At 39.7% G+C, this 142,575-nt stretch overlaps 9 protein-coding genes across 15 annotated transcripts; 8 read left to right on the top strand and 1 right to left on the bottom strand.

The window, feature by feature from the left end:
* Window positions 1–23,647: 23,647 nt before the first annotated feature.
* LOC108411047 (transmembrane protease serine 9-like) lies at window positions 23,648–40,295 on the top strand. The gene is made up of 10 exons (XM_017682411.2): window positions 23,648–23,696; window positions 25,456–25,476; window positions 29,024–29,186; window positions 29,282–29,556; window positions 34,722–34,867; window positions 34,967–35,237; window positions 36,874–37,045; window positions 37,158–37,411; window positions 38,353–38,453; window positions 39,115–40,295. Exons 1-10 carry the CDS (start codon window positions 23,648–23,650, stop codon window positions 39,436–39,438), a joined length of 1,776 nt encoding a protein of 591 aa, XP_017537900.2. The 3' UTR covers window positions 39,439–40,295.
* A 4,760-nt stretch (window positions 40,296–45,055) lies between these two features.
* si:ch211-198p11.6 lies at window positions 45,056–50,905 on the top strand. The gene is made up of 4 exons (XM_037544632.1): window positions 45,056–45,265; window positions 48,548–48,658; window positions 48,889–49,026; window positions 50,042–50,905. Exons 1-4 carry the CDS (start codon window positions 45,248–45,250, stop codon window positions 50,126–50,128), a joined length of 354 nt encoding a protein of 117 aa, XP_037400529.1. The 5' UTR covers window positions 45,056–45,247; the 3' UTR covers window positions 50,129–50,905.
* A 2,239-nt stretch (window positions 50,906–53,144) lies between these two features.
* On the top strand, window positions 53,145–65,863 carry cln3 (CLN3 lysosomal/endosomal transmembrane protein, battenin). The gene is made up of 15 exons (XM_017682410.2): window positions 53,145–53,441; window positions 55,315–55,351; window positions 55,517–55,613; window positions 55,825–55,908; window positions 56,507–56,586; window positions 56,780–56,865; window positions 57,967–58,039; window positions 59,464–59,607; window positions 59,732–59,871; window positions 60,340–60,392; window positions 60,830–60,898; window positions 61,868–61,923; window positions 62,450–62,543; window positions 62,620–62,760; window positions 62,874–65,863. Exons 1-15 carry the CDS (start codon window positions 53,387–53,389, stop codon window positions 62,988–62,990), a joined length of 1,326 nt encoding a protein of 441 aa, XP_017537899.1. The 5' UTR covers window positions 53,145–53,386; the 3' UTR covers window positions 62,991–65,863.
* A 1,254-nt stretch (window positions 65,864–67,117) lies between these two features.
* Window positions 67,118–75,618, bottom strand: nudt9 (nudix (nucleoside diphosphate linked moiety X)-type motif 9). Of its 5 annotated transcripts, none has more exons than XM_017682418.2 (8): window positions 75,576–75,618; window positions 72,152–72,374; window positions 71,359–71,448; window positions 71,180–71,266; window positions 70,179–70,290; window positions 69,413–69,559; window positions 69,226–69,310; window positions 67,118–68,540 (listed from the first exon to the last, which is right to left on the bottom strand). In XM_017682418.2, the coding sequence occupies exons 1-8, from the start codon at window positions 75,601–75,603 to the stop codon at window positions 68,395–68,397; spliced, it is 918 nt and encodes a 305-aa protein (XP_017537907.1). In that variant the 5' UTR covers window positions 75,604–75,618; the 3' UTR covers window positions 67,118–68,394. The 5 variants fall into 5 exon arrangements, with proteins under 5 accessions (XP_017537907.1, XP_017537908.1, XP_017537904.1 ...); XM_017682419.2 differs by having other exon boundaries at window positions 72,152–72,379; window positions 75,576–75,594; XM_017682415.2 differs by lacking the exon at window positions 75,576–75,618 and adding an exon at window positions 72,964–73,118 and having other exon boundaries at window positions 72,152–72,379.
* A 272-nt stretch (window positions 75,619–75,890) lies between these two features.
* On the top strand, window positions 75,891–89,084 carry mapk3 (mitogen-activated protein kinase 3). Its single transcript, XM_017682402.2, has 9 exons — window positions 75,891–76,350; window positions 78,241–78,423; window positions 79,126–79,315; window positions 79,855–79,971; window positions 80,710–80,824; window positions 82,305–82,436; window positions 83,366–83,475; window positions 83,862–83,991; window positions 85,873–89,084. The coding sequence occupies exons 1-8, from the start codon at window positions 76,139–76,141 to the stop codon at window positions 83,979–83,981; spliced, it is 1,179 nt and encodes a 392-aa protein (XP_017537891.1). The 5' UTR covers window positions 75,891–76,138; the 3' UTR covers window positions 83,982–83,991; window positions 85,873–89,084.
* A 3,932-nt stretch (window positions 89,085–93,016) lies between these two features.
* Window positions 93,017–103,467, top strand: gdpd3a (glycerophosphodiester phosphodiesterase domain containing 3a). The gene is made up of 11 exons (XM_017682403.2): window positions 93,017–93,258; window positions 93,414–93,612; window positions 96,259–96,301; window positions 96,981–97,116; window positions 98,062–98,107; window positions 98,208–98,326; window positions 99,349–99,438; window positions 99,583–99,716; window positions 102,397–102,456; window positions 102,585–102,636; window positions 102,845–103,467. The coding sequence occupies exons 2-11, from the start codon at window positions 93,474–93,476 to the stop codon at window positions 102,974–102,976; spliced, it is 951 nt and encodes a 316-aa protein (XP_017537892.1). The 5' UTR covers window positions 93,017–93,258; window positions 93,414–93,473; the 3' UTR covers window positions 102,977–103,467.
* Window positions 103,468–105,713: 2,246 nt separating this feature from the next.
* ypel3 (yippee-like 3) lies at window positions 105,714–110,334 on the top strand. 2 transcript variants are annotated; one of them, XM_017682404.2, is made up of 5 exons: window positions 105,714–106,116; window positions 107,423–107,541; window positions 107,624–107,667; window positions 107,762–107,870; window positions 109,337–110,334. In XM_017682404.2, the coding sequence occupies exons 2-5, from the start codon at window positions 107,425–107,427 to the stop codon at window positions 109,424–109,426; spliced, it is 360 nt and encodes a 119-aa protein (XP_017537893.1). In that variant the 5' UTR covers window positions 105,714–106,116; window positions 107,423–107,424; the 3' UTR covers window positions 109,427–110,334. The 2 variants fall into 2 exon arrangements, with proteins under 2 accessions (XP_017537893.1, XP_017537894.1); XM_017682405.2 differs by lacking the exon at window positions 105,714–106,116 and adding an exon at window positions 106,198–106,615.
* Window positions 110,335–112,381: 2,047 nt separating this feature from the next.
* Window positions 112,382–123,592, top strand: si:ch211-11k18.4. Its single transcript, XM_017682401.2, has 12 exons — window positions 112,382–112,677; window positions 113,413–113,524; window positions 115,466–115,559; window positions 115,663–115,717; window positions 115,804–115,944; window positions 116,077–116,237; window positions 116,407–116,505; window positions 116,677–116,822; window positions 118,695–118,866; window positions 121,710–121,822; window positions 121,908–121,992; window positions 122,870–123,592. Exons 1-12 carry the CDS (start codon window positions 112,560–112,562, stop codon window positions 122,924–122,926), a joined length of 1,353 nt encoding a protein of 450 aa, XP_017537890.1. The 5' UTR covers window positions 112,382–112,559; the 3' UTR covers window positions 122,927–123,592.
* A 1,060-nt stretch (window positions 123,593–124,652) lies between these two features.
* rabep2 (rabaptin, RAB GTPase binding effector protein 2) lies at window positions 124,653–141,131 on the top strand. Of its 2 annotated transcripts, none has more exons than XM_017682414.2 (13): window positions 124,653–125,122; window positions 127,111–127,266; window positions 127,486–127,574; window positions 128,757–129,128; window positions 130,322–130,417; window positions 131,197–131,295; window positions 133,556–133,669; window positions 133,755–133,833; window positions 133,975–133,986; window positions 136,768–136,823; window positions 138,010–138,108; window positions 138,303–138,419; window positions 140,336–141,131. In XM_017682414.2, the coding sequence occupies exons 1-13, from the start codon at window positions 125,068–125,070 to the stop codon at window positions 140,438–140,440; spliced, it is 1,449 nt and encodes a 482-aa protein (XP_017537903.1). In that variant the 5' UTR covers window positions 124,653–125,067; the 3' UTR covers window positions 140,441–141,131. The 2 variants fall into 2 exon arrangements, with proteins under 2 accessions (XP_017537903.1, XP_017537902.1); XM_017682413.2 differs by having other exon boundaries at window positions 127,108–127,266.
* Window positions 141,132–142,575: the final 1,444 nt, after the last annotated feature.

Genomic DNA, 142,575 nt, shown 5'->3' with positions numbered 1-142,575 from the left:
CAACCCCAGAGATAAATAAACATGTTAAACCTTTTCTGTTATTATGATTTTACTGGTCAGGCTCTGCCCTGCCTAGTCTTCAGTCCACCCTGTCCTCTCACTAATGCTGCCTGTCATATTTTGATGTCTTTGTTAGGTTCCTTTGTTCCTTTGCCTTTTCCTCAGTTACTTGTAGTGCCTTTATTTATTTATTTATTTATTTATTTATTTATTTTTATTTCTGTTTTTTGCCTTAGTTCTTCATTCATTCCAGTACTTTGTTTTGGTTTTCCTCACATTTACATATAGTTGCCTCCTGTCTCATGACTGTGGTAGAAGGCTGTACCAGCAAAATGAAAAGTAGTAGAACAAATTTTTGACCAAGAAGAGCAATTCAGGGTAACTTAATGCCTTCTCTTGACTCAGAGGGTGGGAGATGTGTAGTCCTGTGCTCATAGATGGTGCCACCCAATGAATTTGATCATGAAGAGTGGAGCTTCTAGAGTTCCTGTATGCAGTGTACCATCTATTTTAAATATCTGTTGGGACCATCACCACAAGACTTTGTGAAAGCCATTTATGGGAGATCACATCTTAAGGGGAGCTTGGTAATGAGCTGTCATGAGGGAGAAGGTTTTTCCCTATGCTTATGATTAAAGTATTTCAGATGTCTGAGATTTGTCTTGTGCTTGTACAGGTCAGCATGTGGCCAGAAAAGACATATCTGCTTCTGCCTGCTAACAAATGATTTATGCAGATAACTGCCAAAGATGCGCAGCCTGCAGGGTCTTCTGGTTCACTATACTGATGGCATCACAAGTACTTGCTGCACCAACTTCCATCAGATAATGGATAAAAGGCCCCTCTTCTGTTGCCAGGCAGACAACCTTTAGGTCATAAGACTGTGAAGGATTGACAAGACAATTCTGGAGTCTTGGCTTTCCTCCACCATGAATGCTCTTTTGAAGACTATGTTTGTCAAGACATAGCATTCTTGAATGCTTTGTGTGTGTTACATACGAGTCACAGGGTATCATCAAGTATGGCTGTAAATTTGTGTAGAGCCTGCATAGCACAGTCTCCCGGGTTTCTTGTGACACCACTTCACAGCATTCTGCAGGGGACATTATGAAGATGTTGTTCCGTCCCTTAATTGTGAAGTCTTTCTCCTTGATGTTTAATTTCATTTACATTTTACATTTACGGCATTTAGCAGACGCTCTTATCCAGAGCAACTTACAAGAAGTGCTTTGTCAATCTAGAGAAGTATCTTTGCTAGTTACCAATAGCTTAGAGAAAAAGACAGTCCTGAGCTCAGATACTGCTAGAAACAAAATGTCACTGCAGACACAGAGAGAAAAAGGAACAGAGTTGAAGACAGAACTCTGTGCCATTCAATGCAATACAATACAATAAACTACAATACACAGTGCAATACAATAAAATATAATATATAAGTGCAGCTTTCACTTTTGACATTTCTTCAAGTCAATTAGCTATTTGACTTAGAACATTTTTTCCAGACCTGAACTGTTTTTTAACATGATACAAATAGCTCTCATGCACTGCAATTTTTGGCACCCAAACTCCTGGGCATCTGGTGTGATATGCAGCAGTGAATGTACATTAGAGACCAAGAAGGTCTATCCATAAAGTGTCCTTCCCTTTTCCACAAAGTACACCAAAAGCTTGTGTGCATATGACCCATGAGTCTGCACTAGCTCTGGGTTCACTAATATGCAGCACAGGTCAAAAAGTGCTCACAGAGGTCCAGTGGTTAGATTCCCTTCAAAACAATCTTCCCTGTATAAAGAACAAACTGTCGGAACTCAGTTGCTTTCCAGCCCTTGATCTCCTGCAAATCCCTTGGCTTCCTTGCAAAGAAGTCGGGAATGCTTGATTTTCATCTTTCCAGACGTTCACTGACACAGACCATGTCTCCACATGACATTTGGTAGAATTTGGTCTATCTTTTTGTCCACAAAACCAATAGTTTCTTCATCACTCCCAGACAGCACTGATGCATGTAATCAATAGGAAAGGAATTGATCATGTAAATTTGGAAAGGACAGAGAAAGAAGAGATATGTTCCTGCAGATGGTGTTCTGGTTGCCAAGCTTATCTGAATGACTGATCAGTCCTCAAAGTGAGGTTGTCAACTTCTGGATAGGTCATATGACCATCCCAGAGTCCTTTCTGAGTCTACTTATCACATCCGTAATACCCAGAAAACTGCTTTATATATTTTGCCATTGCCTTGGCTGGAGCATCAAAGGTGATACATCTAAGTTGAATTTTTAAATGCTTGTGATTCCACCACAGACCATCTTCAATTACTTTTGCCAATTCTTGTATTGTATCATTGACAAAATTAGCATTTTTTGGTCTGGAAGATTCAGTAGCAAGGCAAAGAGGAAAATGCAATTTGATCACAAGTTAATTGAACACAATACTGGTCAGAGGTGTTTGTTTGAACTTGTAAAGAGTTTGAGGCAGGCCATCAATGTTGAGAGAAATGTTGACTAATTGTAGTTGTTCTGTCACAGCTGAAGGGTATCTACTCAAGTGTTTGGAAAGCTGATCAGCAGCATTCAATCGTATTTTCTCCACACCACTGCTACCCTTACGGTCATGATTATTGGTATTGTCAAGAAGGGTTCTTGCAGTTGCAGTGAGATCGGAATGACTTTGCCTTTTAAGGATGCTGAGAAGAGCATCCACAGCATTATGTTTCACCTGAAACATGCTGGCCCATTCTGACAGTTCTTCCTTAAGTGTGGGTATAATGTCTTATTCACTTGCAGAATCTGTCAGTGTGTCATCTGAAAACTGTGACTATCTTGTTATAAGACCTTGACACTCTTGTCCAAATTTTTTATAATGCCTCTTCCATTGCCTAACTATCATCCAATGACTGTGCTGGTGTCTCTGCTGAATTAAAACAGGTAAGAAGGTTCGGCCGTCATAGCAGAAAGTTGATATATCCTAAACACAAAGTACATGCATTATCAAAGCCAGTTTAGAAGGACTATCCCCACTTCATATTAATCTCATTACGATTACCGATTTTTAGAGGATGTGCAAGAGAGACCACAATGAACAAGAGTGAATGGAGCTACATTTTTACCAATGTTAAAGTACTGGTGTAATCAAAAATAAACTGTAAACAAAAGCTGCTGCTGGCATTAGCTGTGCTGAACAGCTGTAGCTATAGGCTATTAACGAGAGAAGCATGTTAGCTTTCGCGTGTTGATCTCAGTTAAGAATGCGGTTGTCAAGGAAACATGGAAGTGATAGTGGAATAATGGTAAAACAAAATTGCCATGAAATGGTGTCTCTGGTATCAAGCAATGCATTCTTAACTGTTTTGTGTAAAAACGGGATATAGCTTTTAAAGCCATCAAATGCTTTGGACGTTTGGTTCCTAGTACTATAATGGTGAACAAATCTGACGTTGTAAATATCTCTAGAAAGATATATTTCACACTGAACCACTCTGAATGCTTTTGTTCACCATTGAATGGTTATGTAATTTTGAAAAATCAGTGGAGTTCCTCTTTAACAGTGGAAAAAAGAGTGGAAGGAAAAGCCAGTCTCTTGGGCTTAGCTGTTAGCCATTAGCCTAGCATGGAGACCAACTGGTGTTCTGACGAAATATGTTATCTTGTTGAAATGTACTACCATAGCGCAAGACATATAATTGCACATAAACTTACATATACTATGCAGAAAAATAGAAATGAATTTAGACATAAGTTAAAGTACAAGAGAAATAAAATAAAGTATAAATGTATATCTATTTACATATTTACATGGTATAGTCGCTGTATTTACAGACAGCAGGCATTGAGTGTTATGAGGTAAACATGTTATACAGCACATATTATAGAATTCTGTAATGGATTAAAATGAAAACACTGAGTGGCTACGCTGTACTAATGATGTATGCATGCTTGGTACGACTGCTTGATGGGTAGGACAAATTCCAAGCCTATGGTGCTTCGCGCTTGACCAGCTGCTACAGGCAGCTTCTCAATTAAAACTGATAGTGTAAACATATTATAATATTTACCCAATTCCAACAGTGGTGCTGTTGCTCACAGATTTAAGCTCAAGTGTAAGAGACACACATACGAGAAATTATTTTTGGATGTAAAACAATAATATAGCACCGTTTTTGCCAGAATCAGAGAAGTCACTGTGTACTTTACGTACACACACCATTATCTCATTAGGGTTAGAAGGCAGTATTAAAATCTTTAATATTTTGAACAATAAAAAATGTTAGGTCTAGTTGTTAAATATGGTTCTTATTAAAAATGACCTAAAATCCAGAGTAATATACCATCGCCGAATGAGGTCTGATCCATCACAGGCTAGAGTTATACCTCTTAGGGGCTCTGCTGCTTTTCAGATAAGCTTGACTGTTTTTAACCCTTTTTTCCCCATCAGATCTGAATAGGAAAAAACATCAATCTTGGGCTGTTGCCTCCGCTCAGCCTGTTCCTGTAAGGAACAAAGAGAAGGTTTCTCAGCCGGTAAACTTTGTATTGTCTTAGTTTAAGGTCATTTCAATGTATTATGGTCATGTTCTTCATAACAAGCATACATAAATCACTAATAGCATGCTAATGTTCTTGTAGCTAGCTATCTAATTTTCCCGTTCCACCTTAAACAGTCAAGCAGTATTGATGCCTAAAGAATGTAACTGCTGCACTTTTTAAGGTGAAATGGTGAAAATTCGAACAAGAAGCTGGTGAATAGCTGACTTCAGCTTCGTATCTCCAAAGAATTAGTGGTGGATGATAATAAATCATTGTCTCTCTTTGAAAGCATATGATGCCCTTAATGTAACTAAAGCCCAGCAGTGAGATTGCTGAACAATTCCCTTCTCTGCTATCACTGAAAAAGGGCAAGGTTGCCTACAGAGCAGCGCTAGTAGGCTGTTAATGAATTTTTTTTTTTTTTTGAGGGGTGTCCCATTTCATAGGACAAGATTTTAACCACTACCCCTTGTAACTCCATTAAAAGGGGTTAGGGTGACACTTGAAAACAAGGGGTAGGAGGAAAAAGAAGAAATGGGTTTGGGCCTAAATGTCGGCTGAAAAGCTACTCATTTAGTCAAGCTTTTGGAAATGAGTTTTTTCCCATGAGAAAATGGGTGCAGATCTGGGGCTTCATTCAGAACTACTGATAGCAAGTTGAAATCTCCAAGGAGCCCCAGTGCCTGTGCTACTGGTGTTTCTGGTTCTACCCTTTTAGCTAAGCACTTGTACCCAAACCTACCAGAGTCTGTGCTTGAACTCGGTTTTTAATATGTATCATGTCCAAGCTCTAAAAAGAACTAACAATCTGTGTTTTTGCATGTTTTTTTTTTTTGGTCATTTTTATTTATTTATTTTTAGCTGAACAACTGCCCATGCTGTGTGGTAGTTCCTGGACACCTGCCCTCCAGGCCAGTATAACTTCACTTTTATTATTAAATTCAATTATAACATAGTATTGCCTGTTATATTATTAATATTAATAAAATGGATAGATCCATGTCTGAAATCTGATTGGCTGCGCTAGGTTCAAACCACATGTCATTCTTGAACACCTGCTGGTAACAAACTGCTTTTAGGAAAGTAATAACACACTTGTCGGCATGCCTTGCCCCGTTTTCTTAGTGCAAGGTGAGTGTTAACACTGAGCTCAAGCCAAGGCCCATAGGTGCAACATAAAGATTTTCAGAAGAGCGAAAAGAAGACCCTCTCACTGGAAACTGCAATACAGTGCAGTGTTTTGTTCACTGCAAAGAATAGTGGACACTTTTAATCCAACCAGACCTTCGCAGTTCGCACTGAATCGCGTTAAAAAGCCATGTATGGTAAGTTTCAGTGTACGGACATTGGCTTTGTTTTGTAGTCTGGTCTGATATGTCCTGCTCGCGCAATATTTGGCTTTTGAAGATTTGTATGGGGTCGTAGGCTACAGTTTACCTGCCATTCCTATGTAATTCTCCATTGCCGCTATGCTTGGTTTAAATTTCTAATAGGATCTAAGGCTGTTAAATGCGCTGTTTCATATGTTTGAACCTTAAGGTGAAAACTAGTTAAGTAATGTTTGAAATCCGGACGTTCTTAAACGTTCTCTGAAGGTAACAAAAATAATGTTAAACGAGGACCTGTACCGGGACGTTACCAAACGTCCTGTGAATGTGTTTTTGGGAACGTTTCTGGAGGACGGCCTGTGGCGAACGTCCATTATGGCCTAGCAGCGTTCTAGCGCGAACGTTCTAAAAATTCCCAAATGAGCACGCCTGCGAACGAAGCTGTAGCTTCAGCTATCAGAAAGTGCACTGCCTGTCGAGTATGAGGGTCGATGCGTCCTAAATCGCCGTTTTTAGCGATATTTTGCTTTGTTGAGGTTCAGGAGTGTTTAAATTCCTACGTAGTGCACTATGTAGGGAGTAGGGAGCCGTTTGGGATTCAGCCCCAGTGTCAGATTGGCGGGAGACTCGCGCTGGTAATTTGGTGACCAAAAAGTACTTATGAACTGGAGGAATTTGCGTTAAACACACGGGTCGGTACAGTTTATGAACTGAGAGTACGGATTACTAAACTGGGGACAGATTTTCCTCCACACATCTTTTTTCTCAGTAGTGACCCTTACCGGGCACCATACCGTAGTATAAAGGAAGAAACTTGTCTAAAACTGATACATTTCAAAATAAAAGGACAAACTGACATTTTAAACAAGGAAAATAAAGCAATAAAATAAAACTAATACAATTAAGGTCAAACTGGACTTTTATACATTAGGTCAGTTTTATATTGTTTCGTACGCTGATTAATTTTAACTGGACAATTCTGTGAACTCTTCAAACGTTTTGTGGGAAATGTTGATGTTTTGGTAATTTGCATTCTCAGTTCAGGCTTCTGTGTAACTAGCCAATCCTAGCGCAGGGGGCGGGGTTTGACGGAATACGGGCGTTGAGTGGGCTCACGGTGACCTGCTGCCCCCTCGCGGTCACTCTGCGGCATAACGGGAGAGTTCAGAAAACATTCAGTGACAACAGAGCGGCACTGCTCAAAAAAATTAAAGGGAACACTTAAACAACACAATATAACTCCAAGTAAATCAAACTTCTGTGAAATCAAACTGTCCTTAGGAAGCAACACTGCTTGACAATCAATTTCACATGCTGTTGTGCAAATGGAATAGACAACAGGTGGAAATTATTGGCAATTAGGAAGACACACTCAATAAAGGAGTGGTTCTACAGGTGGGGACCACAGACCACTTCTCAGTACCTTTCTGCTTTCTGGCTGATGTTTTGGTCACTTTTGAATGTTGGTGGTGCTTTCACACTCGTGGTAGCATGAGACGGACTCTACAACCCACACAAGTGGTTCAGGTAGTGCAGCTCTTCCAGGATGGCACATCAATGCGAGCTGTGGCAAGAAGATTTGCTGTGTCTGTCAGCGTAGTGTCCAGAGGCTGGGGGCGCTACCAGGAGACAGGCCAGTACACCAGGAGACGTGGAGGAGGCCGTAGGAGGGCAACAACCCTGCAGCAGGACCGCTACCTCCACCTTTGTGCAAGGAGGAACAGGAGGAGCACTGCCAGAGCCCTGCAAAATGACCTCCAGCAGGCCACAAATGTGCATGTGTCTGCACAAACGGTTAGAAACCGACTCCATGAGGATGGTATGAGGGCCCCACGTCCACAGATGGGGTTGTGCTCACAGCCCAACACAGTGCAGGACGCTTGGCATTTGCCAGAAAACACCAGGATTGGCAAATTCGCGACTGGTGCCCTGTGCTCTTCTCAGATGAAAGCAGGTTCACACTGAGCACATGTGACAGACGTGACCGAGTCTGGAGACGCCGTGGAGAGTGATCTGCTGCCTGCAACATCCTTCAGCATGACCGGTTTGGCAGTGGGTCAGTAATGGCGTGGGACTAAAGCATCCACCAACGCCACTTTGCACCACAGACTGTCCAGGAGTTGGCGGATGCTTTAGTCCATGTCTGGGAGGCAATCCCTCAGGAGACCATCTGCCACCTCATCAGGAGCATGCCCAGGCGTTGTAGGGAGGTCATACAGGCACGTGGAGGCCACACACAATACTGAGCCACATTTTGACTTGTTTTAAGGACATTACATGAAAGTTGGATCAGCCTGTCGTGTGTTTTTCCACTTTAATATTGTGTGTGACTCCATTGGTTAATTATTTTGATTTCCATTGATGATCTTTGTGTGATTTTGTTGTCAGCACATTCAACTTCGTACAGAACAAAGTATTCAATGAGAATATTTAGGATGTGTCATTTGAGTGTTCCCTTTATTTTTTTGAGGTGTGTGTGTGTATATATATACTTCTACACCACAAGCTGCATCTGCAAAGCCACCAGCATTGTGGACGACCCCATCCACTCCTCACACAGACTTTTTTCACTGCTGTCTGGCAGAAGGTACCGGAGCATCCGTGCCACCACTGCCAGACTCTGCAACAGCTGTATTCTTCAAGCAATCAGGTTTTTAAACTCACAAGGACTGAGCTAACCCCAACCCCCCCTCACACACACACAACTCTTTTGATGCTCTACTTTCACTACCTGAATCATTGCTGCCACATAGTGTTTTCACTGTTTTACTCTGTTTTTTTTTTCTACGTCAGTAACTGCTGTTTGTCTGTGATCTGACTGCATGACTCACAAATTATAGCATGGTAATACCTCTGCACCTTATTCCACCACCTCATGTCCAGAATGAGTGCTGTGTCGGTGCTGCACTGTCCTGTCTGTTTACTGTGTCTAATGGCTGTTTAATTTATCGTATTTATTTTTTTCTCGTTTAATTTTTTGTTTGCACACTGTCTGCATGTTCGCACATTGTACTTTGTGTTCCATGTTGCACCATGATGTTCCTGGAGGAACATAATTTCACTCCACTGTGTACTTGTACATAGATGGAATGACAAAAGCCTCTTAAAATGCCATATTTGAAGTGTAAACCCTGGTTCCTTTCACCACCATTGCAAAGAAATCAGTAAGTTTCTCTACATTGTACTATTTCACAACAGACCACTCTGAATGACTTTTCCATGCTTTTCCATGTTTGTGTCATACTTCAGATGTTATTGTATGTTGATTGCATCATGTTCTGTAATTTGCTTAGCAACTCCTCCACTTCCAGGCCATCCCTACCATTGTCTTGATCTCGATTGATCTCTATATGTTATTCCTTGAGGTTGTCTTATGGTATCATCACTGTTTCTGTAATGAAGAGTAGCTGGAGGCCTCCCTCTCCCCCGGCACCTCCTCCAGCTCTTGAGGAAGGATACCGAGGTGTTCCCAAGGTAGTCGAGAGATATAATCCCTCCAACATGTCCTGGGTCTTCCCCGGGGTCTCCTCCCTGACGGACATGTCTGGAACACCTTCCTAGGGAGGTGTCCAGAGGCCATCCTTACCAGATGCCCAAACCACCTCAACTGGCTTCTGTCAACGTGGAGGAGCAGCGGTTCTACTCCGAGCCTCTCCCGAATCTCCAGTCTTCTCACCCTATCTCTAAGGGAGAGCCCGGTGACCCTGCGGAGAAAGCTCATTTTGGCCGCTTTTATCCGCAAGCTTGTTCTTTCGGCCACTACCCAAAGCTTGTGACCATAGGTGAGAGTCATAACGTAGATTGACCAGTAAATTGACAGCTTCGCCTTCTGGCTCAGCTCTCTCTTCACCATGATGGACTGGTATAAGGTCCGCATTACTGCAGATGCCACACCAATATGCCTGTTAACCTCTCGCTACATCCTTCCTTCACTCGTGAATAAAATCCCAAGATATTTAAACTCCTCCACTTGGAGCAAGAATTCACTCCCGACCTGGACAGAGCATTCCACCCTTTTCTGACTGAGGACCATGGTCTCAGATTTAGAGGTGCTGATTTTCATCCCAGCCGCTTCACACTCGGCTGTAAACTGGTCCAGAGAGGGCTGGAGGTCCCAGCCTGATGACGCCAACAGGACCACATCATCTGCAAAAAGCAGACGTGAAATCCTGAGGCCACCATACTGGACACCCTCCGCCGCTTGGCTGTTCTGAGAAATTCTGTCCATAAAAGTTATGAACAGAATCAGTGACAACGGACAGCCCTGGCAGAGTCCAATCCTGACTGGAAACCAATCTGACTTATTGCCGGCTATACGAACCAAGCTCCTGCTCCGTTTGTACAGGGACTGAATGGCCCGTAACAACAAGCCCCTCACCCTGTACTCCCGGAGCACTCCCCACAGGATCCCCCGAGGGAAGCGGTCGAATGCCTTCTCCAAATCCACAACATCCACATCCACAACACATGTAGACTGGTTGGGCGAACTCCCACGCACCCTCCAGGACCCTGGTGAGGATAAAAAGCTGGTCCAGTGTTCCACGATCTGGGTGAAACCCACATTGTTCCTCTTGTAGCTGAGATTCAACTATTGGTCGGACTCTCTTCTCCAGTACCCCTGCATAGACAGGTAGGCTGAGAACTGTGATCACCCGGTAGTTGGAACACACCCTCCGGTCCTCTTTCTTAATAAGCGGGACCACCACCCCGGTCTGCCATTCCAGGGGGACCACCCCAGATGTCTACGAGATGTTGCAGAGGCGTGTCAGCCAAGACAGCCCTACAACATCCAGAACCCCCAGGAATTCCAGGTGGATCTCATTCACCCCTGGTGCTCTGCCACCAAGGAGTTTTCCAACCACCTTGGCTACCTCAGCCCGAGTGATGGACGGACGCTCACTCGGATCTCCAAGCTCGGCCTCCTCTGGGGAAGGATCGTTGGTGGGATTGAGAATATCCTTAAAGTATTCCTTCCACCGTCCAGTGACGTCCCCAGTCGAAGTCAGCAACCCCCCAGCCCCACTGTATACAGTGTTGGTCGGGAACCGCTTTCCTCTTCTGAGGTGCCTGACAGTTTGCCAGAACCTTCTTCCTGTCTGGACTGTCGATAGTCTTTCTCTATGGCCTCACCAAACTCCTCCCACACCCGAGTTTTTGCCTCAGCAACCGCCAAAGCCGTGGCCCACTTGGCCCTTCGGTACCCATCTTTTGCCTTCAGAGGCCCACAAGCCAACCAGGCCCGATAGGACTCTTTCTTCAGTTTAACGGCTTCCTTTACCTGAGGTGTGCACCAACTGGTTCAGGGATTGCCGCCACGACAGGCACCTACAACTTTGCGGCCACAGCTCCAATGCACTGCGTCAACAATGGAGGCACGGAACAGGGCCTACTTGCACTCAATGTCACCGGCCTCACTCGGTATGCAGTCGAAGCTTTGTCAGATGTGGTAGTTGAGGATCTGTCTGGTAGGTTCCTCTGCCAGACGTTCCCAACAAACCCTCACAACTCGTTTTGGTCTGCCAGGTATGTCTGGTATTTTCACCCGCCATCTGATCCAACTCGCCACTAGGTCAGTTGATCAGTTGACAGCTCCATTCCTCTCTTCACTCAGGTGTCCAGAACACATGGTCACAAATCTGATTACACAACTATGAAGTCGATAAACGAACTGCGGCCTAAGGTGTCCTGATGTACAGGTGCTGAGCCGGGGAGCTATGAGTAAGCCTACTCCTGCCTGACACTTCTCACCCTGGACAACTCCATAGTGGAATAAAGTCCAACCCCTCTCGAGAGAGTGTGTTCCATAGCCCCTGCCATGTGTTGAGGTGAGGCCAACTATATCTAGTTCATATCTCTCAGCCTCATACACTAGCTCAGGCTTTTTCCCTGCCAGAGAGGTAACGTTCCATGCTCTGAGAGCCAGTTTCAGTAGCTGAGGATCGGAACGCGAAGCATCGGAACCCCCATAAGCGCCTCTCCCACGGGTGGTGGGTCCATGGGAGAGTGGTCCCATGTAGCTCTTATGGGCTTAGCCCGGCCGGGACCCATGGGACCCAAGGCGCTTGCCGAGGAGCCTCTCCCCCAGGCCTGGCTCCAGAGTGTGGCCCCGGTAACCCTAATCCGGGCGAGGGAAACTGGGTCCTGTTCTTTTTCATCATATGGGGTTTTTTGGATCACCCTTTGTCTGGCCCATCACCTAGGATCTGTTTTCCTTGGGAGACCCTACCAGGAGCGTTCGCCCCTGACAACAAAGCTCCTAGGATCATGTAGGCACACAAACCTCTCCACCATGGTAAGGTGGTGATCCATGGAGAGGCTATCAATACAAATCAAGTCCTTGTGCAGTTGTGTGTCGCCCTTGTGTGTGTGTGTGTGTGAATATGTATTTCTGTGTGTCTGCCTTGTGATGGAATTGCGGACTGTCCAGGTTTTCCGTGCAGTCAGCGCTGGAACAGGCTCCTGGAGAATAAGCAGCTTAGAATATGTGTGTCTTGGGTGTTAATATATTTGTTACTTTTTTCGGGCACTGAATGTGTCAGGCGGTGTTAAGCCTCAGTAAGTGGACATGGATTTAATGATAGGATGTTGGTAATATATTTATTTATTTGCTGTTTGCTGCCATGCTTGCTTGTTCATTATTTCACCATCTCTAATGCAGTGTATGATGTGGGACTGTGCCTGCACCTGCCAGCCACCAGAGTGTGACTCCGTCAACTGCTTCTGCTTCATGATTTGTTTTCTGAATTTACTGTTTTCTTTGGTGTAACTGAGCATTGCATGTAGACCTAACTTAATTGGGCTCTAATATACATGTAGCTGTTTGCTGTCTGAAAGTACTATCAGAAGGCTCCATATGTTTCAACGGAGCCCTGGCTGAAGAGAAAAGGCTCTGTGTGCATTGGCGGAGCCCGAGTTTGGGGCTCTGGGGTCCCAGGAGAGAAATGGGCCCCTCGCTTTAGAATAAGCTGAAGCTATTATAATAGAAACCAGATGTGAACTATAACTTAAAGACCACAACAACAAAGGTATAAATTTCTGCTCCTGAAGAGACTGGGCAGAGAACATTTGGCACGTTTCTCTCCAAGCTGGTTCGCGAAAGCTTGATCCTGACTTCGATCTCTAAATGCAAATAAACTCCTTTTTATGTAAGAGCCGGGTGTCAACGAAGAGTTACTTCCTTCACAGCATCGCAACAGAAAATAAACTACACTTACTTCTGACATGAAGCTTATCAACAAAGTTTCTCAAGATATTCTCACAAAGTAAAGGTTACATTTTCTATCTGCAACTATGTAAAATGTATGATTAAGGTGGAATAGTCTAATAGTGTTCCCTTTTCATATCTACTCCTGTTAAAGTGTCTCTCTGGCACCTGATTAAGTGTTGCATTGCTGATCTGGTGATTCACAGAAAGTAAATACTTGCAACTGGGTCAATATATGAGACCTTATTTGTGAGGTTGTATAGTTCAGAGGCTTATTTTGGCCCCCTAGTGAGAGCTAATGAGCAGATCCTGTTGATAGGCACTTATAATGTGTACTGTGCTGGAAAAGCCAGATTAAGTGTCTCATGTGTTGTGATGATGTTAATTTATTCATATAGTAACAGTTTCGTAACATGTAACTTTGGTGTAAAAAGTATTATTTTTATATATCTTTTTAAAGAGAGTCATTATAAAAAATAAATCTGTTCATTTGTAAAAGGTGGAGAACTTTTGTTTTCTCTTTAATGCAGCACTGTTTTCTTCCAACGCGTCTGAGCTGTTCGGCTTTGTATCAGAGTTTATCTTGTGACAGTGACGTGATTTTCTCAGAAGTCACTTGTAAAGGCTGAAGCATGTGACCATTTTTCCTGGTGTGTTTTCCTGGAGTGGTTGTCTTTTAGATGATTAAGGCGTTTATGTTGCTTTAGCCTTGTAGCAGAATAGGCTTCCTCTCAAGACCCTTACGGTGGAAACTGCTTCTGTTGGGTCTGTGTGTCTGTTTGCTGCTTATGCATTTGTGTGAGAGAGGTTATTACTGGCCTCAAGTATTAAATTATTTCCAGGATATATACAACCAAACCTGTTTGTCTACATCTGTGTATCTGCGTCATTGCTACATACCTTTGGTTGACAGCAGGTGAAAACTCCTACCGTGATGTTGCAGCTTAGAGAGTAATGAACCCTGAAGATGGGAGTGTAGGCATGAGTTGACCTGGTTTGTTCAGACATTTTCACGCATGTGCATTCATTCTAGTGTATAGTCGTAAGTAAGCTAAAGGAGTGTGTGTATTATATCACCATGGTGAGATATTAATGACGTTACACATAAACCCCCAACACAATGCATTAGAAACACATGTATTGAACTGAGTATTCGACCTACCAACCAGAGAAACCTGTTATTTATCTATAGGACTGCCTAGGCAGACTTGTCAGATGGAAAGAAGGAAGACCTAACAAGATATTTTTACTGTGTACTTTTAGTAACACTTATGTTCAGGGGGACAGTTCAGTGCCCTTGTAGTGCTTATTAAGCCTTAACAAGGCAGTTGTTGATAATTAACTGGCTGCTTGTTACTACAATATTAAGTAGTAACAAGGATAATTATCCAAAGATCTTTCCGCTGTGTATTAAAGATTGAAATTTTTCATGTTAGCTGTCCATTAGTTTACCTTTATTAAACCAATATTTTAGGTGTTCATTATTATGCCATTATGATGCCAGTTGCCAGTATCTAATTTCTAAAGCCAATAGCTACTATTTATCCGACTGCTTATTGCTACTTCATTAAGAAGTAACTAGGAGTAAAGCATGATCTAAAGCACCTTTATTTGTTATGGATCATAACTTTTGCATAACATTTTAAGAATTGTCCAGAGCACGTACCAACCCAATAATAGATTATTGTTTAGTTGGTACTAATTGATTATTAATAGTTGGGGGTGCTGAAACATCAAGCAGCATCAATGTGATGTTGTGCTAAATTTGCTCTTTTTTCCATTTGAATTATTTTGATACTTTACATGAAACAGAATGTGTCATACTGCAGTATAATGAGCTGAGAGGTGAGAATATATGAATATAACAGATGGATCCAAAAGTCTGAGGCATTGGCCCCAGTAGAAATCTTCATGGCCCCTGAAGTCCCCTGGGATGTCAGTTGTTCCTTCAGAGCAGTTCATTGGCTAAATACTGAACAATTTGCAAACCTGACAATCAGTTCATTTCACTATGAGATCCAAACGTGTTTTCTTTCTTGATACCAGCTATAGTGCACACACAAACAGAGTGCCACCAGGCCAGTATGACTGACCAACAACAGAGTTTTACCTACCACGCAAGCTTCATGGTGAAGGTTTGAACACGTTACCTCACGCTTCACGTTTGAATGAACATTTACCAGCTGTCAGTGAACTTTGTCTAACCTTGTGAAGCTACATTACTAGTTAGTTAAGTGTTAGTCAGCTAGCTAGCAAACCCAGGTCTGGAAAATACTGAAAGCCAAAGTATACCAACTTGACAAAGATGGACAACCGTGTTTGACTCTTGTAAGAATCTATGATGTCCTCTCCCCTTTCACATCAGTTCTTCTGGGAAGGCCATGTTTTTTTTTCTCTGAATAATTTAAGGACAATTGCAAATATTAGAAGGTTTCTGCCTGTTCTTATTTGTCTGTTCTGTGTACTCTGGCTCATTGACTGACATTGTCCAGTGAGGTAAATGTTTAGTCATTTGCATTATTGTGTTAACTGTAATGTTTGGCCCTGACTGAGTATGACAGTAAAAAAGACAGTAAACAAGGAATGAATGGGTAAATATGTATAAAGCCCACTGAACAAAGAATTGCACTTGAATGTAGGACATATCTTTAGCCACTCTGTCTACACTTTGTGGCCCCTGATTTAGAAAAATCAAAGATGAAGTACAACTGACACATCGGACCTCTGATCCTCTCTTTGATCTCTCATTCTGGACCAACTTTATGCACATGAGTTGAGCAACAACCAATCTTGCCCATAGTCACACAGTGAGATATAACACTAGAATTTAGATAATTTTTAGAATTTAGACTTTAGATAGTATTTTTATAGTTTAAAAACAGTATTAGGCTCCTTTGGGGTTCATAACTGGCCTCTATCTCTGAACTTTCCCTCCTTGAAAGGTGGGTGAATGCTGCATTATTTCCATAGGGAAGGAAAACTCCTTCAAAGCATCTAGTTAAGTCAAGGACATTTTAGCAGAGGTTGGAGTTTCATTGTCAAAGTCTACAATCAAGACATGCTTTCATGAATGTATATACAGAGGGTTTAGTTCAATATGCAAACCACTGGTAACACTCAAGGACAGAAAGGCCAGATTAGACTAGAAACCATCTAAACAAGTCTAACCTGTTCTGGAACAAAATTCTTTAGACAGATGAAACAAAGAATAACTTGTACCAGAATGATAAGAGAAAGTATGAGGAAGGTAAGGGTCATGATCTGTAGCAAACTTGGTGGCGGCAGTCTTATGGTATGGGGATGTATGGCTGCCAGTGGAACTGCTGATAGAAGTAGAAGAATTGATTCTGAAGTGTATAAAGCCATACCTTTATTCAAATTCAGTCAAATGCTGCAAAACTGATAGGACAGTACATCACAGCATAGTTGGATAATGACCCAAAACACACTGCAAAAGCAAAAAGTTCCTTGAGGCAAAAAAACAGAATGTCTTAAATGTCTGAGACAGTCGCCTGACCTCAACTTAATTGAGCATATTTTCACTTACTGGAGACAAAGCTGAAGAAAGAAAGGTCAAGAAATAAGCAGCAACTGAAGGCAGCTGCAATAAAAGCCTGGCAAAACAGTTCAAGGGAGGAAAGTCAGCATTTGGTGATGTCCAGGAGTTTCAGACCTCAGGCAGTCTTTGAATGCGAAATATTTGCATCCAGGTGTTAAAAATAATCCTTTTATTTACAATGATGCAAGTTTGTCCTTTTATTTTTGAGCCTGTTAAAATAGAGGGGCCATGTAAAAAATTGTAGTAATTCCAAAAATTGTGCAATACTGTGCAATATTGTCCTTAAACCCCTTAAATTAAAGCCAAATGTCCGCACTTCAAAACCACTGTGATGGTGAACAGAGCCAAAATTACAAAAACTGTCCACATACTTATGGATCTGAATGTAAATATACTAAATTAAGCTGAATAGGATGAACACAGCCAAAACACTGGAGTATTCACACAGAGGAGGATGAATTACACATCCCACTACACATCCCAAATGAGGAGATACATACAGTAATATTAATAAGTCATCATATTTGATCACAGCATGTTGAAATACTAGCCACATATAAAGGAGGTGTATAAAATGATGGAAATACTACAGGAAATGCTTGTATTTATCTGCCATTGTATTAGAAACACCTACCACATGGTTGTAGATTTATAATGACTGACTGCAGCCCACATGTTAATGTACCTTTTGTAAGCTTTCCTCTAACATCTCCAAAAGGGGCACCTCGGACCATGCTGGCTCACTTTATCAGGTACAGCAACATTGCTGTTGCTGTCGAATATTATGTACACTTACTAGCCACGTTATGAGACACACCTAGTTGGTGCACTTTGTTGGTGTACAGTTACAAACTCTGGCTCATCTGTTTTTTTCACTCTTGTTTTTAGTAATTATCTAGCCGTTCATCTCTGACTAGAGAATGCTGTTAGCTGCATGATTTTCTTTTGTGTAAAATTCCAGTAGTGCCTGATACACTCTTACAGTCATGTCTAGAAATGCTGGCACCCAGGCAGTTCTTACTCCATATAATTCACAAATTGCTATAAAGTAATTTGATTCACTTCAAAAATACACTACTCAAAAAAATAAAGGGAACACTTAAGCAACACAATATAACTCCAAGTAAATCAAACTTCTGTGAAATCAAACTGTCCACTTAGGAAGCAAAACTGATTGACAATCAATTTCACAGCTGTTGTGCAAATGGAACAGACAACAGGTGGAAATTATTGGCGATTAGCAAGACACACTCAATAAAGGAGTGGTTCTGCAGGTGGGGACCACAGACCACTTCTCAGTACCTTTCTGCTTTCTGGCTGAAGTTTTGGTCACTTTTGAATGTTGGTGGTGCTTTCACACTCGTGGTAGCATGAGACGGACTCTACAACCCACACAAGTGGCTCAGGTAGTGCAGCTCATCCAGGAGGTTTGCTGTGTCTGTTAGCATAGTGTCCAGAGGCTGGAGGAGCTACCAGGAGACAGGCCAGTACACCAGGAGGCGTGAAGGAGGCCGTAGGAGGGCAACAACCCAGCAGCAGGACTGCTACCTCCACCTTTGTGCAAGGAGGAACAGGAGGAGCACTGCCAGAGCCCTGCAAAATGACCTCCAGCAGGCCACAAATGTGCATGTGTCTGCACAAACGGTTAGAAACCGACTCCATGAGGATGGTATGAGGGCCGACGTCCACAGATGGGGGTTGTGCTCACAGCCCAACACCGTGCAGGACGCTTGGCATTTGCCAGAGAACACCAGGATTGGCAAATTCGCGACTGGTGCCCTGTGCTCTTCACAGATGAAAGCAAGTTCACACTGAGCACATGTGACAGATGTGACAGAGTCTGGAGACGCCGTGGAGAGCAATCTGCTGCCCGCAACATCCTTCAGCATGACCGGTTTGGCAGTGCGTCAGTAATGGTGTGGGGTGGCATTTCTTTGGAGGGCCACACAGCCCTCCATGTGCTGGCCAGAGGTAGCCTGACTGCCATTAGGTACCGAGATGAGATCCTCAGACCCCTTGTGAGAGCATATGCTGGTGTAGTTGGCCCTGGGTTCCTCCTAATGCAGGACAATGCTAGACCTCATGTGGCTGGAGTGTGTCAGCAGTTCCTGCAAAAGGTGAAGGCATTGAAGCTATGGACTGGCCCGCCCGTTCCCCAGACCTGAATCCGATTGAGCACATCTGGGATATCATGTCTCGATCCATCCACCAACGCCACGTTGCACCACAGACTGTCCAGGAGTTGGCGGATGCTTTAGTCCAGGTCTGGGAGGAGATCCCTCAGGAGACCATCCACCACCTCATCAGGAGCATGCCCAGGCGTTGTAGGGAGGTAATACAGGTACATGGAGGCCACACACACAATACTGAGCCTCATTTTGACTTGTTTTAAGGACATTACATCAAAGTTGGATCAGCCTGTAGTGTGTTTTTCCACTTTAATTTTGTGTGTGACTCCAAATCCAGGCCTCCATTGGTTAATAAATTTGATTTCCATTGATGATGTTTGTGTGATTTTGTTGTCAGCACATTCAACTTTGTACAGAACAAAGTATTCAATGAGAATATTTCATTCATTCAGATCTAGGATGTGTTATTTGAGTGTTCCCTCTATTTTTTTGAGCAGTGTAGTTGAAATTTCCATCTCAGATAAAAAAAGTAGCTTCCATAGTTTTTTACTTCACTAATTTTGTAGCACCTACTTTTGAAAGAAAACCTGAAATCAAACACTTCCTCTAGTCATGGTTGAGTTTCTTGCACCTCTCTGCTAGAATTTTGGACAACTCGTCTTCCAGATTTGCCAAGTACCCTCTCCCAACTGCAGCTTTGCTATCTCTCCACAGCTGTTCTATGGTATTCAGAGCTGGACTCTTCTGGCCACTTCAGAACAGTCCAGTGCTGTGTCTTAAACCATTTCTGGGTGCTTTCTGATGTATTCTTTGAGTCACTAAAAGACCCATAACCTCAGAGAGAGACTTAGCTTACTGACACTGGTCTTTACATTCTGTTACTGAATTCTGTGGCAGTGTTCAGATCTTAGAACGCTGTGCAGACATTCAAGGCACCCGGTGCCAGCAAAGATTTACAAATAGACATTTTTTGCTAATAAACAGTGCTTTCATGCCCTCTACCATAGATGCTTTCTTTAGCAGTTATTAGTTTGTTATGAAATATATGACTGTAAATCTATCTATATTGCTCTTATTTGTTCCGTAACACGTACACAGGCACATTATGGCTGCCACTTTACATCTCTAATGTTCTTTCTTTTGTTTTGTGTGAATGCTTTGATGTTCCCCTGCTGGCTGAGGAATTTCTATCAATCCACCCATGGCTCAGAGACTCAGAGACTGTTTGACTGATGCTACATCATAGCTGTGGGTGACACTTGGGTGACAGCAATGAGGCTGCCTGGACTGTTGGTGTTTGGCTGCAGGAAAGTGCACATAAATAATTTTGGTCCATATAATAGAGGCTGGTCTATTATAATCATGTCACTTTAACGGTTTATAAAATGTGTTTTTAATGTTTTGTAGCGTTTATTACAATTATTATTATTATTATTATTCAATTTTTTTTCAATATTGTGCAGCCTTATGTTAAGCCTTGCTTGTTCAGTTTTAGCAGTCTAGCATTTGTCTTGCGTATTTCATGTACTTGTGTCATGTGATTTGTGTAGTAGCTCATTTAGATAATTATGCTGGCCATGCTTTCTTCCTCCTGACAGAAGACAGACAGACTGGACCCTTGACCTTCGTAAACAAGATACACATCCTGAAGGTGCGCTGCGTGTGTGTGTGTATTCATACCATGTTTGCATGTGTATGCTTTTGTATTTTAAAGTTACAAGTTGTAAATTATTGTGAGAATGTTTGTGTGTATATATATATATATATATATGTGTGTGTGTGTGTGTGTGTGTGTGTGTGTGTGTGTGTGTGTGTGTGTGTGTGTGTGTACTGTGTTGTTATTAATTGTTGATTATGCATTTTGTTATTTTATTAAATCTTTGTAAAGCGTTGAACTTGAACTTCTCTCTATTTTGCTTCCTTTTAAACATGTGTTTCTGTATCCAAGCAAAAATGTTTCCATCTTCCTTGTACTGTCCCTCACAGTAACTCACAAATTACCATGTGTTAATTGATACTGTAGACAGTGTTATACAAAAAATGTGAATTAAAACTAAATTACGTAAAATTGTCTTTAGTGTCTTTAGTTTAGTTCAGTGCACTAAATACTTTAAACATAAGCAACTTAAACATATCTTTTGTTGCATAACTGGGTCTTTTAATTATGATCTTTCATTACTTATTATTTATTGTTTTATTACAGTTTAGTTGTGTTTGAACTCCCCTGTTTGTTCTGTTGTTCTTTATGTTCCGTTTACATTATTTATGATTGATTGTTATTCTGATTCTTTATTCAATAAATATTCTATTTTATAAAATTTGTAGTCAACTTAGAGCTGAATGTAATACAGAAAGAAGTCTATATACAGCACTGCAAAAGTCAGAGACCACCCTTCATTTACTCACTTTCTGGTCTAATAGATCATTAAGTACAAGTTATTTATTTTATAAAATAAGATATGAGTTTCCTAAACTGGAGTTCAAAACATTGTTAACTGATACACAGAAAATGTGACTTTTAACCACCATGCAAATCCTACTAGACCACCAAAATCTTCCCCATCAGATAAACAGCACTTAAAGCCTTTATCTGTGAAAGATCCTGAAAGGGTCAAAAAGCATTTACTGAGAAAAAGAAATAGATAAAATAATTACATTTGTGCTGGAAAAATAAGGAAGTCCAGAGCTCAGTGTCACTGAATTTTGGGATTGCTCAGATCGCGAGACGCAGAAAATGCAACCAACTTCTGAGACTGAACTTTGGAAGTGTTTACAGGAAGCATGGAAAACTATCCCTGCATGTTAAATTAGTTGAGGGGAAAGTGTCAGGCTGTTCTTCATACATTGTCGTCCACTTCTGAATTAGAGGCTCAGATGGAATAATCAGTTTCAGCTATGAACAAAAAGTAATTATGAGTTATGGCTAAAGGCAAGTCATGATTCCAGTAATGAGCATTGAGTAATGGTTTCTTTTACAGTCTGCTGCGTTCTAGATATTAACCAAATAAGCTCCTACATCATGTACTAGATCATGATTTTGAGTATCTACATGTAAATTGTGATGTGAACTTCTAGATGTGAACTTTAAGTGTGGAGTACAATCTCCAAACTGCTGTGGAACTATTTTATGTACATTATTATAAGTAGCAAGATCTAATCAAGGAATTAATCAATCAATCAATCGATCAATCAGCCTTTATTTTCACTTGGAAATACATCCTCATTTTAAATGTAGCCAATAATAATAAAAATAATGATAATAATTACACTGAAATGACTAACAGGTGCTCGCCATTAAGCTTAATAAAGGACATAGTAAAATATCTGGAGTACAGGGAAATATTTTGTAGTAATAAGGTGGAAAGTACAAACACACTAAATGTCAATGCAATGTCAAAATCAAAGTGATAGGAATCAAAGGTTGTGATGTCTGCCATCCAATATAACTATTCTATTTACTATTCAAAATGACCAGTGGAATTAGGGTTACTATTCAAAATGACCAGTGGAATTAGTGTTACTATTCAAAATGACCAGTGATCAATGAACACAGGTCTTCTGTCATATGTAATGCTGATTATTGTAAAATATGAAACAAAAGAATTTTTGCCTTACAGCATCCTTTATTTACCTTTGCTCTTTGAATAGTTTATAAAATCATTTTTGATTAAAACTTTAATCATTTCATGGAATAACTTTTAAAAGCAATAAATATTTTAAACATTGGATTCCTATCACTTTCACTGTGAACCAATGTGATTCTGTAAGTCATGGAACATAATGTTACCACTGAACATTATCCACTGAAATCATATTGTCTAAGTTGTACTGACTCCACCCACCCCGTCTCGTCTCCAGGCTTTTTTATATTACCGGTCTATTTTAAAACATTTAGTTATGAAAAGGTACAAGTATGTGCTTTTAACCTGGAAAAACAGAATCAGACCATAAAACCACTGTGCATTGTACCTTGATAAATGAAAAATGTACCTTTACAGTACCTTTATTTCTAACAGTGTGTGCTGTTTTAAAAATAAACTTGTTAAGTACAAAGATTCTGCCAGTGGTAGGAGGACTAAAGGTACAAGAAAGTGATCTTTTCTAGTGGCACTGATGTACTATTTTGCATTGTTTATATACTCATGAGGTTCAGAATGTCAATGTACAGGGATGTGAACAAACCATGGAGAATTCAGACACAAGCTATTTTTATGACACTAATACAATAATGTGCTTCGATGAGCTTCCAGCTGACAATAAAGAAATGTTTTTCTTAGCAGAGGAAAAGTTCCCTTCAAACAGGTTCAGCTGAGAAAAGTGGAATGAAGAATAACTTGATTACCTGTTATTTTCACTGCACGTTTTCTAGGAATTCTGCTGGTAAAGGACAGCAAGAATACTGTGAGCCGACGTCTGCCAGGATGTTTATTAAATACACTTTTACTTGTATAGTGATACTTATTTAGAACAGACACGTTAAAATAGGTCATAAAGGAAAGAGGAAATTAAAAAATTGTGTCTTGATCATACATAAAGGTGCCTTTGGAGTCAATACACAGGTGGGTCACTGTTGTTTTAGTTTTGTGCTTTTATATCCATATATATATATATATATATATATATATATATATATATATATATATATATATATATATATATATAATGACGTTTACAGAAGTCCCACTGAAATCTAATTGTTTTATTGTTGAATATAGAAAGCACTATGTGTTGCTATATATATGAGGAAGTTTCACATCAGTGATATCAGTTCTTCTACCAGGAGTGACAGAGAGACTCAAACTAGCAGTTTGTGTGGGGGGGCGGAGTTAGAGAGGTGTGGGTGTGTCTCACAGGAAGTGTATGAAAGTCTGAAATGTTCCAAGACAGTTTCATTCTAAGTGACGATGATGTTGATGCTGAGTTTGGCCCTCGTAGTCTGCTTCCTAGCCAAAGGTAGGTTCCTAATTTGGCTTGTTCATATGTTTTATATGTGCTGCTGCTCATTTACCTACTGTCTATTTCAGACCGGTTGGGAACACAGCTCACATAACCAGTTCACACACACAGGGAAAGAACAGCATGTTTACAGTTAATGACTAATTAAAATGCTGGTTTCAGGTTAAACTAAGGCGAGACACTACACTTGAATAGGATCTTTTTTTTAAACAATTCATCTTTGCAAGCTGATTACTGATATTCTGACAACTTTACCAAAAAAATTACATTTAGATAAGCAAATAAGACTTTATCTTCTTAAATATACATAACAGCCAAAAAACTAGCCTAAGGATGATGTTTGATACTGTTCATTTCTTTGAAGATACACTACAGGGAATGACGTTTACAGAAATCCCACTGAAATCTAATTGTTTTATTGTTGAATATAGAAAGCACTATGTGTTGCTATAAAACATATTTTTATTATTGTACAAAGTATAATGTATCACGTGATTAAAGCATTCTTCAGATTGATGGAGAATGTGTTTTATATGGTTTCATATAGAAATTTAATAGAAAAGGGTTCTATATAGTAACAAAAACAGTTCTGTTGTTATGATGTCAAGCCTGTACAATACAAACAATAGAAGAACCCTTTTTATGCTCTATAGAACCCTTTTTAAAAGCTTCTAAATAGAACCACCTACAGCACATTCTCCATCAGTATGAAAAACCATTTAGTGATGCAACGAACGCTTCAATCATGCAAGGGATTCTTTGAGTGTTCACCAGGGGGTATTTTGCACACTGGCGACATGACTAGTGTTTGACAACCAGAGGAGGGCTACAGCCTGCGGTAGATAACAAGCTGGTAGCATCTTACTTTATCACTGATGGTCTGCTTTTTTACCTCACTTTTAAGCATCTTTCACAGTCATGAGGCTGCTGAGTCTGCTATAGTAAAAGATGCTGACTGTATACGGACTGCATTTCCCATGAGCCTGAACACAGGAACATAAAAATATGCTGCCTTAAGTTGTTCCTGGGAAGTTCCCACTTATGCCTTCCCAGGTCATAAGGGTGATTGGATTTCATTTTTTTTCCCATCTGGACTGTTTACCATTAGTCTTGTCTTCAGAGCCTGACCAAATCGGGCTGAGCCATAAAACTGCAGCAACATCAAGTTTAGCTCAGTTTTGTCAATTTTTGTTAGACCAATATTAATGTTAGTATCAGTGACTTTCTAATATGAATTCATCTTCAAATTATAAGACCAGTAACTTCAATTTTGAGATTTGACCTGGTGATAAAAGATGTCAACACTGATCCTTGATATGAAGTAATTTAAGTAATAACATTATTGTGTCCTTGTATGACAAATTCCATCCCAAGATACTTGAAAAAAAAGTACAATGTGTTGATTATTCCATAAAATAGAAGAGTGAGGGGTAAAGTTATGTTTAAAGTTTGAGGAGCCATGAGCAGGGTAGTGAACGAGCTGTTAGAGAAAGAAACCTCTTCTTGTGTATGGTGTAGCTGCGGCCAACAACAGCTGGAAAATAAACCACTGCGACAAGTGTGATAGCTGATCTTTTAACTGCAGCCAACAGTACAGTATTTTCATGTGCAGGTGATTTTAGCCAGACATACAATAATTTCCCAAATATATTGAGCCTGTATTGCTTCACTGACTTTGACCTTCATTAATCTGCTTGATCTTTTGACCTGAATGTTACTGAATGAGTGACCATTAACATTGTTCTCTGTCTTGCAGGTTGCCACTCACAGTTAAATGGTAAGTCATTTCTTATTTATTAAATAATCTAGCATAATGATTGTCTATTAAACCATGTGTGTTGTATTCAATTCCAGTTTAATTTCATAGCTTTGAAATAATTTTTAGTAGGAAGCTGTAAGAAAATTAAGAAATGTTTGATGTGTCCAGAATAAAGAACAGAGCTGTAAATGATTCTGAAACAACTATGAAAGAATAACAAAATAAAATAAAATGTCATAAAAAATGATGCTTCATGTTCCCATACTTGAATTGTGGTGATCCAATCTTGAAACAGTGTGTTAACCCTCCTGTTATGTTCATTTGTCAGGAACAGCCATGGTGTTCCCGGGTCAATTTGACCCGGTACATGTTTAATTACCCAAAAGATGTCTGAAAACAAAAAAAATCCTAACAAGCAGTGTGAATATTTAATTACTAACTCCATTACTAATTATTCTACCAATATTTAGTGCAATGGTGTTCTTTACCTGTAACAGGTAATGGTTCAATTAGGATAATTCACTCGTTTTTCATTTTAAAAAAATACATGTTCAAACTTTTTTTAATGTTTCACTACTTTATTACTTTTGAAATGCCAACATAAAAAACACAATAGTTTTACATGCATGCACTATGAACCAGAAATGAACAAAATTGCAATACAACAAACAAGCAAGCGCAATATGAACGTGTGTGTGTGTTTGTACATCTACACAGCACACGAGTGACATGTCATCACACTGTGCTTTGTGCAAATGAATTTTGCACATTTCACACAGGTCATGCTTGTCTTGACATCGTCAGATGGCCTGCTGACCTGGCACCAGCCTTTCATCCACTGTGATATTAGGACTTGGGTTGTAGAGTAGTGGAATTCGCTCTACCCACTTGTCCCACACTGTCCTAATAGCTGCCAGCATGTCTCTCTCCCATCTATCAGCCCTTGTCTCTCGATTATCAAATCAAATTACTCTGGAGAAAATATGAAAAGTCTCCAGAGACACTGTGGCTCTATAATATAGCCCTGCCTGTCTCTGCATCCCACAGACCGGCTGTCAATTCATCCTTCGACTTATAGACCCCCGCCAGGATGAGGAATATGCATATATGCCCCAAATATGCATCTAAATGTGTTTTGTCCAGCTCCTTCCACTTCTCCCCCAAAACACAGCCTCCCTTCTAGATTTGTCATTTCCAGAATGATTTTTTTGTATTGAATCTGGCATGACCAGCTCAAAGGCTGACTTGATGTCAGTCACACGACTCACTGCCATCCTAGTGGGCCCTGGCACTGTCTTTATTATGTTTTCTGCAGACAGTTTTGCCTGACGCATATTTGGGGATGAAGACCACTGTATTTCACCATTTTTGACACAAATGTCTTGCTTGGAGGTATAGGAATAGCAATTCCCTCATCTGGTTCAAAATCAGAATCATCAGAATCAGAATTTAGCTCAAGATAGTCTTCGTCTTCAGACACATCCTCCTCTATTTCACTGTCATGATCAATGATGACTTCCAGAGCCTCCTGGACTGTCATCCTTTTGCTTCAGCTACTCATTTTGTAAAGGTCTGGGCTGCTTGACAGAGTGTAATGTTGGGTGTACTCCCATGCAGAGGATCTTTTATATTTTGCCCCTCCCCTGTTTAGCGTCCACCGAATGTGGGTGGAGTTTACCCGCAAGAACATAAATGGTTTCCGTAAAAGTTATAACATCTGCACCTCTCTTTCTCTCTCTCTCTCTCTCTCTCTCTCTCTCTGTGTGTGTGTGTGTGTGTGTGTGTGTGTGTGTGTGTGTGTGTGTGTGTGTGTGTGTGTGTGTGTGTGTGATTGGGGTGAAATATGTCTCAGTTGCAAAGAAAGAAATACTCTGACATTTTTGACACCCTTTTACCTCCAGTTTGACTGCTGGGTCATATTGACCCAAACAGTATCTATATGATATAAACATGCAGGGGGTGGTTACAAATATGTGAGATGAACCATTTTCATATTATATGTTGTTTACCCTATTTAAGGCAAGCAGAAGAAGTTTCATGCTGAAAAAATACTTTTAACTATTTTTCCTAGATCTTCAAACTTTGAAACAGGTCAAGTTGACCCGTAACATAATAGGAGGGTTAAGAGAAAAGAAAGCTGCAGATGATGTAGGATGAAGTCAAACGTTCATTGACAGTCAGGCCAGAAATATACTCAACGCACATATGTGAATGCAAATGACAGAACTTGGCCAACACAGTTCTTCTGTACAAACTCATTGCGCATTCTTAAATGCACAGTTAAATGTGGCAGTTAAAACTCACAGTAGGCTGACAGTGGGCAGGTGTGGGCTGGAGGTTAGGGATCCAGCCTTGTGACTGGAAGGTTGCCGACAGCACATGACTGAGGTGTCCTTGAGCAAGACACCTAACCCCCAACTGCTCCCCGGGCGCTGCGGATTGGGCTGCCCACCGCTCCAGGCAAGTGTGCTCACTGCCCCCTAGTGTGTGTGTGCTCACTAGAGTGTATGTGGTGTTTCACTTCACGGATGGGTTAAATGTGGTGGTGAAATCTCCCATTTGTGGGACTAATAAGGGTCACTTAATCTAATCAGTGATCAGGATGTGATCTACTGTTATTCCAACAACAACTAAACATGCACACAGCATTTGTACAACTATAATAATTAAGCAATGATGTATCATATCTACAGTTGGGTCCAAAAGCCTGAGACCACATTCAAAATCTGTCTTATTTTATTCAGAGTTGGCAATAAACAACAAAATGTAGAATTTTGAAAAATTAAGTTGTGACAAGTAAAAAATCTTGCTCAAACTTGAAGAGTGACCTAATGAGGACCATTGAATATGCCAAGGCCTTTGTATAAAAAACTTTTGTATTTTTATTTATTTACACATTTTTTTCAGTCTTATCTCTTCTATTGAAGCATGCATTCAGATGACTCTCAGGTCTACTTGCAGCAACATGCCAGTAAAGCAAAGGCAGAGGCCAAATACTAAGAAGTCCTGCAAATCATTTAAATATTTCATACAGAGATTCTACTTTTCCCTCACTTCAATTGATATGCTGATAATTGTATTTATGATGAAAAAAATTGCATTAAATTAGAAAATCATGCAAAATAAAAGCATTTTCACCAGTCTCAGACTCTTGGACCCCAATGTTTATGCAAGCGAATCATTTTTGCAAGAGAGTTGTTGAACTGTTTGCCTGCTATGGCAGGTGACTAGGAGAAATCGCACAGGCAATACAAGGCTGATTGTCCAGGGTTGGCTGTCACTATATTGGCCTTTGCTGTAACGCTCAGAGTAAAGCTTGCACATGCGATGTGTTATAATTGACATTGTGACATATTATAGAACATAATGACGCAAAACTCTGTCTGCATAGCTCTAAGCGTCTACACTCACATCCTTGTGTTAAGTATGTTTCAGGCCTTTGAGTAAGAAATATAACTGGGGCTGTTGTTCTTTCGTCAGTCTCCCTCCCTACATTGAATTGTGTGTTACCTCATCCTGTTCAGTCATCCACTTGACTAGAATACTGCTCTTTTCCTATTGCCAGTGTGTGGTGTGGCTCCTCTGAACACCAAGATAGTGGGAGGACAGGATGCTTCTCCTGGTTCTTGGCCTTGGCAAGTCAGCCTGCAGACTAGTGGTGGCCATTTCTGCGGTGGATCCCTCATCAACTCTAACTGGGTTCTAACAGCGGCCCACTGCTTTGCAAGGTGTCACACTGAATAACAATTCTGAAGAGTTGCTTGTAATACTGCGACAAGAGCATTTATCAGATGATAAGAATGGCTTTCCTCTTTTTTTTCAGCATTACTGCTTCACAAGTGACCGTGTATCTGGGTGACCAGTCACTGAGCAATCAGGGAAGTAACACAAATGTAGTGACCAGATCTGTTTCTAAACTCATCATACATCCCGACTACAGTTCATCCACACATGATAACGACCTTGCCCTGCTGAAGCTGAGCTCTAGCGTGACCTTCACTAATTTTATTACACCTATCTGCCTGGCTGCAGCTGGAAGCAAGTTCTTCAATGGCACTCTGACCTGGGTCACTGGCTGGGGAAACACTGCCAGTGGAGGTGAGAAATGAGCATTTGCAGGGGAGCTAAAGCTCATGTGTGCCCTTTCAAACTGAATCAAATTGAGGCTATATCCTGTGTACCCTCTCACACTTATGCATGGTCAGTGCATGCACCTTACTCTTATCCCAGTAAACAAGTATGGATACTAAATCAGCATTCTTGCACTGTTATGTTTGATTCAAAATAGTTGCTGTTCTTCGTATACTTACTCACACACAGTGCATTCATGGCATTTGGCAGATGCTCTTATCCAGAGTGACTTACAATTTGATTATTTTACACAGGTAGGCCAAAGTGGTGTTAGGAGTCTTATTGGTATAGTGTAGGGTTCTTGCCTTGTTGGGGTATTGAACCCCATTCTACAGTGTAGAAGGCAGAGGTGTTAACCACTACACTATACCAACCACCATGCGCACGTGCCCAATTCAAGTTTGTGGAAGTTTACTAATATATAGTTAATACTAGGGGTAAGGGGAAAATGGATTCTTAGACTCATTGCGATGCGGACGTGAACAATTCTGAATCATTTCATAAATGTCAAAAATCGATTTTCTAAATTTTAATTAATAACAATGTTGACGGAACGTAAAAGGCGGAACTTGGAAGTGGGTAAGTGCAGCACCTGGACATTCTCTGGTGGCACATAACAAAAACACAACTGGATGAGCGAGAAATTCGACTCCAGCTCCCTCTGCATTACAAGCTAGTTTAGGTCAGGAGTCACAACCCAAATGTTAAGAAGAGACATTTTGTCCTTACAACAAAAATCAGACCACCTTGGGAGCCGCAACATTTAATGTCAAATGTATCTCACAAATGCCTTAGACCACAGTAACAGTGAGTGTTTTTTTATAGAACTTTTTCTCTTCTATTACTCTGATAAGCCTCACAAACCAAGTAACAATAACAGTAACTGTAACACAGTTACACTGTTATTAGTCTGTAACAGAGACTGATTTTTAGAGATCTATTGAAAGATCTTTCTCATTTGTTCCACTCATGGGCACATAACAGTAGTCATTAGTTATCATGGGTTAATCTAAATAATTCTATCCAGTGAAAGGCTGCTTTCTTTTTTCTTTTCTATTTTCTATATTAAGTATTGTATATTCCATCCATCCATCCATCCATCATCTTCCGCTTCTCCGGGGTTCGGGTCGCGGGGGCAGCATCCTGAGCAATGAAGCCCAGACCTCCCTTTCCCCAGCCACTTCCACTAGCTCCCTGGGAGGGATTCCGAGGCGCTCCCAGGCCAGCTGGGCGATATAGTCACGCCAGCGTGTCCTGGGTCTTCCCCGGGGTCTCCTCCCCGGTGGACTTGCCTGTGACACCTCCCAAGGGAGGCGTCCAGGAGGCATCCTAACAAGATGCCCGAACCACCTCAACTGGCTCCTCTCGACGTGAAGAAGCAGCGGCTCTACTCCGAGTCCCTCCCGGATGACCGAACTTCTCACCCTATCTCTAAGGGAGAGTCCAGCCACCCTGCGGAGGAAACTCATTTCAGCCGCTTGTATTCGCGATCTCGTTCTTTCGGTCATTACCCAAAGCTCATGACCATAGGTGAGGGTGGGAACATAGATCGACCAGTAAATCGAGAGCCTTGCCTTATGGCTCAGCTCTTTCTTTACCACAACAGACCGGTAAAGAGCCCGCATCACTGCTGACCCAGCACCAATCCGCCTGTCAATCTCCCGCTCCCTTGTACCATCACTCGTGAACAAGACCCCAAGATACTTAAACTCCTCCACTTGAGGCAAGAGCTCATCCCCGACCCAGAGAGGGCTCTCCACCCTTTCCCACGTGAGAACCATGGCCTCGGATTTGGAGGTACTGATCCTCATCCCGGCCGCTTCACACTCGGCTGCAAACCGATCCAGTGAAAGCTGAAGTTCACGGCCTGATGTCCCCAATAGGACCACATCATCTGCAAACAGCAGCGATGTGACCCTGAGGTCACCAAACCGGACACCCTCCATCCCCTGACTGCGCCTAGAAATTCTATCCATAAAAATTATGAATAGAATCGGTGACAAAGGGCAGCCCTGACGGAGTCCAACTCTCACTGGGAAAAAGTCTGACTTACTGCCGGCCATGCGAACCAAGCTCCTGCTTTGTTTGTACAGGGCCTGAATGGCTCGTAGCAAAGAGCCATGTACCCCGTACTCCCGAAGCACCTCCCACAGAATACCCCGGGGAACACAGTCGAATGCCTTCTCCAGATCCACAAAGCACATGTGGACTGGTTGGGCAAACTCCCATGAACCCTCGAGAATCCTGGAGAGGGTAAAGAGTTGGTCCAGTGTTCCACGACCAGGGCGGAACCCGCACTGCTCCTCCTGAATCCGAGGTTCGACTATAAGCCGGACTCTCTTCTCCAGTACCCTTGCATAGACCTTACCAGGGAGGCTGAGGAGTGTGATTCCCCTGTAGTTGGAACACACCCTCCGGTCCCCCTTTTTAAAAAGAGGCACCACCACCCCAGTCTGCCAATCAAGTGGCACCACCCCCGATGTCCATGCAATGTTGAAAAGGCGTGTCAGCCAAGACAGCCCCACAACATCCAGAGCCTTGAGGAACTCGGGACGGATCTCATCCACCCCTGCAGCCCTGCCGCCAAGGAGCTTTTTAACTACCTTAGCGACTTCGGCCTCAGTAATGGACAAGCCTATTCCCGTGTCCCCAGACTCTGCCTCCTCACTGGAGAACATGTTGGTGGGATTGAGAAGGTCCTCAAAGTATTCCTTCCACCGCCCAATGACGTCTTCAGTCGAAGTCAGCAGCACACCATCTCCACTATATACAGTGCTAGTGGCACACTGCTTTCCCCTTCTGAGTCGCCTGACGGTTTGCCAGAATCTTTTCGGAGCCGACTTAAAGTCAGTTTCCAAGGCCTCACCGAACTCTTCCCACACCCGGGTTTTTGCCTTGGCAACGACTGAAGCCGCAGATCGCTTGGCCTGTCGATACCTGCCAGCTGCCTCTGGTGTCCTACAGGCCAACCATGTCCGGTAGGACTCCTTCTTCAGCTTGACGGCATCTCTCACCTGGGGTGTCCACCACCGGGTTCGAGGATTACCGCCCCGACAGGCACCAACTACCTTGCGACCACAGCTACAGTCAGCCGCTTCAACAATGGAGGAGCGGAACATGGCCCATTCTGAGTCAATGTCCCCCACCTCCCCCGATATCTGGTCAAAGTTCTGACGGAGGTGTGAGTTGAAGATCAATCTGACAGGTTCTTCTGCCAGACGTTCCCAGCAAACCCTCACTATACGTTTGGGTTTGCCTGGTCTGACTGGCATCTTCCCCCACCACCTGATCCAACTCACCACCAGGTGGTGATCAGTTGACAGCTCAGCTCCTCTCTTTACCCGAGTGTCCAGTACACATGGCCGCAAGTCCGCTGACACGACTACAAAGTCAATCATTGAACTGCGGCCTAGGGTGTCCTGGTGCCATGTGCACTTATGGACATCCTTGTGTTCAAACATGGTGTTCGTTATGGACAAACTGTGGTTTGCACAGAAGTCCAAAAACTGAACACCACTCGGGTTCAGATCAGAGAGGCCATTCCTCCCAATCACACCCCTCCAGGTCTTACTGTCGTTGCCCACGTGATCGTTGAAGTCCCCCAGTAGGACAATCGAGTCTCCAGGAGGAGCACTTTCAAGCACCCCTTCCAAGGACTCTATGAAGGCTGGGTATTCTGAACTGCTGTTCGGTGCATAAGCACAGACAACAGTCAGGACCCGTTCCCCAACCCGAAGGCGTAGGGAAGCTACCCTCTCGTCCACCGGGGAAAACCCCAACATACAGGCGCCGAGTCGAGGGGCTATGAGAGAGCCCACACCTGCCCGCCGCCTCTCACCATGGGCAACTCCAGAAAAGAAAAAAGTCCAGCCCCTCTCAAGGAGATTGGACCCAGAGCCCAAGCTGTGTGTTGAGGTGAGCCCGACTATATCTAGCCGGTATCTCTCGACCTCGCGCACCAACTCAGGCTCCTTCCCCGCCAGTGAGGTAACGTTCCAAGTTCCAAAAGCCAGTTTCAGCAACCGAGGATCAGAACGCCAAGGCCCACGCCTTCGGACACTGCCCGATCCACAATGCACCGCACCCCTACTACTGCCCCTCCCATCGGTGGTGGGTCGATGGGAGGGGGGACTCATGTAGCTCCTTCGGGCTGGGCCCGGCCGGGCACCATGAGTGAATGCCCGGCCACCAGACGCTCGCTGGCGAGCCCCTCCCCCAGGCCTGGCTCCAGGGTGGGGCCCCGGTAACCCTGATCCGGGCAGGGTACACGAGTCCTGCTTTGTTGTCCTCATAGGGGTGGTTATGGATCACACTTTGTCTGGCCTGTCACCTAGGACCAGTTTGCCATGGGAGACCCTACCAGGAGCTTTTGCTCCAGACAACATAGCTCCTAGGGTCCTTCAAGCACACAAACCTCTCCACCACGATAAGGTGGTGATCCATGGAGAGGGTATTGTATATTCATTGTAAAATATTATGCTCATTTGGGCCTTGATTTTCTTTATAGCTGCTTTGTAAAAAACACCACATAGATACATGCTGACTTGACGTACAGGGTCAAAAAACTATTACATTCTGGAATTGTTGTGAGCTGACATTGCCTGATGGCAATTCTTGACCTGCGTAACCAGTACTAATGAGTCAATTGAGGCTTAAAAATAAAGTCCTCAGACTTTACAACTTATCTTTTCTATTTGTTAATTTCATCAAATATAAAGTAACCATGCATTAACACAAACAGTTTGCTGTAAAGTTTGTGTTTACTTTTTACCACTCCAAAAATCAACTGTTGGGGTTGGGGGTTGGGATAGTGTAGTGGTTAACACCTCTGCCTTCTATACTGTAGACTGCGGTTCAATCTCCACCTAGGCAAAACACCCTACACTATACCAATAAAAGTCCTTGGGCAAGACTCCTAACACCACCTTGGCCTACCTGTGTAAAATGATCCAATTGTAAGTCGCTCTGGATAAGAGCGTCAGCCAAATGCCGTAAATGTAAAACTAAACATGTCATTTTTATCCCTGCAATAAATAGTATATGAAACAGTTAGAGCATTAAAATACATTTTCACACATCTATGAAATGAAAATTCACTGAGTTAAAATGATTGTCAATGTGTGTTTCCTCAGTAAGTCTCCCTTCTCCAAAGACCCTGCAGGAAGTACAAATTCCAGTTGTTGGAAACAGGAAATGTAATTGTTTATATGGAGTTGGAGCCATCACTGACAACATGGTCTGTGCTGGATTGTTGGCAGGGGGCAAAGACTCCTGTCAGGTAATGTCTTCCTATTTTTCCATTGCTGCTTGTATTGTTCCTTTTTCTATTTAAGGGTGCTCATTGTATACACATGGATATCTAATTGGTCTTGCACAGGGAGACTCTGGAGGACCACTGGTCAGCAAACAGAGCGGTGTTTGGGTCCAGGCAGGCATTGTGAGCTTTGGTATCGGCTGTGCTCAGCCAAATTTCCCTGGAGTGTATACTAGAGTGTCTCAGTACCAAGACTGGATCAACCAGCAGATCACCAGCAACCAGCCAGGCTTTGTCACATTCACTTCCACTGGCACTGATGGAGATCTGAGTGTGTCCTGTGCTGGCCTGCCTACTGTTGCTACAACCACCACTGTCTCCACTACTGCTTCACGTGAGATTATCTACAACCCTAATCCTAAAAAATTGCGACGCTGTATAAAATGTAAATAAATGTAACAATTTGTAAATCCCATAGAACCATATTTTATTTAAGATAGAACACATATCAGAAGTTAAAAGTGAGACATTTTACCATTCCATGAAAAATATGAAGTCATTTAGAACTTGGTGGCAGCAAAGTATCTGAAAAAAGTTGGGGCAGGGCCATGTCTACCATTGTGTTGCATACCCTCTTTTTTAACAACAGTCTGGGAAGTGAGGAGGCCAGTTGCTGGAGTTTTGGGAGAGGAACGTTGCCCCATACCTGTCTGATGCAGGATTCTAACTGCTCAACAGTCTTCTTAGCCAGATTTTTCATTTGGTGATGGACCACGTGTTTTTTTTTTTATTGGTGAAAGATCTGGACTGCAGGTAGGCCAGTTCAGCACCTGAACTCTTCTTCTGAGAAGAAAGGCCTTCCCTGAAAGAGACGTTATCTGAATGGGAGCATATGTTGTTCTAACAGCTTTATATACTGTTCAGCATTGATAGTGCCTTTCCAGCTGCTCATGACATAGGCACTAATGCACCCCAATACAATCAGATGCAGGCTTTTGAACTGTGCACTGATATCAAGTTGAATGGTCTCTCTCCTCTTAAGTCCACAGGACACGCCATCTGCTTTTTCCAAAAAGAATTTTAAAATTGAATTCATCTGACCACAGAACAGTTTTGCCATTTTGCCTTAGTCCATTTTAAATGAGCTTTGGCCCAGAGAAGATGGTGGTGTTTCTGGATCGTGTTAACATACGGCTTCTTCTTTGCATAATACAGCTTTAACTTGCATTTGTGGATTTCATGGTGAACTATGTTCATAGACAGTGATTTCTGGAAATGTTTCTGTGCCCATGTAATGATTTCCAGTATAGAATCATGCCTGTTTTCAGTGCAGTACTACCTGAGGGCCTGAAGATCACAAGCATGCAATATTTACCATCAGCCTTGTCCCTTGCATACGGGGATTCCCCCAGATTCTCTGAATCTTTAGATGATGGTATGTACTGTAGATGGTGGGATATCCAAAGTCTTCAAAATTTTACATCAAGAAACATTTTTCTAAAATTGTTCCAAAAGTTTTAGACACAGTTTTTCACAGATTGGTGAACCTCTGCTCATCTTTGCTTCTGAAAGACTCTGCCTCTCTATTTTTTAATACCCAATGTGAATTAGTTGCAAATGGTTCCTCCAGCTGCTTCTTATTAGGACCACTTACTTTTCCAGCCTTTTGTTGTCCTTGTCCCAACTTTTTTGCATTGCATTACTACCATCAAGTTCTAAATGAGTTATTGTTTTTCATAATATGGTAAAATGTCTCATTTTCAACATTGATATGTGTTCTATGTTTTATTGTGTATGAAATGTGGATCTATGAGATTTGCACATCGTTGCATTCTGTTTTTATTTACATTTATTCACATTTTACACAGCATCCCAACTTTTTTAGAATTGGGGTCATACATTTGCTGTGGACTGTGCCTGCAGAAGCCTTTTGTGACCAGAACTTTATTATCAGGCAAGGGGAACAGTTGAAGGCACACTGTTGTGGAAAATTAATCATTAATTATTCTTTATTTCCTCTCTTCCTCCAGCTGCGGTATGTGGCAGTACCACGCTGAATACCATTACAGGAAGCGGCAATTCTTTGGCATCTGCTGGTGTGTGGCCGTGGATGGCCAGCCTGCAACGTAATGGTACTCATGTCTGTGGAGGAACACTGGTAGCTGAGCAGTTTGTCTTGAGCGCTGCTGATTGCTTCTCAAGGTAAAAAAGACAAAATTATCAACATCAAATAGAAAAATTGAGTCAGGAATCAAAACAAAATTAACACACATCAATGCTAATTGTAAGATTTGATATTTTGCTTAACTCACAGCTCCACCAATGCTTCTGACTGGACTGTAATTCTGGGTCGGCTCAAACAGAACGGCTTCAACGCCAATGAGGTTTCTGTCAATGTGACTAAAATCTCACTGAGCACTGGTACAGTGAACAACATAGCAGTACTGCAGTTGTCTCGCAAGCCAACACTCACAAACTACATTCAGCCCATATGTGTGGACCTGGGGGACAACAGCTTCCCTGTCAACACTCAATGCTGGGCAGCTGGCTGGGGTTCAGGAGGAGGAGGTATGTTTATTTTTGTGTACTATAAAATCTGATTTGCTGAACCACGTCTGTATAAATTGACCAAACCATTCAAATCCAGGGTGCTGTTGATGGGATACTCTTTGGCTGTTACCTTGCTTGGCAACCCTAAATTCATTATAACACGCTACATTGCTACATTGGAAACCATTCCACTTTACTAAGATAAACCCCTACTAAAACCTGTCAGCTTCAGTTAAGGAGCTTTTTAAGAGAAAACCTTCAGTCTGAATGACAGGCCTGAAGCACTACATACAGTAAAGTCAGTGTATCAATGAAAGAAGCTAAACAACTCAAAGCAGTAGGTCAGCCTGTAATTTGTATAGCAACTATAATAGTTATCTTCTGTGATTGCCAGTAGAAGCAATGTGATCTGTAATATAGTTAAACAGTGGTCTCCAACCCTGGTCCTGTAGAGCTACTTCCTGCAGAGCACACTGGCTGGATCAGATTTATTAGAGTTAAATAAGATGCGGGGCAGCTTATTGAATTCAAGTTGGAACTAAACTCTGCAGGAAGGTAGCTCTCCAGAACCAGGGTTGGAGACCACTGTACTAAAATTTCAGCTGAATTACTTAAAAACTTCAGCTAGAATACTTGCTGTTCAAATAACATGTTACCCAACCATTTCAAACAGTTTTGACTTATACTTAAACATTGCATTTACTACATGTCGCGCTTTCTTCTGTCCTTTAGACTGAAGGTTTTTTCCTATAATGAAAGGCTTGATATTTGAAGCTGCCACTGAGACCTCCAAGAGAATGGCATTGCAGCAAAGCTTATGGCTAAAGTCATACATGTAATGTTTACGATTTAAGGCCAAATCTGAGTTGCGAGACATTTGGTTAATTAAATTTGATGAATCTTTTTGCCTTGGTCTTCTTCCTCATATTTGTTTTCATTCGTTTTCCTTCTCCTTCTAGTTGAGCAGATTCTTCAGCAGTTTAACACTACTATACTGGACTGTGGCAATGCATCTTCATCTAGCAGCAGCATCTGCACTGGAGTCATGCCCTTAGAACAGGTCTGTATATTAATGTACTTTGAAATCCTTCTGAAAGTCCATTTTGTTCTTTTACTACAATAAAATTTCAAAGAAATTGTTCACAAAGCCCTTTTTTTAATCCTTAGTGTTATCAAATGTATTGGCCTTATTTTAATACAAAATGCTAATAGCAATAGGCTACTTAGGTGCTGAAACGTTGCTTCACAGAGCAGATGTTAGCTAATCTTACTCTGTACTTACATTGTACTTGAATAATAAGCTTTAGCATGAAATAGGCCTGGGATTTTAAGGGGGGCATCTTTTAAGGTGTGGGGTGCACTGCATACCGAACAGAAATCCTAATCACCATGCTATTCATTCTGAGACCTCCACCTGAGTGTGACTAGTCCACAGCACAAAGCAGGCTTCTAGCAGCTCTTTTTATGAATACTTACAGTGTGTTTGGTAGCAGTTCAATTTCGCTTAGTTCTTTCATCTTGTGAAGTGTACAGCTGACTTTACATTGGCTTCTCAAAGAAACTCAAGTAAAACAAAAACAAACTAAATACAGCCTAAGGCTTGTTTCATAGACATATTTCAGTCTATGGCTAAACTAAAAAGGTTTCTGAGTGTAGTCTCCACATTGTAGGCAAAACTGTGTCTGGAACACTGGCTCATAATCTTTCTCTCTCACTCTCAGACTAATAAAGGAGGTCCTCTGATGTGTAAGATTGGACAATCATGGGTCCAGGCTGCAGTTTTGACCCTCGCCAGCAACAGTAGCACAAACACTAGCTCCAGTAACAGCACCAGGGCAGCAAGTGTATCTGATGTCCAGGTCTTCACTAAAACCTCAAGCTTCTCAAGCTTCCTGAATACTACAGTGGGCTCCTTTCCTCCCAAAGCCAGCACTACATCATCTTCTCCCACCATCAATCCTGTTGGCTCCAGTGCATCTTCATTGTTTTCTTTCACGTCTCTCCTCCTGCTTTCACTTCCTGCTCTCATTCAAATGAGCAGTTAAGAATGAGCATTTAAGTTAATAGAAGTTCTTAGGATTATGAAGTATCGGCTCTGAGCCGGGATGAAAAGACTAAATGTCATATCTCCTTTAATACATCTCTCAAAGTTAAGGAGGAAGTTCTACAGGCAAGGAATAACAATTAGTGATATCTGGGGTGAGGGATTTTAAAGCTAAAGTACCACTACTGTGTACAAAAACTTAAGCAAAACATTTTGTATTGCTATCTTACTTGCCACTTAAAGTCACTGCACTAGTCTGACACACTAGCCAGCACTAATTAGTATAAATGTCTACATGTGACCTAAATGGTTTAAGCAACATACCTGTTACGTGCAACAACCATTAGTTTGAAACAGACATAGAATACCTGCCTTTATTTGTTGTTTCTGAAATTCATGAAAGCCAAAGTCTGTCTTTGCCACCGTTCTCAGTGAAGACTCTTTATCTGAGGCTTATGTCTTGAACTCTTTACATTCATTCTTAAAGCATATCAGTAAATTTTCTTTTCTGTTCTTGTTTACTTTGACTTGTGCCATTTTCTATGCTTCATTTAGCAAAACCTCATGAAGTGCACTGAAAGATTTTAAACAGCGTTCTCAAATAAAAAAAGCTTTTACTGTGTTTTTAGAGTTACAACAGTGCATAAGTTATAATGCAGTGCATAAGTACATCATCTAGAGAAAGACAACTTCTTACACTGTACTGTAGACATAGCTAGTTTATTTTTAATGGCAGAAACAAAGATGCACTAAATTAAACTAAATGCACTGTATTTTTTGTATTTAAGTGGCATTTTCCAGAATGTGTACTTTCTGTGAATATATTTCAAATGAAAAAAATACATGAAACTTACACATTGTACTCCACTATTGTTGAACCAGTTATATTTCTCAGTGCACACACTGCTAAGGAAAACGTCTCAAAAGAAATGGTATGGAAATCTTACTGTAGCAACAACCTGGTTGTCTGTGTGTTCTGTTCTCAACCTTAGTAACAAAACCAAGCAAGTCATTGTAGTTTGAGAAACAACACAAGTCCTAAGTCCAGCCATCAGCAATCAGTGATGCTAATCCTTGGGTTTCCATTTTTCTACTGGCTTCCATTTCTTGGCCTTTCCACAATGGCCTACAGCCACATAAGTTGTGAGTCCATTGTAAAGTCCATTTTACTATTTACAAACAGTAATTGAGTACTGTAGTATTTAAAGTTATATTCTATTAACAGTTTTCTTTGACTTGATTAATGTTAACTTGTTTTCCAGAACACCTTTTTTTCAAAGCCATTTTAACAGTAATACTTCCATTTTAAAATAAAACTACACATTTTGGAAATAAATGCCTTCCATGACTTTTTTAGCCAAGTGGCCCATTTTCAGTTGCGATTGTCAAAGCCTGATCTCACAAACCAGAAAAATGCAAAGAACAAAAAAAAAAATTGTCCAAATAACATGGTAAGACACATAAAGAACACCAATGAAAAAGAAAAATACAGGACAGCAAAGTGTAGCTCTGCAGTCAAACATAAGACGATGCCAACACCTTATAAAGACAGGAGTACAAACCTCTGTGTGGGGCGTTATTATTACATACAGGTACTTGATTATATATAATGCCTTTGGGACATATGTAAGAGGCTGACTTCTACAATAGGACAAAGACCCAAAACATATCTTAACATAACATCAATCCACCAAGAACTACTTCAAGAAACACAAGCTGCAGCTTTTGGAATGGCCCTCACAGTCCCCTGACTTGAACATTATTGGAAATCTGTGGGTAGATTTTAAACATGTCATTTATGAATGCACTTACATACAACTGTCTAAAAAGTGTGGGAACCCTGTCCAAATTATATATTTTGTTATTTTCGAACTGAAGATAAAAAGAAGAACACAAGCTCTGCAGCAAACTGTTTTTTTATTATTATTGCTGTAAAATCTCAGTGCTTAATTAATACATAAATCTTTAACTGACTCTTTGGAATTGGTTAGGCAGTATTCTCTTCAAACCTTGTGCTAACACTCCACAACCACAGGCACATCTAAGCAGTAGGCTAAGAGGATAATTGGTAAAAAAGTAATTGATGTCTAGAAAGCAGGGGAAGGTTATAAAAGATATCAAAGTGCTTCCAGATCGAAATTTTCACCATCAGAACAAGATCTGGATGACCAAGAATCTGTTTGTTTGCTGGCCAGAAAGGCAAAGCAAAACCCCTATAAGATAAGGAGGAAGGTTTAGCTAACACAGGAGTGGTGGTGCACCATCATTCTGTGCAGGGTGTCTTACACAAACATGATCTACATGAAAGAGTCATCAGAAGGAAACATGACCTGTGACCTCACTTGCTCCTCAGGGTTATGTGGCAGGCGGCAAATGCAAGTAAATGTGACCGAGTCAGTCAGTCAAAAAATTTCAGCTGAAAACAGGTGGGCTTCAACAACAGGACAATGATCCAAAACACCATTTTCATTCCATGCTGCAGCTTTTGGAATATCCTTAACAGTCTCTAAATTGAACAATGTTGAAAAACTGTAAGTAGGTCTTAAACATGCAGTGCAAGCATAACAGCCCAAGAATATCGCAGAACCAGAAGTGTTCTGCTAAGAACAGTGGGTGAGAATCGCTAAAACAAGGACAGACGTACTCCTAGCTGGCTGCAAAACATGTTTGTAAGCTGTGATATTTACCAAAGGGGGTGTTTATAAGTATTAACTTTGTAGGGTGTTTAAAAAAAAACTTAACAATGAAATGAGTGTTGCTACAATACTTGCAGAATTTAAATACAACAAGCATATTAATCACATTATCAAGATATTGTTAATAATATAAGCTATATACACTTTTATGACAACCATCCTGCTGCCCCTTAAAAATTTCATGGCAGATTCACTTTAGCCTGTAGCGGCCTGAACACAGAACATAAAGGTTAGAGTTTGAAGGAGGCCTTTTGTTACAGGTCCAGGTGCGTCTAGTCCAGTGTTTGTTCACTCTGTCTCTCACGCTGTTGCTTTCTCATCCTCAATTTGTCTGTGTCGTCTCCCCTTTCTGGTTCCTATCTCTTCCATAGGTTAGTCAAGGTGTCAGTCGTCATTAGAGTCTCTACCATTTTGATGCGTTTAAAAGCAGCCAGAGCTGGAGTTTGCCAATGTGTGTAGTTGTGTAATGTTTTTTTTAATCTATGGGAGCTTTGAAGCCTTACAAGCTTTGTAATTTACTGTAGTCATTTTAAGCTTTGTACCTTTTTGTCTCCTGTCATCTCTCTTATGTGCTGCTGTGCCTTCTTGGGTTCAGATAAGATGGACGTGGTCATACATCTTACAGCCCATTGTAAACCAATGAATAGATGCAGTAGGTAAGGCACAGGTGCCAAGCTGTTTTTTTTTGTTGTTGTTATTGGTACAAACAGAATAGGAAGCCCTTTTTTTTTTTTTGCTGGAGCTTGAATTGTAGAGCTAGTGTGACGGGGAGTGAGGAGGCAGACGCATGTGCTGAGATAAGCAAGTTTTATGATGGGCAAATCCAGGGTCATAGTCTAAACGGTCCAGGTTCAAATAGCCAATACGGAGAGGAGGAGAGAAACATGACAATGCCATTTTTTTATTGTGGTATCAATTTAGGTATCGTGAAACATTGAATTTCACCGGTATTGGTATTGACTACTTAATTTCTGATATTAAGCCATTAGTGATACATGCTGTATTGTAAAGTTGCTGACAACATCCAGCTCTAGATTAAATGAAACACAAATGAACAGGCATGTACTTATTAATTTCACAGAAATTATTAAAAGAAGGTCCTGAGAAATCCTCTCTGATAATACATGTGGGACATGTGGGCGTGCGGGTGTGTTTGTGTGTTTGTGGATGAGGGTCGAGAGTAAAGTCATTACATAAGACACTTTTTAAAACAATGGCTGGTGTCTTTAAAATAGATGACCAGCCAACAAATTTGTGACCTAACTGGTACTAAAACTTGTGTGGTAGGTTCTTCACATGAACCGTGGACATACCGACACTGACCTGTATCAGTCAGGAAGAAGAATGAGAACAATTAAGTACGAGAAATGACACTCATTCTTAGGAAAAAACTTCACTCTTCTTTATGGCCTCATCTTTCCTTTCTGTCATACATTGATGTGCTGATAGAGGATATGACCACATGACTTCAAGGTCTCTAAGGAGCAGTTACAGGTAAACTACTTATAGAACTTCCGTTAACTACAACTAATGACACATTTCAGTTCAAAACCATCTCATGTGCTGTTTGGTTGTAGATGAGCAAGACCAAATGTCAGTGTCATAAGAGTTTTGGCTTTGAAATGACGCCTGCCAGACATCCTTTTGTTTCTGTCTTTGCCATCATGACAGCTGATGAGATGTGAATAGAAAGATATTTCCAGCAGCATGTCACGTTTCATCGCCTCTGAAACCACATGAAGAAACTGGATCTGCATGCATATTTTTGTTGTGGTTTCTTCCTTTAGTTCTGATAACCTGTTTTTGCTTTTACAGTATGTTCACAGAACAATTTCCTTAAGCTGAGTCATTCATTAAACCTGGCCCTGCCAGAGCCAAACCCGGCGTCTTCCTCTTCCCCCTGTTATATCAAAAACATGACTGCAAACCACCAGAGGGCACCCGCCAACTAGCCCTCAATAAATATGGGTGAAAGGAGCCCAACGGCTAAAAAAATTAAATGTTAAAATAGTTTCAAATCACTTGCCCAGAACTTTACTTCAATTTTAGAGAGTAGAAAGATGTATTTTCCTAAAAAAAAAAAAACTTTTGTACTGAAAACAGGTTTCGGGCAGCAGGACGCTAGCATTACTGCTACTGCATGCTGATTGGTTGGCGAGAGGAGCCCTCTAGTTACATGATCTAGCTTTACCCCTGCAGCCAAATGAGTTTTTTGTTTGTAAACTGAGAAGAAAGGAATGAGAATACTTACTTGTCTAACTTAAGGTTTTCCTACATGTGTTCTTGAGAAAGGTTCTAAGAAAAGGTCTGTCAGATTCCTGATGTGACCTTAAACTACAGAATGTGACCAGAAACCACAGTTTGTTCTCCTGAGTGTGCACAGATTCTGTCCTTACCTAAGAACAAATCCCAAACAAAAAAACACTGGTGAGTTTCAGAATCCTCATGAAAACTGCATGAAAAGTGGGCTTTAAGAGGAAATGTCTTCTAAGATCAGTCAGTGAGTGGATAAGCCCCATTGTTGGTCATTTTTATGCAGATTTAAACATATTTAATAGAGAAGTTCATCGTCAGTGAGGTGGGACAGCCCGAAATCACCATATTAAAAGTGAATACAGACATTTTATGTGTTTTTGTGATCATTTAAAAGCTCATTTTAATAACTTTGTTTTAAGTTAAAGTAGAGATCTATTCACTTGGCAGTTCAGTTTGCTGCTTTTAAAAAGGTATGGGGACATAAATTGAACTATACTAATGGAAAATGCCTTTTAATCGATAAAAGACAGACTTAACAGGCCTGACAGTCAGAAAGACGGGGGGCGTCCGCTTCTCTCAGAAGAGGAACTGGGGACGTTTTAACTAATCTGTACTGTAGGTGGCAGCAGCGCAGCGGTCAGCCTGTCGCAAATCTCTATAGAAGAAGACAAAGCTGCTGGTTGTCTGGACAACGCTTTTCGACTACATCGTTAAATCTCACAGGAGGAGATTTTATGAAAAATTAAACCTCGTTTGCTTTGTTAGTTAGTTAGTTACTCCTGTCAGTCACATACCGAGATGCCCGGGGATGATATAGGTGGATAACACGAGTTGTTGGCTGGCTAAGACGAGCGATTCATGAATGTAATGACGATGGTATGTATGGCCGCTGCTAACGTTAGCTTGCCCAGCCGAGCTGAACAGTATGGCACCGCGCTGTGGAGAGTTTGCGCTCACAGCTGCAGTTAAACGGCGAACAGTGAGAGATTTAGCCACCAGTGAACCCTAAGCCTTATAACGTTATGTGTTCATACTGCTAGCACAGAACACCAAAGCCGACCAACGCGTCACTGTTTTCTGTGATAAGATTCAGAGATGCTGGGATGCTGGAAATCCATACTTCCAACCCGTACTCAAGCTAATGTGAAATAACGACTCGAGTAAAAGGCAAAATACCCTTTTTTTGTGAAAACAACTTGAGTAGAAACAAAAAAAGCTCCAGGTCAAAAAGGAGTCAAAGGGGAATGCCACCTGTTTTTTTTTTAAAAAGAAATTCTGTGTGATTAAATAAAATGTAAACAGAGTGGTTGAAGTGCTCCATTCTAGAAAGTTTTACAGAGTCAGAATTTTTATAGGTGATAGGAACCAGATGTCTGGCACATTTAATGCCATTTAATGCAGAAGGTTATTACCATGAAATGGCTGCCCGATTTCTGAAACATGCTTTATCAGAATCAGAATCCTTTATTGATCCCAGAGGGAAATTGCAGTTGTTACAGTTGCAACCATTTACGTAAAAGAATAAACACTTTAATCATTTAAAACAAAGACAAAGAGAAATTTGCAATATTGTACACAAGATTTACGTTCTTATGAATACAGTAAAGTGGTGGTGACTGTGATAATAAATATTAAACATCTAGTATAAAGCAGTTCAAATTATTGTACCTCTGAGTTATTGCACACAATGCATTATTATTACACATATGAACAGTACAGTTTGGTATTGAGTTTTGCACAGATGAACCACACTTGTGAATCACACATTGAGGGAGGAGTTATAGAGTTTGATGGCCACAGGTAAGAATGACTTCCTGTGGTGCTCTGTGGTGCATTTCAGTAGAATGAGTCTTGCACTGAATGAGCTCCTGTGTCTCATCACCGTGTCGCAGAGTGGGTGGGAGGCATTGTCCATAATGGCCTGCAGCTCAGACAGCGTCCCCCTCTCTGACACTGCCGTCAGCGAGTCCAACTCCACACCCACAACATCACCGGCCTTGCGGATCAGTTTGTTGAGTCTGTTGGCATCTGCCACCCTCAGCCTGCTTCCCCAGCATGCAACAGCATAGAGGATAGTACTCGCTACCACAGACTCATAGAAGATACTGAGCATAGTCCAGCAGATGTTGAAGGCGCCTCAGAAAATAGAGACGACTTTGAACCTTCCTGTAGAGGGCGTCAGTGTTCTTTGGCCTGTCCAGTTTATTGTCAATACAATGAGAAAAGATTCTGGCCTGAGATGTATATTCCCAAAAGCCTTTCATGCACGGCACATAAGGCAAAATATTCCATGAATTTTTTTTTTTTCTCAGATTTATTGCTGTTTTACCATTACATATAAGAACTCAAAAAACATGTGTTGGTTCACTGGTGGTTTTGGATAGTAAATAAAAAGGCTATATTTGTGCTGTAAACATTGTCACCCATGGTTTCTGTTCCATTCCTGCTCCGCTACCATTGGAAAAAAAGAGTTAATAAGTTTCTCTACAATTAACCTGTTTACGTTAAAACACTCAACCACAGAATTCTGCAAATTAAAAAAAAGAGGGGGGGAGGGTGTGGGTTCCCCTTTAAGTATTACATAAATTATAGACCTACAGTGAAGTTTCTTCGTATATCCAGCACCAATCAGCATCAGAAATGGAGGTTGCTAAGACTCTCATTTTCTCTTTTTATGCTCTCTTGGATTAAAATAGACAGAAAAAATGAAGTGATAACTAAATGATAAGCATTAGAATATGTTTTTGATACATTTATAGAGATACATTTCAGAAACATTGCATGCTTATAAATGTTAACACCATATTGTAGCAATAATACAATGTAACACAGCAGAGAAGAACAGAAAAAACAACATAGAAATGCAAAACAAGGGCAGAGAGAGAGCAAAAAAAGAAAGAAAGCGTAATCATTAAAGGGCAGACTACAAAAGGTTCATGTACATCTTACACTGCTGTTAAGTATTTGAATCAAGAGAGTGAAAAAACATGGATAGCATTAAGCCTAGCGTTTAAGGCCATTGCTTAAGTACTCTGAAAATAGGTTCTATGTTTTGAAAAACTTCCATAGACTACCATATAGGTCATATCGGAGCCACTCAGTATATGCAGCATATTCACAAATTCTCTAACCATATTCTAAACATAGGTGGGGTATCTGACTTCTATAACCTTACATCAGTCTTTTTGGCATTTACAATGTCATATGTGACAGTTGTTCCTGTATAGTTATTATGGTATTGGAATGACAGTGAAAAACCAAACAGCAGTTTCCAGTTGTGGGGATATTCTGACATTATATGCCTTTAAGAAGCATGTAAATATAAGTGAGCAAGAGCAACTTCAGGACCTTTGACATAAAGGTGAAATGGAGGAGAAAATACATTGAAGTTTCTTTTTATACTAGTGTGCATGACTATGAATGAAACAGCTACACTTAAGTAAAAGGAAAATATCATTATTTGAAATTACTCAGGAAAGTAAAGATCCATTAAATGTTTTTTAGTAAATGTAACTGAGTAAATGTAAGTAATCAGTGCCCACCTCTTCTAAAACATGGTCCCTGTATTGGAGCAAGCCATAGTCCCATTGGAGAGAGCTACTTCATGTTTCATTTTTTTTTTACTGGAGACCATGGATTTAGTTCCTGAGAATAATAGTTCTTAGAATAATAGAATATCTCAGAATGAGAATAATAATGCACTTGTTGTGAGTGTACTAACATATGTATTAACTGATATAGAAATATTTTAGCAGTAGTGTGCAGTCTGTCAAATTCATTTAAATTCCCCAGCACAGTGTCAATCCACATGTTTGATTTTTTTAGCAGTCAAAAGAATTCCTTACCATTTTGTTCAAGTGCTTATACCCTACATTTTTCTGACATTTTTCTTCTATTTCATTTTAAGGGATAGACGTATATATGTATGCATGTATAATCACTACCTGCCAAAACAGCTGTTTTTGCCATTTCGTCCTCTCTTTATCCCTTACACAATGTGCTTGTGCTGCCTTGCCTTTAACTTGTGCATAGTACATCAAACTCTTTTACTTACAAATGAGAAAACCCGTGTTATGAGCTTGTTTCCTTCGGTTAGATGTTATAGCTTGATTATGTGTCTTGCTTCATAATTTACTTGGCAACTCCTCCACTTCTCAGGCGGTCCCTTTATGGGCTCTCTCCCTACCGCTTCCTGCCATTGTCATGATCTCGATTGGACTCTATATGTTATTCCTTGCGGGTGTCTTATGGTGTCATCACTGTCTGAAGGTAAGTACCTTTTCTTAAGGCACTCTTTTTCTGTAATGAGGAGTAGTAGGAGTAGTAAAAGTTCTGCATTGTTGGCTGAATAAATAACCTGTTGTTCTGAGCCATAGATTAATGTGAATTTGAAGTCCATCTTTGAAATACAAATGAAACTGGAAGATTTGTAGTTATATTTGCTCTGGTATGTTTACTGTGTGTCTGTATCCTCTCTATGATTTGACTCTCCATTGTAGGCGCAGTACGACCCTCAGTGTACAAACTGCTGCCCCAGTGTATCTCCTTTTGAATACTGTCACATGTGTGCTCAGTCATGTGACTGCCGTCCTCCATCCCTGCACAGCTGCCTTGACTACTCCTGCCCATCTCCAAATGTAAGGGCTTCTGGGTTTCTTTGGAGGCAGTTAAGAAGGAAGTGGAAAATATAAGGAAGATGAGAATAATCTACACTTGTACAGTGATAGTGCACAATCACATACTGTATCATTTTGTCAGTTTTAGTAATTAGTGGCTCCAGTTCGGATGGCTGCTTTGGCTGTTAAATATCGACTTTCTTTCCAGTGAACATTTTCACCAAACAGCTCACATCACATTCTGTGTTTTCATACAGTACTGTGGAAAAGTCAGCAGCCACCCTTCATTGGTTCAATTTCCAGTAAAAATGGCCATTAAAAAAGTTTCCAGGATTTCCCAAAAAAAATCTAAAAAGAGAGACAGAGACAACCTGCCTTCCGCCCGATGACCGCTGAGATAGGCTCCAGCACCTCCCTGCGACCCTGAGGGAGAAGCAGCTTAGAAAATGTGTGTGTATGTGAGACAATAGGACTCCAAACAACTGTGCAAGACCCGGTAGTTCACCAAATCTGTCACTATCAAATAAACAGCACTTAAGTTCAGTCCACTTTCGTTCACTTGAGTCCAGACCTCAACATCATTGAATGCATTTAGGATTACTAATGTATTTAGGAGAAGCTGAAAAAGCAACCAACTTCTAAGACTGAACTTTGGAGGTGTGCAAAAATATCCCTGTAGATTTATTTGAAAAACTGAAAGCCAGTCTCCTGAAAAGAATGGAAGCTGTAGTAAAGACAAAAAGTAGACACATTAAATGCTGGAAATTAGATGTAGTTGTTGACTTGTGTGTAATTTTCTGTTATATATAATTTTTTGTCCTTATTTTCCTGAACTGAACCTACACTGTGCCGTTTTTACTGGTCTGTGACTTTTGCACAGTGCTGTATGCAATGGCTTCAGTCTCCATATCAGTTGGTGTTAAACATCAATAGGTGGACATGGATTTAATGATGGGATGTTGTTAATGTATATTTTTATTTATTTGCTCTTTGCTGCCCTGCTGGCATGTTCATTATCTCACCATCTCTAATGCAGTGTATGATGTGGGACTGTGCCTGCACCTGCCAGCCACCAGAGTGCGACTCAATCAACTGCTTCTGCTTCGAGATCAAGTTCAAATAGGGAGAAGTGGGAGAGGACAGGGTGGGTGCAAAAGCAAAAGTTGTCACAATAGAAAATACACACGGTCACGTGTGAAGGTTTGTTGTTGACATTTGTTTTCAGAAATGCTTTTGTGCTTCATGTTTACAGCAGTTAAATGATTTTGTTGTCCTGTTGTTGCAAACACATTACTGGTTTTTTTTTTTTTTTTTTTTTTTTTGTGTAACTGAGCGTTACATGTAGACCTAATCTAACTTAACCTGATGGGGCCTTTTGAAAAATGAGCTTAGAAGATTGCTCACTCCTGATGTGAGGCTTATCAACAAAGTGAGTCAAGAAGAAATGACACATTCTGTCTGTGCTGAGAAAACCACAAGTAGATGTTCAGCAATTACCAATATTCGGCAAGTTATTCTACCACTGCTGAATTTTCTACCATTTGTACTCGCCTTAAAATGTATATTTAAATGTACAAGCAAAACTTTTTGTCGTGTTCCTTCTGGTTTCTGATAAAGTGCTGCATTGATGGTCTGGTGCTCAAAGAAAGTAAATACTTGAAACAGGGTCAACGTATGGGGCCTTATTTGTTTTTTGTGTGTTGAGAGGCTTTTTTTTGGGACCCCAGAAAGATTTAATCAACAGATCCTCTCAGTAGTCACTTACAGTGTGTACTATATTGGATACGCCAGATTAGGATTGTGTCCCATCTGTTGTGATAATGTTAGTTTATTCATCAAGTATCAGTTTTTAACATGTAACTTTGGTGTAAAACTTTTAAAATTTTTATATTTATATGCAATTGTAATAAATAAGTAAATAAATCTTTTAATTTGTAAAAGTGTGGAGTTTCTCTTTATATGACACTGCTATGCTTTCAAGAAGTTTGGCTTCAAGATTTTTTGTTTTGCAAAAATCAAAGAGAAACTTTGACTTTTGATCATTCAGTGCAGCTTTTAGTGACTTTGAAAAGGACAGGGTCTTAATAGCTGTTTCAGTTTTGATCTGTTTTATTAGTCTGAATGCCCCTCTGCTGCCCAAAGAGCTGTCCCTTGATCAATATGATCAGCTAAATGGTGTAGTATAGCCATCTTATGGCCCCATGTCATGCATCCAATACATAATCCCTTTAATCACTCTACACCTACAGTACATTAAGCCATCAGTAGTTACCAATCGAAGGGGAAACATTTAATCATTAGAAAAGCAATTCCAATGATAATTCTTGATATTCATGAGTTCTTCACGAAGTGCAGAGAGCGGTTTTACAGTTTTACTCATTGGGAAATTAACAGAACGTTCAGCCCTGTCAGATCTGCCATGAATATAATGCATGGAATACGGCAAAAGAGGAAGTAAAATCCAAATTTCCCTGCTAGACAACACATGGAAAAGACTCACCCATAACCTGTATTAACACAATCAACACATTGATTTAGATCATTTCTCCAGTTTCCTCAAAATAGACTATAGTCAAAAGTATGTGCACTCTCCTGCTAATTATTGAGTTCAGGTGTTTGAGTCACACCCATTGCTAACAGGTGTATAAAATCAAGCACATAGCCATGTAGTCTCCATAGACAAACACTGGCAGTAGAATAGGTTGCACTGAAAGACCTGCCCTGGTCAACTGTAAGTGCTACTATGAAATGGAAGCGTCTAGGACCAACTGCTCAGCCACAAAGTGGGAGATCACACAAAGTCATAGAATGGGGCTGGCAAGTGCTGAATCATGTAGAATGTAAACGTGGGTGGGGTGGCAACTCCATATTAGTAAACATACCAACAAGCTCATACAGGTGTGCAGGCCAGGTGTCCACATACCTTTGGCCACTGTGTTGGCATGTTAAGTACACTATGGTTTGTTGTAACTCATGTCCTGAGGATAGAAATGAAAATAATAAAAAGTGGTTTATTCGAAATTTGATGATGGCAGGTTTTTTGGGACATATGCCTGTCATAGCAACCCTGCCACCTTCCGAAAGCTTCCAGTTTGGATTCAGCATTGGCTTGGTTTAAGAATGTAACATTTATTATGTTTTGAATCATCCATCATCTAGAATTTCAGTTTTTCATTCTGTTGACCCTAAAGAAAGGAGAACTAGCAGTTCTGTCAGCCTGTGGGTGGAAAAGGGGAACAGAAATAAAGGCCCGTTTATAGGTTCAGATGAGAAACTGTTGTTTTTGGCCTGTTTACATACCAAATGTATTTTTGTAAAGCTGTTCACTTAATACTGACATACCACGGTCTTGTTTAATTTCTGCATTTCTAACTTTAATTTAGTATATCTGCTAAGAGTCTTGTTCTTTTACAAAAGTACACAGACCACACAGTTGCTGAGTGCAATGAATTGGTACCGTTGACAACCAAAACAGACAAAATTAAACCATCTCGTCAGACTTCTGATCAAGCTGGAGACATTTCAGAGTGCTTTTATTCTGTAGTAGCTTTTGAGCCTGTTGTTTTAGGCTCATGAATGCGTTCTAGTTTGCCTTAACAGTGGCTGCCTCAAAACTATGACTCAAATAAAGTATCAAGGTTGTCACTAAGTTGTGTGAGGAAGGAGCTTTAATGCACCACCTTAATTATGGACATGTATGTGTGTATATTTAAAGGGGGATTCCACAGATTTTTCAAATGTTCTACATATTTAAGTTGTTGGGATGTGAACAAAGTTATTCAAAGCTTTTTGATGTGAAGCGGTGTATTGAAGAGAAATGTCATCTCAGATTTTCTTACAGTTGTGGTGGTAGAAACCAGGGGTGCAGTGACAACAGCCCAAATATAGGCATTTTATTCACTATACCTTCCAATAAATATATATTGTTTTTTTTCTTTTCTTAAAGTAGATATGTTCGGTCAAAATTCCAAAACTATCATGAAACAATGTCTCAGGTATCAGCGTGTTCAGAAGAGCATTTAAAGAGGGACGTTTGGTACTTTTCGCCACCACTGTGAATGATTCTGACTCTCACATTAAACAGCCGGATCGGCGGCAGACCGCGGAACTGTTTACTCGTTGCTTCGTGACTGGGAGGGATTTCGTCGTTGCACTGATGTTGGAGCTGGATTCTCATATAACAGCTGACTTTACTAGAAAAAAGAGGAAGAAAGAAAAACTTAGCGATGGAAAAATTATCGTTATTTACTTGTATATGATACGTCTTGATAAAGCAGTTGTGAGGTTCGTGTAAATCAGCTGTATTCCGCGCTTTCTCGCTCGTTCGAGCCCGTTCAGTCGGGCTGTGCGGCTGTGGCTAGTCTGAGTGTTCGGTAGCGCTATGGATCACACAGACAGCGTTAACGCTGATCCTGCCACAGACACCCACACTGAAGGTACGTCCAAACGACGGTTTACCGTTTACTGAGGTCAATTCTTATGATATTCAAAGAGAGCTGGTAATCATACTCACTTGTGTCCAGATGTTGTCTTGCAAGTCCTTTGCTGTGCTGCTGCTGCAATATAATGTATATAAATACAGAGGACAGTGGTTGTTAAAATAAGGCATGTTAGTGTAACCTTCAGTTAACCCTCGAATCCAGAATCGAAGTTCATTGGTAAAAGTATTGCTGTTCCTAAAGGGAAATGCAAAAGTCTACCTAATTCATTTATTATAATGTAAACAAAGTCATCCAGAATGGTTTGGAGTGAAATGCTCAGTTCTAGAGAAACTTACAGAGTCCGAATTGTTTACAGTGGTGGTGGAAGGAACCAGACGCCAGAAGAATTTTATGCCTCTTAAACTACATCAGAGGAAGTTTTCACATGAAATGGCTTCTATAATAAATCTTTTTCTCTCTCACAAATATATTTTAAACCCATACTCAAGTAAAAACTGTTACTTATGTGAAAGAATGAGTGAAGTAAAAGGCAAATTTCCTTTTTAAGAACAGCTTGAGTAGAAGCAAAAAAGCACCTGGTCCAAAAAGCATTCTTGAGATAAGGTTTGGGCCTGAAAAGTATATTTTAAAAGCCGTTCATGGTGGAGGGGTGAATGCAGTTACATGCATTATAATGCGAAATAGTTCCCATAAGAAAACATATTCTCCCAGATTTACTACTATTTTACCAGAGTAAAAGACATGTAGGTTCACTGTTGGTTTTGGATAGTAGATAAAAACACTTAATATTTGTGCTGTAGACATTGTGACCTTGCTTTCTATCACTTACATTGAAAAGAAAGTCTGAGATGGTAGGTTTCTCTACAATTAACCTTTTTACATCAAAAAACTCTAAATGACCTTCATAATAATGCCCATTTAAAAGTGTAATAACATATATCATAAAATACAACAGTAAAGTCATGGTACAGTAAAATCATGATCTAGGTATAGTTAAGTGTATAAGAAAAAGATTTGCCCTAAAATACCCTGTTAAAACCATGGCACTCTCATAGATACATATTTATAAACATAATTATCATAAGGCATCGTCATTAATTGCAAAAATATGGGTAATGATGAATACTATTGTGCAGCTAAAGTGAATTTTTCTAAGAGTGCTGTAAATCTGACAATATAAATTAAACAAAGACATTCAGGGAGTATTAATGTGAAAAGATGCATTGTAGAGAAACTTAAAAGGTCACATTTCTTTACAGTGGTGGTGATGAGAACCAGGTATCATGATGTCTCGGATGCAAATAGACATTTTATTTGCCATCCAGAATGAGTGTTCCTACATGTGTATAAGTTTCAGTATGTAATGATGGCAAAAGTAAAAGAGTTGTAAAACATCTCTGCCATCTATGGATTTAAAAAATACATTTTAGGCCAAAGCATAATAGTAAATTGTAAGTGACTTAATTGTAAGTCACTGTGTGACTCACAGATCACAGCATGTTAATATCTCTCACCTTATTCCACTACCTCGTGTCCACCGACAGTGCTGTGTCGGTGCTGCACTGTCCTGTCTGTTTACTGTGTCTAATGTCTGTTTAATTTATCCTATTTATTGTTTCTAGTTTAATTTTTTGTTTGCACACTGTCTGCACGTTCGCACTTTGTACTTTATGTTCCTTGTTGCACCGTGTTGTTCCTGGAGGAACGTAATTTCACTCCACGGTGTACTTGTACATAGATGGACTCTGGATTACTTTAAATCTTAAGGATTTATTTGGAATTAGGTGTCATGTAAAATTGCTAGAATGACACCAGTGTCATTGCGACTAGCAGTGTGTGATATAATGTTTTTTGTGTACATTCTCAGACCGTTTTCAGCGCTTCAGGAACCAAAGTGGGTTTTGGTGAGTGTCTTTTTCTCCTCAGATGACTAGACAAACTAATATGGAGAACTGCAAGCCATCTTGCAGAGCTGAGACAGTCTGGTTTTGTTTGGACAGGAACATACAGAGGGTTGAATAATCTGCCTGTTGATCTTCCTTTCTCTCTGTCTGTCTCTTACTGTACAGGTGGCTTGGTCTGTGTAATAACTTTGCCTATGTGGTGATGCTGAGTGCTGCGCATGACATTTTAGAACAGCAGGAGCCCCACAATGCAACAGTGCCTGTAAGAAAACATATATTTAACAGTGCTTCTTCAGACAGTATTTAAAGAAAACATCTGTTCTTTGAGCACTATAAAAAAGTAATTGGATTTTAAAAATCCTACTTTTCCTAATTCTACTGTTCTGTGGCTGCCAGTTCAGAAAACTCAGACTTGATCCTGAGATGGTTCACCTTGTTACATCTGTTTTCCTTGTTTTCTTCTGGGGTTGTAGACCCCAGCTCCAGGCCTTCTGCAGTCAGACGGTGGAAACAGCACCAACAGTAGCAGCTATGGCTGCAACCCTGTGTCTACAGCAGTAAGTCTTTCCTATACATACACAGACAAAATTCTGTTTTCTTCATATGTTTCATACACATATGCTTCCAGTGAAACCCGCTACAAGTCATTCTTTTTTTAGCATCAGCAAAACAGCAGAAAATATAGTTAACTAAAATTACATAGAAACCTCAACAACTAAATATAATATCACATTTTTTATTTGTTCTGTCCTTTTTGGGAGACGTGCATTTAGTTTTTCATAGAAATCTGCAGTAATGTTTTTCCTTGCTTCCAAAGTTCGGTCTTAGAAGTTGATTGCTGTTTCAACTTCTCACAAATTGAGATTCGTCAGTTTATAAATCCTTACCGTACTCTTTTCACTTATTTTTTACTTTTACCTTCCTTATGTAAATGGATTATCTTCTGTCTAATCTCCTCAGAAATATCTCCCTTAGCCATTCTTGATGCACATGAAAAAGAAATGTGAAGGCAGTTGTGTTGGCTGCTTGTGAATGTTGGTGGAGCAGTTTTCATTTGGGGGAGCACAGCTGTAACTGGTTGGGTTAAGATAGATACGTTTAAGATTGATAAGACTGCTCAATTGATCACATACATTATTTCTTTTCTGTCTTCAGGCTGTCCTGCTGGCTGACATCATACCAACATTTCTGATCAAGCTTACAGCACCGTTTTACATTCACAAAGTGCCTTATGGGTAATGACCACCAACAAATAGAACTGACTTGGACGAAACTAGGACCACAGATATGACGGCTCAATAAATCAATGTCAAACATTAGACTTTGGACAAAATTCATTTTATGCATTTAAAGCACTTCATTCAGTTTACAGTTTGCACTGAAGAACAAAATGCATTATCCCCTTTTGGTTGATCTTGTGATTGACAGGGTCCGTGTTCTGGTGTGTGTCGCCACGGCAGCAGTTAGCTTCTTGGTGGTGTCGTTTTCTTCAACTGTGTGGATGAGCATCTTAGGTAATATATATGTATATGTGTTGCCTTCCTCTTAGCTGTAGCTAGAGATAGAGAGGAGGTAACATGTGGCATGTGATGGAAGAAGGAAGGGAAAGACAACAGTAGTTGCAATTTTAGTCAATGCTTTTTTTCTTTACTTCCCACTTGCCAAATGTATGACACAAGAATATAATATACAAAGAAGGAGCCAAAACCATGATGCAATGAGCTGTCAATTGCAGGAATTAATCATACAGAGGATGAGTGTCTAGTTAAGCGATAAGATTTGACTAACTACTGATTAAGAATAAAGATTGACTTAGATCAGGGGTGTCAAACTGGATCCAGAAAGGGCCAGTGTGGGTGCAGGTTTTCATTCCAACCAAGCAGAAGCCACACCTGATTCCACCTGGTTAATTAGTTGATCCTGGCTTTAAATAGACTATCAGGTGTGGCTTCTGCTTGGTTGGAATGAAAACCTGCACCCACATCGGCCCTTTCTGGATCCAGTTTGACACCCCTGACTTAGATGATCCAACCAACACAAAGGTATACTGAATGTGGTTCCAAAGAAATTAAACTAATAAACCAAAGGCTAACCTGTCTAACCAGGTCTTATCCTCACCAAGTAATACAGTGGGTGGCTCTCGCCTCTTACGTGATGTGTCTAAACAATAAAACACCTACAATGTATGTTTAGGCTTGCCTGTCCTAACATTACGCTGGAGCGAGAGAAGCGAGAGAGAGATAACAAGAAATGGAGCAACAAAATGAGCTGTGTACTGGCTACGCTTAGCTAGATTTTCAAATCCGTCAAGTAGCAGAGTTTTGCAGTGGCACCCCAGAAGTCTCAGACACGCAAAATAGCAGTGACTCTGGTAGAAAGAAGAGCGCAGCCAAGCATCAATGATGTCCTCATTGGTCCATCACACACCTATATAGTAGTTTGGTAGAGTGAAAAGGAAGAGAGAAAAGAAAAAAAGGGAAACAAAACAAAAAACAAAACACATGCATCACAGATGTGTAACAAAATCTCTGTGTGAGTGTGTTTTTACATTTTGTCTCCTCTTTTTATAATTGCCTTTGAATTGTATTGATGCAATATAATACTTCTGTTTCTAGGTGTCATCTTTGCCAGTGTGAGTTCAGGTCTCGGGGAACTCTCCTTCCTCTCCCTCACTGTCTATTTCAGCAAGTAAGACTCCTCTTACTATGCATAGCCCACAGCACAATGACTATAATGCCTTTCTATTTAGATTTGAGAGGCAACAGCTATCAGTTGTAGATCATTTTAATGATGGCTGTATTTTATTTTTGTCTCACATTGAATACAGTGTGATACCTTTGTCATCATGGCTCTGCATTTAGGTATAAAAATATTCTGTTAGAGACCATGATTGGACAATACCAGTTGAAATACCAGTTCTGCCTCTTGACTTTTTAGCCATGAGTGTTATGCAGTAGTCAGTAACTAGGGCTGTAATGAAACAGTTGTGTGTGAACCTTCGGACGCCTCTATTCACATTACGTTTTTTGTTGGTTAAACATATTGGACATAATGTAAAACATAGAATGTGGAATGTGCAAAAGTTATGGCCCATTTTATATTTTATGTTTAGTTTTTCCCAATATGTTAAATTCGGCAAATAAGTAGAAATAGTTTGCTGAAATTAGCAGAAAACGCCATATTTAAGTTAAGAGGTTGTGCTGGCTAATTTTAACTCAGAAAATCAACCAAACATGTAATTTGACCAGGAGTATTCAAACCTTTGTATATGACTATGCACACACCTATAAGCACATTGATGTTCAGCAACAAAGTAATTGCCAAAAATCGCAACCCCTAGAATTTATGAGCAGCTTGAGAAATGGGGAACAAAGCCCAGTCAGATGAGCATGGGTGTTTGCATTACATAAGCCATTGCTGCCCACTTTTTCCTGATAGGATACATCCCAATTGGCAAATTTTGATCACTGAAAGTGGTTTCCACAAAGGAGAGCAAATAACAGACCCTCAAGAACGACCAAATGTTTATTTTCATTTTTTGTTTTATTTTCGATACTGTATCGAAATTTCCACCTTTAGTAGTAACCATTCCATCTAACCATGGTGAATTCAGGTATTTACAGTTTCTACTACTACTAATCTTGGAATCCTAACATTTAGTTTTTAACAGTTTTTTCTTTTGTACATTTCAATAACACTTTACTATATGTAAGTGTTCACAGGGCTATATTACACTTGCATAAGCTTGTCATGGCTGCTGTAACCCTACGTAAATGTTAATAAATTCTTATTCCAATTGGTGTAATTTGCTATTAAGTTTACATTTGTCAGTTTTGGTTACTTAGTTAAAGTAGTCTTTATGACAGATGACACCTATTGGAATAAGCATTCATAAACATTTATGCAGGGTTATGTAAGTTGTCATGACAAGCTTATGTATCCTTATGATGAGTACCCTACAATAAAGTTTTACACACATTTTTGAGCTTTCTTGATTACGACATGATTTACTGTCTTGATGCCGTTAAAATGAACTATTCTTTATTTGACTTGTGTAGCACTCTGACTTGTGTTTTTAAGCTGTTTTTTTGTCGTCATCGTCTCTTTTTTAGCAACGTGCTGAGTGGATGGGGATCTGGTACGGGGGGTGCAGGGGTTGCTGGGGCTTTTCTGTACTCTGCCCTCACACAGGCTCATCTGTCACCTCGGAATACATTGCTGATCATGCTGCTTGTTCCTGCTGTTATGATGATCAGGTCAGAGCAAGTCTTCTTAAACTGCCTAGAAACTATATTGCTGGTATGCTGCTTGCTAGATTGACACTTGTCCATTTTGTCTTGCCCTTTCTGTGCTACACTTTTTTCCCTTTCTGCTTTGCAGCTACTTCGTCCTTCTGGTCTTTCCTCCCTCATTTCCACAATGGAGGCCCAGAGAAGCATGCCATTGCAGCTCCCAGGAAAGGCAGCCCTTAATATGGGACAATAATGATGAAGATTATGTTCAAGATGAGAGGGGAAAAGGTGCTGTAGTATTTGAGCACATTTCATGTCTTGTATAATGCTTGTGTTTGGGCTGCACAGTATATCAGTTGTTATCTGTTATAAATGTTTTATTGCGTGCTGTGAGCATCCTGAGCAGTTCTCACATGTCTCAAATGAGTTTCTGAGGATCAAGGGATTCACATCATTCATCAAACATAAATAATTTTGGTCCATATAATAGAGGCTGGTCTATTATAATCATGTCACTTTAATGGTTTATAAAATGTGTTTTTAATGTTTTGTAGCGTTTATTACAATTATTATTATTATTATTATTATTAGTATTACTCAATTTTTTTCAATATTGTGCAGCCTTATGTTAAGCCTGGCTTGTTCAGTTTTAGCAGTCTAGCATTTGTCTTGCATATTTCATGTACTTGTGTCATGTGATTTGTGTAGTAGCTCATTTAGATAATTGTGCAGGCCATGCTTTCTTCCTCCTGACAGAAGACAGACAGACTGGACCCTTGACCTTCGTAAACAAGATACACATCCTAAAGGTGGGCTGCGTGTCTGTGTTCATACCTCTGGTCATGTTTGCATGTGTATGCTTTTGTATTTTAAAGTTACAAGTTGTAAATTATAAATTATTGTGAGAATGTTTGTGTATGTGTTTTTTATATATATATATATATATATATATATATATATATATATATATATATATATGTGTGTGTGTGTGTGTGTGTGTGTGTGTGTGTGTGTGTGTGTGTGTGTGTGTGTGTGTGTGTGTGTGTGTGTTTCAGTGCTGTACTGTATAAACTTGCGCTAACACAAGTAGTCTTATGTTGACCTTATGTTGACCTGAAGCCTTGGTAGTGAGCTCAATGTGTCTTTGTTTGATCTGCTTACAGACGTCTGCGTGTTTTTGCACTCTGCTGAATCGCATGCTGTGTTTGTGTCTGAATGTGTGATGTATCCCTGGTCACTGTTTCAGGGTCTGCTGAGGTTTATTGTGCCTCTGGCTGTGGTCTACTTTGCTGAGTATTTCATTAACCAGGGACTGGTGAGTGCTCTCTACCAACACTGTTGAATTTGACTAAGTAGATATGAATATGAATAATTAGAGTGTACATTGTAATCCCATAGTGAACCACTTTGAAATGCTATATGAACAAATGAAATAAAATATATTGTTTTAATACACTACTATTCAAAAAAATTGGAATCGCTGCTTTAATAATATAAAATAGGGGTGGGCAATGTGCTGATATTTTATTGATACTATAATATGTTACAATATGGTTTTCTGAGCATATCATGGATGTCGTCAGTCCTTAAAGAATACGAGCCAGCTGCATGTTTCTTTACAAAATCAGTGTAATTAGGCCTGTTTGGATTTAATTTAGTGCAGTTTGTAAAACAGTGAATCAAAATCATTGGAGTTAAAAGTTTACTGTTATTATTAGTCATTTTATTTGTGACACTATCATGATGCATCATGTTTTGTGAAAATGTCTTGAAGTATTGTGATATATTTTTGCTGCATCACTCATCCCCAATATAAAAACAATTTGTTGAAGGTTAAGTGTACAAAATTATTTTATTACAATGCTGTTACTTTACATATGTTCCAACTAATTAGTATGAATCTGTAAAAAATTTAGATAGATGTGTCCAGAATGATGAAAAGAGCTGTAGAAAACTGAACAACATTTATAATGAAGTTCTAATAAAATTAATACCTAAAATACAAATACAAATACAGTATTTTAAACATTGTGATCAACTCTAGTACCTTAGGTTACTTAGTTATAAGGCAAATAGATCTTTACATATTATTTATAATTGAATTAATTTTTCATGATCTCAAAAGCTCTAATTATTGAATAAAATGTCTTAACTTCTAATTTCTACATTGTATAAGTTAACAAATGAAATGACAGCAGTTACTTTTGAATGTTAGTGGAAATTTTAAATATTGTTATTGGTGTAAATAATAATACAATTTCTTCCTTTTTCTCTTTATATCCAGTTGGAGTTGCTCTACTTTCGAAATTCCTCTCTCTCCCATGCAGAGCAGTATCGCTGGTAGGCAGTTAATTTCTCTGGTGCTTTCTGGCTCTATTTCCTTTTAAAAAAAAGTTTTTATTTCCTCCATAAAGATGTATTAATTTAGTGTGCAAACATTTGAACACTCCTGGTCTGTTTACATGTTTTGCTGCTTTTCTAAGTGAAAATAAGTTACACATCCTCAACAGAGAACACACCTCTGCTCATTTAATGCACAATTATTGTTTATTCACTGATTTAAACTTATTGAGAAAAGAAAATACCTGTGCAAGAGTTATGGCCTATATTATCTATATCATGTTTTTTTTTGTCAAACTCAGCAAATAAATAGAACTTGTGTAACTAAAATTTGTAGACAAATGCAATATTTAAGTTCACTGTCAAGGAGGTGCTGACTTATTTTTACTTAGAAAATAAACAGAATGTGGTTTGCGGCATTCAAACTTTTCCATATGACTGTATGTGGATGTATAAATAAATCTGACAACAGCAATTACTGCTTTATAATTTCCATCGTTGTGTTTAATTGTTGTTTTTGTTTCAGGTATCAGACTCTGTACCAGATCGGTGTTATGATATCCCGCACTTCTCTCTTCTGCATAAAGATCAGGAGAGTCTGGCTGCTTTCTTTCTTACAGGTGTGTAAAAGCATTGGAAGAGATTAGTGAGGAAATACAGAAATTTAAATAATCTCTCTCTTTCTCTCCCTCCCAGTGTGTCAATGCAGTGGTGCTGGTTTTTGCAGTGTATTATCAGTTCTTGCCCAATGTCTGGCTGGTGTTTGTCATAGTTCTTTATGAAGGTCTGCTGGGAGGAGCCACCTATGTGAACATTTTCTACTTAATCAGCAAAGAGGTATGTGAACCTTTTTGTTTATCTTGAAGCAGCACTTTCGTGTGAATCTAGCTATTATCATGTGATTTGGCTAATCTTTTCTTTTCAACTCTGTTTTTGGACTTTTTTTGCAGACTGGTGACCGCGAGCGGGAGTTTGCAATGGCTGCTGCAAGTGTCGGGGACAGTTTTGGTATCGCTCTCTCCGGAGTTGTGGCCTTCCCTGTCCACAACTACTTCTGCTCTCTGTGAGGGAGGACAGCACCATGAACAAACAGCACTATGGAGAAACAGACAGAGACTGGCTGTGAGTCTGTGACTATTGAGTAGCAAGATGTGGACTAAAACAAGTAAAAGCTCAAATGGAGGGACATAATTCTTGCTTACAAATCTTTATTTCTCTGACATTATTTGTGTGATTTTACATGTGATCATTTCAAATATGGGGTACTAACAGTTAAAGTGTGTAATTTTGGTCTTACATTCCTTTATGAGGCTAGCAGTTCCCTAGCTCTGTTACAGAGACCTTGCTGTATGTATGCAATAATAGATTATCATTAAAATAAATAATGCTTTAAAAAATCCAGCTCATATAATTGATATCCTCCCTGCATGATGACCTGCCAGGGTTGATATCCCAATCAATACAGCACTAAAAACCCCTTATTATTAGACAAGTACATAAACATAGTTTTAGTTCTTTTTTTTCCATTTATTTTTCTTTTATTCTTACCCATAGTTTTATTCATTTAATTTCTTTACAAAATATTTTTTTTTAACCCAGTTTTCCCTCCCAAGTTGTCTTGTCCAGTTCCCACCCACTAGCTAGGTCTCAACCTACCACACAATGCTACTAAGATAGAAGGATGAAAGCTAGCTCATGCTTCCTCTGAAACACGTGTGGCGCCCCAGCATCTTTTTGAACTGCTGCTAACGCATCACTAGGACAGCTCAACAGGCTTAGACGAGAATTATAACTGCCAGATTTCTTACCTCAGCTAACAGATCCCTGCGTTACTCTGTGTTGCAGAAGTATTTTGGGGAAAAGAAGGACAATCCCAGACAGGGGTGGCTATGGTACTACTGAGGAATTTTTTTACAAATTTTTTTTTTAATTGTATGTTTTTTAAATATTGAATTTTTAACCATGATTAAAGTCCTTTTTTTAAGCTTGACTATGCATGTATGTGCACGACATTTCCCTAAAAAACAAGTCAGTGTGATGCAAAGTGTCTCATGGACCTGGCTTGTAACTCACCTGTTCACATTTAGCAATTCTCCACAAGGGGGCACCATTAGCACATAAAAGTGCTTCATAACCAGAGCACTTCACATCAGTGAAACTGTGTTCTAATTTGACTATTTCAGGCAGCTTTACTAAAGGTTTTGTGGACATATAATATTAATTATATTAATGAATTTGTTCTTATTAATTCAATTGAATCAATTTTGACTCGAGCCAAAACATCTTGTAACCTCTTTTAAATTTTATTGTTCAAAAAAAATGAGCAAACATGTTCTTATTTTATGCTGCTGTTTTAAAACTATTTGCAATGATGTAAAAGCCATAATTCTATATATTCCATAAATGCTATATGCATATATATGGCAGGGACAGTTAGCATATTGTTTCTATGTAAACTTCACACTTAGAAATACGATGATCAGTTGTTTAAAATATGCACAAGAGGCTAAAACACGTTGGAACCACACATTCACCTTAATAGGAACTTTCTAAAATAGGATGACTTCGTTTCGGATTGGCATGGAGTGATTGTCACCCTTAAAGTACCACAATATGCTTTATAAAATAGCCTAATTTACTGTTGTACCTATGAACAGACCATACAATAAAGGGTTTAAGCATGCTGGGCCACTAAAAAATGTGATTATACAGTGTATCTCCTGGACCCTCAAATAAGTCAACTAATAAGTCCACAGCTTCACTGTCCAAGAATGGTGCTAACAGTGCATTGAATGTCCTGCCTGCTGATCATAGGATTTACAAATGGCAAGGAAATAATTATTTTACACTGACTAAACATAAGTGCGACACTATCAGATATTTGCGAGATGCACACTGATACACAAATGCCTGAATATTAGCACTTGTTTTTTTGGAGAATATATCAAACATCCCATCCATAGTCACTGGTTCTGGTGTTCAGATAGAAATTAAAGGACCCATATCTTTGAAAATTGAATTTTCATTGTGCTTTTGAATGTTTGAGGTAGTTTGTAAAGATTCAAAACAGACCATTTACACCCCAATCCACATACAGAAATTAAGCTGCAAAAACAGCCATACTGAATTCATTGTTTTTGTGATGTCACAACACTGGACTCTGACAGTCTGGATTTGGTGAATGCCAGGAGAATAATACCTACCTGACTGATTTGTGCCAACTGTAAAGTTTGGTGGAGGTGGGATAATGCTGTGGGGTTTGTTTTTCCGGGGTTGGCCTAGACCCCTTAGTTCCAGCGAAGGGAAATATAGTGTATATCCACCTATTCATGCTTAAATTGTAAGGAGGGTTTCAGCTTAGAGTGCTTTGAAAATCAGGCCCAATACAGGACTGTCAGAACAGAGCTCATTTACATTCAGTCTTAAAGGCACGGTAACACAAACAGCCTGTTCAGTTCTAAGAGATAACAAGAAGTTGGAAAAGGGTAATAAAAAAATCTTAACAGACTTCAGTGGGAAAATATGGGATATGGGCCCTTTAATATCAGTCATGCATAGAAGAAGAACAGCATGTCTAAAATGGCCAAGTTAACCAAGACAAACCAAGTTACCAGGTCATACTTTGTGTCTGTTGCATCCAAGCGTTTGTTTTAGCTATCTTTATCTTTATTATACAACAATGATTAAATGCATCCTTACATGTCCTTTTAATCATCTTTGATTAACAATGATTTCTCTGCATTTATTTGAAATTACTGTCTGATCTTAAATGAAGATCGACAGAGGAGCTGTGTAACTGCTTTGATGTCTCTTTCCACAGAGAAAGATCCATCTGTTATAACACTCACATTCATGTACATATCTTCATGTGTCTGCCTGACACGAGGTGATCAAGAACATTTGAAATAAAAACATGTTATGAAAACTATTTCAACCCAAACCTCTACGGTATTATCTGAAGTTGTCATTCTTACAATGCTTTGCAACTGAAATAATTAAGATTAAGTTTAAGTGATACTTTTCTGATCCCACAACAGGGAAATTCCACCTCCGCATTTAACCCATCTGTGAAGTGAAACACCACATACACACTAGGGAACACACACACACTAGGGGGCAGTGAGCACACTTGCCTGGAGCGGTGGGCAGCCCAATCCACAGCGCCCGGGGAGCAGTTGGGGGTTAGGTGTCTTGCTCAAGGACACCTCAGTCATGGACTGTCGGCCCCGGGGATCGAACCGTCAACCTTCCGGTCACAGGGCCAGCTCCCTAACCTCCAGCCCACGACTGCCCCCTCAATTACAATCAAAATTACAATTTTCCTGGCCTTTGTCATTCTGCATTAAAATAGTTTTATCAGCCAATTAGTTAAAAGCACCTCCTTGTATCTACTCTTAATGTCTGTTTTCTGGGCTATAGTCCATCTGTTTCTTTGCATACATTGCCCCATTTCACCCTGTTCTGGTCAGGACCACAGAGGCCATTATAGAGCAGGTATTATTTGGGTGGTGGATCATTATCAGCACTGCAGTAACACTGATGTGGTGGTGGCATCAATGTGTGTTGCCCTTGAGGTTTTTAAAGACGGTGTCCACTCTATTAGACACACCTACATTGTTGGTCCACCTTGTACATGACGATAGCTCATGTGTTGCTGCACAGTTTGCGTTGGTCATGTTCATCAGTGTCACTGTCCGCTGGATATTTTTCGGTTGGACAATTCTCAGTCCAGCAGTGACACTGAGGTGTTTTAAAGAGTTTTATATGCCGCAAAAAAAAAAAAAAAACTCACCAATGTGGGAAAATATTTTAGAAAAGCTCATTTTCTTTTTCTGTTCAGTCAGTGATGTTATTCAATATAACAAACTATGTTTTACACTGAAATTATAGCTCAACATTTGTACCCCATTTGCCAACAAAAACGCAGAATGACTCAATTGAAGCCTTATGAACATACTGCAACACTTTGCTTCAGTTATGTGGGCCCAGATTAAGCCTTTATGATAAAACTAAATGGGACTTTAAAAGGTAAAACATTAACAGTTATAGTTTAGTTTGCAGCTTAGTGCAAAAATAGACATTCCTTTTCTACAGAACTGGTCTTACATCTTTAATTTACAACATTTCTTAAAAGGACCTGAGTTTTATGGCATTTATGGCAACTCAAATGAAAAACAGAAGTCCACAGAACAGGAAAGACTGTCAGAGCAACATTTACTATATTCATTACAGTGGGTACAGTTTTATCAGTCAGCTTTGTAGTAGTCAGCTTTTGTAGACAGACAGCAAGAAAGAGAACCTTATAATTTATACATTTTTTATATATATATATATATATATATATAAAAACCCTCTAAGTGATAATAGTTCAAATCTTTACCTTCATCTATAGTTCTTTACCTTCACCTTAGTTCTTCAAATTAGCTCCACAAATCTACAATAAATAGTGAATGATGCAGGTAATTAGGTATAATACATGCATTAGCTATAAAAAGTATTGTTTTCTACTGCTTTTTTTCTAAATTTCTGCATAATGCAATTGTTAAGATGTAAACAAAGTCATTCAGTATGGGCTGATGTGTAATTCTCCATTCTAGAAAAACTTGCTAGAATTCAGAGTCAGAACTGGTCACAGTGGTGATGATAGGAACCAGACATCCGAAGCATTTGATGCCTCTGAAAGCTATGGTTATATAATGTTATCACATTAATGGTTATTAATGCAGTGCCTGATACCTGAGCTATTCTCATGATAGTTTTGATGCACACTTTTGGGCTAAATTGTAGAGAGGTTCCCTTCCCGAATTAAACCTAGAGATATCAACTTGGGAGATGTGTTGGTTTACTGGTCATTTTGGTAAATATTGACTATGCTTGTGTTGTAGACATCATGACCCCTGGTTCCCATCACCACCACTGTAAAGAAATCTGAATGATTTCACATTAAAACACTCTGAATGCCTCTTCATGTCTCAATGGTTTAATTATGCAGAACTTTTGAAAAAATGGTGAAATTCCCCTTTAATGCTGTGGCAGTGTTTTCCACAGCAAGTGTAAATGTGATAGCCAGACAAGGCCTCCTGAATTTCATCCTGCTGTTTTACTGATTCTACATGACTGAGAAACTGCTCCTAATCTTTTTCATTGATTTCGAGCTTCAGTGATTGTCTGGATCTAATCAGTGTCATCTTTTAATGTCCTATCATGAAAAAATGTCCTATCCCTGTCTATCAGTTGTCAGTCAAGCAGAAGTCTTCACGTTCTGAAATACTTTAGGGAGAACTGCCGTTCCAGGCTGTAGTGTACAGAAAGTGTTTAAAGAACAGAAGACTACATGATGGGTCATCAGGCTATACATTTGGATTCAGATCCCTGCTCTGTTTAACTACACCATTTTCATATTGATATTTCAATTCAAAGAGGTAAAGTGTTTTTGTTTGTGTCGTTGAAGGCACTTGTCATTGCTCTTGGTTACCAGTGGGCTTTTCTTTCTTTGGCAACTGTCTGCAGAAAACGTGAGTGGCTAGCATACAGGGGCTGAGAGGAGTCAACGTCGAACCAACTCACTTGGCCTGCATCATCGCCTGCTTCTAGTGGCAGCTCACTTACACTGTCACCTAGTAAATGCAGAGAAGCACATTTTACTCGTTTTACAGTTTTGGGAAATACTCTACAGTTCATATAACAGTATCTATTTATTATATAAAACCAACTTATACAATATAGTTGTAAATATTACAAAGTATTGCCGCATATTTGGAGATAATCACTATTAAGTTATTTATGCAATAATACACTAGGCACTGGTGTACTGCAGTGCCAATATCTCAGAACCTCACATATATTATTGCAATAATACCACATTTTCATCCTTGGTTTTTATTATTAGTTTTCTGAGCTAATTCTAATGCAAAAACGAATGAACAACAACTTTTTTTTTTTTACACATCTCAAAGAAAAATAGCTCTGCCCTAGCAGTGCTGCTAGTTTTCTCTGTCACTTTAGAATCCTCTATGGCTCTGTTAATCATTGTGGACACATCTAACAGTTCTCTTCTTATTTCCAGCTTTCTTGTATCCTATTATTTATTTGAAACCTGTAATGTTGCACAGAACTAGCATCATCATAATACAATCATTTTAGACACTTATCCATGACCAGATTGCATTTATATCACTGAAAACATTCATTTGAAATTTTTAAAGCGCAATTAAAAACTTTTATACACTCACTTAGATGTGGCAAAGGAGCTACATTTATTCCATATTTGATGGCACACACTTTCATCAATTTAACTATTACCTTTTTCATCATGGAAGTTGACAGCAACTGTTTCCATCCAGGAATTGTCTGTGTTTCTTGGATCATCAACATAACCTTTATATACCTGAAGGGTAGATACCACAGTCTTTTAACACGGCACTTATAACCATGTCATTTTCGGTTTCTTGCTCTTTTTCTTAAAAAAAAAAAAAAAAAAAAAAGATACCTGGAAACCTGGAGCACTGAAAAGCTGAGTGATCCGCTCATGGATCTTTTCCCGCTCTTGTTGGGAGGCCTGGAGAGAGTTCATTGCCTCCTCTGAGAATTCTCGCTGCAAAGTTAGAGACACTAACTCTCCTGGGTCCACCATACCCTAAACATATAATATAGATTAGCGACAATGCAAGGAATATGAACAACGGTTTGGGTGTTTCTGGTCAAATTACATGTTTCATTGATGGTTTAAATGTGCAAATACATACCCATCCTTTGTAGACTCCACACTGCCTCATTAAACACACCTGATTCAGCTCATCAGCTAATTAGTAAGGCCTTCATGAACTGAATTCAGAACGTTAAATGCTAAACTCTGCAGCACTTTGGCCTGGCAGGTCCCCAGTTTAACACAGAACTTACTTTTGAAAAACTGAATGCACAATTACTGTTTATTTGCTGGATTTATCATATTGTGGAGAAAAAACCCATAAAATACAGCCTGTACAAAAGTTATGGCACATTTATTTTGTTTTGTTTTTGTCTGATACATAAAAATGAGCAAATAAACAGTCATTGTGCAACAAAATTAGAAAATAAAACATGCTGTTTCCCGGTAGAGGATGTGTTAACTTGTCAACAAAAAATTTTATTTGCTCGGGGTGTTGAAACTTTTGCATACGACTGCATGTAAATTGCAATTCAAGACATGACACTAAATGTAACTTCCAGAAATTAATGTACTTTATCATGTTCATGTCTGAACAATATATACTGACCCCTGGGATGGCCCACTCTCCACAGTCTTTCCTCTTGATGGACACAAACTGCAGCACGGGAAGTTTAGACATGGCATGAGAAACACGCTGCCCTGCAGAGTCCCTCTTCCACCTGGCAGAGACCACAGAAGAGAGAAGTTAGTAGAAGAGGATGTAGATCAACCTGACTATTCCAAATGAGATTTGTGGCCTAACCACATAAAACAGAACAGGTCATCTTCATCTTGAGCCCTTGGCCAAACTTTAGTACTGTTTTCTGCCCGACGAGACAACAGAAAAAAAAAAAAGAAGAAGTCCAAAAAGAAAAACACAACACTTGCTCGTGCAAATGTCTGGCCCTCAGGAGTATCACTTGGAGACAGTTACTATAACACAACCGTAATTACAGAGATGTAATTACAAGATTACAATGGTAATTCTTGCTTCTAGACTCACCTAGACTTGTGTTAAGGAAAGTGAAATTCATTTGATCACAGCAAAACATTAGTTTTAAATAAACTTGTTAAAGGGTCACTCTGGCCAAAATAAACTTACCATCCCTCGTAAACATGCTTTTTGCATCCACAGCAGTGCCTTAGTAGTGTCTAGAGCAAGGTTTTCTGTTTTAATGTGATAATGTATATAATGTATATTGTCATTTTTTTTAATGACAACTACTTTGGAAGGCTTTTTGGGGGCAAGCTATCTTTTTGCAGCCATGTAATTAGTAGAGAATGGTTGACAACAGAAATGACTTCTCAGATAAGGAGAACAAGCTGAATGTTACCATTAGCAAGATAACTAGCTTTCTAGACACCTTAGTTCAGATAGTCTTCTTTTCTCTGGCTAAAAACCCTCCATCCCTTTTGCAGTGTACATTTAGTGCTAAGAAAAGACCGAATTGCCTCAGTGAGGCTAAGGGATATAATGAATTCTGCCTGGTCAAATAATAAACTCTGCTTTTTTTGCTGGAGTGCTCCTTGAAGTGACCCCCCCCCCCCCACCCCCAGGGGTCACAGTACCTGGTTACTATGGGGTCAGCAGCGTGGTTAGGACCCCACCTGCCCAGAAGGCCCCTACCATTCAAACCAGTTCTTCCTCTAGGGTTGCTGAAAAAGATTGAAAAAGAGTCTGAGATTGGTGTGTGGAAATGTGAGCTCATGTGTTAAAACACAGACTAATGACTAATAGCTTGGCTTACAGTGGTCTATCATCTTGTACAGTGTACTCTCCCTCATGGCTCCTCCTATCCACAGACCCATCGAGCGAGTTAAACTGTGGGGAAAATGAACTGACAGAGAAAGTGATCCATCAGTAACAAACAATTAGGGCTTTAACAGCACATATATTTGCAGTTTTAAAATGATTCCTTGGTCAAGATTCAATTTTATTGTTGAAGTCTTGATTCTACAGGCCTAATTATAAATACAGACTGCAGCGAGTTAGATTTTATTTCAACCCCCCCCCCCCAAAAAAAATAATATAAAATCAACCAGATTCAAAAGCACATTTAAAATATAAGCAAAATCTACTGTTCAGTCTGATGCTGAGCATTAACTACAACCCAGTTACTGCTTCAATTGTTTCGCATTTCAAAAGACCCTGAGAAGATACTTAGGGCTTATTGACAATGGAGTTTTTCAAACTTTTTTTTTTCAATACGGTTTTGAAGAGGTGGCATATTTCTTCATGTCGAGTAGTTAAAGCATGACAGCCTACATTTAAGCCTAGACACTCAATTTAAGTAAAGTACTGCAAAGAGAAATAGCTCATTTTAAAGCACAGTAGTTTTTAAAAAGAAAAATATTGGATTGTATTGGTATCGGCCCATACTCAACCTTTCAATATCATGGGAAAAAAGCAGCATCGTGACATGTTTTTAAATCATTACACCCTTAGAATAAACCTTACCATAAGGATAAGTGTCTATTGGGTATATACCGCCAGGACATATGTATTATAGCTAAAGCAAAAAGTGTGCACTACTCACTCACCCAATCTCTGGATCAGCCCAGACAGGTTTTTTCAGCACAGATGGTGCTGTGTAGTTCACAGGGCTGTACTCAGGCCAGTCTGCTGCCCAGCTAACCTTATCATCTGGAACAGGGAAGCGGTGGGTGTCTGAGCCGGGGTACACTGAGCAGCGGGCCTTGATGTGCATGGCAGATGATGACACGAAGGCAGAAGTACACACACTCGGGACTCTGCTGTTGATGGCTTTGCTGGTCAGAAATTCAAAAAGCCAAAATAAGAGCAAGTCTAATGCTGAAGGAATGAAGGAAGGATTAATAATAATAATAATAATAATAATAATAATAATAATAATAATAATAATAATAATAATGCACTTCGTGAAAAAAACTAGCTCCCTAGTTCAGTCCCTCAACTTCAGCCAAAACATGTTTTAGATCTTTACCTCTGATTTCTGCCAATAAAGAATTTATGGACCGACACAGAGGTCTTTCGAAAATGTGTCCTACCCATCGAGCGGTCCTACTGAGCATGCGCATAACATTAGCGTAGCGTAGAAACGTAACGTTTGCAAAGTTTAATGTGTTTACAACGCTAATGCGGTAGACTCGGCTCAGTACTACTGCATACCCGTTGATAAGGTGATTCTAGCTATCAGTATATCCTAATTAGCCTTTTAATGTTTGTGCCATTTTCTGATAAGGAGATTTAGTCTATCAAAATGTCTTTCAGGTGGATAAATACAGACGTATCTACAGATATACCCACCCTAAGAAAAGCCTAAGGCTCACCAAGAGAAGCAGAATGAATTTCACGCTTCATTCATTTTACATACCAGTATCCACCTGTACACACGCCGTACGGAAGCCCTACAATGGCGAGCGCTATATGCACCGACCCAGCCCAGTTTGTGAAAACTCTTTTCATCACAAACTGCCTAAACGCTCTGCAGTGACTAGGAAGTAAACAGCAGCGGCTCTGCCTGTTTCACTGACGTAACCAAAACGACGCTAAATCAAACGAAGCTGTGCCGCGTCCTGATTGGCTGACTCGTTCACTCGCTCGCTAGGTTACTTTAAACAGAGACTGAGCTGACTTGCTCCCTACTGCCTACATAGACAGCTAGGAGAGATGGGCAGGCAGTGATATAGGCGATTTTATTAGTAATAGAAAAAATACAAAAGTAATAAAAATGATAAGTGGACAACAACAGAATAGTAGTAGAAAATAAGAATTTTCCGTTACATCGGAATATTAGCCCGCACAGTAAAAGATAGGATATAGCAGGATATATATATATATATATATATATATATATATATATATATATATATATATATATATAGAGAGAGAGAGAGAGAGAGAGAGAGAGAGAGAGAGAGAGAGAGATTGTCGTGTGGGACAGCATGCAATATATATGACTGAGCTTTAAATATAAACAAATAAGGCAAAACAACAAATTAGGCTGAAATCAGGAACAAATGTCCACATTTTTCACTCACAAGTGGACGTTTGAAACTTCGGTTGTATTTTGTTTCTAGAGACAAAGGGCAAAAAACATATGAAGTTGCATTATGCACCACTGCTGCATTACTTGTATTAATATTGTTTACCATTTGAGAATATTTTATATTTCTTTCTTATAATTAAGTCCACTGTTTCACTAATTTCTATGACAAAGAACCATCACTGGCCCACTATGGACCACTGAAGGGGGCCCAGTGGTTGAGAAACTCTGTTTTAACATAATTACTGGACTTCAGCGTTTCAAGAATATGTCTCAGTATGAAGTTATAGTGTCTCGTAGTGTAGTATAGTGTTTCATTAGTTAGCCTTCACTGTTACTTTTACTTTACTTTACTTTCTCACTACATTTGAGACCGTGATCCATCCCTGCTTTGTCAATAGCAATATGTCAAATGGCAAATTAAAATCAAAGTATTCAATTTGGATTTTCCTTTTGAGCTCATCATTGCACATATGAGAGGGATATTTAAACTAAAACATACCAAAGCATTGGCATTTTAAATATATCATATGTATTTTCATTTTGATACTGATATGCTTCCACACACGAGAGGACGAATCTCATGATCACAAACGAGTTGAAAGAGTTTTCAAAGAGACCTCAGTCAAAACTTGGTGAAGGATCTGAGGATGGAAGTGAATGATCTGCTATTGACATCATATCTTCATCAGTGTAATGTTGATTTTGCATTTGAAACTTAAACATTGAGCCGGATCTTCTTTTTGAGTCTGTGTGTGTGACATTAATACATGATGATGTGTAATGTGGTTTGAAAAACCTTTACATGATTATTTCAGGCTTTACGAGTGACTCACAGCAGCACATGCTCACTATGTTTTTATGAGTTTTTCTTCAAGATTCACTAACACCACTTTTTTCAGTTTAAAAAAAATAGATAGTGCTGCTTTAAGTATAATTTTTCTGTACATTTTCCACCACTGGGATTGGCTGTAAGTTAAATAATGATGCGATAAGATCACACAAATAAAGCACACTCTTAAAATAGATGTGTTAACCCCATACATTTCCAGGCTTATTACACACTAAGGCATGTAATTCATGAACTACAGGTACTTTAATGCAAACCGATTGAGCTAATATTAGGTTATGGAAGTGTCTAATAAAACTTTAGGCCCATGGACGAGGGCTGACCATTCAAAGGGTTACAAAACAACACATTCTGTCTCTGAGTAGAAACAGTGTGTTAAGTTGGAGACACATTTTATGTTATTTTTATCACTGCATGTATTGAAATATTTCAGTTTCCAGTTACAGAAAACACAATTTGAATGTGTTAAATCAGAAAACAACATGACACAAAAAAAGCAAGGCGGGTTTATTTATATAGCACCTTTCATACACTGCTGTCATTCAGAGTGCTTTACAAATGAGAAAATATAGTCATTCAAAAAAATAAAGGGGCATAGAAATGAAAACCATGATTAAAACGTGATTTAATGATGAATTTAATGATTAAAGTCATTATATTAAAATAATTGATTACATTTAAATTAAATTAATTTAAATCAAATTTCATAATTAAAGGTTAAATGGAGGGGGGGGGGGTATTAAAACGGGTAACACAAGTAAATGTGTTGTTATTCAACACATTACTCCTCTTGAGAGCCCACTCATGACCGTAGCTGGGAAAAGTCCAAACTAAGTTCTAACTGGATCACCTCAGCCTCATGTGAAGTAGGTGAGGGCTCCTATACTCTTCTATTGAACAGCCTCTGTTGTACAACAACACACAAATATATATTAGTTTATAAGAGAATATTTAAAACTTTATAGTGGTGTTGATAAATGCCACGTAATCATAAACAATTCCAGAAGCGATAATGGAGTCACACAATCAGCCACAATCAGCCACAAGATAAGCGACAATGGACACAATCAGCCACCCCGTTAAAACTCACAGTGACGAACAGGCCTGCGTTTCACCATTTCACGGCTCGTGTTTATTACTTTAAGATTAACGTCAACAACTTGCTCATGCTCTTATCTGTCGGCCTTATCAAATCAGAATGATTCGCTCTGACGGGAACATCGCTGAGCCCCCCTGTTTATCACCATTTGGGGTGAGAGAAAAGTTTCGTTCGGGCCTGATGCACTTAAACCATTCGAGTCCATATCTGATTTAGAGCAGAGTAGTCTAATAATAATGATCATAATCGTGGGCGGTGCAGATCTGCACACTCCCAGCGTCCTTCTACGGGAGGGATCTGCGTCCACACGCACACGCACACGCACTCTCTCTCACTCTCTCACTCTCTCTCGTATAGTCTTTATCGAAGAGGAGGGGGCCTCGGTTTATCGACTCCTCTTCGGCTCTGGGGCAAGTGCACCGTCCGAGGAAAACAGCAAGCGTCCCCGAACTAAACAGATACATACACGAACGCTGTTATTAACCTGAAGAGCGGTACAAGGCCCCCTCCCCCGAAACGTATTGATCTACAGCAGCGGATTTGCGGACGGAGCGATGGCGGACTCAGGCAGCACCGCAGCGGCAGCCGGAGCCGCAGGCTCGAATGGGAGCGCCGCCGGGGCCGGAGGAGCGGTGCCGCCCGGAGGAGCGACTGGAGCCGCGGGATCGAAACCCGGCCTGGAGTCCGTAAAAGGGCAGAATTTCGACGTGGGCCCGCGCTACACCGACCTTCAGTACATTGGGGAGGGGGCATACGGAATGGTTTGGTAAGGGAGAAAACAGTTTGTTGAGATATTTGTGTTTTTATTCCGCCATTTAACCCCTTTAGCGTTCATTTTTAGCGTTTAGTAGTAATTCGCCAAGTAGCTAGCGCGTTAGCTTAGCTGTGATGGCAGGAGGTGGGACCTGTTAAAACAAGTAAACACAACCTCCTGCAAAACTATAAGCTGTAAAGCGATGATTCTTGCCATTTTGGAAATTTGGTATGAAAATAAAGCGCAAGGGGGGGGTTTGCAACCGCCAGCAAGAAAGCTAATCCAGCTAGCATTCGTTTTTGTTGCTCATCCTGTTAGCTAGCAGGCTAACCTGACGTTTATATAGCCAGCAGCGGTGCTCTACGGTCCACTGTAACCTAAACCACACTGTGAATGGTTTCTGAAGACGTGTCAGTGGTTGTTGCGACTAGTGAATTATTTTGAACGAGTTTTGCTTGTTGAAGCTCTAACAAGAGCGTGTTTGTAGCGGGTTTGTAACTGTAGCCCAGTGAACTAAACCTGCATGCTAATCCATTAGCGTTTAGCAATTTGACATTTCATTATGTGCAGCCTGTAGGAAAGGCGTGGTTATGATGCTGCTAATTTTGTATTTTAAGGGGGAAGTGAGATGGCAGAGATGCTGTTTTTGGTCTAAAACTCCCAAAGGACTGACTGTTACAAGAATGAAACGTTTTAAAGCTGTTGTGATTTCGAACTGCATTAGTGTGGACAGTCGGTTAGCATGGGTTAGATACAGGATAATGCATTCGTAACTTTATTCTGGAAATTTGGTGTCTATCCTGCAGCTGACTGAAAATAATATGAATACACTATTGAAACCTAGTGGAGTAACTTTGTTCTGAGTTAGGTTGATGATTTGAGCCAGTTGTCGGTAAAAAAGACTCTGACCTGTTCTGCTGTTTGACAGTCTAGGATTTCGAGTTGAAGCTGCATTGCTAACTGTAGTCTTCTTTTCTGAAATAACATCTAGTAGTTTGCTGGGCATGTATCTGCTTTTTTTATTGCAATCTAAACCAAATGATCATACCTTTGAAATGTTATGTAAGCTGTTATACATTTTCATGTTAGGACTGAGAGAATTTTGATTTCAGGTTGACTTTATTGGACCTTCTTATCTTGTTTGTTCATGTACCTGGTTAAGTTTTTGTGTTATGTTGTCTAGTGAGTTGCTCACCTCTTAAACGTATTATGCATTTTGATTGCATCACCATGCATCAGCGAGTGAGGAAGATATTATAAACCAGTAGTTTCATGTTTCATCTACCATTTCTTGCACCCCCACCTCCCATCAAGAGAAAGGCACTGGTATTATATTTCATGTAGAAACGTGTCATGATCCGGAAGGAAAATGCATTCAGATGTTACTTCATGTTTACTCTAATGCAATTAATAAAAAAGTTGGAGAAATAGCTCTTCAGATTGATAGACAATGCATTGTATGCGGTTCTATATAGAACCTTTTTGAAAATGGTTCTGTATGGCACCAAAAAGAGTTTTCCTATTGTACCAAGCTTGATATTGTAACAATAGCAGAAACTTTTTTTGTACTTTCTTGTCTTTCATTTCTGATTCACCTAAGCAGGGGTAGACAAAGTGTTGTTTTTTTTTTTGTTTGTTTTTTTTTTTTTTTTAATCATGATAAGTTTTGTCACATTATGCTTTTCTAAGAATGTTATTCTTTTATTTGGCACTACTTTTCCAATTTATCAAACCTCTGTAAAACTAAATACTGTGAGACATGTTGTCTATCATGAAAATGTCTTGTTTTGTGATATAGTTTGGTGGTATCATCCACCCATAATAAGTAGTTGCATGGTTTCTAACCTGAAAGAAGCCTCAAGTCTCATCATCTCTTTCCTGCACTCTCACCAATGCCCTCAGCTCCGCATTCGACAATGTGAATAAGATCCGAGTGGCCATTAAGAAGATCAGCCCGTTCGAGCACCAGACCTACTGCCAGCGCACCCTGAGGGAGATTAAGATCCTACTGCGGTTCCGACATGAGAACATCATCGGTATCAATGACATCCTGAGAGCACGCCACATTGACTATATGCGGGACGTGTATCCTTATACAAGCAGCCGGCCACGCCTGGAGAATAAGGCTGCACTGCAATGGAGAGTAATGGTTCTAGTTCTGAACATCAGGAGCAGAGCAGGGGTGGGGTTGATGGACTTAAGCAAGGCTTAAGCAAACATCTTCTAAAGCCCTTTTTAATGCTAAGATTGTAGAATTTCGTCAAATAACTGAGCCACTCTTAACTCTTTGCAAGGCATTTAACAGTCATTTAAATCAGTAGTTTGGCAAAGTATCAAATTTGCCCCTCCAAAAATGTAGTCAGTCAGCCAAGATATCTTTTAGTGCTTTAGTTTTGTGCTGGCGCTATGAAGTTTACATAGCTAAGAAGTAATGCAAGCTTATAGCATGTGCAAACTGCATGCCTAAATCATGGCACACTTCTCTCAAACTGCATTCTAAAATGCTACCTAAAACAGACTTGATTGATTTTGGCATGCAGCTTGTATAGTGCTAATTGGCAGGGAGTAAACATCCACTATGTTATCCTTATAGCGGATATTGGTACACAAACAAATCTTGGCTGATCAATCTCATTTGAAGTAAGAGTAAAATTGTATACATTTAAGGTTTGTCGTAACTAACACAAAAAAAAACTGATTAGAAATGTTGTCACTGACCGTTGCTGGCATTATCCCCAGCCAGCCTGTTAGCTGCTGTGAGTTGGTTAGTTCCTTGACTCCCTGCAGCTACATCGTCCAGGACCTGATGGAGACGGACTTGTACAAGCTGCTGAAGACCCAGCAGCTCAGCAACGACCACATCTGCTACTTCTTGTACCAGATCCTGCGTGGGCTGAAGTATATCCACTCTGCCAATGTCCTCCACAGAGACCTGAAGCCCTCCAACCTGCTCATCAACACCACTTGTGACCTCAAGGTGAGTGCCAGCCATTTTCGAGGTTTTCTGGTTAACATTTTCAAGCACTGATTGTAGTTAAGGAAAGGCTCAAGGCAGAAGTGATGACTAGAGCAGTGGAAAGGCTAGGGTTAAGCCTAAACCCAATATATGCATACAAAGCAGGAACAAAGCAGAAACTACCATTTTGAGTCTCCCAGACAGAGTGGCCTTTTATCATTGGACATCTTATTAAAAAAATGCAAGATCAAATAAGAGATGGTATCTAACATTATTCTGCTGCTCACTCATTTTTTTTACTGTGCTCTAAATTGGCATTGCCTGTGACTTTACGGGCAAAGAAAAAAAAATCCTTACTTTCCATGCAAGTAATACGATCTTTGTATTTTAACACCGTGTTAATGGCAGCTAACACTGAATTATGATTATGCACAAAAAAGACAAAAATGGATAGACAAAGTCAGACATTAAATATTCTCTTATGCTTCACCATTCAATGGTCACAAAGGAAAGGTTTGATATGTATAAACTCATTTTTTTTCCCCTCTGCTTCTTCTTAGATCTGTGACTTTGGATTGGCACGGATAGCTGACCCAGAGCATGACCACACTGGATTCCTCACAGAGTATGTGGCCACTCGCTGGTATCGTGCACCTGAGATCATGCTCAATTCCAAGGTAGGGGTTATAATATACAACTGCGTATTTCGACTACTACAATATTTTTGAAATTCAGAAATTGATTTTGCTTTGCCTGAGACCAAATAGAAACATTTTACAGTAGGTGTTCCACCTGAATCTTGGAGTTAAAATTGATTGTACAGCCTGCATCAGCTTCAAACAAAACTTTGCAAACCTTTTTCAATACTTTTTTCATTTGAAAGGCTGTCAGCTGCCTTCTAGTGCTGACCAACTTGCATTTACCTTGATAAACAGAAGTTGTAGCATGCTGATTAATAAACAAAAATTTAAGCATGTGTCAGTTTCTATTAAATTTTTTTAGTAATCGATTGTTTTATTTATTTCTTTTTATGTAAGGGTGTCATACAAAATTATTCAAGGTGCCTGTCAATTTGGGATCCATGGTGTGAATAGAGATTACTGTGCCTTGATTTAAGTATTTGTTTGTGTGTATATGGACATCTGCATTGCGCTGTAACACAGACTTGAATTCCTTTTGTACTTTCCAGCAGGGAGAGATCTGAGTGGGTTGTAAAGAGTAACTTTAAAGTGAAGTAATCAGTAGTGAGATTTTCTTTTCCCCACCACAGTTTGAGAAAAATAATTAGTTATTTGTAGCAGATTCTTTTTTTGTTTGTTTGTTTTTGTTTTTTTGACTATCCCAACACTAGTGGGCACTGAATCTAAATGTTTGTGTCTGTTCATGATCTTTGCCTTTATCCTTCTCTCTGACAGGGCTACACAAAGTCCATTGATATTTGGTCAGTGGGTTGCATCCTGGCTGAGATGTTGTCCAACAGGCCCATTTTCCCAGGAAAGCACTATTTGGACCAACTCAACCACATACTAGGTGAGCCACTGCAACCACACATTATCTTTAATCACCACTGCCCACATTCAAGTGACACACAAACACTCAGCTGTGTAATGCGTGACGCTGCTTTCAAAAATAAACCATTGGGTTTTTTGCTTCAAGGAGATGTTGTTAGTAGTTACATTTATTTAATGTGTGTTTTGTGAGTGCATGCTCAGCAAGTTTGCCTGTGGTTTCAGAAATGCAGTTGTGGATATAGAAAGTTTTCGATTGAAGCTTGATCAATCGAATGTCAACTCAGTGGACTGTTTTTAAACTTGTCAAAGGATAATTCATTATTTTTTTAATCACATCTTTTTAATTTAGAATTTTTGTAATGGAAAAATTAGTTGATTTTGGTTCCTGTTATGCTTCATACTGCTTCATTACAAGAACACTGCTGTACACTTTTCCAAAATATCTGCATGGATGTAAATAATATGGTAATGTAGTGGTTAAGGATGAAAGAAGCATTCTCTAACCACAGATCATGTTTAACATTATTGTCACTATGGCACTTAGGTCTAGTCCAGTGCAGCCTTATTACAATAAGATGCTAGATATGAGATACTTGCTATTATGTATTTGCTCTTCGATCTTTCAGCTCTCTGGGTCAGTCTGTAACATGCAAGAATGTCCTTGAACTCAGTTCTGTCTTTGCTTCTAACAAAATGAGGGTCAGTTTGTTAAGGCCTAAGTGGGTTATTTTGTGGTCTGAAAAAAAACCTCTTGATTATTTTAGTATCCCTAACCTTAAAGGTGCAGTAACAATGTTAATGCAATACGCTTTTTGTCAAAGTCAGCGAACATCTCCTAATGATCTGCTAGTTGTCTGTTCCGTGGGGGCGCTAGAGAGAAATCCGGTGTTCATACACAGCCCTGACTCTATAAATGGGGAAACAAAGAAAATGGTTCAGACTGAAAGATGCAACACTATTCCAGCCAATCAACATCAGGGTCATCATAAGTTCTTACATCAGACAAGGGCGAGAACCATGTTAACATAGGTGAAGTATTTCAGCGGTGGAGAGACCTCAGAGATTTGAACAGGCTAAAGTTGACTTTCTATTTGCCTGCTTCTTGTTTAAATTGTACTATTCCAGAACGTAACTGCAGCAGTTCCGTTCTGGTGTCTCAGTTGAGGTGGAATGGGAGTATTGGAACAAGAAGCTGGTGAAGCCGACTTCAGCTTCATTGAGGGTTAAAAAGCATGAAAAGGGATGAGAAGGTTGCTCAGTTTCTGCTTGACCTATTGGTTCTGTGAAACGGCAAGATATAATTCCTGGTATTATGTCGTGTTATTTGTCCGTACAATATTTGTGAAGGGTTTTGTGGCAAACAAGATATAAAAAACAAGTTTGCTTATGTTTATGTGCCTCTTCTTTCCAAACAGTATCAGACATGAATGGATCTTAAATGAATCAAAGGTAAAAAGTGAAATGAACTCAAAACTTTGTGTGTGTACGCTTTATGCTAGGTATCCTGGGCTCCCCCTCTCAGGATGATCTAAACTGTATCATCAACATGAAGGCCAGGAACTACTTGCAGTCTCTGCCCCAAAAACCCAAAATTCCCTGGAACAAGCTTTTCCCCAAGGCGGACAGTAAAGGTATGTACACAGACTGCGTTGTGATGTGACCAGAAACTGATTTGTAGGCCAAGTTCAGCTAAAGTTTTGCTTTAAGCATATACAGTAGAAGATTTGAGCCTTTAAAAATGTTTATATATAACAAACTCTGAATAATTACTGACAAAAGTTCTTTCTGGGAAACTGCCTACCTGAGCTATTTTGTGAAAAATTTTTGGAAAGAGTAGAGTGATGCAACATATAGAAATAGAATTTTCAGAGTGGATGACATTCAGCAGTTCTGTTGCCCCCCCCCCCTCCTTTTGCCAGGACTAAGCATCTCCAGTAATGATTCTCTTCTGCTGTAGTAGTGTCAAAGTTATGTTTGTAATGCGTTATGTTAAATTATTAACTCCACTCATTTTTTAAATACTGATGATGTGTTTTCATAAATATGAAATGCATAAATAAAAAAAGTTTAATTAATCAAAAGGAATTTTTTTAATTGTTTGACAGCTTTAGTGTACTTTTAAAGTTATTAAAGTAAACCATAGTAAATTGTGGTATCTTTTTAAGTGTTTAGAGTGTCACAGCCAGAAAGGTATATGAATTCCATTCCTGAGAGTGATTTTCTTGTGGATGTGATGTGGAAGGAGAGTGTGAGTCTTTTTGTGTATTATCTGGTTGGCTTGTGTATATTTGTCTGCATGTGTCTGTAGGAGAGTGTGGGAGTGTGAGCTGGGGGTGGCTGTGAACAAATGGTGTGGGGAAATGTGAATGCATTGTGCAAATGTTTTTTGGCACTGCACTATGTTTAAAGCCATTTTATTTTGTATTTATGCTTTTGGCAAGTGTCATACTATGAGAATGCATTTATGCATTGGTCATAAAGTGTATGCAAGAATAAGTGTTCTGAACGTTTGTGTGCAATTCATGTAACAAACTTGACTCTATTGCCTCACCCTGTTTAGCTCTGGATTTGTTGGACCGCATGTTAACCTTCAATCCCATCAAACGTATAACTGTGGAAGAAGCATTGGCCCACCCTTACCTGGAGCAGTACTATGACCCCACTGATGAGGTATAGATTAGTCTCCCTTCCCTCCTTGTACATGTGCACCCCCATGTAGCAATACATGTCATGAGGTTAGGTTATGTCATATTATAAATCATTTAAATTAGGGCATGGCTGTGTGTATAGCATAAGCCCCTTCCCTTCCTCGTCTACTTTACTCTCATAGGATGCACCCAGAATGCCTAGTTTTATCATTGACAGTGGTTTCTACAGAATATAGCAAATAAGGGACCCCCAAACATCAAATTACCAAATTGTCACTGCTGTCTTTCATCCCAGATGTTCAGTGACTAGAACCTTTTCTGTTTTCTACATCATTCTCCACTATAAGCTTTGTTAAACCAGGCACTTTGCATTTTTGAATAATGTAATACATTTAACTGTGTTTGTAGCCAGTTGCTGAGGAGCCCTTCACCTTTAACATGGAGCTAGATGACCTTCCTAAAGAGAAGCTGAAGGAGCTCATCTTTGAGGAGACGGCTCGATTCCAGGCAAACTACCAAGGCTCCTGAGAGAAGAGAGGTAAACACACACACACACCACGTAGGCAATACACACACACCACGTAGAGTACGCAAACACACACACTGGACATGTGTCCCTGCAGACCGAAAAGAGTCTAATAACCAGAGTACTGAGACCTCTACTGGCCAATGTGAGATTCAGTGAAGTTGTGAAAATCACTGGTAAGTACAGCTCTGTAAGAATTCTTTGCTAGTTTTACAGTTTATGTGCGCTGAATAACTCTTTCAGTGGGCTGATTCTTCCAAGTACAGATTAAACTCACAGGCATATAAGATGTTAGGACAGTCATTACAAACAAGTTAGAACCCAATCCATCGCTGCAACTTTGGCTATGTTCACATATTGCTCAATTCTATTTTTTTGCTCAGATCTGATCTTTCTATCATGATGGTTTACATTTGTGTAAGTGTATGTCTCAAATCTGTCATTAATGTGAACCTGTATCTTCAAACTACCCACATATGCACATCCTAGTCAATAATGTCACATAAATTAACCATGTGCCTCATGAACAGCAAACTGACCAGCAGAACAGACTTCATCACAAGGAAAGCTGGCTCTAAACTGCTCAGAGCTGTTTATTATTAGAGCGAAAAGAAGGCAAAATAGGTTGAGGTATATTGGTTCTCCAGTGTTTACTAGTGCTAGCTTCTGGTTCAACGCTGCTGCCATAGTTGAATGATGGTGCTTGTGCAGTTAAAAAAAAACAAAAAACGGTCCAGTCTGAGATCTGAGTACTCTCTGTAAGGTCACATGGCCATGAATGAGATACGTATCAGATCTTGGACCACATATGAAAGTGTCTGACATGATTTGAAGTGATCAGATTTGTGTGTCCATGTGGCTCTGAAAACATCAGATCTGTGTCACATAAATGTGAGCATAGCCTTTGAGACCCTACATAATTTGAAGCCCAACCCTAACCCACTTATGTGCACTAATAGAGATGAGTCGTCTCACATATTTTACAGTGCTTGATCTTGTGCTTGAGCTAATCAACTTTCATGATAAAACAACTCAAGTATTCTACTACTTCACAGTAAAATCTACACATCACACAGCACAGTCTAAGTGCTATTTCAGGATAGAATTAGATCCCCCGTTATCTGATCTCTCGGGTGTATAGTCTTCATAACATTTTTGTTGGAGAATCCTACCCTATTTAGTCCTATAAGTTTTTATAGCCAATTCAGAACCTGATTGCATCGCAAACTGTCCGACACCTTTTTTTTGGCCACTCTCTGCTAGCCAATTCTCTTAAATACCTGTAGCTCACACTGGGTGGACTAAGCGAATATATGAAACACACTAGTACCAGAACTTTATTTTAGCCAGTATTGTAGTAGAAATAACATTTTATTTGCTTCTTAATTGGGCAAGTAGTCGTTTTTAAATTAAAAATCCTTTTTATATAACATGGAATCAGATTAGGTGCCACATTAAAAGCAAGAAGCAGCTGGCTGTTTAGCAGTAGGAGTGATTCATGAATATCCTACAGCATTTTTGCATAGGTGTACAAATACAGCGCAAGTGCACTTGTAGCTGCCTCACTCTAGTGCCATAAATTTGCAATGCAAAGCAGCCAAAATCAAAGCACCAAATTTGCTGATTGCTTGGCTGAAGCACAACTAGGCTGACTGCTGATTTGCTGAAACCCATGAATTGACTGATTACTTGGTTTGATTTTGGCTGATATGTGTTGCAAAATCAAGTAAGTAAGCTGAATTCTATCTTGGCCAATTCTGGTTATGGGCCCAGAAAATCCAAAGCAGCTAAGGCTATCAGCTTTGAAAAGTGCAGGCACATGAAGTTGTTACATCTGGTTATTTGTGTACTCTTCTTGATGCTCATATATTTTTATCCCTTGTTTCTTTCTAGCTCTCACAGAGAATGACCAAGCCATGCGATGGCTAAGAACAAGATAACTCCAAACAAGCTACAAAAGATATACGTACATATATGGTATCCAAAAAAGAAGATAAAAAAATATACATTGAAAACTTGAGCGTTTCTTTTCTTTCTCCATCTCTCTTGCTGGGCGGCTGTGCGCTAGTTTGGGCGTGTAACTTGCTATGTTAATGCCATCGAATGGGGCTGTTACTCACTATCTCACTCCTTGCTGCGCACAGCCTCTTCTCCTTCACCCCTGCTCGCCTCATCTCTCTCTCTGTCTCTCTCTCTGTCTCTCTCTCTCTGTCTATGTCTCTCACCCTTCTACTCTCCCCCACCTCTCCATCACTTTAGTTTTCTCTTCCTACTGTATTGCCCTTGAATGGAGAGAGCAGAGAGGGAGAGGAAGAGTGAGCACATGGTTATTATGGGCTCTAGCTGGGTGTGTGTACATATATGGGGCGGTTTTTTTTGTTTATTTTTTGTTTGTTTTGGGGTTTTTTTGCACTTGGAGTATTGTATGTCAGAGATCTGTTTGTACACTGTAATTTGAACATTACGATCAGTTACAAAATGTGTTTTGTATGTTGGGAGTATATTTGAGTGTGTTTCTAGGTTTTGTCTTTTTTTTTTTTTTTTCTTTTTTTTTTTAAAGACAAAATACATTACTTGTGATGAGCTTGATTACTTTTTGTTTTTGGCTTTCGTAAAGAGGTCTTGCTCAGACTATGATATGTATCTTTTTAGCCGGTGGGTTTATTATGGAAATGGAGAACGATCCAGGCCGGGTGAAGGGAAGAAAGAGCAAGAGATACAGAATAGTCTCCTGCTTTACTTACTGTACAAAATATCAGATCTCCACCATTAAGGTTTTGAGACGCTTTCTCGCCAGTGCTTTTGGAAAATGAAGCCATCAGTATCATCAAAACGTCATATTCACATTCCTCTTGATGCGCCCTCATTCTTTCCTCCTCTCTCCCTCTTTTTGTTTATTCCTTTCTCTTTCTCAATCAGTTTTCACCCACTCCATTTATGCTTTGTGTCATATATAATTTCCTACATATCCCTGCGCGAGGAGGTTTTCTTTATCCGTTGTGTTGCTCTTAACAATGGTTGTCATTGGTTACTATGTCTGTGGCTACTGTTGCCATGGTCTCCCCTCCTCCTGTTTTTTTGGTAACAAAACATCAGCAGATTGTGAGGTGTAATCTTTCAAATACTGCTCCTCTGATGCTTTCATGCAACATATCTGTCCCTTCTTCTGCATCATTCCTTCTTTTTCCTCTTTCTCCTCGCTCTGTGGGTTGAGGTAACATAGCCAAGCGAACGTTTTCAGAGCCATAGCACACGGTCATTCCCCATTCTCCTTTTGTGATGTCAGACTTTTCGAAAGGGCTTTTCCACAGGGCTTGCTGACCTCATGCCTCTCGTCTGTGATTGGTTGACCTTGTGTTTATTGTAGTCTGTGATTGGCTGACTTTTGCATGTGCCATTTCACAGTTGTTACTGCTATTTGCCCTGTGTTTATGGAACTGTTATTAGCGCGCACATATATATATATATATATATATATATATTATATATATACACACACACTGTGCAGCAAAAAATGCACTGTCCTTACCCATTTAAACAGACGCTTTTGGCTAGTTGTGGATGAGGAAAGCTCGCTCTCGGTGGGAGGAATGGAGGAATTTTAAGTCGCACAGGGTGTATTTGTTTTGCTTAAAGGCCAGGCTTATCTTAATTTCCACCATTGACCAAGCCTTTCTGAATGGTGCTTTGAATTTACACACTTGAAATGCTTTAGTCAGTTGCACATAAATAAAGTGGTCCATCAGCACAATTGCTGTTTTTATTCATTATATGGAGTAGGGATGCATGATGATATCGGAATCATCATGCTATCAGATAATGGCTAATTGCTAAATTGCTTTAAAGAAAGTGGACAAATATTTGGAATTGACTGATTATTTCAAACCGATATTTGATGAAGTGTTTTTTGGACCCAATGTTTTGGAAATGCTCAGCTACTTTGCTAAAATTCAGAAGATGCGTACATTTAAAAAATTGGATATCGGCTTTGACTATTCTTATATCATTGCATCCCTAATGATGTAATGTTGATTTTGTTCAGTTGCAGCTGACTAACACATTTGAATCATATAAATTTGAGGCATTTTTCAGTGAATGAAATAAAACAAGCGCACCTTTCTTCAGATTTCATTAAGATTTTGTGATGTTGCTCAATCTGTGCACCTGCACTTTGTGTCTCATGACCAAACTTTTTTTTTTTTTTTTGTCTTTGTTTTTTTTGTGCAATTTCCTGTCTTATGAAACCAAGAGTTAAGGAATGGAGATGTAAAAACAACAAAATTCATTCCCTTCATTTTGGTCCTTTATTTTCAGTCCTGTTGTCTTTTTTCCTTTCCTCTGCTTTCTTCTCTTTCTCCTCACCTCCTGCACTCCTCTGCTTTGCTAGTGCGTTGTGTTACAGGAAGGCACAGATGGCAGGGCTGCATTGCGCCCGTGTCCGTGTCTGCATGTCTGTCTGTTTCAGCCTCGAGCTGCTCTTCTCTGCTTGCCCTTGGGGGGGTGACACCACACCGCTCACTGACCTGAGGGAAATCATTTACCAAGGAAAATGATCTTTCTATTATGCTGTATTGTTGCTAATGTAATGCTTATTTACAAACGGGACCATGGGGACTGTCTACAATCGTACACGCACACATCACACACAAACACTTGCAGATATCACTCACATGAAAAACAGTATATGATTTGAAAGGCCTACAAATGAGGCAGATTTCGTAATTTTGTCCTTTTAATGGCTGTTCTTATAATTATTGCTGTTGTTATATTGGTGAGTTTTTTTGTTGTTTTCTTTTTTAAAGAACTGAAAAGGGATTTAAAATTCTTTTTTTTTATTAGTATGTTTTTATTTTTTTCTCTTATTTCTCTCTTTGGGTGTGAAAATTAATTGGCTGTGATGTCACTTTTTCGGAAATCTATTTTTTTTCCCTTAAACTTATAAGGACTTATTTTAAAAGATGATTTAAAGATATGAGTAGATATGTCAAGAGATAAGAACCATGGATGGTTATAGTGTATGTACATGCTTATGGGTATTATGAATTAAACAATTAACAAAGAAACAGAATTATATACATATATTAAATAAACTTCCTGATACTGTACGTTGTGGAGTATGACTTTTTCATGTTGGTGTTGGAAAATCTGTTTCACATGTTCAGTTGCCTAAGTGTTCAGTCACCACCCATTTTTATGTTATTCAGAATGTCAGACTTGATTGAATTGTTTTTATGCATTTGGTGATGAAAGTGAGTGCTCCATAAAGTTTTACAGTTCTTGTCATACTGGGAGGAAAAAAGGACCAGCATTTTAAACAAGGGAGCCAGTGTTTCTGACTTATTAAAAAATAGTGGGCGTCTTTATATAGGTCAGACTTAATACATACAATATAATGTTTTAGTTGGATAAATGATTGGTTACGCACTCACTGTATGGTCTGTAAATATTACACCCTGGTCCATGTGCTCTGTTAAAATTACTCATTCTTCATTGTCAAAACTGGGAGGGAGGGGAGAACACGGCCATTATAGATAATGTTATTGACATTTTTAATATAGCTGCTGCCTTCAGCTTGTCAGCTCAGTCTTACTGGCCCTTACATGCTGCTGATAGTTTTAATTAAACTCTGAATTGGTGTTGGCATTTCTCTATGAGAAAAAATGAATGTGGATTTTGAAAATCACACCCTATGTTTAAGAAAAATGTTCCAAACCTGACATGTTTGCTGCCAGATCCTCTGAATTGCAAGGTTGATGAGTCTAAATACCAATGCTGCTACATGCAAGCTAGCGCTGCTGTGCACTGAATAGCCACAGTGGCAACCTCACCCAAATACCCCACACAAACTAGCAGGCTTTTTCAAATGTGACAGTTTGGAAGATTTGTTTTAACCATCATCGTTGTTGCTCTTATTGAAACCAGTAATGTAAAAATATTAAGGATTGATTTTTATTTTTTTTTTAATACATAATTCTGGTAGGCCTTGGCCAATTCCAATATCAGTCCTTGAGGGTTTCAAACTTGGGCTGCTTGTGCTGTACTTACTCAAGTAGACGGCAAGTCTCAACAGTTTCTAGTAATTCAGGCTCTTCAGTGTCAGGCCTGGTGGCTGAGATGAGAAAGGTATTACATAACTGAATTGCCCTCATGCATCTACTGTTCAGAGAGAGAAATGAATTATATAGACACAGCAAAAATATTGCTATCCTACATTTTTGTTTTATTTCCACTTGTACACATGTAGATTTATATACCAAAAGAGTCATAATTTATATTTTATATATCCTTTTTCCAGCCTCTCCAACCTCGTTCCTTAAATTAAATAGACTGTGCGTATACACATGTATGTGTGTATATATATATAATAATGGCCTCTGTTTTGATTGTCTACACTTTTTAATAGTGAATTGAGCGACGAGCCTTGGCAGACCCAAAATAAAGCCGTCTGTCTCTGAGCTTGGTTGGACAACACTTTCTCACCTCTTCTGGCTTCTGAGTCATTTATCCAGTTCAGCCACTCTTCAGCTTCCAAGACATGTTCTGGCAAGAGCTACTGCGTGGCCTCAGGGTCTTTCCTAAAGAGGCTGAACAGTGAAGGGTGTAAATCAGAAAGCACAACAAAACTCATGTCATTATGCATAAAAAGCGTTTTACTGGTCTATCTTTGCTATAGTGGCAGCCAAGAATGGATCCTGCTATTTCATTATTTATTTGTTTATTTATTTAATGCACCAACAACTAAGAGGAATGTGCTAAACTCTATTGACACAAGCACTAACTCGTTTCGGTGGGGTGGGGTACATGAGTGTAAACCAACCAACTAGCAAAGTTAGCAGCGTGATGCCAAACGCTATTCCAAGCTCAATCACCATCGGTAAATATGTTGTCAAGTTACTGCTGAAGTTCCCTCAGTAAGGAACAGCCACTTACACATTACGTTTTTATATTTTGGCACTCAACCACATTTTGGCTAATGGCATACGCCCATAAGAGACGCGTTGATGAAAGCTAATTCTGCTGCTAGTCGTGCTAGTGTTAACACATCTGATGTACCAATCTTTTATAAGCAGCTACAAACATTAACATTCACAAAGTATTCAAATCTTGCTTTATTGCTTTGTAATGGACAGCGTAAGTTTAACATCTTAATGCAAGGCCTGTATTTATCGCTAGCCTTAGCCTACATGCTGCTTTACCACATTTTTTGTTTCCCTGCTCGTTCTTATGCGGGTTTAACAAGGATTTAAAGTGAGTGTTAATCAGGCTCCTCAAAAATTGGTCATTTATGGTTTTATTCAGTATAATCTCAGTAGGACACAAATGGCACCCCATCCATAGAATCACCCACCGATATGACATGTAAACATTAATAAAATGTAGAAATTAAGACCTAGATGTTACAGAGAAATGTAACATTTATTATTTCTTATTTTAGTGAAGTGCATAATAAAACATGGAAATTGTATATGTGTGTGTGTGTAGTCTAAAAATGTGTCTGATGACAGTTTAAAGCTATTCCAATATTGCGCATCCCTAGTTTGTATTTCTCTCTCTCTCTCTCTGTCATTGGAAGTGAATGTGACTTTTCCTTTTTTCAGTGGCAAGCTGTTTGTCACTCAGCAATTCTATACAAACCTAAACAATACAAAACCCTCAGAAATCTGCTGATGGACTGAACTTTTACTTAGTGTGTGTGTGTGTGTGTGTGTGTGTGTGTGTGTGTGTGTGTGTGCACATGGTGGAGCATGCATTCCTGCTGTGCCCAACCTTTGTTAAATACCCACAACTGTGACAACATAGAGAAAATCTCCTGCATCAATGCAACTCCAAATCGACCCTGGTGTTCCACTGATCCAGCAAGTGCTGCCTGTTATTGTTTTCTCCCTCTTCATCACTCATCTTCACTTTGCTGTTGTTGTTTATTCAATTTAATGCAAAATTCATGCAGCAGCAAGAACTTTTGAACAGTGTTGACAGCTCACTGAGTCACGCCCTCCGTTAAGCACATTTTCACCTGAAAGAGAGCAACACACGTTTGGACACCTCACACTCCCGCCCCAGAATGTTTTGATTTAAATCTGGACAAAATACAGGCACATGCAATTCATAGATGAACAATGATGGCATTCTTTTCTGAACCTGCTTGGGTAGAGAAAGAAAGAGAGAGAGAGAGAGAGTGAGAGAGAGAGAGAGATGCTGCCAATAACTAACTAGAACCAGTTGTGTGGTACTGCAAATGTCAGAGACCATCTTACCATTAGTTTCCAGTCAAAATGGGCATTAAGTGTGTTATTAAATTTTTTCATGAATTATTTCTGAGGAGATTAGATAAAATTATCCACATGCATAAAGAAGAGGAAAGTCGAAGGAAACCAGTAGATTCCAAAACTGGAGTTAATTAAATTATTAAATTATTAAATGGTGCAGAGAAAATGGAACTTCTAACAACTATGCAATACCTGGTCGACACCAAATCTGTCGTTGTCTAGTAAACAGCACTCAAAGCGTTCATCTTTGAGAGAGAGGAGGAAATCTCATAAGAATCTGAAAGGATGTGTAGATGACAAGCAGCTCTTACTGAGAAAATTAAGGAACATTTGCAGATCAAAGAAAGAGTCTGCTGGTGTTCTCAGAACACTGGACTGACCACCCCAGAGTCCAGACCTCAGCATCATTGAATGTGTTTGAGATTTATTGGATTGTGGAAGGCAGATCAATCAACTTCTAAGACTGAACTTCTTTTCCTGTTGCTGTCAAATGAATAACTTGTATTTAACTGTTGGTGCATAGTGCTGTATATTATCCATAAAGCCCTATGGGAGGGTAATAACTGACTAACTAAAGCTACAGTCAGTCTAACATTAACCACATACACCTACAGAGAGAGAGGGAGAAGGAATTTTTTGTTGTTAGGTCAGATTTTGTGTGCGCAGTTGAACAGGGGAGGGAGGAGTGAGTCTCTCTCTCTCTCTGTCTCTCTCTCTCTCTCTCTCTCTCTCTCTCTCCCTCTCCTGTTCTTCTAGTTTTTTTTTTCACTTCATTATCGAAACACTCATGGTTACCTTGCAAGAGAGCTGGTCGTAAAGAGAGGGCCGGTACACATGAGGGGGGTGGGGGTAGGGAGTGGCAGATGAACACACTGAACAGGATCGCAGTTAAAGTGAGTGAAAAAGAGTGAGATACAGTGTCTAAACCAGCAGAGAAAGGGTGATCTCTCTACCTTCTCCTTCACTGAAGATAGAGAGACAGGGAACATACAGAAGCAGGCTGATCAACCAGGTAAGCAAAGACTGGGCTTTGTAAATCCTTTTTTAAATCCATGTATGTGTTCCATTAATCCTTTATGTATTTACTTCTACAACACATTTACAAAAAAATTATAATAAACAGTCCGAGAGTAAGCTTTATCTAACCACAGAACTCTTCTTTTGCAGTGACGTGCTGCTGTCAGTATCTCTGGCCTGGACCTCTTTAATTCACCAACGGAGGGAATTATGTCCAGTTTCATGTACTATCTCCTCCCTGCAGTAGGGGGCTACACACTCGCATCCCTCTACCTGCTGAAGAACCCCCACATTCTACACAAGAAGAAGCAGCCTGCCTTCTATTGCACCCACATCTCACACAGAGGAGGTAGGGCTATAACTGACCTTCCCTGACCCGCTCTGCTTCCATACATGTCATGCCTGGTCAGACCTTATAAGATATAGCAAAGCACATGTTGTTAGCTTAGAACAGGGTTCTTAAGCTGAAGAGCTGTATTGCCAGTGTCCCCACCTGGCACTTGGCATCTGGCAATGAGCAGATGAGTTGAACCAGATGTGTTTGAGCAGGAAAATAACCAGACTTTGCTGGACATTGTCCCTCCAGGACCGGAGTTGAATGTTCTGGAACATTGACCCCTTTAAATGCCAGGCCTATTGTGTACTAAGGCTTATTATTCAGTAGCTACAGGGACTTCAGTGCAAATTGCTATTCTTTAGTTACAGAAGTGTGTAATAATAAATTGTACATGTTGGCAGGGCCTGGCCATTTAAAGGGTCAATATCTCAGTAATGAGATGTGTTAAGGTCACAAAGCAGCTACAGTTACGTGGCGGGGTTTCGATCAGATTTCTCTGGATGTATGATGGTCATAACTAGAAAAGTTCAGTCTAGATCACCTGAACAACTCCTGAAGTGGTTTGTTAAAAGGCCCATGGCTTACATTTTTCTTGCATTTTTTTCAACTGAAGTCCGCTTATGGCATTTGTTGGGGGTCCTAAACTGCAGTCCAGGAGCGTTTTCTTCCAGCACAGTTTTGAGAAGGGGAAATATCAGTCTGTGCTGGATTCTGACCTTCCAGGACTGGAGTTCAAGACACCTGCCTTAAATTTAAATAGGTTATTTTTGTTACTGTGCCTTTATGACTGGTATATCAGTGAACTCTGATCGGCTGCCTGTACTGTGCCTCATTTAATTAGAAGCACAGACTGAAACACTGTCTATTACCTAAACATGTAATGTGCTAAACTGCTGTAAGCTAAATTGGTAGATACATGTAAATATGTTTATCACATAAGCAATGACTTAAAAAGTTTTGTCATAGCTTTTTTTTCTGCTGTGTGGATTCTCTGCTCCCCAGTCCCTCCACCATATTGCTGTTGTCAGAATAAAACCTTGTATCTCCATTTTTATCGTTTTTCAGTTTTGACATAATTTGAAAATACCCGTTGCTCTTTACATTGTATGTGAATTTTATGAAGATTGGATCAAAAGAAACGGCACAAAATTATGTGGGAAAAAGTCTGGTGCCTTTGACTTACATTAAAAGTAAAATATAGTATAAGAATCCTCTGGGTTATATGAAGGTTCAGCCTTTTTAATGAATGAACGCACATTTGTTTTATTAAACTGCGACTGCCACCTGTTTTCAGCTTGACATTTGCTGCTTTCAATGATTCACACAGTGGAACTGGTTGAGAGCATAGTTGGAGCTCGGGGCTCAGTTGGTCATCAGATTAGAACATGGTTTCTTAATCCTGCTCCTGGTGACTTAGAAAAGTGAGCACTTTCAACTGTTCCCTGCCCCAACACACCCAATCCTGCTCATCAACTGAGTATCAAGCCCTTCATGACCTAGATCAGGTGTGTTGTGGAAGGAAATGGTAGAAACTGTGCAGCGCTGTCAGTCACCAGGAGCAGGATTAAGAAACACTTGGCGAGAAAGATTGTAATGTCATGTAATGCCAGTGTTTCTCAATAGCTTCCCCAGGGTACACCAGAATGTCTACATATTCGGTTTGTCACACACTTAAATCAAGCCATTATGAACACTGAATACCTGGTACTCGTGTGCCAAGATCTGGGTTACAACAAACGTGCACTCTTTGTTTATCAACTGAACAGCAAAGTTGTCACAAGTGTTGAAATAACGGACCCACCCAGGGATCCTAAGTGGCCCCACAATGGCCATGGATTATAAAGTGAGCCTTAGTTTATTTAGTGCAATAACATAAAGGTACATTACTCAAGATTACTCAACCTCTAACAATTAAGTAGGCGAACTACAGCATTATTTATTCATCTTTGGATTTTGCATGCCCTGCGATGGACTGGCGACCTGTCCAGGGTGTATCCTGCCTTCCGCCTGAAGACTGCTGGGATAGGCTCCAGCAACCCCCCGCGACCCTGACGGAGAAGCGGCTTAGAAAATGGATGGATGGATGGATGGATTTTGCATTACTTTACACAGCTCTCTGGATGTTTTATCTGTTTGAATCATTAAGTACAGTTGGCCATTCAAACGGTTAAACGCTTTATACATATTGGGTTTAAATCCTGCAGAGGAGAAATGGCAATAATTCTGTATCCAGCTTCATCCACTTTGCATGTAATTATTCTCTCCATCTTGAAAAAGCTCTTCTAATGTTTCTTGTTTCTCAGCACCTGTGCTGGTGCCATTGCTAAAACAATTGTTCTTTAAAATCATATTCTACATATGTTCCAGGTTATTCAAACTACCCCAAGAAAAGATTAATGTATTGCCAAATGACCTTTAATGAATCCTGGGAAGGTTGAGAATGCATCCAAAATATTGGAGGCCCTCTCCTTCTTGTGTTCAGGGGGAAGGAGGCCCACAGAGACTGCATTTGCACAGGGCCCAGAAATTTGTGGAACACCCTTGCTAAACAATGTTGAGCTGTCCACTAAACATTATGTTAAGCTGTAGGGGTCTGTTTCTATAACTGTGTACAATCAAATTCATGGATCTCTGACTCTGTGCACTTTTTTTTGCCAGGCTCTGGTGAGAGAATTGAAAGTACTATGGAGGCATTTACACAGTGAGTAAAAACTGGTCTCAGATCAGTTCCTTTGAGCTATCCTTTTCCTAGCTTCCCCTTATAGCTGGAGTTATGACTCCTTTTATCTGACCCTCTTTGCAGCAATGCTACACATAATAGTGGTGTGGAAAAAAACATCACAAAACAGTATTGCCACATTAAAAAATAAAAATAATTCTGTAAAAATATGTAAAACTGAGTGGAGTGATTTTTTGGTGCAATTAAGTGACAGTCTCTCTGGGTGGGTAGGATGGCCCTTCCTCTCCCCTATCACTCTGCACATCTGTTAACTGCTGTGATAGAATTGGCAGATAGCATTGAGCTGTCCAATGATATTGTGTTAATCACATTTCAAAAAGATGTGTTTACTGGTAAGATTTTACTGGTAAAATAAATAAATAAAATAAGGCAAAGTCTTACAGTCAGCCTCTTCTTGCAGTTTATGCAGTTTTTATACGCTAATTGTAGTTGTTGTTTATAATTGGTATAAATCGTGATGTCTTTTTTATGATCCATGTAGTTTAGAAATACTGATGCTATCCATGATACAATCAGAAATCCATATCATGATGTAATCCATTATAATAATGATGACATGTAGTTGTGTTGCTCAGCCATAGCTGCACCAATTCTCTTGCTTATTTTTCATTATTTCTGTCTCTCAAACTCTTTCTCTCAGTGCAGTGGAGGTGGGCACAGAGATGCTCGAATTGGACTGTCACATGACTCAAGATGGTCACTTGATTGTATCTCATGATGACAACCTTCTGCGGCAGACGGGGCATGATGTCAGCATCTCCTCTATTAATTTTGAGGTCAGAAGTCAAGGGTAACGTTGGAGTTACATCTTCCATTGTAACAAGAGTCTGTGATGTACACTGTAACAGACATGCACTGTGCATTATATTATGATCATTTGTTCGTTTTGGGTGAAAAACATTTCACACCATTACTCTGATGAGTCATAACCAAGTGGTGATTGTAGTTAATGGCTGAGATGTTCAATCAGTGGCCACTTTATTAGGTACACCTACCTTGTATCTACACTCTAAAATTTTATCAGATCTATTTTCTATATAGATGGTACTTTGTAGTTCTACAATTACAGACTGTACAGAGTTCATCTGCTTCTCTACATACTTTGTAATCTCACCTTTACCTCATTCATCAATGATCAAGACCTCATAAGACCACCACAGAGCATGTCTTATTTGGGTGGTGGATCATTATCAGTACTGCACTGACACTGACGTGGTGGTGGTGTTGTGTTAGTGTGTGTTGCGCTGGTAGATGTTGATCAGTTGGTTATGAAGGAGATGAGAATGAGTATATTATATAATATTATATAGATTATATATTATTATACAGTATGTGTTCTTTTTGTGGAATTCTCAATTCCCAACCTCTTTGAATCACCACCACCAAGTTTTTTCTTCAGATTAGGTATAACTTATAGGCGCTATTATAAACAGTTAAAAGCCTGGCTTTTGTCTCTATCTCTCCTTCTTTTACCCCCTCTCTCCTCAGCTTTATTCTCATTTCGACCTGTCCACATGCTCTGGTGTAAAAAATGCTCGCCATTAAACTAAATACTTAAAAAACATCACATTATTATTCCATTGCATCATGCTCACAGGTCTGTATTTCATGTTCAGATCCACTGCATGCCTTATACATCATGCTTTGTCGACTTTGATAACTGCAATATACAATTTTAATGATGAATTCTCATTTTGACCTTTTTGATTACTCTTTTCTAGGAGCTACCACTGTATAAAGAAAGACTTGAGGTCACCTTCTATGCAGGTGTTTTTTTTTATTTTTGAGTGCATATGTACAAGTGCATAATGCATACACACGGTGCTTCATAATTGTGACACATTTGCAACACACTATCTCATCACAGGTCGCTACAGCACAGGTTCAGACAGAAAATTTGCCCTGTTGGAGGATGTCTTTCGCACATTCCCCAAAATTCCTGTGAACATTGAAGTGAAGGAGAAGAACAGAGAGCTGATTGAAAAGGCAAGTGGTCAAACTTTAGGTACATTGCACTACAAGACAAGACATTTCAGTACTTTTAGGGTCGCACAGTAAATCGATGGCCAATATATTATTCTCTGATAAATGGAAAACTGAATTGGTATTACCGGTCCAGTGATAAAATTACAGCTGATGATTGGACATTTAATTTTTACTTATGATGACACACATACATTCAAATAATGTCAGCAGTCAAGCTTTTCACAATTTCAGTACAAGACATCAGAACTCCAGTTCTCCATAGCCTAAAGAATTTGAGGCAGCTAGCATTAGCAACTAGCATCATTAGAGTTTTACTCTGCCTCGTACACTTCATACACTATATGTCCAAAAGTCTGAAGACATCTGCTCATCCAGTGTGTCTTCTGAAATCAAGGGTATTAGTAGGGAGTTTATCCTCCCTTTCATGCAGTAACAGCCTATACTGTTCTAAGAAAGGCTTTACATCTAGATATCAGAACAATTTGTTTGCATTCAGCCACAACAGCTTTAGTGAGGTCAGGTACTGATGCTGCATCATTAGATCTGGATCAGAAACTCCACTCCAACTCATCCCAAAGATATTGGATGGAGCTCCATCCAGTGTCCCATTCTGTTCGCAATACGTTATTATTAGATATTATACAAGTTATGCACAGTTGATCGCCTGTGTCAGCAGTGCGTACATCTTAAAGTAGCTGAATTAGAATTAGAAGTCACTAATTAGAAGTCTAGATATTTTGGGGCATATAGTGTAAATGCATTATCATAGTGGTTAACATTATCAGCAATGAAATGACACACAATCATGTCCATGAATATTTGGACACCGACATAGTTATTGCTGTTTTAGCTGTCTACCACAGCCTCTAAATAAGGGACGGGGGGATGGGTTACCCTCAGATTAAAGCTAAAAAGCCAGCACTTCACATTCACATTTATTATTTAATTTTTACTCCAACTTTGATGGTTTTTCCTTTATAATATATTATTTAATCATACCTTCCTATTTGCTTTTCTCTCAGGTTTCTGCTCTGGTGAAGAAGTATGACCGGGAGGACATCACAGTCTGGGCGTCAGTGAAATCTGACATCATGAAGGAGTGCCGCAAAGTGGTATGTGTATTCTCCCTGCCTCACAACATAGAAATCAGTTAATGAAGTAATTTATAACTGGGCCATTAAACAGATGTGGCTGTGGTTTCTCCTTTCTCTTGCTTCTGCTTGTTTTTCTGACTCTCTCTCTTCTCTTGGTGCTAGAACTCCTCCATGCCGTACATGTTCACAGAAACGCGCGGGCTGCAGCTGCTGCTGCTCTATTACACAGGCCTTCTGCCTTTCGTCCCGCTGGGAGAGAGCTTCCTGCAGTACTACCTGCCTCAGGTCATCAACAGGTGGACATTTCCTTATGTTTTTTCCCTCCCATTCCTTCATTAATTATGCACAGTGTATGTTGTCACTTATCATAACAAACCTTTCTAGGCTTCCTTATGACGGTGACAAATGTACAAATATGATATTTTTTAGGCAAGAGCTAATAAAAGGATATCTGGCTAAAAACAGCCTAAAAAGCTTAATGAAGTACTTAGGCCGAAACCCTTAATTAAACATAGGGCTGAAGGCTTAGTCCTTTAGGTGATGTCACTGGTGTTTAAAGGCTAAAAGCAAGCAGTGGAAGACATTTGAAAACATGTTTTGTTATTGAAAAATAAGATTCTGATTGTGAAAATAGCCGAGGGAAGTAAGCAGTGTCTACAATAAAGATTTTCCCATTTTATTTACTATCCAATACCACCAGTGAACTTACACGTGTCCTCTGAGGTTTTATGTAATGTTGATGATTGTAAAAATAATGGTCAATCTGAAAAAAATATGTTTTCTTTGCAGTCTGTTTTTCCTTAGAATATCCTTCATGTATTCCTCCACCATGAATGGATTAAAATAAATTGATTACAATACATTTTGGACCAAAACAAAAATGACATTTAAACAATGCTAGACATCAGGCAGTGTATTTATGTTATTTAATGATTTTCTGTGAGTGAGCTTTTAGTGACGTTAAACTCCTCAGACGTCTGGTTCCTATCACCTCCACTGTGAACAATGTGAACAGTTTGTAGGTTGCTCTAGAGCAGAGCATTTCACACCAAACTGCTCTGAATGACTTTGTTGACATGTTAACCATTTAATAATGCAGAAATAACAGAAAAATCAATATTTGTTGATTATATAAGTACATGCTATTCCTAGACTGTTGCTACATCAGCATTATAGGGGCATGCAGGTCTAAAACTACTACTTAATATGCTATTTGTCAAGTTATGTAATATTCTGTAGCCCAGTGGTTACCAGATCTCCTCCTGGAGATCTGCTTTCTTGCATGTTTCACCTCCAACCTGAAACTATCACACCTCTTTCAGCTAATCACTGACTTCTGAAGGCACCAGTTTGATAGGTCAGGGGTGCTTGATAATGATTGGAGCTGATGTGTGTAAGAAGGTAGATCTCCAGGAGCAGGATTGGTTACCACTGCTGTAGCCTCATTGGTTTGACAATTTTTTTTTTTGTTTGTGTCTTCACAAAATTAGCTTTCTTTCACTACAATACCCAGCATGCATTACACATATACTTCAGAAAACTATTGGGAATCTGACCCACAGTAATAAAGCAATCCTGACTGCTGGTGCAGCCACTGATGTAGAGGCATGCATGTAAATACAAATATGATATTTGGGTTCCTAGCAGTAGCTATCTGGCCTCATTTTGCATTTTCCTATTAATTTCTTATAGTCCAGCTTTAAGATACATCATTACAAGAGTTCTAGTCTTTAAAGCAATATATTGCTGTTGTCGGAACAAAACCTCATATCTCTGTTTTTGATCATTTTCGGTTTTTGACCTAATTTAAGTATATATTGTCCTTTACATTGCTTATAAATTTCATGATGAAGGGGCCAACAGAAACAGCTCAAAATTAAGAAACGTCTGGTTCTATTGACTTACATTAGAAGTAAATAGGTTTTTTCCTTCTCCTGTAAAGTTATCATTTTGGAGATACAAGGTTTTTTTCCGACAGCAGCGATATATTGTTTGAGAGACTACTGGAGGAACCACTGCAGGAGGCAAGCAGGCATAATTACCACCGATGTAGAGATGGTTACATTTTTCATTTTGGCCAGAGTGCCCTTTTATATGTTGTGTGTTATATTACTTTAATACAAAAAAAACATCTTAAACAGGTGATGCAATAATGCTTGGCTATAAGAGGAGCGTTTAGGAAAGGCTGAGGCCATCAAGAACGAGGAAGGGTCCAGGCTCACCACTTTGCCAAAAAATTTGTTGGTGAATAATTCAACAGTTTAAGAACAATGTTTCTCAAGAAGCAATTGCAAGAATTTTAGGTATTTCACTCTCAGTAGTACATGATATTCAAGCAGTCAAAATGTTCAAGAAATCTGGAGAAATATCTGTATGTAAAGGGCAAGATCCTCAGATGGCACAAGTTCCTCAGATGGCACTGCATGGAAATCAGCATGTTTCTCTGATGAACATCACCATATAGCATCAGGAATACTCTGACAAACTGTTGTGAATAAACACTGTTTGCTGCTGCATCTGCAACAATACTGCCAGCTTCTCTAGGCTCAAGCTCATGTGAAATGATGCAGAGTTCTGTGGTGAGACGAGTCAACCTTGCAGATTGTTTATGGAAATAACTGAAGTTGTGTTCTCATGGTCAAAGAAGAATAAAACCGTGCAGATTGTTACCAGTATAAAGTTCAAAAGCCAGGGTTTGTCATGGTATGGAAGTATCTTAGTGCTCCAATAACACTGAAAGCTACACATCATATGCTGCCTTCTAGATAGCGTCTTTTTCATGTACATGCTTATTTCAATATGACAATGGCAAGCCATTTTCTGCACGTTTACAGTAGCATGGCTGAGTAATCAGAGAGTGCAGGTGCTAGACTCATCTGCATGCAGCCCATGCCTGTCTCCCATTAAGAGCATGGGGAAATATTTGAGGTTTGTAATACATGCTTTAATCATGTATCCAATTGAATTTTCTTTCAGGACATACATACCTGATTCTGCTATTCTGAGGAACAGAATGGTCATCTCGTTAATTGAAAAGTAAGTGAAACATTTACCCTTTAAACATCCTAAGCTGTAATATTGGATTAGATTAAATGCTAATAATAATAAAATGGTAATAGAATATCAGAATCCTTTATTCATAATTGTTTCCATTCTTTTTCAAGACTGACTTTGAGGAAAGGCTTGTTTCAGCATCTTAAAGACAGAGGAATTCAGGTAGAAAGTGATCTTATTTAAAACTTTATTGCATATATAAAACTTCCATCTAAACATACAACCTCCATTAAAAATGAGAACAAGTGCCATTAAATTAAATAAAAAGTCTGTTTTATGACCATCTATGGCCTATACCACTGGATAACTAATACATATCAGGGTTATCTTTCATCTGTTACGTCTGTTTCTTTTTCTCTGGCTGTCTCAGATTCATCTGTTTGTGTGTAATGAAGAACAGGACATTGAGGCTGCGTTTGAAGCAGGAGCAACAGGAGTCATGACTGACTACCCCTATCTGTTATCGAACTACCTTAGAACGCATAAGCAGAGACGTGAATAACATGATGTACCACATGCTTACATAAATGCACATTGTATGTGACCAGTGACCATTCCATTTAGTACATACTCTTTACATATACACATACTGTAAAATGAATAAATTACATAACCTTTCTGTACCCATGGATTTGATCAGGAGTTCTTAACCTGGGGGTCAGGAAGGTGGGGGTGGGATGGCAAAGAGGTGGTTGTGAAATATTTTAACCCAAAAAAAGGGTTGGACTGCAAAAAAGGTTAAAAACCTCTGGATTAGACCACACTGGACTCTTCAACTTCAGGTCTTTGGAATTAAAGGAATATCAGTTCCATTTTTGATGTAGGCCTCAAAGTTCTGGAGATCCTGTCAAATGATTTTTAAAACGTACTATTAACTATGATTATAATGATTTTACTTGATTTGTTTTCTGCCAGATTGCTTGATTTGGTTCATTCTTGATTTTTTGCATTACTGAAGGATGCACATTATTAAAGGGCCCATATTGGTGAAAATCAAAGTTTACTTATCTTTTTAAATAAGTTTCATGTAGCAGTGTAGACACTGCTAAAAATTTGAACGCACACCCCAGTCCATTTAGTCGTATGTAGAAGTTTGGGCACCCCTGGTCAAATTACGTTTTGTTGATTTTGAAGTGAAAAAAAGTTTTTGGTGTAAAAGTAGAGGAGGCAGTGGATAGGGCAAGATGGAGGCAGATGATCCGCTGTGGCGACCCCTAAAGGGAGCAGCCGAAAGAAGAAGAACAAGAAGAAGAAGTGAAAAAAAGTTTACACTTCCTCTACAGAGAACACTTCTGCACATATTAATGTACAATTACTGTTTATTTGCTTCATTTGTGAAAAAATGTGGCCTGTGCTAAAGTTAGGGCACATTTCATATTTTCCAGTATGTTAAGCCTAGCAAGTGAATAGAAACTAAATTGCACAGAAAAGTGCCATGTTTTAGTTTGTTCCCTTTAGAGGATGTGTTAACTTATTGTCACTTAAAATCAAAACACGCAATTTGACTGGGGCTGTTCAAACTTTTGCATACTGTATGTAGAAATTAAGAAGGAAAAACAACCCGTTTTGAATTCATCATTTTTGTCATGCCATGAAAATTGCATTTACATACATTACATATCTGCCTATTCAGCCTCATTTAAAAAGTATACTGCTTTTTAAAAGAGGCACAGTATAAAGCAGCTGGAAGTAATGTACATATATCAGTGATAAAGGCAAAGTGTGATTAGTTGTGAGGAATAAAACGAGGTTGAAAATGATATGTTTTTGCTGTTTTGGTAGACAAATGTCATGGGTGGGCCTCAGGGCAAACAATAAAAAGCAAGAAAAATGCAGAATAGGGGCCCTTTGAGTACCTTAAGTGTATTATATACAATATGTGTTTTTCTAATCCCACCTTCATTTGTGTACTGCATCTGCATTGTACATTTTTTTTACTTTTCTTATTGTGACACATCTAATTCAGCTCAAGAAGGACTTTAATATTAGGTGGTCAGGTGCAGGGACAGCACAGGTGAACATCAAGGACTGGAGCCAGATGACAATAACATGTTTATCAACATTCCGACCAAGATAGAAGATTCTTGATTGCCTAATTCTCCTAGTACATGCAGTACATAGACCAGTCTGATCCTTCCTTCAAAGCAAAGTCAGCATTTATATCTAACCCAGTGTGTTAGGGCATGGAGCGTTATGTTTAGTCATAATGGATATATGTGGCTCTATTTTGAAATAAAGTTAATAATTTATAAGTAAAATTAAATAGGTGTATATAAATGATTGGTGAAATAATGTAAATATTAGATTAACGCATTAACATAAAACAGCCTAAGTGGAAATGAATGTATAATTTTATCAAGACTTAAGTCGAAATAATAACATATAAGACAAAAAGGCGATGCTACCTCTATGTAACTAAACTAAGTACTTTGAAAAAAAATGTTTAATTGCAACTTAATAGGTTTTTATATATATATATATATATATATATATATATATATATATATATATATATATAGAGAGAGAGAGAGAGAGAGAGAGAGAGAGAGAGAGAGAGAGAGAGAGAGAGAGAGAGAGAGACTTACTATAACGACACGCCACTTTTTTGTTGATCTGGCCATTAAAACTGTTGCAGTCACGGCTGGGATTCGATCGTAAAGAAGAACCGATTCCTCGACTCCAAGCTTTCGGGAATCGAGAGTCGACTCTAAAGCTTTGGACTCGATTAAAAAAAAAAAGACGTTGAAGTTTTCCTGCAACTATTGTCTAAACAACCTGTCAGAAAAATAGCACACACATCGATTGCGCACTGTAAACATTCGTAACGAAATATTTCCTTACAAACAACACTGCTTGTGCCAAAACATCCACCCACTTTGACAAAGGTACATCCTAGCCAGCCACACTAAGTCGGCTGATTTAACTAGCATTATCTCTCCAAGTTTCTTCGCTAAGCTCAAATATAATCATATAGTAGTCTTCGTGTATGCCATATGTTCTTCTCGAGGTCTCGTTGTTTTCTTGTGCGAAATCGACGCTATCGATTCCTGTCACTCGGAATCGGATTCGACTCCAAACTTTCTGTAATCGAACAGCCTCGAAGTTCAGCTCTTCCGTATTTAGCGAGCGTTAAGTCATAACAAATAAGGTGACTCGAGCCTCACGCAAGGCTGCATTTGATTGGCTGACCCACAAACCTGAAGTCCCGCTTTGGACTCTGATTGGTCGACGGTGGTTTTCCTGACGTATATGAAACTGCTTCAGTAAACAAACTCAGCTGCGCAAATTTTTTTTTCGGTTGCGACGTATTTGTGAGTGCTAACGTGACTGTTTTTGGATTTAATATCTTCGTTTTCACAGTCGCGTACAGAAATAACGAGGGGGCATATCTGAAAACACACAGAGCGAAAAAGGAGGGAAGTCGGCAGCAGCAGCAGCAGCAGCAGCGCCTGCTTGTTTTGTTTGGTTGAGTGTTCCGAGTGCTGTGCTCGCCTCCACGCTTGCTTGGGAGCTTGTTGCGGAATAATTTGCGTCTCCCCAACAGCAGACACTTCTGATTCTGATGCCTTTCCGTTGATCGGATATTATTCTGGGGACAGCCCTGTTACTCTACCCTCGCAAGTCATTTTAAATCTCGTTTAGGTGAGTCACATTGTCAAATATTTTAAATATTTAGACGGTCGTTGGCGCCTGAACGACGTTAACGGCACCGCCTCATGGACAGTTTAACGTTATATGTAACTACTGTTTTCGTGTCCTCGCCGACTGCTTTTGTGAGTCTTTTTAATTGCAGTCCAAGCCAAAATGGGTTTTATTTTATCCAAATGTGGCGGTTGCTAGCTTGCCGACCTAACTGACAGTACGTGTTGCTTCTTGTATGCTAGCTGCTTTGCCACTGAGGCCCTCAGGATTAGCCAACAACACAGAATAACGTTAGCGTTAGCTATCTAAATCATCCTAAACCACGGGTTTGTAACATTTTCATACTTGTTTTTTTTGTGGTAGATTTCTCGTCAAGTGCTGCTTATCTCATCATGGCCTAAAGTTCCTAGTTTGTACAGCTAAATCCTCGTTTACTCTCATTGCTAATGTGCCATATATGGAGCAGCTAAGTTAGCTGCAGTGAAGGCAGCCAAGCGAAGTAGGTCAACTGGATGTTTTTGTTTTTTTCTGTTCTGTCACTGAACTGGGAAATGTACAGTAGCAACCAAAAAGTATTTGGACATTTGTGCCATTGTATTTATTTTGTGCTAGGAAACCAAATGTCTGTTTTATGTCATTTTGAACAGATAATTCCAAGACTGTAATTTCCTTTTTAGTGGTTCATTGTTCACAGAGCTGAATTTTTTTTTTTTTTTTTTTTTCCCATGTCCTTATCTTTTGAGCTGTTTCTTTGCAGACCTCTGCATGTTTGCATGATAAATGCCTTTGTACACTTCTAACTTCATGAATCCGTCAGTGAACACAAGTTCGCCACCACTGTATGAAAAACAGCCCCAGACTTCTCAGGTTTAAACCTCTGTGCCTCAGAGAACCTTTGGTGCAGTGTGGTTGGAGTATTTTCTTCAGGCTTTCTTCACACAAAGTCTGCGATCAGTCTGATGTTTTTTTCTGTAACAAATATTATTTTGTTAAACGTTTCATGATGTAAACTAAAGAATCTTAGACTTTACCAGTGGTTGAATATATAAACTCTCTGAGCACTTTTTGGGGCTTACTCTATCTGAAATTGGACTTGCCACACAGTTCGCTCTGTTGTTTCATATTTTTGATCATTTTACCATGGAAGTAAAGAAACTACATTCATAAAATCAAACTTGTGCCTCCTGTATAAATCCTTTCACGTTTTTGACTGTGAACTGTTTGTATGTCATTTTTCTTGATGATTTGCTTATGATTCTGGGATTGAATTTGATCTGTGGACTGTTTGTTTATTTTGTTTTTCCAGCCATGGTGAAACTGACTAAGGCCAAAACGTTCCAGGCGTACCTGGACTCCTGCCACCGCCGCTACAGCTGTATCCACTGCCGCGCCCACCTGGCCAACCACGATGACCTCATTTCCAAGGTGAGGTTTATGAATGAATATCTGAGCAGGTTAATAGTAAAAGTGTTTGTATTTCATCTTGTGCTTTTCTTGTACTTTGCAGTCGTTTCAAGGGAGCCAGGGACGTGCTTACCTGTTCAACTCCGTGTGAGTATCTGTCTGTACAGAGTCAATTATCTGAATCGTTCGTTATCTTTGTGGTGATGGCATGTATTTCAACTATGTTGTATTGTCATTTCAGGGTAAATGTAGGCTGTGGTCCAGCTGAGGAGAGACTGCTGCTGACTGGCCTTCATGCTGTGGCTGACATTTATTGTGAGAACTGCCACACCACTTTGGGCTGGAAATATGTAAGGACACATCATAACATTACCTCACCCCTACCCCTTACAAATAAAAGAAGCAGTCAGCATGAGGAAGTGAAAGTTTTTGTTGCAAAATGCATTATATTTATTTAAATATATTTTTCCCGCCATGTTATATGTTGTTGAGTCAGCTTTGCATGTACACTACTGTGTAAAATAATACAGGAAGCTAATAATCATGTAATGAAGATATTGAAATAAGCTGCTTGTTTAGTTGTGTGGCTAAGCTGCTACTTCGTTAGCTACTTAAAAGATGTCTTTTATTAGTTTTTGTGTTTATGCTTTCAGTGCAGCTACTCTCTTCTGTGTTCTGTATTCTGACAAGGGAGTATCACTGCTGTTACAATAGACCCTACTGGCTTTTTTTGACAATCTTCTTTGTGAGTCGAGAGGTGGAGAATCAATGTTATAAATTATAAGCACAGATTTATAATTAATCTGGAGCACGCTTGTTGATTTAGGAGACATAACATCAATGCAGAAATCTGGCATTTACTGCAGTTATGTGCTAATTATTTTCTTAATAATATAAAAAGTCTAAAAAAAAAACACACATTTATTTGAATATTTGTCAAGCAAATGAGGGAAAATTTGCATTTGCTTTCTGATGCCATCTGACTGTCCTGGTATAGCATAAGCCCCCGCCCTTCTCTCTTTACTCTTCACTTTGCTCTGATTGCGAAGTGAAGTGGCTTCTGGGAAAGAGGGAAAATTGAGAGAAACTTGAGACATATTGGCGATACAGTTTTGTCCATGTACTCATTTATTTTTATTTTTATTTTTTTTTTGCTTTGCACCAAAATTATGGGCACCAGAAGGTTTTGGCCTAAAAGATTTATTTTAATGGCAATGAAAATGAGATAAAAATGCTGCTTGTTCCCTCTACGTTCACACGGGCTGAGCAGCAGCAGAGCAACATTGAAAATATTTGTTACATCGAAATATTTCATGGCTTTTGCAAGGAATGTTAGACAAGAGATTTATAATCACTTTTTATGTTGAGTACTAAGAGAAGGTACAATGCCCAAAAAACTTCCTTTTGAAAGTCCCTGTTAGCGTGATGATGCCATCTGTTGAAAGTTTTTTTTTTTTTTTTTTTTTTTTTTTTTTTTTTTTTTTAAATGACTTGAGTATACACAAATGACAGTGCTAAAATGCAAAGCTTATCTAAAAAATAATGAATTTCATTGCCTTGGATGACCAACCGTTCTCTGTTTTTGATTTCTTAGCATATACGGTAGCCAATTTTTATAGCCTGTTAAAATTTTATGTAAGCTTATTATTGTCAGCTCTGTTTTTTTGGTTTTGGTTTTCGGCACAGCGTGTCCTGAATTTTGACTTCTGCCAAGGATTTTTGTTTCTGTGCATTACCTTTAAACTCTGTATTGAAATTTCTGCAGCGTGTTTCACCTCTTTGACTGTATTGTTTCTGTGTTTGTGTCTCTCTGCAGGAGCAGGCTTTTGAGTTGAGTCAGAAGTATAAGGAGGGAAAGTACATTATTGAACTTTCCCACATGATTAAGGACAATGGCTGGGACTAAGGCCTTCAGCGCTTGCCATCGTACTCTGTCCACAGCTTAAAGCTTTGCCAAGAACAGCATGATTTTTCTTTCCTTTTTATACATGTATATTATCTACATTACTATTGAGCACCTTTTTCCACTTTGATATCCTAATGCACCAGTTTTACATTTGTGGGGGAAGTGAGGAACGTTTTGAAGACCCATGAGAGATGGAGATGTACATGCATGGATGCGAGAAATAGTGATTGTTGGCAGCCACTTAATCTCCAAATTGGGAATACACAAGTTCTCATTTCCAGCCCGTTAAGTGCAATTCACAAGGCTGGGACAAACGTTGAGGTCCAGTGACAAGTTTTCCCTTTTACGGATTTAGGCTTAAAAGAACGAGGTAGTAATAGTGTGATTTATTTTTGGATGAAAGTGTATTTTACTCAGATATTGAGTTGTGGTGTTTACCACTTGAGGTATCCCTTTTATTTCTGTGTGGAGTGGATTGAGAGACTAAGTGCAATATGTTTGTTTTTGTGTGTGTGTGTTTATTTGTTTGGGGAAAGGTTAAAAATGCATTCCTCTTCAAGTTGTTTGTGTTTGTTACATAGGAATCCCAACAAAGAATGGCTGCTTGTGTAAGAGATAAGAGCTAATCAGTTATAGCTTAAGGAATGGTCTGTGTTTGACTTCTTGAAAAAGATTGTGGAATGTAATTGGGACTTTCGCTTCTGTTTGTCTTATTATCTTTGTTTGTCTATGAGATCTGTAAATATAGTCTAATGTCGAGCATCATGTACAGAGACACTTATAATCATGTTAAAAGACACCATGGAAAATGCTTCTGATCGAGTAGCACGTCTTCAAATGCTAAATCATGAAGTTTATTACATTAATCAGAGATCTTTACATTAAATTATGTGATGAATAAACGTTGACCCTTGCCTCTTTTCTGTGTTGCTAGCATAAAAGTACAGACCGTGAAAACATTACAAATGAAAGATGTGTTGCCAGGGTAAAAGCAAATTTGTGCGACTAGTATGTTAATTACAGAAAATCTGGTCTAAATGCCACTTGAGCAGTGAAGTATTAAACTTGTAAGCTAGACGAAGGTCTTTTATTTTTGAAGGGTTGCAAAGATTTCAAAAGAATGTTCTTAAAAGTAGAAAATATGAGGGGAAACATGCTATACATATATAGTGAGGACCCCCGTGGACTTTCACAGAGCAGGTATTATTTGGGTGGTGGATTATTCTCAGCCCTGCAGTAACACTGACGTGGTGGTGGTGTGTTGGTGTGTGTTGTGTTTGAATGAGTGGATCAGACACAGCAGTGCTGCTGGATCTTTTAAAGACCGTCCACTCACTAGCCACGTTTACATGCAGACTAATAATCCGACTAAATTCAATCGGAATAGAATACGTCCATGTAAACACTTCAATCGGAATAGTCTAGTTCGACTGAGGCCATTCCGAATACAGTTTCTCATGCGATTGAACGATGTGGGTAAACCTCTAAATAATCCGTTAAATAGAAGAATAACAGCCGTGTAAACGCCTGAATCGGAACGTGTAAGAACGTTCTGCGCATGCGCGCCGCGTCATAGCGAAAGGTTTGTAACGAAGAGACGAGGTTTACACTCTGAACTTTAAAAGACGGCGGTGGGACGGACGTCCAGCTTATGTGTCTCAGAACACGACGTCTTTCTCTCGCCGCTTCCTTTATAAGCACATGTGAAGGACGTTTTTCTGAGTCTGACATCAGTTTAAAGCTATTAAAACCACAAGCGCGTCAACTGGAAACTCATCTCACTGACTGGACCTCACGGGATGCTCGCTGTCATGGTAACGTTTACTCTCAGCGCTGCTCCACGCATGCGCGTCATTTTGCATCGGATTACTTGTAGCGAGCATATAAACAAAAATTTAATCAGATTGTTTAAGAGTGAGCATATAAACAGTCTGAATCAGTCTGAATCTGTAATCCGATTGTATCCAATCGGATTGGCAAAAATCTTTGCATATAAACACAGACACTGTCCACTCTATTAGACACTCCTGCCTCGTCAGTCCACCTTGTAGATGTAAAGTCAGACGGTAGCTCATCTGCTGCTACACAGTTTGTGTTGGTCATCCTCTAGTCCTTCATCAATGGACACAGGACACTGTTGGATGGATATTTTTGGTTGGTGGACTGTTCTCAGTCCAGCAGTGACACTAAGGTCCAACAACAGTGCTGTGTCTGATCCACTCAGACCAGCGCAACACACTAACACACCACCACCACGTCAGTGTTACTGCAGTTCCGAGAATAATCCACCACACAAACAGTACCTTCGCTCTGTTCGCCTTCTACATGTCCTGTTGATAGTGTGTATGCGTGAGGGTGGACAGGTTGCTGGTTGGCTACAGCACTTGTGATATTTTAAATGTCTGATATTTATACATAAATTATCATGACTGTGGTTTCCTCCGGGTTCTCCGGTTTCCTCCCACAGCCCAAAGACATGCAGTCAGGTCAATGGGACATGCTAAATTGCCCATGGGTGTGAGTGAATGTGTCTGTCTGTCTGCCTTGCGATGAACTGGTGACCTGTCCAGGGTGTATCCTGCCTTCCTCCCGACGACCAGCACCCCCCGCGGCCCTGAGGGAGAAGCAGCTTAGAAAGTGTGTGTGTGTGTGTGTGTGTGTGTGTGTTATGGCTGTATTGCTTAAAAATGCGGTGGGTCCGCCAGAGCACTGAGTAACAAAACAATCAACACCACACAAGGGTTAAGAATAATCCTTGTGTTAAAATGCTTTAGGGAAACGCAGCCCTGTTTAATTCCTGGAGATAAAGAGAGGTTGGAAAATGAATAAAGTGATTAAGACACCTTTAAACACATCCTGTTTATAATATATTTGTAGGAATAAGGCGGAGTCTGTTGTTAGCCAATCGGATGAGAGCATTATTGCTTTTAAAACTACATTTCCCAAGGATCTTAGCGAACACCGGTTGACGTGGCTGGCGTTTTCCAGCAGACCGGGGCAATTCAAACTTCGTTAGGAAAATAAGCGCTCTTCTTCAAATCTCCTCTTAAAGACCGCGTGGAAGCTACTCGTCCGTTTCTCTCGGATAATAACTCTGACCTTTGTGTAGTCTCTGACTGTTTTAGGGCTCACTATGTCCGGCAAAGTAAGGAATCGGAGCGCGGCGAACGCGGACTCAGTGCCGGGCAGCGTGTCTTGCGACGAGCGCATCCTCCGGGACTGCCACAACATGTACACCCAGCCGGACAGCGGTGAGCTCTACACTATTAAAATGCAACGAAGATTGATTTATTTAACCTAAACGTTATTCATGATGGACCGTTTTGTCGCGTTAAGCTGTTGCTGCAAGCTAAAGCCGGTTAGCCGGCTAACGTTAATGCTCTGCACGGTTCGTTGTAAATACTGAATGAATGAAGTTCATTGTTGGTTGTAGTAGAATGAAGTTCATTACTGCTTTACTCTCGCATTAGGTAAAGCCAGTTTACTGTGTTTCGTAATCTTCACCTTGTTGTTATTCTACACTCAATGTATGAAACGTATCTCTTCTCACAGTTTTCAACAACAAAAAAAAAATATAGCAGGATCTTATATTATATGCCCAAATAAGCTGTTTGGTTTTCATACAGGGTTGATTCAAAGACGTTTTCCCCCATAGGAAATGAATGGCGAAATGTTCAGAGTTTTCAAATGTAACTGCCACAAATGATGTCACAGTGACACATAGACACTCATTAAACAGTACACACACAAATTCACACACATTCAGTTTAAGGTGTATCTGTGGATAAAACATATCAATGAATTTAAGATACCAGTGTATCTAGTGAACTGTAGTGAACCTTCCCTTTCTACTTTCAGTTGTTTGTTTACTTGACAGATTTCAGTTAGTCACATTGAGTGTTCAGAAGTGAACTTGTTTTTAATGTTAGTAGGAGTAAGAGATTAAGACTCTGTTTTTAATCACCTGCATGTTTTTTGCACTTAAGGACTGATAACAATAGCTCAGTCTGTTGGAGTGACCCTGCTGCCACCTCGTAAAAAGATTACAGTGATGCTGATGGGGAACCACTCAGCTGGAAAGAGCTCTTTTATTAACTGGTAAGGTGTGTGTGTGTGTGTGTGTGTGTATATACTCTCAATCATACTTTCACCATCCACTGTATTTGAAACATCTACCTTGTACTTTGTTAGAAATTCTCCAATGTGATACTTGGTATTGGGATCAGGCTGATGTCAGCAGAAGAAGATAGATCAGATATTGACGGAGGAAAAACAAGAATACATTTTATCCAATCCTGCAACAAATCTATCCTGAAATAGCACATGCTCCCATTATGTGGGGATGTTTGCTGTAATATCTTTTTTTGCCCCCCTGAAGGTTCAGTAGGTTTATAATAATTTTCTACTTTTAGTTGGTCATCTTAAGTAAAATGTTTGTTAAAAGTAAATCACTTTAAAGTTTAGTTTTAGTATCAGTATTGGTCAAGAAAATGTGCTATTGTACCATCTCTAACTTCTACTTACTGTGCAAGTGTATAATTACAGACTTTAGACTTGTCGTCATGCAGTTCTTGTGCATGATGATAAGGGGATTTGTAATAATTGTCTCAAGACTTTACCCAAGAATTGCATTTAAAATACTCAAAGTTCTTAAATATTCTGTTAAGAAGGTCTTCGTTATTTTCTTAAGATTTTATATAGGCAAAAGGTTATTTGTAGCCTATCAATATCATGTTATTTTACAAGGCAACACAAACAACACAAAGTACATTTTGAATCTGAGTTAAATGTGATGTGTTAGCTGGATATTCAGTTTATTTATTTTGCTTTTGTTTAAAATGAACATTTAAAAAACTAAATGAACTAGAAGTTGACGATGGAGGAAGTAGTTAGGAACAGGAAAAAATCCTCCTTGGTCTAACACTTATTTTGTGAAACTCCCTAGAAGTTGTAGAGACTTACCGCACAGTCATGCCGTTAGGTTAAGAAAAGAATACCATTTACCATTGTTCTGAAAAGAAGAGTGATAGTGATATTTATAAAATAAAGAGAATTCTTATGAATTTGTTTCCATTTTTTTGTTGGGACACTTTATTTCAGCATAATTTGGTGAAATCTTTTTTTTTTATTATTATAATCTTTTTTTTGGCCTTCTCTAGCATTCCAACCAAGGCTGGAAATTACTGGCAATGACTTAACAGGCAATTACTTAACAAATGTTTGAGTTGGGAAAGGAAGGAACTCTGCTGGACACTGGCTTTCCGAGACGGTTTGCAAGGATTGGGAATTGGGATTGATTGGGATTCCAGTTCCCAATCCTAATTATAAAGTACATCCTGTTCTGCACATTTTTTATATTTACCTGCTCCAACACACTCCCATCAACTTGGTAAGGGTTCGTTAATTAGCTCATTAGTTGGATTTTGTGTGCTGGGAGCTGGAACACTGAAATGTGTAGGACAGGGTTTAATTAATGATTTGCTCAGTTTCTGACCACAGTACTACTGTTGACCTAGATATTAAGTAGTGGATTGTTCTCAGGTAGGTGTGTGTGTGTGTGTGTGTGTGTGTGTGTGTGTGTGTGTGTGTGTGTGTGTGTGTGTGTGTGTGTGTGTGTGTGTGTGGTGCTGATACATTTAGATTTATGGCATTTGGCTGATGCTCTTATCCAGAGCGACTTACAATTTAATCATTTTACACAGGTAGGCCAAGGTGGTGTTGGGAGTCTTGCCCAAGGACTCTTATTGGTATAGTGTAGGGTGCTACACTATCCCTGGTGGTTGATTGAACCCCAGTCTAAAGTGTAGAAGGCAGAGGTGTTGACCACTACACTATACTAACCACAATACAAGTGTTGTAGGCACAGCAGTGTTGCAGGTACCATGCTATTTAAAATATCCAGCCCGGAGCAGTTTTGTGGTTTGGTGCTGATTAAGTGCTGGCAGAGCAATGAGGCAGATGGCTACAACTGGCTGTGCACAGTGTGTCCTTTTTCTTTTCACTTGTTTGTTTGGTTCTCATTCAAATCGTTTGTCCAAGGTATATAGAGGAGCACATACAAAGGACTGGAGTTGCAATTGAGACCCAGGGCTTCACCTTTGTTACCAGTGGTCGTAAAAGGGAGTCACTTACGGTAAATACTGTCACAGGATTTTATAATCTTGCTTATGAAGTGATTTTATTGGTGATATTATTGGTTTTCTCTTTGGTTTGACCTGTCCTACTTGTTTCATTAGGGTAATGCAACCCTCCACCTGTATCCTCACTTTAAACCTCTTCAGGAGTTTAAAGGTTAGTTATCAGTGTCAGCTGTTCTATAAGCCTCAGTTAAATGTCTGAGTTAAACTGCATGAGTTCTAACTATCCATCTCTCTCAGGCGTGTCTGAATATCTTGGCACTGAGATCTGCACTTCTCGGCAGAAGCGTTTCAGCTTGGTGACGTTTGTGGACACTCCTGGACTAGTGGACGGTGATATGAAGTACCCCTTTGATGTGGACCAGGCCATCCTTTGGCTTGGTGAGTTTCTGTACCTGTAGCTTGTCTAACTGCCTCATGTCTTGACAAGTGACCTAGCTTTGTTATCCTTTTGACTGTTTAATGATGTAATAGGTATTGTAATGTGTTTATGGTCTTATTTTGTTTCTCTAGGTGATTTGTGTGATTTGATCTTGGTCTTCTTTGACCCGATGGGCCAGGCTCTGTGCAAACGCACGCTCAACATTGTGGAGATGCTCAATGAAAAGCATGGAGATCGTCTCCGCTTCTACCTCAGCAAAGCTGATGAAGCTGGAGGAGAATCTGACAGACAGGTTTCCTTCTTTCTTTTCCTTTTCTTTCTCATTTACTTTCCCATCTTTATTTTTCTCCCTTAATTTTTTCTTGCTCGTTTTTCTTTTTACCCCCATGTTTATGGTCTTTATTACTAGAAAAGTATTGCCAGGCAAATTTGTCCTAACTAATGCCAGATTGTTATTTCAGCGGGTGATGATGCAGATTGTGCAGGAGCTGTGCAAACGTCCAGGACTCAACAAGTGTGGTTTTGATATGCCCACTATTTATGTACCAAATACCAACAAGGTACCACCACGCATAACATACACCTGTTATAGCTAATAAACCACTATTTATGTTTGGTATTTTTACGTTCTAAAAATTACTAATTTCAAAAGGCTTTAGAATCTTGGGTATTAATAAATAAATGTTACTTTCAGAGTTGATGTATTAACTGTCTGTGATTTGTGCTGTCAGCCCAGTCGGTGTGTCAATCAGATAGAGGAAGTGTGCCGCACCATAGAAAAGACCATCAACCAGACAGTACAGAACACACTCAACTCCCTGGAGAAGGACTGTGAGCTCATCTCTGAGGCAGTTACAGACACACTTGATAATGATCGGTAACTTGCTAACTTCTTTTCCATGCATATCACTCTCTGATAAGGAATGCCAAAATAGTTTTTGACCACAGGTCTGATTAGTATTTTAATACTGATTATTTGTTGATACAGCTGCTCTGGTTTGTGCTTTGTTAGAGAATATAGCTAGAGTGCACTCTATAAGTATATTTAAAGTTAGCATTTTGATTTTACTATATGAAAGTGTGTGGTGGTGGTTTTTGGATTTTCATTTTATTTTATTGATTTATTTTTTGCATTTGCAATTCACTGCTTTCATATAACAATATACTATAATTAAGCAAGAGAACATGATCGGGAGTGCATTATTACAAAATAACATCATGGCTGTGATTTGCCGTAGATCACAGCCATGATGTTATTTGCGATAACGTATGACCTTGAGTGTTCTATCGCTTTTATACAACAGTTAAATGAACGAATGAAGTAAGAAATAAATAAATTGAGCCATGAATGTGATGCTTGATGTTTCAATGTTGGCAGTTCCTTCCGCCAAATTATAGTTCCTTGACAAGCAGCTTGTTGCTATGTCAGTGTCACACTCCGCTCACTCCCTACACAGCCGGCAGTTTGTTCTCCAGCTCCTCAGACTTCAGACAAACACATTAAACTTGTTGCACACTCAGATTACTTTTTTTTTTTTTTTTTTTTTTTTTTTTTTTTTTTTTTAATTGTTTTCTTTTTATTCTTGCTCAGGGCAATTACCTTACTACTTGCTTCATTATATGATTTATACTTTCACTGCCCTGATTCCTGTCTTAATTTAGTTTTGTGTCCAAAAAAAACAGCTTTTGTGTTCTCAAAATCCACTCTCATAAAATAAAGAAAAACACAAAGTAGAAAATGTATCAAGAAAAATGATCTCAATATTATTTAATGTTTTAAAGCTCTTTAGCCTGTCAGAAGTTCCACCATGTCTGACCAAATCTGCCGTAGGTCAGATGTTATCATAAGTGTCCATTTTCTGTTTGTGTGCAAATTAAGAAGTAAAAACGTTCAAATGGCTTGAGCACCTCCTACAGCTGTCAGTTGTTGCTTGGCAACAGCGTCTCAGCGGAGTGATACAGTATTTGTGAAAAAAACTTGGCTATTTATGGCTCATAAAATTTATGAAACAGGGCAGTTAGAACGATTCTCAACCAATCAGCTTGCTTGGCCAGAACTAACTGTTGTATAATGTGAATATAATACTCTGCATTCTGTTATTGCTGAGCATATAGTAGCTGTGCACTCAAACTACACCTAGCTTAACCTCATTTTGACAAAAGATGACCAGCTTAACCTCTGGAATGCTGCTAAGTAGGATTCTGACTGCTCACGATACAAGTGGCTGAGCTGGTCTTGTTTTCTGCTCTGAAAACTTTCAAAAAAAAAAGTTGTTGCACGCTTGCTGGCTCTACAACAGTAGTGTAATGCAATATTACTGCTTTAGGATAAGTGTCTGGGTTGGTCAGATCAGCACATACCTCCTCTTAATAGACAGATGCTTAGACAGCAGTGCATACAGTGTTTCCTCTAGGATTTTTTTCCAGCAGTGATGTCGGGCCATAACGGTATGCTACGGTAGCCAGTTCACTAACTACAGCTTGCTAAAACCATCTGAATAGTCCGCTCCACTGACGACCATTTAGTTCGGTTCTGACTGTTCACCCACAATTGTTTTTTGTTCATTGTTGTTCAGTTACATTCTGTAACCATCATTTCAAATTAAAAGCGCTCTGCAGACTTTGATTCCAACTTCATGACATTTCATAAAATTCTGATGCAGTGGCTATAAATTGAACCGAAACTGCTCTAGTAAGGAAGCTTAGACACAAGCCATCAACTCTTCTCCCTTGTGCTATCCCTGTGTAGACAGTGCAGTGTGGGCAATCGGCGGGCTCGCTGCAAGGGCTGTGCACTGGGTCTGCTGGGCTTCACTATTCCCTTACTGATGTTGGCAGCCCTGGTGCTTGGCAGCCTCTCCAAGGAGATGCTGGACATGGTACTAGGAGCTGATGGCACTGAGGCCCTCACAATATATCTGGTGAGTATGTGTATTTACTCTGTAGATATTTAACATGCAGAAGTAGTTCATCAAAAAAAAAAAAAAAACTTAGTTTCCACTATTTTACCATTGCCCCAAACATGGTCAGTTAAAACATGTTTGGTGTGTCAACTTTTGCTTTTTCAGTTTTGCAGTGAAGCTGAAATGTGTTGCTCACTCTTTTGTCACCGACTTCTTTTTCATTTGCTTTGTACCTCCATTGCATTGGAACAGTGAGATGAAATTTAATATTGCCAGACTAATCCCTTCATGAATGAAAATTAAATTGTATTACTGCACTGTAATATTACTTACAGTATTCCATAGTATTATTACTGTTACGCATTTTAAATTCATGCATGGCTAGTTAAGTTTAGTGAATCGAGCCAAGTGTGTTGGGATCTGATAAACACTGATTCAGTTGGGTGTAGGGATCTCACAATTATGCCATTAAAAATCGATTGATTATACACACGTGGACAAAATTCTTGGTACCCCTCAATTAATGAAAGAAAAACCCACAATAGTAACAATAACTTTAATTTGACAAAAGTAATAAATAAAAATTCTATGAAAATGAACAAATGAAAGTCAGATATTGCTTTTCAAACATGCTTCAACAGAATTATTTAAAAAAATAAACTCATGAAACAGGCCTGGACAGAAATGATGGTACCCCTGAAAAATGTGACCAAACGGACACGTTAAATCAAGGTGTGTTCACTAATTAGCATCACAGGTGTCTACAATCTTGTAATCAGTCAGTGGGCCTATATAAGGCTACAGGTAGTCACTGTACTGTTTGGTGACAAGGTGTGTACCACACTCAATATGGACCAGAGGAAGCAAAGGATAGAGTTGTCTCAGGACATTAGAAAGAAAATTATAGACAAGCATGTTAAAGGTAAAGGTTATAAGACCATCTCCAAGCAGCTTGATGTTCCTGTGACTACAGTTGCATATGTTATACAGAAATTTAAGATCCATGGGACTGTAGCCAACCTCTCTGGACGTGGACGCAGGAGGAAAATTGATGACAAATCGATTAAAAAGACGGATAATACGAATGGTAACAAAAGATCCAAGAACAACTTCTAAAGAGATTAAAGGTGAACTTCAAGCTCAAGGAACATCAGTGTCAGATCGTACCATCCGTCGATGTTTGAGCCAAAGTGGACTTAATGGGAGACGACCAAGGAGGACAACACCATTGTTGAAAACAAAACATAAAGCCAGACTGGAATTTGCCAAACTACATGTTGACAAGCCACAAAGCTTCTGGGAGAATGTCCTATGGACAGATGAGACAAAAATGGAACTTTTTGGCAAGGCACATCAGCTCTATGTTCATAGATGGGAAAATGAAGCATATCAAGAAAAGAACACTGTCCCTACTGTGAAACATGGAGGTTTACGAACTGTTATGTTCTGGGGCTGCTTTGCTGCATCTGGCACAGGGTGTCTTGAATCTGTGCAGGGTACAATGAAATCTCAAGACTATCAAGGAATTCTAGAGAGAAATGTGCTGCCTAGTGTCAGAAAGCTTGGTCTCAGTCGCAGGTCATGGGTCTTGCAACAGGATAATGACCCAAAACACACATCTAAAAACACCCAAGAATGGCTAAGAGGAAAACACTGGACTATTCTGAAGTGGCCTTCTATGAGCCCTGACCTAAATCCTATTGAGCATCTTTGGAAGGAGCTGAAACATGCCATCTGGAAAAGGCACCCTTCAAACCTGAGACAACTGGAGCAGTTTGCTCATGAGGAGTGGGCCAAAATACCTGCTGAGAGGTGCAGAAGTCTCACTGACAGATACAGGAATCGTTTGATTGCAGTGATTGCCTCAAAAGGTTGTGCAACAAAATATTAAATTAAGGGTACCATCATTTCTGTCCAGGCCTATTTCATGAGTTTATTTTTTTTAAATAATTCTGTTGAAGCATGGTTGAAAAGCAATATCTGACTTTCATTTGTTCATTTTCATAGAATTTTTATTTATTATTACTTTTGTCAAATTAAAGTTATTCTTGTTACTATTGTGGGTTTTTCTTTCATTAATCGAGGGGTACCAACAATTTTGTCCACGTGTGTAAATGGTCAGTGAAATATATCTTGGTGATTAGCAATTAGCAGGGGTATACTGACCTGAGGATATCTAGTGGTTGGTATAGTTAAGTGGTTAACACTTCTGCCTTTGACACTGTAGACTGGGGTTCAATCCCCCACCACTGTAAGCATCCTACACTATACCAATAGAGTCCTTGGGCAAGACTCCTAACACCACCTTGGCCTACCTGTGTAAAATGATCAAATTGTAAGTCGCTCTGGATAAGAGCGTCTGCCAAATGCTGTAAATGTATCTAACATGATGCAGGATAAGCTATTTTAGCAGAGTCTTCACAAAGGAAGAGCTGTTGGTACTCTGATGCATCACTGAACAAGAGGAAATGCACACCAGCAAGATCACACTAATGCACTGTATGTTGTATTGTATGGTGTAAGTTTTGATGCTGAATATCTTGGCAGATGGCTAATCTCCAATAATAAGAAGCTTTTCTAAAGGGTTTACTGTTAAACTTACAAACATACAAAATGAAGAATATGACACTAAAATATCTGTTAAAAGTTTCTTCTGTCATATTTAGGAAGAGCTTGCCTACGTGAGTAATTGTAAAAAGATAATCCTTATCAATTGTTGTTTTAACTCCTTAAGAAATTTATATGTACATGCTGTGCTTTGAATGTACTTGGGAGAGTTTAGATTAGGTTTAGAGAGGTAGTTAATAAAGGTGTAGTCCATGTCTGTGTATGTGTTCTTCACTCTCTCTTTGTTTTGGTAGGCTCCTGTAGTGAGGGCGTTTGAGTCAGTGTCGGGGGAGATGCAGCTGTATGTTTGTGGTGGTCTTGTGCTCCTCTCCTTTATCCTCCTCATCCTCTCTCGCTTCTCCTCCCGGTCAGTATGGTGTGGGTGTGTTGGTGGGCACATGTATACATGCTTTACATTCTCATACTCATATCTGTTCCTCTTCTCTATGCAGTACTAAGGCTACTCTTTCAGGAAAACAAAAGAGGCAGTTGCAGGAAAAGCTAGAGTATGTGCAGGAGGTGGTGAAATCTAAAAAGGTAATGTGTGTTTTTAAGTTCAGTTTCATGTCATGTTTCAAATATTGATTTGGAAAAAGTTCAGTGTACAAAGTAAAAAGGCTAAATTCTGCTGTATATTGATATGTTTGGCAAAAACGAAGTTGATTCACTCACTTGAACATTCCATGTTTTTGTTTTCTGTTGGTGCAAGTTGTGCTAGGTAAACTGGTTTGCTACTAGATAGCTAGCTAGAGTTGATTAGCTAGGCTAATGTTACCTACGCCTATCTTTAGTTATTACTAGCTCTTTTTTAAAGCTGTTTTTTCACCTTCTTTTGGTCAAAATTGAAAGGGGGGGTGGACGGACGTGCGTGTTTGCTGTTGTGAGCTGCCCTCACAGTTTCAAAAAGGAGGTCCAGCTCAATGTTTGTCTCATGCAAAATCATTATACTGATATGACAATAATAGATCATTTACTTACGTCCTCAGAAGGTGTAAGTTCCCTTTTGAATACTCTTTCAACACCCTGGCAATCATCAGATTCATCCGCCTGGGGAAGGGGTCTGCCACAGCACAACCAGCATTTCAAAATGTGTAATGCAGAACATGCAGAAGAACATTTCCCTGAAAGAGGTCTCCAAATCTTAGTGCAGCTTTAACATTTAAATAATGGAAAACTTGGAGAAAAAAAAAAGAGAGAGAGTAATTGCAGTAATGCCAATGATCCTTTGCTGCTTCAAGTACTTTTGGTGTCTACTGTTACAGAAAAGCTGATCCTGTGTTTTGATGTATATTACACTGTTACAGTGGTTATACAGTAAGGTCCTTGATGCAGTATAATCTGCTTGTACTGTAAAAATGTAGACAAGTATGTGAACACATTTTGTTTTATGAACTGTGTGTGTTCATGTCCGCAGAAGGAGCTGTATGAGGAGTACCTCCGGCAAAGTGTTGGCGACCAGGATATGAGCTAAGATGAGATTGATGTCTGAAAAGATGGATGTCAAAGCAAAGAACATTGAAGGGAGTAGTAGAAAGGATACCACTAAAGCACCACTAAGCATTCCTGCACTGTAGGGGACCAATGATAATATAGGTTCTAACTTTGCACCATCTTCCAAAAATCACACCTTACCAGCACCCTTTTAGCTGTTATGGGGAAACATTTAGTAATTTTTCCCCTAAAGCCAGCAAAGTGTTGGTCAAGTTTACTGTTACTGTATGCACTTAGAACATGTCCCAACCCAGGCATGCACTGTTGAATCTCCTGTATAGTTTATTAGTGTGTTTTAATGTCTGCCCATCAGACTATCTACCAAATGTGCTATAAAGCTTACATGAAAGACCACATCATGCTTTTAGACTGGGCGCTTTGCCGCTGGCCTTTTGTGCATCAGTAGTGTTTTAAGGTTACTTCATACACTGTGCTCAATGTTTAACTCACTGTGGTTTTAATATTATGACTACAATGATCTGATCAGTGTTGAAAGGATTTCTGATACTTCTTTCTGATACTTGCTTTGGCAAGTTTTATTAAGCATAATTAGATGTATTTTGTATGCTTTCCTTTCTTTTTTCTTACCCTTATTCTTATTGTAGTTATCATAATAATGTAATAATAAACCCACACTTTGATCAAGCATTTGCATCTTTTTGTGAATTCCCTCATTTTTGTAACTGCTTGGTAAATGGGTCATCTGAAATCTGAGAGACCTCTCCAGAATTCCCTCTGGGATGTTTGCTTTAGTGAAGGATATACAGCTATCTACTTCCTGCCACATTTCCAGTCAGTGACTGTGCTTCTGCTTAATGTTTAGGCCCCCTAGCTAGGTTCTGTTTTCTCTCAGGGGAAAAAATATTGTGTATATATTTCATATTGGGTACTATCAGGAGCACATGAATGCATGTGCTCCTTTACTTGGTGCCTGCTTAAAAGGAAATTCCTCAATTTGACATACTTGAACTATTTGAGATAAAGTCATTTAGAGTGTTTTGATGATTTTCTTTTAGTGTTTTACGATTTCTTTACAGTGGTGGTGATGGGAACTGGGGGTGTTCCACAAAGCAGGATTTCTCATTTTAGCTAGGTAGCTAAAGCCCAAGTCAATAGGAAAAAAGCTGTGGTACATTTCTTACTGGACAGTCCTCATCTTTGGCCTAAGTTATTCAGCAAACTGACATGCCCCTTTCAATTTTTTTCAACTTTCTCCTAGGCAACTTTTAAATTAAAACAGAATGATTTGCTCCAGACGTCTGGTTCCCATCACCACCGCTCCCTAAATTTCGGTCGCGGTGGATTTTCTCTAGAACGAAGCATTTCGTCAAATCATTCTGAGAGACTGATCATATTCTAACGATTTACTCCAGAAGAAATTTTGAAAAATCGGTGGTATTCCCCGTGTGTGTGTAGTTCTGTGTAGGTACCAAATACCCTCAGGATCCTGGGAGTACATGTCATTTCTGACGTTGTGGGGACATTTGTTTACCTTCCCAGAAAAACGGCAAAGGGTGGACAAATCTTTTTAGACCTCTTGATTTCGGAAGAAACGCTGGTTGAGCAGGTGTCTATAAACTTTCGGCCATACGAGGTATCAGTTGGTCATATTGAAGACCGTGGATTTAATGACAGAACACCTCACAAAGTCAGGAATACAAGCTGGAATGCGTTTCACTTCGGGCATGCGCAGTGCGGGGGTCCGCTAACCCTGCCCTGCAACGTCAGCTGTCAAGCCGACTGACTGTCAGTGTTTCATTAGATGTAACTACGTGTCTGAGTTTGCTGCTCAGTTTAGTTCAGTCTGGAGTTAATGTTGTTCCCCGAAGCTGAGAAGTAAACACTCAGCGGCAGTTCTGGGGCTGTTTCAGCTCTTTCAGTTTTCCCTGTGAGGTTTAGGAGGAAGGATGGTTGCGTAATATCCGCAGGGTTAAACCGGGGAAAGTTGTTTCCTCTGAGCGCTCGAGCTGTGTTGTGACTATTCTTTTCATTTCTGGAGCTTTAGGTGAGGTGAAATGTTAACAGGAAAGAGAGGTGAATGTCCGTGAATGTAGCATGCTTGCTAATGCGCAACTGAAACTGAAACGGACGGGACGGGTCCACTTTAAAGACTCTTAGAGCATGGAGGAGACGGACAAGCCAGCGGCTGGTCAAGAAGAGGACAGCGACGCTGCTGGTATGTCATGAAGTTCGCTAGCATTACGACAAAGCAGCATGGAAAGTGCTGTAAAAAGTTGGGCTTTATAGCTGAGCTAACGCTACTTAAGTCATTTCGTGCTGGACTCGGTTTGCCAGTTCTGTTTATTGTGTACTAACCAGTTAGCTAGCTAACTTATTTAACCTACAACTGCCTATACCAGACATTTTAAGGGAGCTGAATCAGCTTCTTATTCGAATTTCCCCAGTCCACCTTAAATGGTGCAGCAGTTACATTCTGGCGCCTCAGGACAAGCCAGCGACAGAAAGGAACTGCTGCACCATTTAAGGTGGACCGGGGAAATTCGACCAAGAAGGTGGCGAATAGGAAGCCTATAACGTTTTAAAATTACGTTTTAATAACGTTTTTAAATTATTATGGCTTTTCTTTGGGCTTTTATGGCTTTATGAAATGCTAAGGGAGCCAAGATGCATGCTACCTTATGTCATTTGGTAATAATAAGAATTAGTCAGCCACCAACAGGTGGTTACGTCTTGAACTTGTCTGCTGTCGTGGATTTTTGTCTGTCTGTGTCATTTTGCTATTTTCCACGCAATTAACATCTGATCGTGTTCATCATGTCCAGAACTGCAGTAGCTTAACTTACCTACGTACTCAAGTAGGCAGTGACCTGGTATGCACTTTCTGTCCACTTGATTAGACACCTTGAATCTACATTCATTGTCCAGTTTATCATGTCCTCTTCCAATATTGGTGGATTTTGTAGTTCTTCAATTGCAAACTGTAGACCACCGGTTTCTCTACATAATTTGTTAGCCTCATTTTTTTTTTTACCTTGTTTATCAATGGTCAGGGCCCCCATAGGACAGTTGCTGAGCATGTATCTGGTATTTTGAGTGGATCAGACACAGCTACTGTTTTTAAACACTGTGTCCACTTGCTGTCCACACCTAACTTGGTGATGCGCCTTGTAAGGTCAGAAGTGATAGCTCATCTGTTGCCGTACAGATTGTCCTGGTCTTCTCCTAGTCCTTCATCAGTAGTCAGTTTCTTGTCACAGGACGCTCTTGACTGGACATTTTTGGTTGGCGGGCTATTCTCAGCCCAGTAGTGACACTGTGGGCCAGTTCCTGTAATCCATGGAAAGCCTAAGCGTAGACTAATAAAAATGTTTATGGTGATTCATCATTGGCAGTACAATTAGACTACCAATAGATTTAATCTATTTGTGGGAAACTGTGAAACTGGTCCTGAGTTGTATAAAGTTTTTGTAATTTAATTTAATTTTATTCATCTTACATGACCATTTTCCCCGTTTGTCCCTAAAAATTAAACAGGCTGTTTTTGTTACTGCAACTTTAAGTCTGACACATGTAAATGGACTCTGTTATGATTGGCTGCCATCTGTTGTGCCTCATTCAAAAAGCAGTCTGGGCTGAAACACTCTTTATAGCTTCAACTTGAATGGGTGGGACTAAACGGACGTAGGCTGTATATGTTAATTCATTAGTTTTTATGTGACATCACTAGAACAGGAAATTCAGAATGGACTGTTTTGCAGCTTAACTTCCATGTGTGAACTGTATGGACTGGGGAGTGAATAGTATGTTTAAATAGTACGTCAGTTTCTTTCATTAAAAAAAGTGAGGAATGATTACACTGCCCAAATAGTAAATGCTCAGTGGTGGTGCTAAGGGGGAACAAAGTAAATGGGATGCAAACAAATTTTGCAGAGAAACAGATGGACTACAGTCTGTAATTGTAGAACTACAAAGTGTAGTTTAGTAAGTGTTCCTAAAAAAATGGCTAATTAGTGTGGCTTCAAGGTAGGTGTGCCTAATAAAATGGATAGTAAGTGCATAAGCAACTTGGCGGCTTTGATTGTGTCTTGTCCTGTGTGCCTTGTCTTTTGGAATGTAACGAAGAAATGAGAAAGGAGTTGCGTGGACAAGATCAGCTTGGGTCAGTCTCTTTTTAATTTTTTTCATTTGGTCCATATGAAGCAGAGTTGAGTCTGCAGATCCAGCTAGTCGAGTGCCGAGCACAGCTGGAGCACTGGCAAGGTGTGGCGACGATCTGCGAGCTGAGCAAACAGGAGGAGCTGCAGGAATTGCAGAAACAGAGCGACCAGGAGATCCAGTCGCTTCAAGAGGCCCTCAGAGGTGAGGAGAGGAACAGAAAGTGAAAGGCAACAAAAGTCAAAGTATATTGATCTGACGTCAGTGTGTTTTTTGTTCCACTGTAGCAAGATTGCTTGTGTCATGAAAAAAATATGGCACATGAGCTGTTATAAGAAGTTCAAAAAGCACAATAGAGTTTACAAACATCTAAATAGCATCTAAATGTTCTTTCTCAATCTATTTCCATCTTTCTTTCCTCAGAGACAGCAGCGCAGTATGAGGCCAGAATATCAGCACTACAGTCAGAGCGTGCTCAGTGGAGGAGAGCAGGGCTCACTCCAGATAACAAGGTATGTGTGTGCTTGTTTGTGTTAGCAGGGTTTGACATGCAGGGGGTTGTGAAATGTGCAGAACATCCCCCATTCAGTTCATACATACACTTGTGATTTGTGCTGAAACAACAACAAAAATTAGTCGTCAGATATTTACGTTGATTTTCATTTACACTTGTGACATTCAGCGTAGCCCAAGTAAATGACTTAACCTGAAGGAGGCAGCAATTCGTTTATAGTGTTGCGCATGTGTGAGCAGATGGCAAAAGAAAAAGAACAAATATGGCTGAAAGTTTATTTTCTGAAAATGAAGGATAAGGTTGTCCTCTGTAACAAAAAAGTCTAACTTAGCTTATTATTACTTTCAACCACTGGAAAAGAAAACATGCTGGTTTAAATTCTGAAGCAGCAGAATGGTCAGAAAACACTAATCTTCCCTCCAAACTGAACTACTACCTGAGGATGTGCAGGTTGCACTGTAAGTGATTTGTCACTTACAAACCTTAGAAACATCACTAAAGCTCATCATATTACCAACATTATTCACACTGGAAGGTTCTAAGCTGTATCAGTTTCTTTTACTTTTGAAATAATTAGCTGCTGCTTTAACTATAAAACATTAGGCAGCTCATCCTGTCACAGCATTTCATACATTAGTTTTATTCATAAAACATTCAGATGATCTAACTACTGCTGTTTGGTGTCTAACTCAGTTTTACTTGCTGTCTATAGTGAAGCAAAGGATGATGATTTCAATCTGTTTCTCAGCTGTTTGGTTGTAGTGGGTCACATTATAGCCTATTACAGTGTCTTATTAGGAGTGCATTTTTTTATGTGCTCTGGCAGAGGAATCCCAAGTGTTTTATAACTGATATTAAAAACCTAATTTGGTTGGTTGTATAATTACATAGTCGCTGGCAAAAGGGGTTTAAAAACGCCACACTTGAGTAATGTCTGCTAAATAATCAAAATGTATAAATAGAATATTTTATTCTGACTGTATGTCTGTAAGATTTAATGAAAGAAAAGTACTTCACTGACATTTTGAATTTGCATACAAGTATAACCTGTGTGTGGGAAAACATTGCTGTATATGCAAAGAAAGTGCAAATATGAAATTAGTGCTCAATATACATTTGAAACACAGCCTTTCTTTCTTTCTGACCTTCTTTCTCCCTTTGTGACTCTCTATCACTGTAGGACAGTATAAAGAAGGGAAGGACGGAGGGGGCCTCTCCACCTGCTGAGAAACTCAAGGGTGAGTCTCGGTCCCCCAAAGGTGCTGATGCTGAAGGTGCAGTGGGGGACTGTGAGCCGCGGGAGCTGATGATTGAGCAGTCAGACAGTGAGAGCACAGGACTCCATATGGAAGGATTTTACACCCAGCACTGCGACTCTGCCTCACTCTCCTCCTTTTCCCTTGACACTCCCTCCCTGCCCAGACGCCCAGCCCCTCAGGATGACACTGCCTCCCTGGTTTCTACAGGAACACTGGTGCCCGAAGCCATCTACCTGCCTCCACCGGGGCACAGACTGGTCACACATGCAGATTGGGATTCACTCCAAGCACGGGTCAGTGCAGTACAACAGCTGCAGTTCTGAATTAGGGGTTGTATGACTATTGATTTTTACTAATTGACTATTCATTCAAAGAAGTCTAGTCTACCAGCCAGTTTGTCAAAAGCATTATTAAATTAATAATTTTGATTATAAAAGCACAATAACTGTTTGGCCCTTGTCAGAGGCACTCAGGTCTTTAAGCCTGCCCCTTTCTCTCGCATCCAACACATCAACTGTGAGGATCGACTGTTCAATTACCGTCTAATATCTCACAGATCTTGATATGAGCCATTTTTACGAGATATTCAACATTATTGCCTAATTTCAGTAGTCATGGTATTTTGCCTCGTCTGTGTATTCAGAGTACACAGTATACACCAGCAACACTGCTGTGCTTTATAAACTTGTACGAATAAAACACGCATTAACATGTCACTGCCATGTTTGTATCGCTATTGTGCTGAGAATGGTTCGCCAACGAAATAACATTTGGTCTGTTTCTGGTCCTATGGTGGTCCTTTTCCATTGAGAAAAAGAGTGAATGTTTATACTTCTGATAGTACACCTGAACTCATGGGGGGCTAGTGCATTTAGCTGCTCTATACTGCATATATCAATACTGAATATAATTTTGCACAATGCTTTGGGGCTGCAGCACCTCTTGCCACACCTATAGGTGACCTCTTTTGGGCCCAGATGTTAGCAGTATAGATGAAAGTAGCCTGGATGTAGATAAGATGACATGGTTGGACTGGCTTGTGGTACTGCTTTACTTGACTTCTGAAAGCATCTGAGGCTCAGTCATGCACCACCTCCTCAGTCAGTGCCAACAGTAATGAGGTAGTAAAAGATATTTAGGTGCTTTGGGGAGAATTGTTGACTCAACGTTCACTGGTGTGTGTTTCCTTCTTCAATTTAACAATGAAATCCTTTGTTTAGTTAACATTGAGAACCAGGGCGTTGTTTTGGCATGATTTTTTCCCCCTTTGCCCTTCCACTTTTGAACGAAAGGTCATCATTACTGTTAATAGTCTGGTTATTGTAGAATCTAGGGCAAATGTAATGTTTGTTACCGTACTGTCCACTCGGAGGTGAAAAGGCATGGGTTTCATACTCAGGCTGTATACTTATTGACTAATTTTTTGATACTCATGTTATTGTGTTGTTATGATTGATTGTTAAACTGTGGTTGACTCTCTTGTCAGGTGGCTGAATTACAGGGAGAGCTGACCCAGCTGAGAGAACAGAAGGCACAGCTTGAGAGAGAGCTGGACACACAGACTACAGAAACTCAGAAACAGGTAAAGAACTCTCAGTTCTCAGACCACAGCGTTAACCTTTAGGCCTCAGTCATGGCAACCCTAATTCTATTTTTTTAAGTAAGGAAGAATATAGTGGTCTATTGAAACTTTGTTGGGCAGAAAGATAAGGCCCAAAATGGGTACTTATGACCATAAAAAGCATATGATGCATTGCATGTGGTTACAGAGTGAAGAGGATCGTAATATCATTCATATAAGGCAGTGATTTAGGAGGAAAATTGCAACACTTCTAGCCCTTCATTCCATTATAGTCAACTTTTGTAACTATACGTTTGCAGCCATTATCTAGGCCATACAAAAGGGAAAGTACGATGAAAGTTAAAGAATGAGTATTAAAGACTGAAAAAGAGAAAGTAAACTGATTAAAAATGAAAACTGAAAAGTGAATGAAAAATTGTAATTATAATAATTATAATAATTATTATAATTATTAATGATTCCCCCCCTAAACGGGCACTTACTTATGCAATACTGTGCAAAAATCGTAGACACATAAAGACAATGTTTTAAACCGTTTCTCAGCAGAAAGTGTGTTTTTGCTTGTAAAAACACCATATGTCATTAGAATAAATGCAAATAAACATGTATATGGCACAAAGCAGTTGACATGAGGTAATTAAAAAAAAAAGGTATGGTTCCAGATTTATCTTAAAACTTTTTATAGTACTGTATATGATGCATGTAGATCAATACATATATGGGATATATGTATGACCCTACATCTTGACATTGCATAAAAATGTGAATATGAAACACAGGTGTCAGCGCTCCAGTCTCAGGTACAGACATCTGAGGCCCTCCTCCTGGAGCTGCAGAAGTCCTTTAGCCAATCACAGAACGCTGTACAGAGCAGACTGGTGAGTAGCAGTTAATCAAATTAGAGAGTTTCTTTTATTTGAGGTCAGTCCTGAGCTGTGTGAGGGTATTTTTGTACATTTGTGACTAGGGCTGCACATGATATGCCATATTACGATTATATTTCTACATATTGTTATAGTAATATGCCTTGCAATATATTCAAAACACATTGGTGAATCAGTGACATGACATGGTTAAAGGCTGGCATGCAATATTCAAAACTAAAACATTAGATAAAATAGCAATAAAGTTAAATCAAATAGAGTAATCTAACATCAAGGTAAAGTGAAAAGTGCAGTGTAATTGGTGTGCTCCATGCCATTAAATAAAAGCAGTATTTAAAAATATATTTCTAGATGTTTCTGAAAAATGAGATCTGAACTTTACTGCCTTACTGTGAGAGGTAATGAGTTTGGACAGGTTAGAAGCATAATAACAGGAAGATATCACCTGTTGGAACTTCAACAAACATTCATTAAGGTAGACAGGTGCCACAACGTTTGTAGTTTTCTTAAGAAGCTTCATATAGAGAGCACTGCATTACTTGATGCTTAACATAACAAATGCACACAATGCATTACGACTTTGAGACATCTACGGTAAGAAGTCATTTGCTTTTTTGCAAAATTGTGTTTAATTTTTGGCCCTTTCCTTTTGGCAAACCATCTAGGGTTCCCTCTCTATCGGACTCGCAAGATTGCAGATTTTCCATACATTTTCATTGGGACTGAAGTCTGAGAATTAGCTAGGCAATGCTAGCACCTTCACCTTCTTTTTAGAAACATGTCTTGAGTTATTTTGGCTGTATGTGTATGTGGCTGTCTGTGAGAGGGTGAAGAGCTGGTCCATTGTTCCACGGCTGGGACGGAATCTGCATTGCTCCTCCTCAGTCTGAGGTTGTCTTATTAAAACATTCATCTTCTCCCCAGATTAGTTATTTTTGGCCGATAAGATGAAATTATCCTCTAGTATGTTCCAGTATGTCACTTCATTCAGGTTTCCTTCAATGACATGGGACTATTTTCAGAGAAGCTGCCCTATGTCATGTTGCTTTCACCTTTGTGCTTCACTGTAGATATGGGGTTTTTTGAAATTATGCACAAAATCATTTTTTCTCCAAACATGATAGTTCAGTTTTTGTTTTGCCTAACCAGAGTACATTGTTCCAGGAGAGTTCTGATTCATGTAAATGCTTTTGTGCAAATTTTAGGCAATGCATCTCTGTGCAGGGGAGTTTTGCGTGGGGTGTAATAGGGCTGAAAAAATGTATCGTTCTTATATTTAAATAGTAATTTAAGAGAGCGATATCGTCAAATTGCAAGAGCTGTGATTTTTTTTTTTTATTTTTTTTTTTTTATATAGCCTACATTATCAAAAAGTTTTAAGAGGGAAAAATTTAACTTTATAACACAGAACATATAAACTGCCTGTAGATATGTTAGACCAATGAGAGGCAACCAATGCATCATGTGTTGTGCCATTACAACCACCATTTTCTGGCAGTCTGATGCCCTACATTTGGGGTTAGAGCTTCAAACAGAAAAGAACAGGTCTGAACCTCAATTTATAGAAAATAATCACAATTTAGATTGCAGTTGGAATATCGCAAAAATCGCAATTTGATATTTTCCCCAGATCGTTCAGCCTCAGGATGTAGTAACAGAGATGACTGTACTGCAGTTCATTGCTTATTGCTCTCTGTTTATCTGTTGTTCCTGCTGCAGTTCTTTTTGAATGACTGCTGCTTTCTCTCTTACATTTTTTTAAATCATGCTTGGTGCAGCTGGCTGGGGATGTTTACTTTTGGGGCTATGGACTTTTCATTAGCATTGTATTGGAACAGTTTTGCTGACAGGAATGTTTTAGTTATTTTTTTTTTCTTCAGTATGAGTGCTGTTAAATGTGACCGAGAAGTTTAAAAAGCTCATTCCTTTTTCTGGCATCTAGTAATTTGGCACAGACCAAGTAGAGCCACATTCACAAAATACTATGAAAAATTCCAATGATTTGTAAATCCAGTCAAACATGACTAATTATGCTCTTTTTTATTAAACTTGCAGTTGGTCAGTGTTATTTAAGTACTAATGATATCCCCAGTATGCTCAGAAGAGCGCATTTTGACGTATCATAGTAAACTACATCACAATGAATACAATCATATTGTCCAGCCCTGCCACAAATGCAAAGGCCAGTATTGCGATAACAATTAAAAAGCAAGTTACTCTGACGTTGTTTGTAAGTGCACCTTGTCTTGTGTAGACAGAGCTGTCTCTCTCTCAGAGGAGAGTGTACAGTGAGCTGTCCAGGCTGAAAGGAGAAGAGGCGGATGAGAACAGCACAACAGAAGATGAACACCCACCTCTGTTGCTACAGGTAACAGACAGGCTGTGGGGGTAGGAGAGGTGTATGAGAAACAGAGAAATGGAGAGATGAATTAAGTCAGTGTTTGTCTGTATAGGGAGCACACTCTGAAGAGAGGCTGCGGATTGAAATAGTGAACTTGAAGGAACAGTTGGAGATGCGCACGGAAGAAAGTGGTTTGTCCTTTCATTTCTTTTTGCTTCCTTCATACACTTCAGCAATTTAAAACTGACAGTGTTTTTGTGGTGTGTATTTAAACTGTGCTCCATGTAACAACTGGTGCCTTCTTTCCATTTTCTCCTCTTTCTGTTTCACAGAGGTCTTAGAAGGTGAGTTGAAAACATACATACTTATATACACGCATACAAACATGCCTACAAACATAAATAAATATGCTGTGTGTAGTTGAGCCACCTCATCTTGTTATTACTGTGGCAATATATTTTGTATAATTTACCATATTTTAGAATTCACTGTCTGTAAATAGACTCAAAAGCATCATACAAACCTCAGTTTCAAAAAAGTTGGGACAGTAAATGCTAATTAAAGCAACGATTAATAAAGCCTGCTTGACCTGTATTACACTGAAGTGGTTTACCTTATAAACTTTTCATTACTTAAATTCGTAATTCATCATCATCATCATCGTTGACTGCTAGTCCAGATAGGGTCATGGTAGCAGTTGAGAGAGCAGAGAATCCCAGATGACCCTGTCCCCCATAACTACCTCCAGCTCATTCCCAGGGTCCCCAAGCCGCTCCCAGGCCAACTTGGATATATAATCCCTCCAGTGGCTCCTAGGACGATCCCGGGGTCTTGTCCCGGTAGGCCGTACCTGGCGGTCTCCAGGGGGCACGAACAAGAGTGATATTCATGGACAGAGCACAACCCTGGCGGAGTCCAATGCTACACTGAAAGAGTCTGACTTAATGCCAAGTATACGGACACAGCTCTCACTCCAGGAGTACAGAGATTGGATGGCCCGGAGTAGTAGCCGTGGCACCCCATACTCCTGGAGGACCTCCCACAAGATATCTCGAGGAACACGGTCATAAGTCTTCTCCATGTCCACAAAACACATGTAGACTGGGTTGGCAAACTCCCATGCCCCCTCAACAATCTGTGAGAGGGTGAAGAGCTGGTCCATTGTTCCACGGCTGGGACGGAATCTGCATTGCTCCTCCTCAATCTGAGGTTCAACTATCGGTCGGAGTCTCCTTTCCAGCACCTTTGCATAGACTTTCCCAGGGAGGCTGAGCAGTGTGATACCCTGATAATTGGCACACACCCTTCAGTCCCCCTTTTTAAAAATATGGACCACCACCCCAGTCTGCCAGTCCAAGGGTACTGTTCCCGAGGTCCATTCAATATTGCAGAGGTGTGTTAGCCACAACAGCCCCACAATATCCAGAGCTTTAAGCATCTCTGGACGAATCTCATCCACCCCCGGTGCCTTGCCACTGAGGAGCTTACCAACTACCTCAGTGACTTCCACCAGGGATATGGAACTTGACACCCCAGGAGGCTCTGGCCCTGACTCCCGTGAGGGAGGCACGTCTCCCGGATTAAGAAGTTCCTCAAAGTGCTCCTTCCACCGACCGACAGTGTTCTCATTTGAAGTCAGAGTCTCTCGACCCTTGCTGAATACAGCTTGGGCGCAGCCACCCCGACTGCTCCTGAGTCGCTATACAGTTGTCCAGAACCTCTTTGAGGCCGAACGAAAGTCTTTGTCCATGGCCTCACCACACTCCTCCCATGCCCTGGATTTTGCTTCTGCCACCATTGCAGCTGCCACCTTTTTAGCCTGTCGGTACCTATCTGCTGAATTGGGAGTCATTCGGGCCAACCATTCCCTAAAGGGCTCTTTCTTCAGCTTGATGGCCTCCCTCACCACCGGTGTCCACCAGGAGGTTCTTGGGTTACTGCCCCGTCAGGCACACACATGATTTTTGGCCACAGCTATGCCTGGCAGCTTCCACAATGGAGGCTTTGAACAGGGTCCATTCAGACTCCATGTCCCCTACCTCCTTTGGGACATGAGAAAAGCTCTCCCGGAGATGGGAGTTGAAATCATTCCGAACAGGGGCCTCCGACAGTCATTCCCAGCACACCCTCACTATTCACTTGGGCCTACCGGGTCTGACCATCAGTCTTCCCTGCCATCTGATCCAACTCACCACCAGATGGTGATCAGTTGACAGCTCAACACCTCTCTTCACCCTAGTGTCCAGAACATACGGTCCCAAGTCAGATGAAACAACGACAAAGTCAATCATTGACCTTTGACCCAAGGAGCTCTGGTACCATGTACACTTATGAACATCCTTGTTTTTGAACTTGGTGTTTGTTATGGACAATCCATGCCTGGCACAAGAGTCCAATAACAATTCACCATCGGGTTTAGATCGGGCAGGCCGTCCTTCCGATTCACGCCTCTCCAGGTCTCCCAGTCATTGCCAACGTGAGCATTGAAAGCATTTTTAATTAAATTTTTTTGGAAATATACCCTAATTTGGTGGGATAGGAGCATGTTTACCACTGCATTACAGCAACTTTCCTTTTAATAACACTTACAATTTAGTTTTGTAAGTGTTCAGAAGTCTTCAGCTACACATCCATACATGGCCTTCGCTGGTATATTTTGCACTTCACAAAGTACCACACATTTTCAAACTGAGACCTGCTTTTGAATATTATGCTGGTAGCCATCCTGTTGGTCCTTTTCTTCTTTGCCCCAAATCTTCATTATTTTCAAACCAAAAGTTGACTCATGAGACCACAGTACACACTTCTGTGCACCAGTCCATTTCAGATTATTTGGAGCCTAGGCAAGTCAGCAGTGTTCCTGTACATTGCTGATATGTGGCTTCTGCGGTGCTTAGTAGAGTCTTAACTTGCATTTGTGGTGGCAAAATTTATTTTACAAATCACTTTTTTTTTTTTTATTTCACACATTGTCCAAGTTTTTTGGAATTGAGGTTCAAATCAAATCATAAATATTGTCTCTGATAGTTAAACACTACCATGCTTTTGGAAAAATCGGCCCAGTATTATTAGTCTGCTGTAAGCATGTATGATTCAGTGTGTTTATTCTTTCCCTCATTTCTCAGCTCAGCTCTCCAGCTTGAAAATAGAGACGGATCGCATCCAAAGCGAAAAAGAAAAGGTTAGTATGGATATACGAACAAGGATGCACAATGTCATTTATGTCAAGCATATACTAGCACCGCTTTTCGAAGGCTGTGTGTGTGGGGGTGTTTTTGAGCTGAACATTTCTGTTGGAGTTATTTTAAGTAAAGTCCATTATATGTGATGTAATGGAAAAGGTTGTTGTCGGTTTCACAAAGTTAATTATTTACTCTCCCCAGTCCTGAAAGTAAAACCTCATGTTTTGCTACGTCTTGTGACTGATAAACATGAATGAAAGAGCCAAGATGAAGTCAAGGTCCAGCTATTACTGCTATACTTGTGCCTTACTTATACCTGATATCAACATCTACATTGGGTGATCTACATTGGGTGATCTGATAACTGGTGAATAAGCAGACAGCAAGATGTATAGCTCTTTACACTTGGTATTTCCTTGTATCTTAAATGATCAGGCATTGTGATTGGAGGAAGATTGCCATGCACATATACTACATTGGTTGCTTGCTTTATTTGTTGTCAGACAAAAATGTCCTGCTAGCCCTTGTTTGAGTACACATTACTTGTCACGTTCCAGTCCTTGTGGACCAGAACACTGCCGACTTCCGTGCACTGCCTCATTAAACTCACCTGATTTAGCTCATCAGCTAATTAGTAAGACCTTCATTAACTGAATTAAGAGCGTAAGATAAGAGTAAATGCTAATCTCTGCAGCACTTTGGCCTAGAGGAAAGAAAGAAACACTGCAACTGCTTTCATCTTCTCTGTGATCATGCAGTTGTTTAGATGGTACTTCTTTTTTGCAGAGGACCATTCTGAACACTTAACACTACAGATGTTTAATAATCATTTGGTTCCCTGACCACCTCTGAAGGTGTTTTTTCAGTCATTGCATCACAATGCACATCGAACCCGATTCACATGTGTGTATAGTATTGTCCACGTATGATCAGTCCACCCAAGATATGGTTTAATGAGGCCTGAGCCACATACACATTACCACGTTGAATATGCAGAAATCAGATTTTTTTGCTTTAATTTAACATAATTCTTGTAGAGTTGTATGGACACATAAATCTGATAATTTTATATCAAGTCAGAACCACTTTCATGTGTTGTGCATTTAAGTTAGTTAAAGAAAAAAGAACAGAAGTGTGTATTTTTATATTGTGTGTGTGTGTGTGTGTGTGTGTGTGTGTGTGTAGTTGGAGAGTGAGTTGCAAGAGTGTCGCACTGAGCTGCAGGGCCTTCGGGTGGCGCTCTCACACCTACAAAGAGACAGCAAGACACAGAGCCATGACAAGGTAGAATTGGATCTCTGTGCATGTACTTTTATATCTGTTCATATGGTTGTGTAACCCCACTGTCTCTTATAACATTAGCATCTCTCTCTCTCTCTCTCTCGCTCTCTCGCTCTCTCGCTCTCTCGCTCTCGCTCTCGCTCTCGCTCTCGCTCTCGCTCTCTCTCTCTCTCTCTCTCTCTGTGTGTGTGTTTCAGACGGTTCTTCAGCAGCAGTGTTTAGAGCTGCGCAGTCAAGTGATCAGTTTGCGCTCTCAGCTGGACACCAGTCAGGCTGTGCAGAGGGACTTTGTGCAGCTGTCGCAGTCACTGCAGGTAAACACAGCTGTGGTTGAGGATCAGGACTGTTCCCTCAGTTAGCTCTGACAGCACACATAAACACTGTTCTTCACACATAGATGAAGTGTGATATTAGTCTTTACAAACAGATGAACCCCTTAAACTGCAGGTTTATATTCACTGAACACTTATTATTCAGTATTTTACGTCATATGGACTGTTCAAAAGGTTGTGATTCCGTAGCATAGATGAAATCTTGAAAATCTTGTATTTGATTATTTTGGATGGTCAATGATCTATCATTGTAATTTTCAAATGGGTACATTCATTGTTGCATTCTAAATCTCTAATTTATGTTAAACATCTTTATTTATTGTTTTTTTTATTAATGTGTGAATAGTTCCTCTAATCACATTTGTGTATTTAGTGCATTTAAAAAAAAAATCTGATTCATGGGGAAATTTGACATTTCTTGATCCATTGAATCGCTTCCTAGAGAACTGATCCACTCTTATGCCTGAGATTTACACCTGTAGTAAGTTATAAGAAGGTGGGCCCACATACATATTCAAGATGTAGACCATCTTGTTTATGTACTAGCCAGTCAGAATGGCCTTTACATATTCAGTTATTCATTTTTTCAGCACAAAAATCTAATACAGAAAAATTAACAACCACATGTAATATTACATTTTAAGTATTTAGTGCATCCTTTATCACAGCTTCCATTCTTTTCAGAAGACTTACTTTAGGTTTTCAAAAGAAATATGCAAGGATGCAGTTCAGTCTTAGAAGGTGTTTGTATTTTCTACTTCTCCGAATCCCAAGTAATTCCAAACATATTCATATGTGTTGTTGAGATCTGGACTAGAGCTCTTGCAGTATTTTCAGTATTATATGGGAAATTCCGCAAATTAATTTAAGGCTAAAATAACATGTTCTCAATTAATTAGCATATCGCTGTTGTCAGAAGAAAACCTTGTATCTCCAAAATGAGAACTTTACAGGAGAAGAAAAGAACCTACTCTACTTTTAATGCAAGTCAAAGGAACCAGACTTTTTTGGGTCTTTTCTGTTGGTCCATTCATCATGAAATTTACACATAAGGTAAAGAACAATGGGTACTTTAGAATTATGTAAAAAACTGAAAAACAACAAAAATGGAGATACAAGGTTTTGTTCCGACAGCAGCGATATATAAATACATAATATACATATATCCTTCTTAATAGAAGCAACCAGTCACATGATTCATTGTATTTTGCATTGCAATAACAGCGGAGCCTTTAGACAGTCACATGGCCATCGCTGTGGAAAGTGTGCTTAGTAAATTGGTGATTTATGTTAAATTTGGTGATTATGTGTGAATAACCATGACTAAAGTCAAGTCTGACCTATGGCAGTAATTTTCAGCCATGACTACCGTAGGTGGAAGACAGTTGTTCAAATCTTGTGGCAGGAGCAGGAGAGAGACAAAATGTTTAGGTTGTGGGCAGGAGTGGGACACATGGAGTAGGTTTTCTGTTGGAGTGGGTGGGCGTGGGACAGAAAAAACAATACTGTGCACACCTCTAGTTTGGACTCTAGGATGGCCAGTCCATTGTTCAAAGAACATCAGAAGCTTAGTTATGTAATCTCTTAGTAATGGTTTCTTGACAGCTGCACATCCTTTCAGACATATTGTGTTGAGTTGTCTTCTCACAGTGAAAGGATGGACAGAGAGATCTAAGCAAGCATGGAATTTGATTTTCTCCTATCTCTCAAAGATGAAAGCTTGTCTGGAAACTAAGTAAATGAAAAATGGTCTCACTTTTGCACAGTACTGTATGAGCCCCTAGTGTTTAAGTGGCTAGATATATTTGACTCAGTTTTATGTGTGGAGCTTTGTAATACAAGAAATCTTCTGAGACTAAGAAATACTGAAGCTTTCTGTACTACTGTTCTTTTTTCAGGTGAAGTTGGAGCAGATTCGTCAGGCAGAATCCTTGGACCAAGTGAAGGAGATCCTTGGGGAAGGACTTGAAGTAGACACTGACCAGTACAGCAGTGCCACGTGAGCTAACTGGAGACCATCACCCTTTTGTGGACCAAAGTGAAAAGACATCAGAAATGAGCATCAAATTTTTAAAGTGTTGGGTTAAATAAGGAGACGTGCCATGTGTTTCAGTGAACACTGTTTTCACACTTCTGTTTATCTGAAATATGACAAACACTTTACGTGCTAAGCTTAATGTGCACAGAACTAAGCTTAATATTTTCTGAAACTGGACTAATAACTGGTTCTACTTGAATTTTAAGCTTTCATAACAGTTCATAAACTTTTTTACAGGTCTTTTTTTATGATCTTGTGTGTATTAACAAGACAGGGTAGCTGTAAACTAAGAGTATCAACGAGTCTCCTATGGTGAGTCTTCCTTATACCACCTGCTGTCTTTATTAACACACACAAACAACACTTAATTTCTTGAACTTGTTCACTTTATATTTTCATTTCTGTTACCTGCTAAAGTTTCATAACTGTGAGAAACTCCTAATAGAAGTGCCACACTTGCTTTTTGCACACCATTTGATGCTACTGAAAAGGCTGGTGATATCACTATGATTCCATAACTGTCCGAGCCAGAGAGCAGAGTCGACATCTGCATCAGGTTATGTCATAGCTGTGTTAATAGTAACTTAAAACATTGATGGTTGTAGGGACGGCTACGGTGACCAAAAATAAATCTGTTAGATAAGCAGCAACGCTTACATGATGGCAGGACAGAGTGCTTGACAGCCTTTGCTCTACTTGCTACTGACATCTAATAAAATGAAAAAGTCATGAAGTTATCAAAGTTGAGTAAATCACGCCTGGTATCAATGCAAACTCAGGACGTTCAGAAAATGGAAAAATTGGCTATGTTAAAGTGCCAGTGTCCTACATTTTACTTGTTTTCGTCATCTTGTGTTCACTTCTTTATCCCATAGATTTATATTGGTTGGTTAGTGTATCTTTCATATTTCATGTAAATGACCAATGTTCTGATTGGCTATCCTGTATTGTTCCTGATTGAAAAGCAATATATATATAAATACACACACACACTTACATATTATATACAGTAACTCACAAAATGAATACACCAATCACATTTCTGCAAATATTTTATTATATCTTTTCATGGGACTACACTATAGAAATGAAAATTCGATATAACGTAAAATTAGTAAATGTACAGCTTGTATAGCAATATAGATTTACAGTCCTCTGAAAATAATTCAACACACAGCCATTAATAGTACCCCTCACATGAACATGTCCGAATTGTGCTCAGTGTCAATATTTCATGTGACCACCATTATTCTCTAGCACTGCCTTAACCTTCTTGGGCATGGAATTCACCAGATTTGCACAGTTGCTACTGGAATCCTCTTCCACTCCACCATGGTGACATCACAGAGCTGGTGAATGTTAGACACCTTGTGCCCCTCCTCCTTCTGCTTGAGGATACCCAACAGGTGCTCAGTTGGGTTTAGGTCTGGAGACATGCTTGGCCAGTACATCCCATTTACCTTCAGCAAGGCAGTTGTCATCTTGGAGGTGTGTTTGGGGTCGTTGTTGAGTTGGTAAACTGCTGTGCAGCGCAGTTTCCGAAGGGAGGGGGATCATGCTCTGCTTCAGAGTGTCACAGTACATGTTGGAATTCATATTTCCCTCAATGAACCGCAGCTCCTCAGTGCCAGCAACATTCATGCAGCTCCAGACCATGATGCTACCACCAACATGCTTGACTGTAGGCAAGAGACTGTTATCTTGGCACTCCTCACCAGGGTGCCACCACACATTCTGGACACCATCTGAGCCAAACAAGTTTATCTTGGTCTTGTCAGACCACAGGGCATGGTTCCAGTAATGGTTCCATGACTGCTTGTCTTCAACAAAATGTTTGCAGGCTTTCTTGTGCATCAGCTTCAGAAGAGGCTTCCTTCTGGGATGACAGCCATTGTAGACCGAATTGGTGCATTGTGCAACGTATGGTCTTAGCACTGACAGGCTGACCTCCCTCTTCTTCAACCTCTGCAGCAATGCTCGCAGCACTCATGCGTCTATTTTTTGAAGCCAACCCCTGGATATGACACTGAACACGTGAACTCAACTTCTTTGGTCGATCCTGGTAAGACCTGTTCTGAGTGGAGCCTGTCCTGAAAAACC

This window comes from Pygocentrus nattereri, chromosome 14 (assembly GCF_015220715.1).
Source record: "Pygocentrus nattereri isolate fPygNat1 chromosome 14, fPygNat1.pri, whole genome shotgun sequence".
NCBI classification, from domain to species: domain Eukaryota; kingdom Metazoa; phylum Chordata; class Actinopteri; order Characiformes; family Serrasalmidae; genus Pygocentrus; species Pygocentrus nattereri.
Note: the sequence above shows the minus strand (reverse complement) of the source record. Positions and strands in the feature narration are given on the sequence as shown.

Excerpts from the sequence above, each read along its gene's own strand:
- LOC108411047 (XM_017682411.2), top strand. The coding sequence starts at position 23,648 with ATGATGTTGATGCTGAGTTTGGCCCTCGTAGTCTGCTTCCTAGCCAAA. Across the intron at positions 34,868-34,966 it reads GGGGCAAAGACTCCTGTCAG|GGAGACTCTGGAGGACCACT; the intron begins GTAATGTCTTCC and ends GGTCTTGCACAG. Across the intron at positions 38,454-39,114 it reads GAGTCATGCCCTTAGAACAG|ACTAATAAAGGAGGTCCTCT; the intron begins GTCTGTATATTA and ends TCTCACTCTCAG.
- si:ch211-198p11.6 (XM_037544632.1), top strand. Across the intron at positions 48,659-48,888 it reads GGTGTCATCACTGTCTGAAG|GCGCAGTACGACCCTCAGTG; the intron begins GTAAGTACCTTT and ends TCTCCATTGTAG. Across the intron at positions 49,027-50,041 it reads ACTCCTGCCCATCTCCAAAT|TGTATGATGTGGGACTGTGC; the intron begins GTAAGGGCTTCT and ends TCTCTAATGCAG.
- cln3 (XM_017682410.2), top strand. The coding sequence starts at position 53,387 with ATGGATCACACAGACAGCGTTAACGCTGATCCTGCCACAGACACCCAC. Across the intron at positions 55,352-55,516 it reads AGGAACCAAAGTGGGTTTTG|GTGGCTTGGTCTGTGTAATA; the intron begins GTGAGTGTCTTT and ends CTTACTGTACAG. Across the intron at positions 62,761-62,873 it reads TCTACTTAATCAGCAAAGAG|ACTGGTGACCGCGAGCGGGA; the intron begins GTATGTGAACCT and ends CTTTTTTTGCAG.
- nudt9 (XM_017682415.2), bottom strand. The coding sequence starts at position 73,055 with ATGAAAAGAGTTTTCACAAACTGGGCTGGGTCGGTGCATATAGCGCTC. Across the intron at positions 71,449-72,151 it reads TGGGCTGATCCAGAGATTGG|TTCATTTTCCCCACAGTTTA; the intron begins GTGAGTGAGTAG and ends TTTCTCTGTCAG. Across the intron at positions 69,311-69,412 it reads TCAGTGCTCCAGGTTTCCAG|GTATATAAAGGTTATGTTGA; the intron begins GTATCTTTTTTT and ends TCTACCCTTCAG.
- mapk3 (XM_017682402.2), top strand. The coding sequence starts at position 76,139 with ATGGCGGACTCAGGCAGCACCGCAGCGGCAGCCGGAGCCGCAGGCTCG. Across the intron at positions 82,437-83,365 it reads CCCCAAGGCGGACAGTAAAG|CTCTGGATTTGTTGGACCGC; the intron begins GTATGTACACAG and ends CACCCTGTTTAG. Across the intron at positions 83,476-83,861 it reads ACTATGACCCCACTGATGAG|CCAGTTGCTGAGGAGCCCTT; the intron begins GTATAGATTAGT and ends CTGTGTTTGTAG.
- gdpd3a (XM_017682403.2), top strand. The coding sequence starts at position 93,474 with ATGTCCAGTTTCATGTACTATCTCCTCCCTGCAGTAGGGGGCTACACA. Across the intron at positions 96,302-96,980 it reads ACTATGGAGGCATTTACACA|TGCAGTGGAGGTGGGCACAG; the intron begins GTGAGTAAAAAC and ends TCTTTCTCTCAG. Across the intron at positions 98,108-98,207 it reads TGAGGTCACCTTCTATGCAG|GTCGCTACAGCACAGGTTCA; the intron begins GTGTTTTTTTTT and ends ATCTCATCACAG.
- ypel3 (XM_017682404.2), top strand. The coding sequence starts at position 107,425 with ATGGTGAAACTGACTAAGGCCAAAACGTTCCAGGCGTACCTGGACTCC. Across the intron at positions 107,668-107,761 it reads GCTTACCTGTTCAACTCCGT|GGTAAATGTAGGCTGTGGTC; the intron begins GTGAGTATCTGT and ends TTGTCATTTCAG. Across the intron at positions 107,871-109,336 it reads CCACTTTGGGCTGGAAATAT|GAGCAGGCTTTTGAGTTGAG; the intron begins GTAAGGACACAT and ends GTCTCTCTGCAG.
- si:ch211-11k18.4 (XM_017682401.2), top strand. The coding sequence starts at position 112,560 with ATGTCCGGCAAAGTAAGGAATCGGAGCGCGGCGAACGCGGACTCAGTG. Across the intron at positions 115,945-116,076 it reads CCAGGCCATCCTTTGGCTTG|GTGATTTGTGTGATTTGATC; the intron begins GTGAGTTTCTGT and ends TTGTTTCTCTAG. Across the intron at positions 118,867-121,709 it reads AGGCCCTCACAATATATCTG|GCTCCTGTAGTGAGGGCGTT; the intron begins GTGAGTATGTGT and ends TTGTTTTGGTAG.
- rabep2 (XM_017682413.2), top strand. The coding sequence starts at position 125,068 with ATGGAGGAGACGGACAAGCCAGCGGCTGGTCAAGAAGAGGACAGCGAC. Across the intron at positions 131,296-133,555 it reads ACGCTGTACAGAGCAGACTG|ACAGAGCTGTCTCTCTCTCA; the intron begins GTGAGTAGCAGT and ends TGTCTTGTGTAG. Across the intron at positions 138,109-138,302 it reads AGACACAGAGCCATGACAAG|ACGGTTCTTCAGCAGCAGTG; the intron begins GTAGAATTGGAT and ends TGTGTGTTTCAG.